Source organism: Plecotus auritus, assembly GCF_963455305.1.
Source record: "Plecotus auritus genome assembly, chromosome: 4".
In the NCBI taxonomy this organism is placed as follows: Eukaryota; Metazoa; Chordata; class Mammalia; order Chiroptera; family Vespertilionidae; genus Plecotus; species Plecotus auritus.
The window spans coordinates 11,711,136-11,824,569 of NC_137775.1; the positions used below are offsets into that span (position 1 = coordinate 11,711,136).

General features: G+C 41.8%; 2 protein-coding genes and 1 pseudogene across 5 annotated transcripts; 2 read left to right on the top strand and 1 right to left on the bottom strand.

Annotated features, from left to right (window-relative positions):
* Positions 1-9,174: 9,174 nt before the first annotated feature.
* Positions 9,175-64,631, top strand: DSE (dermatan sulfate epimerase). 3 transcript variants are annotated; one of them, XM_080663772.1, is made up of 7 exons: positions 9,340-9,407; positions 18,971-19,070; positions 35,250-35,718; positions 53,112-53,365; positions 57,390-57,629; positions 59,690-59,897; positions 61,946-64,631. In XM_080663772.1, exons 3-7 carry the CDS (start codon positions 35,303-35,305, stop codon positions 63,711-63,713), a joined length of 2,886 nt encoding a protein of 961 aa, XP_080519898.1. In that variant the 5' UTR covers positions 9,340-9,407; positions 18,971-19,070; positions 35,250-35,302; the 3' UTR covers positions 63,714-64,631. The 3 variants fall into 3 exon arrangements, with proteins under 3 accessions (XP_080519897.1, XP_080519898.1, XP_080519899.1); XM_080663771.1 differs by lacking the exon at positions 18,971-19,070 and having other exon boundaries at positions 9,175-9,407; XM_080663773.1 differs by lacking the exons at positions 9,340-9,407; positions 18,971-19,070 and having other exon boundaries at positions 35,659-35,714.
* A 7,065-nt stretch (positions 64,632-71,696) lies between these two features.
* On the bottom strand, positions 71,697-72,103 carry LOC308246195 (histone H3.3A-like; annotated as a pseudogene). Its single transcript has one exon. The product of its transcript is annotated as a histone H3.3A-like (transcript).
* Positions 72,104-83,518: 11,415 nt separating this feature from the next.
* Positions 83,519-85,489, top strand: CALHM6 (calcium homeostasis modulator family member 6). Its single transcript, XM_080664168.1, has 2 exons — positions 83,519-84,188; positions 84,914-85,489. The coding sequence occupies exons 1-2, from the start codon at positions 83,622-83,624 to the stop codon at positions 85,334-85,336; spliced, it is 990 nt and encodes a 329-aa protein (XP_080520294.1). The 5' UTR covers positions 83,519-83,621; the 3' UTR covers positions 85,337-85,489.
* The last annotated feature ends 27,945 nt before the right edge of the window (positions 85,490-113,434 follow it).

Below are 113,434 nucleotides of genomic sequence, written 5' to 3' on the forward strand. Positions count from 1 at the left end.
GGTTTTCAGATTGGATTAACCTGCAAGCTTTAAAACTTGCTTAGAGTGAGCGTCCTGTAACAAATACAAAATCTATGTCCTGGCAGGTAGCTCAGTTGGTTAGAGCATGGTCCTGATACACCAAGGTTGCTGGTTTGATCCCTGGTCAGGGCACATGCAAGAATCAACCAATGAATACATAAGTAAGCGGAATAACAAACTGATGTTTCTTTCTCTCTCCCTTTCCCTCTCTATAAAATCAATACATAAAGAAATTTTTAAAAATCTGTGGAATTGGGCTCTAGACATCAAAGGCTTGAAAATTCCTTAGGTAATTCAATGTGCAGCCTAGTGTAAAAAACAAGTGGTCTAGGCCTGTGATGCTCAAACTTGACTATGCATAAGAATCACCAGTAGAGTTTGTTAAAACATGGGTTCCTGGTCCTTACTCCCAGAGAATCTAATTCATTTGATCTGGGATTGGGTCTGAAATTTTTCAAAATCCCAAGTGCCATGGGCTAAATTATCCACCTGCACCCCCTCCCCCACCCCAATTCATAAGTTGAAGCCCTAACCCCCAATGTGACTGTATTTGGAGATAGGGCTTTTAGGAGGGAAAGTTACATGAGGTAGTAAGGGTGGGTCACAATCCAATAGGACTAGAGGCCTTATTAGAAGACAAAGAGAAAGCTCTGTCTCTTTCTACATGTGCATGCACCAAGGAAAGGCCATGTGAGGACACAGCAAGAAGACAGGAAGGGAGTTCTCACTAGACACTGAAATCAGCTGGCACCTTGATCTTGAGCTTTCCAGCCTCCAGAACTGTAAGAAATGCACTGCTGTTGTTTAAGCCACCCAGTCTATGGTATTTTGTTGTGGAAGCCTGAGCTGACTAATATACTGAGTAATGCTGATGCTGGTGGTCCATAGGCCACATTTTGAATACCACTAGCCTAAACCACATCCCCCAGAAACTCTGTGTTAGTTTGTCTGGGGGCAGTGCAAGGTATTATTATTTTTTAACATTTCCTGAGTGATTCTAATGTATAACCAGAATTCCACTGATCAAGGCCATTTTCTTCAACTTATAGCTGAGGACATTGAGACTTATAAGTGATTTGTCCAAGCTACAATGAATGCTATTGTTGAATTTTCCAAGTTTATAGGAGAGAAAAAAATTCTTCTGGGGTCACACTACTAGTATGTGAAAGACTTAGTCCTAGAACACAGCACTCTCAATGTCCAGCCTTAACCCATTTGTTTTCCCCAAACAACATTAAAATTGGCTTAATTCAGGCAGATTCACTTTAAGTGACTTACCATTATAGTACAATGCAAGACTGCTGTATTCTGTGTTCTGTGTCTGCTTCATAACAGTTGCTATTTGTTTCAACATGCATAATGACTCATCTGAAAGTGAAATTTATATGTATAAATACCTACATGTATCTACACACACACACACACACACACACACAGAAATACAGAAATACTGCTATCTAGTATTATCCTTTTTGTATAATAGCATGAAACTTAGAAAATTTTCTATAAAAAATGCATATTTGCCTGGTTGATGTGACTCAGTGGTTAAGCATCGATATATGCACTAAGAGGTCAAAGTACAGGGCATTCCTGGGTTGCGGGCTTGATCTCCAGTAGGGGACATGCAGGAGGCAGCTGATCGATGATGTTTCTTTCTCATTGATGTTTCCATCTCTCTATCCCTTTCCCTTCCTCTTTTTCTAAAAAAAAATTTTTAAAAACCAATAAAAACATATTTAAAAAAATGCAAATTTGTTAAGACTTTTGAATGCCTTAAAAACCCCAAGTATCCTATATAATAAAAGCCTAATAGGCTAAGTGTCCAGTTGTCTGGTCAACCAATCACAGCATACTATGCTAATGATATTCTAAGGCTAATGATATTCTACGTGCACTGACCACCCGGGGGCAGACAGTCGAGCGCCACTCAGCCAGAATCCGGGCTCATGGCTGGCGAGCGCAGTGACGGTGGCAGGAGCCACTCCTGCCTCCATGGCAGCGCTAAGGATGTCTGACGGCTCAGGCCCACTCCCGTCAGTTGGACATACCCCAAGGGCTCCCGGACTGCGAGAGGGACCCCCTCGACCCCCGGAGTGCATGAATTTCATGCACAGGTCCTCTAGTAATGAAGATCAATTACTCAAGATGGGTAAAGCTTATTGAAGATTTCACCATAAGGACAGGAGATTGATTAGGTAGCAACTATAAGGTGTGGTGATGAGCTAGCTTACTTTGTCCACATGCCAGTGGAAAATTATAAGTAAACCTACATCATCAAGTTTAACAGTGCTAAATGAAAGCTGTCATCCCAGTCACATTTGATTTCCTCAAAATATAAAACTTATTTCTCCTTATGCATTGACATTTTGTTAATGGAAAGAATGCATCTTTGCATTTTTCTATAAATTGCCACAATTCATGTAAAGTATGAGAATCTCAAAAGAAGAAGTCAGTTTAACTTTCTTGGCCAATGATGCAGATGGAGAAGTGGGAAAAAGGAAGTTTGGCTAGGAACTAGGAGGTGACTTCTCTTCCCACTTCTACCAGTAATTAGCTGCAGGAACTGGTAACAATCATCACCTATGTTAACCTCGGTTTCTTTGTAAAATGAAAGGGTTGGCTTATAATTATTCCAAGTTTCCTTCTACTTTTTTTGCAAAGATGATAAGTGCTTCTAAGGAATTATGTTTTTCTTTTAGACTGTAGTCCGGCTTTTAAATTCTGTTATTTTAGCATTTTAAAAAATTACCTATGTTTTCCATTTGGCCATGAAGAGTAAAAAAGACCATCTAAAAATGTCACTATTTTTAAAAATAATAAAAATTAAAATACAGAAGAAAGAAGAATCTGTATTCTTTGGCATTAGGTTAGAAAAAGATACTGAACAATGTCATTGGATTACAAATTTAGGTTTAATATCAGCAAAGTATCAATTATTCCTCATCTAAAATATGCTATAAATGCAAAACAGCTAAGATTTTCTTTTCTTGACACAGCTAATGTCGTCAGCAGAAGAAAAAGTCTGAATAGACTGGCTGTTACATGTTTTATTGAAATTCATTACTTATATGATATTTGGGGCAGCAGAACATGGAGTGAACCATTAACTACAATCTGCAAGCAACTTAACTAGTTCAGGCAATACTGAAATCAAGTATTACTTCCCCAAACTGCATATGTAACAGAAGTACCTAGAAATAAAGGTATTAGTGAACTGGTGTAAATGAAAACCAATCTTCATAGTATTTTATATAATTATTAAACCAGTACAAGCATGGCAAGTAAACATAGTGCCTGAACCTAGTGCTTCATTTGGTTCAAGAGCTTGCTTAGTAACACCCTATAGAGCCGTGGTTCCTAAAGTTTCTGTTTATTGCAATCATAGGGCTTTGTACACCACAGCCATTATTTTTTTTATTATTATTAATTTCTTTATTGATTAAGGTATCACATATTTGTCCTCATCCCCCCATTCCCATCCCAGACCCCTCCCCATGCATGCCTACCACAGCCATTATTGATTGGCATAGGCTACAGCCTGGGCATCAGAAGTGCTAAAAGCTCTTCCCAGATGGTTCTAACGGCCAGCAAAGTTTGGGAACCACGGCTGTGGAATATGGGTTCTAACTGGCTGCACACTGGAATCACCTGGTATTTGAAAGCACATGGGTTACTTGAAGCTCATTCTGGAAAGAATTAAATCAGAATTTCTGAGACATGGGTGTGGCTTAGGTACTCCCCAGGTAATGCTAACATGCAGCCAGGGATTAGAATTACTGCGACAGAATATTGCTGGAGCAACTCCTTATCTCCTCCTGAATAAATTAGCATATAATCCCATAAGGCGTGGCTTCAAATTAGTGCAAACCCGGTGTAATCTCTACTTTTAGCAGGGTTGTGATTGAGTGGGGTGCATGAAAAGAGAAGTTGTGCTATTTCTTGAACTAGCAGACCAGCACATGGACATTGGGAAATCAGATTCCTGGGCCATGAACTTATCCTTAGAACCTTCTTCATACAATTCTTCATTAATTGCATTTTTCTGGAAAAAGCCAGAGTTTGATAAAAAAAAGGGGGGGGGGATTAAATACTAGCCAAGCACCTATTATAAAGAAGCACCAGATTAAATTAAGCCTCAATAAGCATTCATTTTCTAAACTCCTCAGTCATGTCAATAGTTCTTTATAGGTTTCAAAAACCATGTTTAAGACAATATTAGATGCTTAAACGCCTTTCGGTTCATTTCATAACCCCAAGGAAAAGAACAAGCTTCTAATTTCATTCGTGTGGCAAAGATCAGTAATCATTTTTGTATTAAATATCAATAATCATTCAGAGAATCGTGCTGTAATTTGGTAGGTGTATGGGACATCTTGGGTAGTTTAAAATAAATCAGGAGGTGTTATAAAAATTATCCATTTCAAAAGTCAATCAGGAATGGAGAATAACTTTTACCTGAGGCTGGGACACTCAAGTGGGGCTTCAGACAATGAAAAGCTAGTATAGGCCGAGGGGCTTAATGGAAAGAGCCAGGATTTGATATAAAAAAACTTAACCATATGTGGTCTGAGCCATTTATACCTTGGGAAATTTGCTTCAACTCTCTTAGCCCCTGTTTTCTCATGAGTCCAATGTAATACCAGATGAGTGCCTGCGAACATAAGATGGAACACACATGGAAGTGCCCGGCACACTTAATGATCTATTAGAAGATTGTGAGGCCGCCAGGAATCATATACCCGAAGAAGAATTATAAGTAAAAGCCTCAAATTGGGACTGGGGTGAAGAAGGTGCAACTCAGTTATGATTAGGAATGTAGGTAAATGTTAACTTTTGCTTGTTTGTTTTTGTTTAATCGAGGTAACATTGGTTTATAACATGTTTCAGGTGTACAACATTATAATTCAACATCTGTATATACTACAGTGTACTTACCACCCAAGATCTAGTTTCCCTCGTCACCATACAAATGACCCCTTTATCCATTTCGCTCTTCCCGCACCCGCTTCCCTTCTGGTAACCACCAAGCTGTTGAGTTGGTTTGCTTTTGTTTTTAGATTCCACATATGGGTGAAATCATGTGGCATTTGTCTTTCTCCATCTGACTTATTTCACTTAGCATCACACCCTCAAGTTCCATCCCCGTTGTCTCTTTTGGTTTTAATGATGAAAGTGTGAGCCATCTGGAAATGAAGCAGTAGCAGAACAGCATAGAGGAAAGCAGGCCAGCACTGGAAGAGGGGGGGAGGCAGCAGGCCTGAGCAAGGGGGGCTGGAGAAGCCTCGCTGGATATCTGGCCAGAGCTGAATGCCCAGAAAGGGGAAGGGAAGCAGAAAGAGATTATCATGGAGTAAGTACAAGTAAAGGGCAATGGGGCTTGAGACAAACCAAAATGATCATTCCTCTCCAGTGACTCAAGGATGAACCTTTTAGGTGAGGGTAAGTGGTTATTTACAAATAGACTAATTTGGCTTGAGAACTGAAGCAGTTGTTGAGTCATGGACCAGCTGGCTGGTTAGTAAAACCTAAAGGGCAAATTTGAGTTTAATTTAATGAATTATAACTAAACAAGAGAACAGAAACCATGTATTTGTAACATCCATGTAAGACTGGGCTCCGTTAAGCCAGAGCCAAGAACAAACTAAGGACAACAAATATATATAATTTGTTTTGTTTTGTTCAGATAAGAAGAACACAGAAAAGATGCCACTACTTGGGAGAAGCAGACAAACCAGAATTTCTTTTCTTTTTTTTTTTTTTTTTCTCTCTATCATGAAAAGACAACCATTTCAATGGAAAGAATGAAATGAACTTTGCAAGAGTTAATTGAAAACTAAGCAAAGAACTTGTAAGAAAATATCCTAGTTCCCTAAAGCTTAACTATTTTTGCCTAGAATAACTACCTCTCAGCAAAGAGACTTTATATGTTTAGGACTTCCATCTGGAATCAGCACCGAAGGCTATGAACACTCAAAGACTGGAGATGGACAAAGGCGTTTTCAAAAAAAAGAGCAGCTTGATTCTTGAAACCAAAACAAGGGGCTTTTCACATATCCGGAGCAAAATTAATAACCCTATTATTAAAGTAATATCTGGGCACTTAGAAAAGGAAGAAGAAATTCAGAAGTTAATGAGAATTCACCAAGTAGTCATTTTCCTTTGTGACAATGTGGCAACATCAGCAAAGCGAACATACTGGATGGTCAAAGCACATCTGCTGTTTGCGATTCTATCTGGGAGGAAGAGGTCGATTTTTCCTAATCCTTCCGCCTGAGTAAGGGTGGTATACCTTCTTCTAATTTCCACACATATGCCCTGCACTCAGGCACATAGATGCTACTCTGGAACGAGTAATGAAAATAGGACTTAGTAACACATTGGGTCCTCATTGTCATCTGCTTTCAGTTTCAGTTGGCCTAGAAGGCACCTGAGAATGAGAACGTGAGTGATGACATGGCATACAGACCAAATTTACAGAAGACATGAAATTGGGAGTTAGAATTACTCATTTACATCAAGGATATCCAACGCCAACTGACTTAGCACAACAGAATTTTAATAGATTAGTATGTTAAGTGCTCAACACAAGTTGGAACAAGTGTAGGTTGAGGTGTGTTTTGTAACAGTTGTAGAAAACACTTTACTGCTTGAGAGTTTTAGTAAATTGTAATATAGCAGTCAATAGGGTAATATTACTGCCATAATAGCTACCAGGATTTACTTGGGGAAATAACAGTAATTAAAACAAAGCCATTAAATATCTTCTTACTGCGTGTTGTTTGGATAAAGCCTGAATTAAATTCTCAGGATCAGATTTTCAGAGGGATGATGGCAAAGTAAACCACCTTCAAAGGGCTTTCAGAAAGGATGAGGAAAAGCTGATGGAGTTGTAGGCACCCAGGTGAACAAGCATTTTTTCCTGTGGAATCAAGGCTGGTTGCATCTTAGAAGACTCGAGAGGGCAAAATGGACGATCTTTGAGGCCTGCTACGCAGGGGACACTTTACAAGAGGTGGATATTATGCAGATTTCCAAGACAATTGAAGGCAAAACTGGGAGTAAAGGAGCAAATGCTAGTGGGTACTACTGCCTCCTTGAAAAGTTCTCAACATAGTTGCGCATTATGATCACTTGGGAAGAGCGTTTAAAATGCTGGTGCTTAAACTCTAGCCCTAGAGATTCTGATTTATTGGTCTGGTGTGGGGCCTCTATTAAAAAGTATTTTTCAGCCTGGCCTGCGTGGCTCAGTGGTTGAGTGTCGACCTATGATCCCGGAGGTCATGGTTCAATTCCCGGCCAGGGCACATGCCTGGTTTGGGAGCTTGCTCCAGTGTGGGGCGTGCAGGAGGCAGCTGATTGATGATTCTCTTCTCATCGCTGATGTTTCTATTTCTCTCTCCCTCTACCTTCCTGTCTGAAATCAATTTTTCAAAAAAAGTATTTTATCAACGCTCTCCTGCTGATTTGATGTTCCAGGTTGAAGAATCACTGAACTAGATGACTACTTGTTGAGAGGATAAATAAATCAAAAGATGTTTTTTTTTTTTTTTTTTTTTTCTAAAATCTCTTCCTAATTTGAGAAGATAAATGGAAAGGAACACTTATGGGTTACATAGGACAGCTGGGCACTTTCACAATCAGTTGTCTCCAATACTTGAATGAATACATGTCAATTTCTTAGCCCAGTGTCTGGCATGAAGTAACTCTCAGGTATGAGCTATTTTTATTGCATCCTCTCTATAACTGTTCTATGAAGGTATTCTACCTCTACATTAAGGATAGGTGAACTGAGGCTCTGAAGTTAGTTTTCCAAGGCCCCTCGCAGAAAACTGCAAAGTAAGGACTGAAACCAGAACTAAAATCCAGTTCTAAATTCTACAGGCCCTTCTCCTTTCTTCTACAGGCCCCTCCGAAACATTTGGAAGTTTATGCAAATTAGTGGTTTACCTGTGTAAACATTTCAAAAATTTAATTAAACCACTTCCCCTTGACCTGTTTGCAAGGAATGTCTCTTCAAATGCAATTTTTTGAGTAAGAGAAGCATAAAAGTAGACATCCACATTTTTTTCTAATGTGGCCTAATTAATGGAAACTCCTCTGTAGGTCTGGGGAAACTCGGGATAGGGGGTGGCCCTTTAAGACTTCCTCAAAACACTTTGAAGTAAAGTGGGGGGTGGAAATCACTGCTCTCAGGTAAAACATCTTCAGTTCTAAGGGATGGGTAAACATCTGTCACTCCTGTGCTGTCTAGCTCTGGTAGGTTAATTACACCCTAACGCAGAGGCAAAGTCAGCCCGGAGGTGGATGGCCTGGTTCAGACCTGACACCTCTCTGGAGCCATGTTGGTGCAGTGGCTGCTTTTAAGAACCCTGTGGAAACTTCTCCAAGGGAGCTGTGATTGTTACTGAGGTTGCAGAACTCAGATGGAGGAGGGCGCTTTCTCCCCCGGTCCCCCACCCACCCGCGCAGGCCTAGGAGATAAGATAAATGGAATTTCCTCTGCTGAGCTGCATATATTCTATGCTCCGTTCCTGATCCTTTGCCTTTGGGGATTACAATCCATTCAGTTTGCAGGGTTCAGTGGTTTCAATTTCGTGTATGTTGATTAGTACAGTTAAGGCAAGAAGTGCTTCTAAAGAGGTGATTTTCTGCCTTCTCTCTGAGAAGAGAGTAAAACCAAGGAAAAGGAGGAGTCACTATTTTGGAGAAGGCGAGTGGAGTGGGCAAGGGGCCCTCCTAGAAAGGTCCTCGCGTTTCCCCCCTATTGCTTTCCCGGGTCTGGATGGAAACATCAGTTCCTCCCCTGGGCCTCCAAAAGTATCTTTCGGTTGGGGGTGATCCCAGAGTGGAACCCGAAACGTACGGGTCACTAGAAACTACTAGAGCAAGTTAGAGCCAACGAGGCCTGGCAAGGCAGGGGTGCGTGGAGTCGGGCCGGAGCGGAGGGGCAGGCCGGGCGCAGCTCGAGAAACGTGAGTCCCGGGAGGGGAGGAGGGGGAAGCCGGGCGGGCCGGCGGTCGGGGTCCGGCTGGGGGAGGGGGTCCCCGTCTCCCCCTCCGAAGCCTCGCCTCCGCGGGCTCTGGTGACGTTGCGGTTTCCTCCGCCCTCCGGCTGCGCCTGGGCGCCCCCTGCGGCCCGCCCTCCTCCGGGCTCGCCCACACCCCGCCCGCCCGCGCCCGCCCGCCCCGCTGGAAGAAGCGCCACCCGAGGCGGCGGCGGCGCATCCCGCGGCGCGGCGCCCACCAGCACCGATGGCGCGGCGGGCGCGCTGAGGGCTGGGCTCCGAGGGCGCCGGGCGCCCTGGGTGCGGCGGGCCGGGAAGGTCTGGAGCCTGCGCCGAGGCTGGGGAGGCGCCGCCCGAGAGGACGAAGCCGCGGCGGGGAGCGGTGAGCGGGGGCCGCGCGAGGGGGCGGCGGGGGCGGGCGCGGATCTGGGCCCCGCGCGGCGCAACTTTCTTCCGGAGGCGCGGGCGGGTGGCGGGCGGGAGGCGGGGAGCCACGTCCCCAGCCGTCGGCGCCGTGGGCTGCGCGCCCGGCTCGCTCGGCGGGCTGCCTGCAGGGTGCGCGGGGCGTGAAGCCGGAGCCGTGGGCTTGCCGGCGGCGGGGCAGCCTCGGGGCCAGCCGTTCGCCCCTTCCCACCCCCCGAGCGCCCGGTGCCGAGCCCGGCGCGCGGGAGGAACGCAGGGATCGCTTTCGGGGCGTCGGGTCTGGCCCAGCCGCGATTCCCCGGACCGCCCGCGGGGCTCTGGCATCCCTCTGCCCGGCTGGTGGCACAGCCTCGCGTCTCCCCGCACATCGGGCTGAGGGGTCGGGTGTGCGGGTCCTGGCGCTGCAGCCCGCCTCTGGCTGCGGGAGCCCGGGGAGCACGGCTTCCCCCGGCCGCGGGGTGCCAGCGCCGCGAGGCTCGGCTGACACTCGAGAGAAATTGCGGGTAAACCTCACGCCCTGGCAGCCCCTGGTGGTGATAGTGGTGATGGTGGCGGTGGTGATGGTGGTGATGGTGGCGGTGGTGATGGTGGTGATGGTGGCGGCGGCGGTGGGACGCTTGACTCGCCGGCGGGGACGCCCCGTAAGCAATGCCACATGGGCTCGGGACCTTTCGCGCTGGAATCCGAGCTCCGTGTGCGACCCCAGAACGTTCTCGTTTTCATTGCTGGTTTGATGGAGGCAGCAGCCCAGGTCGGCTGGCAGGGAAGCTTGAAACCGAATCGGTTGCTTAAAAGCAGGGAGTGCACCTCCTGTACCTGGAATTCCTTAGGTCAGAAAATGACACGTCTAGTTTCTAGGGATCTTCGTGTAACAAAATTACTTACATTTTTTTTTTCGTTAGTCATGGTTTAAAAGTTACATTAAATTTGAGAATGGACCTTCTCACTTAGAAATAGTTTAAAAACAGGTTTTTAAGTATTTTTTACGTTATAGAACTTAGTCTTCCAGTAATTACCTTTTCCGCAGTGTTTTTGGGTTTCTCAGCAAATGGTAACCTGAAATGAAATACGATGAGCCATATTTTGTAGAATATTTAGACAGTACTACTAAAATCAGATCATAAAAAATGTGTGTAATATGCAGGGAAGAAGTTAAAACCCGGAATTATCAATCTGAGTACTTGCCTATTGTGTGCTAACTATTTTCTTTTAAAGTCACCAAACATATGAGTCCTCTTAGGAAGTGTGTAGGTTAAAATATGTTCTGGCTCAAAGGGAGAAAGGATGGAATTTGATGCCTCCATTGTTTAGTCACCCATCTGTGTGGGTTCAGCAAAAAGTACAAGACAGTGCTGGTCACATAGGGGCCACTTAGAGGTGCGGGAGAGGCTGCCCTCGCTCTGGCGCTGCTAATGCAGAAAGGGAGGAGGCCCACCTGAACATTCCAGAGCTTGAGCTCGGGAAGCGTCCTTTTCATTGATTGGTGTCAGATCAGTTTCATTGTTGCAGTTCAGTTCAACAGTGACCTACAAAGTCCATTTTTACATTCAGGTTAAAACATGTTGATAGTACAATTACCAAGTGAAATTAAAAAAAACAAACGTGGACAAAGAGAAATTTGCAGTAGAACACACTATAGAAAGGCCTTTGCCACCGAGGGAATTATTAGGACTTCTTCCCCAGACCTGCCTGGTAGACACAGTCTTGCCAACTCCAGTAGCACCCTCTGAGGTTAGGGGCCCGGTTGTGGGAAAACGCCCTCTAAGTCAGCTAGGCTGGCCACATGAGGTCAGGACCATCACAGCGACGAACATTAATGTGGGCATCTACTTTTGTACTTTTAAAATTACTCCCCAATTTAGGGCATTCAGGTTTTTAAGGAGATCTGTGGCCTTTCCAGTTCAGTCTCTGCCAGTGCTGCTTGGAGGACCTGGTGGCTGGCCACATGGTGAAGTTCTTACTTCACACATGCTCCTCCGCGTTCCCAACGCCTCCTTATCAGGATACGTTTAGCCTCTGAAAAGTGTTCGGAATCATAGGTGCAAATTAAACAGTGAAATACTTCTTAATGTTATTTGAGGTGGATGATTTTGCTATTTATTTCTACTAATTTGGATCACACTGTGTTGCATGAAAGACATTACATGATATCCTTTCCATATCATGATTTCAGCAAATGACTGGAGAGGAATAAAGGAAGAGAAAACATTTAAACTTGGGTTTTAATATATCAGTAATCTTTGTTTCCAAAAGGAGTAAAGCAGTTAGTAATAGAAGACTAACATTTTGAGGTTGCAGCATATATTAAATGGTACTTAACCACGGGCACGTTTGTGTCCGAAACATATAAAGTAAAAGTTCTTATCATTTTTCACTACCCCAACGAAAGGAGAAATGTTATTATCCTGTGATGTGTATGTGGCAGGCTTTTGAGGTGATCTGAACCTGTGGTAGAGGTACTATCATCATCATAGTGGATGTTGTTATTCCACTTACTGGGAGCGGCCGGATCTTTACTGTTCTGCAAGGTGGGGGGGGAAGGCACCTGGTGAGATGCAGTAACCAGCAACCTTCTAAAAGTGTCCAAGCAGGGCACAGGGCAGTTCTTAAACTAATGCCTTAGGGTTTTCTCATCTTGGGGTTACATTGTCTTCCCCTAGAGCAGGGGTCCTCAAACTGCGGCCCGCCGAGGACATTGATCCAGCCCGCCGAGGACATTATCCAGCCCGCCGAGGACATTGATCCGGCCCGCCGAGGACATTGATCCGGCCCACCGAGGACATTGATCCGGCCCGCCGGGTGCCGCTGCCTGTCCTGCTTAGCAGCCGACTCGTCCCGGGCCCGCAGTGCGCATAGGAATTTGTTCATAGTTTTTTTTTTAAAACTATAGTCCGGCCCTCCAACGGTCTGAGGGACAGTGAACTGGCCCCGTTTAAAAAGTTTGAGGACCCCTGCCTAGAGTGATACATAGGATAAAATTCTTTGGGGTCACCAAATTGCCCGCAGATGTTTGGATGACACAGAATTCTCTAAACCAAGAGTCAGTCCCCAACGTGGGGTTTCAGTTAGTGTATAAACGCAGACTACCAAAAGGAGAAATTCTTTTCCCATGAAATTCATATGTGAATTAGTGGCAGGATGGGAAGTAGAGATTAAAATTGCGGATTCCACTTGGTGATAGCAATAATTAGAAATGGACGAATTTCAAACAGTCTTGCCCACTCCAGTGCCGAAGTCTGGTAGAGAATTCCCTTTTAAAAATTAAAGTCTACATTAAGTGGATACTATTTCAATGGAAATAATTGTGGTGGTTTTTTTTTCCAGGAAAATCTATATCTGTTAGTAAATAAATGCATTCTCAAGTTCTGACTTATCTTAAGTTAGTGTTTCACCACTTACGTATAGAAGAGTGGTTTGGTTAGCGGATGGTGGAGAAGTGTTGCAGAAAAGAATGAAACTAGAAAGAGAAATGCAAAGTATTGTGCATGGGTTTAAAAAGGGGCCACTAGGGTGAATAAACGCTTCCTTACAAATTTATGTGCTTTTAGACAATGACGGAAAGGAAAAGTCCCCGTAGATCATGCAGCTACATGAACACTTGCATTTTAAAATTGCCCAATACTTGTTAATATTTTCAAATTTTAGCCTAGTGAAGATGGAGAGTGCTGCAGAGCAGGTGTCTTTTTTTAGGAGTGGGAAATGGAAATAACTGTGAAAATAAGCCATTTGCTTATCATCTTACAAGTAATTAGTGGCCTATCTTAAACATGAGATTAACCTGAATTGCCCATTTAATTCTACTTTTCTCCTTTATGACTCCAAATTTATGTTATGAAAGACTCTTGCATTTTATTTTCCTACAGATCTCGTTTATTATCCCTTTTAATTCTCACCGCTGTCCATGAACTGTCAGCTCCCTGGAATGCTCATGTGTTTCTCAGGCGTCTGTAAACTGGCACTTACAGACCCTCTTCCCACAGCTCCCTCCCCTCCCATTCTGTGGCTCTTCTCAAGCCTTATTAAGGATTCTAACGTGAGGCCTCGCCTAACGTCTGCAGAGCCCTAGGCTCAGCACTCGTTCTCATTACCTGGCCTCAGGTCTTTGGGTGCTTTACGTGTTGTTTACTTCTGCCTGTCTAGGCAAGCTCCAGCCTGTTGAGGGTGTAGATTCCAAATCCTCTCAAAAGCCCAGAAGACTATAAACCTGCAGGAGGCAGAGTGTCCAGAGAGGTGGTTGGAGATTACAAAGAAGAAAAGGAATTCAGAAAAAGAAGAAAAGATTGTTGAGGCCATGTGTTTATTTCTTGAATGCAGTAGTAGTTCAGTCCTTAATTCAGAATAACACCATGAAAAAAATTTTCTTAATTGATCTTTATTGAAAGATATTTTTTTCCATTGCCTTTCAGAGAGAGTGTGGAGGGAGGGAGGGGGAGAGAGACATCGATGTGACAGAAACACATCGATTGGTCCTCTTCCCCATGCAACCCAACCCTGGGGCAGGGAGCAGACCTGCAACCCAGGTACTAGCACTTGACTGGGAATTGAACCCACGACCCTTTGGTGTGCGGGCTGATGCTCCAGCCATTTGGCAGCACCGGCCAGAGCAACTCCATAAATTTTAATGTGTGCAAAGATGCTTTGCTGGATTTCTATTTGTTTCAACTTCCTTAGGATATTCCATAAAAATGATTTTGGTTAGTGTTATTAAACAATTCCTGAAAGAACAGAATTTGCCTCTTCAGTAATACTTAGAAGCTTTAAAGAGCCTGATAATAAACATGACTTATATTAACACTGCATATTCGGGAGTAGCTATAACTATTAGGTAAGTGTAGCCCTGTTCTTAAAAGTATACAGAAGGCATATGCAGTTAAGTCTCAATTACAGATACCTGACATATTCCTTGTAGGTTATTTGTGCCCATCTGCTTTTCCTAGACAGGGTCAAAGTGAGTTGGCAACTGAGTGTATGTGTCTGCATGCCCAAACAGTTTTTGGTATTTATAGAATTAACAGTGCCTCTTTTCTCCCTAGTTAATATGAAGAATAGCAGGACAATCATAGCAAAATTCCTTGTGTGTGTTTAAATTAATGTACAGGCTCTTTTAGTCGAAATTGAAGAAGTTCACAGTCTTTAAAAAGCTGCTATTGAAATCTTTCCAATTATTCGTTGCACACACAGATGCCATAGGGCTGTAAAATGTGCGTTTGTTGATTAAATCAAGGCTTTTGTATTTTCCTCATGTGTAACAAACGGAGCTGCTAAGCAACAGGCATTTAATACATGCAGATGTTACACCACAACGGAGTTGAATCAGCATTTCATAACCCTCGAAAGGGATTCGTAAAGGAAATCAGCTCACCGAGCTTGCGGATCTGTAATATTTTTTTAAAAAAATATATTTTATTGATTTTTTACAGAGAGCAGGGGAGAAGGACAGAGAGTTAGAAACATCGATCAGCTACCTCCTGCACACTCCCTACTGGTATGTGCCTGCAACCAAGGTACATGCCCTTGACCGGAATCGAACCTGGGACCCTTGTGTCCGCAGACCGACGCTCTATCCACTGAGCCAAACCGGTTAGGGCGGATCTATAATATTTTAATTGATGAAGTAGGCAGGCAATGTAACTGACTTTACTGTTGGAATCTAATGGTGATTGCAAGAAAAACGAGGATATTTGTTAGCAATTCCTGAAGTGGGAGGTAACGACATTGGGTTGCTTGTATAAATTTTGGTGTAAAATGTGACCTGCAGATTATGGTGTGATTCTAGTAGAGATGATTCATTTAAAGAAGTAACAAGACTACAAATGGACACTTTTCATTTGGAGTAGTCCTTTAGATTGCAGTATTGAAAGAGCGCACTTCTATAAATAGCTTACACCCAGAAAGTTGCGTCAGTGACAAGAAACTCAAGAAGTGCATGATAAAAATCCCCAAGAAGTTTAAACATGTTCCATGCCAGGGGGCACTCAACACCCTGCCACGTGGAGGAGAACAGTAGTGCAGCCCAGGATGGGCTCACCTTCTGTGCAGCCCTGACTGCACCCTTCTTCTTGAAGAAGCTTGAATTTATTTTTGTTGTTCGAATATGTCTGAGGACAGACTGTAAGCAGCAGATTTCTAGAATTTCACCAATTCCGGTGAAGAACTTTCCTTGGGGCCTTTGCAGTTTAATGATGTCATTGCAGGAGGCATGCATGGGGCCAGGCTCACCAAGCCCGTGGATAATCAGGCATGGGCCAGCTGGATTTTGGAGTCACCTGCAGTGTTTACACTTGGGGGGAGGGGGAGGAGGACTGGTAGGAAAGAAAAAGTAGCTTGAAAAGGGATGTTGAACAGCTGTTTTCCATCTTCCCTGAAGAAAAATGAGAGGAAATCACTTACAGCAAGCATCAAGAGGGATTTATGCTAAATACAGGAAAGTTTTTCTGAATGTTTTAACCTGTAGACTAGATTTCTGATAGAGGCCTTGGGGTTCTTCTCTGTTTAGAAAGGTTTAAGTGAGGTTGTTCTGAGGGGATGTTAGCATCTGTTTTCTGGGGTTCTAATTTTATGACTTCTCACCTGGATTTGGAAATTTTAGAAATTAAAAATGATTTAATTACAGTTGACCCTTGAACAACACAGGTTTGAATTGTGTGGGTCCACTTATATGCACATTTTTCAGTAAGTACGTACAGTACAGTAAATGTGTTTTCCTTATGTTTTTTAAGTAAGATTTTCCCCACTAGCTTACTTTATTGTAAGACTACAGCATGTAAAACATAGAAAATATGTGTTACTCAACTGTTGGTTATCAGTAAGGCTTCCGATAACAGGAGGCTATTAGTAGTTAAGTTTTTGGAGAGTCTAAAGTTAGACACAGATTTTCGACAGCAGTGGGAGGTGGTATCTGTTGCTCAAGGGTCAACTGTATTGTGAATGTAGAAGAAATGGTCGGTTTTAGTGTCTGAAATACAAGTTGCCTTTATAGTTTCTACTTAGCATATCTATTTGTTAGTACAAAGTATTGGCTAACTGGCTAAGTATTGATCACACATAAGATTCCTTTAATACATTTTTCATGTAGGTACACATTACCAGAGCTGAAAAATCCTCTAGGCTTAATTTGGTTTTACCCCAAACAGGCCACTTTCCTTTACATTTCTTTTTTATTCTAGAAAATATTAACAAAAGGCTTTGGCACTAGGCTATTGTGTTCCATTTGGACTCTCAGTAATAGCCTTTACATTTCTCTGCTCCATTTTTTTTAAGTAAAACTAGACTGGCACCAGTGCTAACACGAACGTCCGGGGCATTCATCAATGTGGCCAGAATATACAGATTGCCCATGTCAGAGAGAGTCTGGAAACTTCTCTCATATATACCAAACTTCTCGTAGCAGTATTTATGGTTAAAAATAATAATATTTATAGAAACAATGTGAACTTTGTTTGATTTTTGTTTGGGAAGATAGACTATCCAGTAGAATTCATAATGTGGTTTCAGGCCAGTGTTTCTATTTTATTCTCAATATTAAAATTAGGCAGTACTTAATGATTTAATTATCTTGAAAGAGGGTTCATTTTGATGAGCAAAAGGGGTTTGAAAATGCACTCTCAGCCAGTATTGGGTCAGTGGGCTCGGGGGATGACAGAAAGTTAAGCCCAGCAGTCCATGTCTCAGCAGTTGGAATTAAGTGTTCCACCTTCATTTTTTTTGTTTGTTTGTTTGTTTGTTTTTTAAATATATTTTATTGATATTTTACAGAGAGGAAGGGAGAGGGACAGAGAGCCAGAAACATCGATGAGAGAGAAACATCGATCAGCTGCCTCCTGCACACCTCCCACCGGGGATGTGCCCGCAACCAAGATACATGCCCTTGACTGGAATCGAACCTGGGACCCTTCAGTCCGCAGGCCGACGCTCTATCCACCGAGCCAAACCGGTTTCGGCTCCACCTTCGTTTACAGCCTGTGGTTGCAAAGCAGTTTTGAAATGCTTTTCACCGTTACCTTTCTCAAAGGAAACTGATTTCTTGGGAGCACTGAAAAAGCAGCAGAGTTTTCTCAAGTAAGAGCGTCTTTTGCTGGCCCTGTGAGTTGTGAGGCTAATTTCTTCCTCTTTTTAATTTTTTTTTAAATTGATTTGAGAGAGAGAGAGAGAGAGAGAGAGAGAGAGAGAGAGAGAGAAAGGAGTGGTGGGGAGAGAGAGAAAATTCATTGGGTGATTCTTTTTTGTGCTTGTGCCCTGACTGTGGCTTGAACCCACAACCTTGGCCCATTGGGAGGACTCTCTAACCATCAGAGCTAGCTGGCCATGCTGTTCCTCTTGCTTTGTTGTAAATCATCTACAAGTTAGACCCTATTGGTTCTAATGAGAACCCAGGGTAACTGGAGGGTGAAATTCGAATCCATCTGTTGCTTTGTGCAGTAGTTCAATTTATCCTGTCCCAAACACTGGTGTGAAATTTTAAGATCCACCTTTTTCCCTAAAGAAACCAGTATTGTTCAGATTGGATTCATCCTGTTAACCACGTGCTATGATAGGGGTTTAAGATTTGCACCGTTAAAATTTTTAGACTTTTGTGACTTGTATAGAATTCTATATAAAATTCAGATCAATAAATGGTATTTTGAGTATCTGCTGTGGGAACTTGGGAACTTTCAAAATGCAATTTCACCTCTTCCTTGTGAAATTTCATGGTGTAAGTTTTAGGTTAAGTCGGACCACTTCCAATATCTCTTTCTTGGGGAAGAAATGTGTGGCAGTATTTATTCTACTAAATTGCCATAAAATGATAAATCCTGTGCCTAAAGTTGACGTGAGCTAGCAGTGCAAGGGTGGTTACCTAACAGATCCTTCTTTGTGTGCTTACACCTTTTTTTTCTTGTCGGTGAAGCCACTGAAGTTTGGTTCAATGATTGCAAGTTTTAGAAAAGATAAATCTGTTACTTGGCAATGACAGCTTTGATAGATAACTTTTTCCAATGTACTTTTAAACCTGGAGAGTCCCATGAAAGAATGCTATACTTTAGTGATAGGAATACTGAAAGGATTTAGTCATTCAGCAGGTATTTGCCAGGTACTTCTGTGTTTGAGGGGATATCTGGGTGGAGGTGAAGAGGGGAGCATGCAAAATAAATAAGGCATAGTTTTCACCCTTGGGCAGCAATGAAACCTGGTTGGTGAAATAGCTGAATATGAATCTTTGTGAGAACAGTTGAGGGCTAACCAGAGACAAATGCATGCTGTAGCATTGCAGGTGGGAAGAGATCTGTAAGTGTTACATGGGTAGAGGATACTCAAGTAGGAGGGGAGAATGAACTGTGTCTCAGAGGCTTTCATGCCCAAAGGGGAGGAAAAACATCGCAAGGAGGACAGGTGCACAGGAAGAGGAGTGAACAGCAAAATGGAGGCTTCCAGGTCAAGGAGAACTTCTTAGAACAATCGTGGAAATTCCCTTATCTCCTTTTATAGCGTTATCTTTCCTTTTTTCCTCCCCTTCCTCATACATTCTTTCATTGTTTTCCACAGATATTTTTGAAGGACTGTATTGCATGTAATCAGTGGTGCTAGACACTATAGGAAAGAAAAGACTAAGACCCTTGCCTCCCAGGAGCTTATACCTGCATTGGTGAGTTCTACCTCAGATCCCTTTTGGGTCCAGAAAGGATTGAAACAATAAATATGAGAAAGGAAGATAAACATGTACCTTCAAATAACGTGGTATACCTGTAACGAGTACTAAATGCATAAATTAGTAGAGACAGTTAAAACTGTAAATATTCTTATTGCTCCCCCCCTCCTTTTTTTGATCCCCTTTTAAAACACAGTTTAGATAATGCATTCTCAGTACATCCTTCCTTCTCCATCCTAGCCAGAAGTTGAAGGTGCGTAAATTTCGAAATTACTTTGTCACTCTCATGCAAACTTCCTTCCTTTTATTTCAGTGATTTTTGTAAACATATTATTTCTTCTGTCATCTTATCCGATGACATAAGCACCTTCTTGGCAGGCCTCATCCCTGAATTCCCAAAGAATACTGAGTAATGCATGTATGGCAACAGGGGAGACCACTCATGGATAAGGTTGCCAGGGAAGGCTTTATAACAAATGTTGTGTTCTCTGAAAAAGGCAAGGGGTTGGGTGTGGAGCGCTTAGAGGGAACCCCGTGAAAGAGAGTAACAGTGGGAATAAAGGACAGAAAGGTGAGTCGTGATCAAGCAAGGATGAGCAGGTGAGTGTGGAGGGAGAGTGTGTGTGGAGAGGAAATGGGAGACACTATTGAAAGGTAGGCCAGAGCTACATACACTGTGGAAGCTCTTGGTGGAGAAAGTTGTTCATTTTTGCTGCAGGAAATAGAAGCTCTTGAGTAGGTAAGTGATATGATGATGGTGACTTACTTAATTTGGGAGGAACTTGATGGTTTACAAAGATAGTTATGTCACGATTAGTATTGGCACGTTGCCCAGATTTGTATCTTGGCTCCTCCACTCTTTCTCTGACCTTGGGTAACTCACTTTATGCCTCAGTTTCCTCAGCTGTGGGAAAGGGATGCTATTAGTATCTATGGTGTGGGGCTACCGTGAAGATTAGATGAGTTAATCAATGTGACAAATTTAACATAGTTCCTGGCAGTTGGTAAACATTATATACAGGGGTGGGCAAAGGTAGGTTTACTGTTGTTTGTATATAAAGCCAGATATTTATTATCTACGTGCATGTTCAAAGAAAATAATACACTAATTAATAGATAATAATACAAGAATAAACTCTGTTTCTTGTACTCACATCTATAAACCTACTTTTCCCCACTCCTGTATGTTTATTGTTTATAGCAGCCTTTGGTGTACATATAATAAGGGCTATAATCCCTAATTTGGAAATGAGAAAATTGTAGAGCTAGGACTCTACATAGTTTGCTAGGGCTGTTGTAACAAAATCCCTCAAACCGGGTGTCTTCAACAACAGAAATTTATTGTCTCAAAATTCTTGAGGCTAGAAGTCTGAAATCAAGGGGTCAGTAGGGTTGGTTCCTGCTAAGGCCATGAAAGAAAATCTTTTCCAGCCCTGACCGGTTTGGCTCAGTGGATAGAGCGTCGGCCTGCGGACTGAAGGGTCCCAGGTTCGATTCCGGTCAAGGGCATGTACCTTGGTTGCGGGCACATCCCCAGTAGGAGGTGTGCAAGAGGCAGCTGATCGATGTTTCTCTCCCATCGGTGTTTCTAACTCTCTATCCCTCTTCCTTCCTCTCTGTAACAAATCAATAAAATATATTTAAAAAAAAGAAAAGAAAAGAAAAGAAAATCTTTTCCATGCGTCTCTCCTAGCTTCTGGTGGTTTCTGTCAGTGTTAGGCATTCCTGGGCTTGTAGATGCTTCACCCGAATCTCCACCTTTATCTTCACATGACCTTCTTCCTGTGTGTGTGTGTGTCTGTCTCCAAATTTCCCCATTTTATGAAGACATCTGTCATATTGGATTAGGGGCCCATCCTACTCCAAATGACTTTGGCTTTACTAATTATGTCTGCTATGACCTTGTTTCCACATAAGGTCACATTATGAGGTATCAGAGATCAGGACTCCAACATGTGACTTTTTGCAGGACATAATTCAACCCTTCACAGACTCAAAGTCAGATCTTTTGAGTATACCACGCTGTGACCAGGGTGTGCTGAAAGGATTGTAGAAAAGAGGAGGAATCGGTAGGTTTATATGAGAAACAAGGCTCTTCTATCTCCTGTTCTAGACCTGAACCATCCCCCCAATAGCCACAGCAAAGGACATGTCCCAGCGGGCCTTGGGATGGCGGTGTGCTCCCTGCCTCCCGAAAGGATCTTTTCCTTTCTTCTTTCCAACATGGCATTCTCTGAGACTTCGTTCCATTTGGCATTGGAGATACAGATATTATTGTAAGTTCAGGGACATCATACTTGCACTGGTAAATTTCAGTCCTCTCTGTAAATTTGGATGATAAATCACTGTCCCAAAGTATGGGTGATAAGGGAAGAATTGAATGCTTTTGGAGAGAGGCAAAAATCTGAAGTATCAATGGTAAGGATTTTGCTGAGGAGGCAAACGGAGACGAATAGGTGGTAGATATACTGCTGTAAGCTAAAATAGAAGTTGATGCCTCTCAAGTATAAATTACGGATGGAGGTAGAATGGGATGGAGGTTGCTAAGTCACTGAGGAAGTTAGAAATATCCCCAAATGATAGAAGTTACCCGTGAAGACTCAAAAGGGTACAAAGACGAATGGTGATTTTTAAGTGAGCGAAGTGCCAGGAGAGTCAATCCTAGAGTCACTTAGAGGACCAAGGTGGCCCCAGGAATTGCAGAGGCTGGCTCCATCCTGCTTGTGGGTTGGGGAGAATACAATTCGGTCTCTGTGGGAAAGCACAACAGAGGATAAGAAGTCACTGAAAGAGTCAAAATTACTTCATCAAATCTTTAAATTAAAGGATCTTTTTAAAAAATATATATATATATTGATTTTTTTACAGAGAGGAAGGGAGAGGGAGAGAGAGTTAGAAACATCGAAGAGAGAGAAATATCAATCAGCTGCCTCCTGAAACACCCCCCACTGGGGATGTGCCCGCAACCAAGGTATACATGCCCCTGACCGGAATCGAACCTGGGACCCTTGAGTCCGCAGGCCGACTCTCTACCCACTGAGCCAAACCAGTCACGGCAATTTGAAAGGATCTTAAATGGCATCTGGTTCCCTCCCGTTCCCCATTTAACTCAGGAATCACCTGGCAGAAGGCCTTCTGGTCTCTACATTCATTTAGGACAAGCCTTGAGAAGAAAGTTTAAAAATTTTAGAATTAGTATGAAAGCAGTTTCCTCCAGCAGAGATGAGGAGAATTCCATCAGATTTGACCAAAAGAAGTAGCCAGGTGGAATCTGGCTGTCAGCAGAGATGGGGCGAAATGGGTAGGATGGATATATGAGAGAGAGATGCCTCGATTAGGAGATGCAACGAATGGGGCAAACACTCCCAGCGTAGGATGTTAAAGACAGTGAAAGGCAGACAGATTCACCAAGACAAGGATGTAGACTCCGAGTTAAACATTCGTGACCTTGAACATGCACGTAGACAATAAATATCTGGGAGCATGTTTTTTGGCCTGTGGACCTGTGGCCAGCAGTTCAGAGTTTATGCTTTTGTCCTTCCCACAGTACATGGTCTCCAACATTCCAGGAAAGCATTTCTTTTCCTCAGAAATTGTTTCTTGACTAATAACTCTGTAGAGACTATGAAAACTCAATACAATAAAGTTTTTTAGCACAAAATAACAGGAATGGTATGGTATCAAAGAAATAATAACTCATTAAAGCATCCTTTTTCTTTGGATCCTCTAGATAAAAGAGATGTTAGCAGTATAGCACACAAACATGAGTAAATTACATAATAGATTTTAAGATTAAGAAGGTTATAAGTACTATGAAGAAAAATAAAAACCCAGGAAGGAGTTAGGAAATGGTGGTGTTAGTGCATGGTGTAAGGTTGTAATTTAAATAAGATGGTCTTGGCCAGCCTCACTGAGAAAGTGTCATTTGAGCAAATACTTTAAGGGGCTGAGGGAGCAAGCCAGGGGGATGTCTCGGAGGACAAGCACACTGGTGCTGAGGAGGGAGGACTCCTCACTGTACAAGAATAGCAAGGAGGCCAAGAACGGGGAAAGACGCGGAGAGTTGTAGGCCATGAAGGCAGAGAGGTAGCAGGGCCAGACCATGTAGAACCTTGACAGCTATTGTCAGCACTTTGGTTCTTACTCTGAATGAGATGGGAAGCCACCAGAGGGTTTTAAACAGCGCAGTGATGTAATCTGGATTATGATGGGGCAGGATGGCTCTGGCCCCGATGTTGAGAAGGACTAGCAAGAGGAAAGGGTGAAGGCAGAGAGGGGAGTTTGGATACTCTTGGCAGTAATTCAGGCAAGACATGGTGTGGTGTGGCTTTAGGTCGTTACTGGCTGGATTCTGAATTGTATTTTGAGGATGGAGTCAACAGGATGTGCTGATGGCTTGGAAATGGAGACAGAGTGGGGAAGGGAAAGAGGTGGAGTTTGGGTCTGAATTGCTGGCAGGATTGGTTGCCAGCAACTGAAATGGGGAAGTCTGAGAAGGCAGTGCCTGCATCTTTGCATGTGTGTCATTGTTTTACAAACCAAATCTGTGGTGTTCTGAGTTTTTTATTATGATTCATAAGAGGATGTTTGGAAAGTACCAAAGAATTACGATCTGTAAGATAAAAAAGTATATATAAAAATGTTCATGTATGTGAAAGGCAGCAAAAAAAGTAAATTTATCATTGGTGGGCATTTGAAGATTAAAATGGAAGAATGCTTGAATATAAGGAAGGCATGAAAAAGAACTTCCTGTATAGTGCTAAAAGCATCACTTCATATGTACTCTTCCAGTAAATAAGTTTCCTATTTTATATCAAATGTACCAGAAATGTAGGTTTAATGCCAGCAAATTACTTTCCCATGAAATGCTTCTAAGTCTTTTGCCTCACTTCTATGTATGTCTAAAGCTTTTAAGCAATTTGTAAGTCCAGTATATTCCGCTGTGAATTTTGCCCAAGAGTAACGTCGTTGGACAGAATCTTTTTTTCTGGGTATAAGTCAGAAAATAATAACAAACACTGGGTAAAGAGAAGGATTTGGTGAAAAGTATCACATATCCTATTCTCAAGGGATAAGTGTTAGGGCAAGACTCTCATAATTCTAACAGGAATTTAGATGATCGGACTAAAAATGAAGGTCACGGTCTCCGAGAAGGTTTGGGCTCAGTGAGTCACTAGAAGGACTCACAAAAAGCTGTTGCAATCAGGTTTAAAACCACCACAGGGTACAGATGGAAGTCGGCAGAGGGAACGGTGCCCAGGGCAGACGAAGCCCTGGAGAAACCAAGGACAGCAGCTGTGCGACAGCATGTGCAGAGCTCCAGCGTGGTGTCCAGGGCTTTGACGGAGTTCAGTGATGTGGACATGCAGGGCCTGCGTGACTGACTTCAAATCCTAGACTCCCACAGCAAAGATGGCCGTTTATCATAAATCATATTTAGTATAAACTGTCGGATCAAACTGGTACCGTATGGCTCAAGGCCTCAGTTATACAAAAAAAACAAAAACAAAAACAAATAAAAACCCACCTATCAGGCAGAATACTACAAGGGCTCTAAGCTCAGCTCCCCTGCATTAGACAGGGGCCAGTACTGAAGACAGGCCTGTCTTAGAAATGTGTAGTGTTTGAACAATAGGCCTGCTGCGCTAACCCTTCTGTGTCCAGCATGGTAGGGCCTTGAATATGGATAGTATCAGTGCTTCTTAGAGTCATTATCATTAGGGGTGAACTTACAGGACCTGATCCTGGAGGAGATGATATGAGGACATACCCAAAATACATACAGTTTTAGCTAAATTCATAAAAGCGTGAACCAGAGTAGATTGTATATAAGAGATTAAACATGTTTTGTCTAAAAAGTCTGTAATTGATGTCTTGACTCATCCCACAGAAGTTGGCAGATAGTGGGTTAGGAGAACAGAGGAATATGTGGCATTGACTGGAATCAGGAAAGAGGTAGAAAAGAGGAAAGGTCACCTTGGAAGTTGATGTTAAGGCAGAGGAATTGGCTCATGTTTTTTGGAGGCTGAGAAGTCCTGGTGTAAGTTCCAGTCTAAAGGCAGGAGAAGACTGATATCCCAGCTCAGGGGGGGAGGGGGGATGGTAAAGGTGCGGGGTGAGGATGAAGGAGGGAGGGGAGGCGGAGAGACAGAGAATTCTCTCCTTGTGGTGTATCCGTAAGTTTTATCTCTCTATAAATTTGGTTGATGAAGAAATAGTATTGGATTAGAAGACTTTCCTCCTCCGATGTGTTTAGTACCTTGGAATATGTATCTTGAAAGTTGTCAATGTGCGGTTGAGCAGGAAGAAGGAGAAACCTCTTGGCATCAGTACTTTGTATTTGTCAAAATATTTGATATTTTTAGTCTCTTGAGAGTTCAAGGTTATGAATACACAATGCACTGTATCTGTTTTTTATGAGCGCTTCCTCCTGGTGGCATGGTACACTTCCTTTGGGTGAGAACGACCTTGGGGTTCTCCTTGAGAATGTGATGATGCTTCTGCAAGCCTTTATTGAACACTTTGCAAACCCTAAGCACCCTTTTATTGCTTTAAGTGTAGCCGGTAATTGAAGATCACAGAAACCCTGTGAGGAAGGTGTTATGATTTCATCCCTTCCACAGCGGAGGAAGCAGGGACTTAGCTAAGGATGTCATGTTCCTGGGATTCAAACCCTGGAAGTCTGGCTCCAGCTGGTGCCCTCAACCACGAATCATGTTCTGAGGTGAAGGATGGTTAACTAGTATTTTGAGGGAACACTTAGCAGAAAGTGGTGTTTTGTAGGTGTTATCTCATTTACTCTCCCAACCAGGCTGTAACACAAATACCATTTTTATCTTCCCTTTAAATGAGGGACGAGGCTTAGATGGTTCGCGTGTCTGAAGCCATACAGTGGTGAAAAAAGCCATTCTGGCCTCTGTGCCCATCCTCTCAGCCCCCTCACCCATCTGCCCTCGTGACTCGATGGCAGGAAGAAAAAATTTACTTTTGTTTTCATGGGCATTTCATGGTTTAGTTTAACTGTTATTTGAAACTGTATGATGTTATATTTAGCTATTGGCTTCATTATCTCTTTTCATCTTCTTCTCTATGCTTTATTTTTTTAGTCAGGAATGCCGGAAAAGAGGGTTTTCATGCTTAACACTATTGCTGAGAAAGCTATAGGTGGTTTCTCGGGCCCTTCCAGAATATCTCTGGTTACGTACTGTGTAGAAAAAAAATTGAAAGCGAAGATTGTTAATTATCTTTTGGGGTTAGGCACAGTAAGTTAAATAAATGGCTTTGGACTAAGGGAGACATAACTTTTAACTTCAATGCCAGACAGTAATGCAAATACTGCAGTTAAAAACAACACCACCAAAACCTCAGAAACACCAGTTTCCTTGATTTTTTATCCTATAGTTACTAGTATTTAGGGCAAAGCATAGTTTTCCTTGTTTACTTTGTGACCTCTGACTAGCACATTTCCTAGATTTAATAGCTGGTAAAGACATAGCTGAATCAATTAATGTTTATAAGAAATTCTTACCCCCAACCTAGGGAATTGATATTCTAATTCTGAAAATCAGTACATTGGAAAAGTTAATACCTATGCTTAAAATACTACTTTTTAAAAGATTGAGAATACCAAAAAATACACATAGTTATACTCAACGTTAAATTATTCTGATAAAAAGATCAGAATAAAAAATTCTGGAAATACTTTAGGATATTGTACTCCTACACCATGTAGAAAAGCAATTAAATGTGTAATAAGGAAGTACGAATGAGATGTCCCAGTGTTAGACTGCTCGATAAACTAAAATTTACTTATATCTTAGAGAGTCTAACCATTTCATTTTCTCTCGGCCTTTGTAAAGTAAAATTAAGTACTCCAGTAGTAGCATCAGTGACTTTGCAGACTACCTCTGCCCTGCTTTCTCTTTGGCTCCATGAAAATGATACAGATTTAACTTCCTTTCTCCATTTCCTAAGGCAATCATTCTCTCAAAAGCTGGATCTTAATGGTTCTTAGTTTTGTAACAATGTGCATCAGGCAAAAGCTCTACTTCTTAATGCCTCCAGTTTGATAGCCACCAAATTACTCCTTCAGGTAGTCTCTGGTGAATGGGAGATGGGACGATCACACCTGACACCGGAAACTATGTATGGCCGTTTTAAACATACTTCAGATTAATTATTCTTCTCATAAGAGAAAGTTATACAGCCATCATTGTTGATGGAGGAAAGAAGTGAGTTGCAGATGTATTATGAGACAGTGTGGTACCTGCAGGAAAACTTTCTTGGGCACAATGTGGAAATGCTCTTTGCACAGAGCTGCACTTAAACTTACAAACCTACCCCACAGTTTTCTCCGTGCTGAGTGTGGAGGTGGTGAACACCATCATTATACAGTGTGGCTTTGCTGTGTGGGTTCAGGGTTATAATTACTCCCTCAGTAGTGTGTGTAAATTCCTGGGGGTTCCGTCTGGTATAATTTCATATTGTGGATTTTTGTTTGGAAATGACTTTTTAGGGAGATATAATTCATTTCACCCTTAAGTAAGGAAACAATAAGCCCTCAGTAAAAGGCACTTTCATTTTGATTAAGAGCCCTTGGTTTTAAAAAATTTTCTTTTTTTGGCTGAGTCCACAGACTTTACACATCAGGGAGTATAATTTTAGGGAATGATTGTATAGTACCCAAACCATATGTTTTCTTAGGATTTGACATATTTAAGAATAATGCTCGATTTATTTCACTACAAAAATTTACCAAGGAAACAAGGTTTATTTTGCTACTTTAAAAAAATTACTTTTCAAAAAATTATTCTAAATATACATTTAATGAAATTGAAATAGAAAAGCAAGGAGACCTTTTAAAATGTGTACCTTCTGTTAGTTGAAATATGCGGAAACAGTGAGGTTAGTATGTGTAAGACGACCACGGCTGGATGTTTCTCAAATACTTGGGAATAGGGTTTCTCCGAGAGTTAAACCCTAAAATAGATCAGAGAAGAAACGGGCATCTCTGTTAGGATATATTAGAGCGCCCAGGCCATCAGAGTTTTCCTAAAACCAGATTGGAGGCTTAAAGAGGGAGGGAACTTGGGTTCCAATGAAAGCATGAACAGGGAAGGAAGAGTTGTAGATGCTAACTTCTACAGGGTCTGCACATTTTCGAGGGGAGGGGGTATGATGTCAAGGACCTTCAGTTGTCTGGTCTGTTGGATTGTTTTAGGACTTTATGGATATGGGTGGGAGGCATTTGACTGTCCTAATCATGTAACTGATTCCTGGGCCATCCATTGGGGTGGCAAACTGGAACAGCTACTCTTGGGTGAGCTTGGTGTGGGGGTGGTGGCAGGAGCTGTAGGGATGTACATTTGCTCTTGTTTCCTAAATGTCATTACAAGTTAATTTTTAAAATTTTGTTTTTAATGGTATCCCAGATGCTGACAATATAGCTTCCGTTCAAACGCAGTTATGGCGGTGATCTTGACTGATTAAGTTGCCCCAAGCCTAAGGCCCTTCCCACTTCCTTTGTTCTGATTCCTGTTCACCAGGCAATTATCTAATAACTTTACTTCCTGTTCAGTTTTACGACAATATTTCCCAATCTGCTTGATCATTGTATTTCTCATAAATGAATGCAGACATTCTGGTTCTATTTATCTTGAGGGAGTAGAGTTTTAGTTTTATTAACATTGGAGAGCATCTCCTGGGCTGATCAGCTGAGATACTGATGACATTGACTGAAACAAGTCTAGACCCTGGATTGAGGTTAGCTCATCAATTCTGGCAAGGGCAGCAGATGTGCCCCAAGTACTCACGTCCCTTCCATAATATAAATTGGTTACTTGGAAATAGCTCCAGCCAGAGATTGTAGTATTTCCCAGCCCCTGTTATATCACTTGGCCTTTCTTTTGAAAGAATACAGTAAGAAGCAGTCACCTTTTGTACACTGGCCACGGGAAGCAGTCAAACTCAGATACAGTAATAGTTTAGTATTTTGTTGTTATTCTTTTCTTCTGGGGCAAAACCCCCAACGAATCCTTGAAAATATTCAAGGGTCATAGGCTTTCCTTCCTAGTGAGTGTTGAGCTTACTGTGAATGATGGGTTGAAGAGTCAGGAGTATTGTGTTTAAGTTGTAGCTGTCTCTAAGTGGCATGACCTTGCCCTAGTCTGTTAACATCTCTGATTCTCTTGCTTATAATATTCATTTTCTTTCAAATAAAATATTTTGTGGGTAGGTTAGTACAATTTTACATTCCTAAAACGTAATCCCTTTTATTAAAAATTACAAATGTTTATTGAGCTCTTACTTCATATCAGGGTCTGTGATAAGTGTATTTAATCTTCCCATTAGGTTGGGATCATTTTATGAATGAGAGAATAGAGACTTTGAGACCAGAAGTCAGTTAATCAAAACTAGTAGACAGCCTGCCCAGTGTTGCTCAGTGGTTGAGGGTCCACCCATGCACCAAGTGGTTGTGGGTTCGATTTCCAGGCAGGGCACATTCCCTGGTTGTAGGAGTCCCCTGTGGGGGTCATGCAGGAGGCAGCCCATTGATGTTTCTCTCATTGATGTTTCTGTCTGTCTCTCCCTCTGTCTTCCTCTTTCTCTAAAAATCAATAAAAACATATTTAAAAACAAAACAAAAGTAGTAGCACAGCTGGGATTATACTCATGTCTGCCCACCTCAACATGTATTATGTTAATCATAATGCTGTATTCCTTGGACTTTGGCACGTATTATAAAAGGGTTTAGGCGCATATTAGAAAAGGGTTTTAAGCCATCTTAACTTGGGATATGTTTTACTTTATACAAGGTGATTTCTCTCCCATTCTTATGCATTCTATATTTTTAAAATTTTTAAATTATTTTTAATACTTTCTATATTTTCCAAAGCCAGAGGAATTGAAAGAACTTTTGTACTACTGTGCATTTCATTTTTAAACAATCCCAGACCACTCGGAAACCCACTTCATTTTGGAAATTTGATGGACTAATCTAGTTTTCAGTTCTTTTCATTTTCATACTCTTTCTGTGCTTTCCTTGTGTAAGGATGGCAGAAATATTGTTCAATTGTTAAATGTTTGGTTACAGGAAAGGACCTTGGCTTAGGATTTAGGAAATTTGGGTTCTACTTCTGCCTCTGAAGTTTAAGATACTGAATAACAGCGTATAGTAACTCCTAATACTGTTTTTGCCACATTAACTTATTATATGTAAAAGATCAAATACGTGAAAAGCATTTCACACAAAAAATTTCTCTGTGTGTCAGAAATCATAATAGCTACAGTGGACAGTTGGAACCAGAACTAAAACAAAATAATTTTAGGCTTATTGTTGTTATGTGAGGGCCTGCTAAGGTAATTAGAATTTGGACATCTTGTTAAATGCTTGTTATATCCTTTGGCTTGGCCTAAGCAAAACGCCAAACTAGGATTATTGTGGATTATTGTGGATGACCAAATTGCTATCTGAATTATTTTGTAGTGACAGATTAATTCTTTTTTTTTTTTTTTTAAACACACAGCTCTGTTAGCCTGAGGTTGCAGACTTTTTTTTTTTTTTAAATATATTTTATTGATTTTTTACAGAGAGGAAGGGAGAGGGACAGAGAGCCAGAAACATCGATGAGAGAGAGACATCGACCAGCTGCCTCCTGCACACCTCCCACTGGAGATGTGCCCGCAACCAAGGTACATGCCCCCGACCGGAATCGAACCCGGGACCCCTCAGTCCGCAGGCCGACGCTCTATCCACTGAGCCAAACCGGTTTCGGCTGACAGATTAATTCTTAAAGGACTATATTGTATTCATTAATCAGGTCTGAACTAGGGAATGTTTTGCTCTCTGAGCTTTGTAGAGGGAGACAAAAGAATGGGAAAGAAAACTGGATTGGGAAAGCTAGCCTATTGTAGTGGAGGAGGAGAGGAAAGACTCTTGGGGGAAATGGGGCCTAATGGAGTCTTTCAGAAACATCCTGAGAATGAGTTATGGGTAAACTGTATTATTAGAGTCAGCTGCGGAGGGTCACCTGTGCTTTTGCCATATTGAAAATGCCATGCTCTTTCTTGAACTGGGCCAAGCGCAACTTAAATATTTAAGTGAATTGGCTCTGCTCATCTGCAACATAATGAACGAGGTGGAAAATGCCTTGAGAGATCATCCACAGACATCTGAAGGTACAGAATGGTTTGTCCAGGGGGTGGTGGGCGGGGGGGGAGAGATAGATAGATAGAGAGAGAGAGAGAGAGAGAGAGAGAGAGAGAGAGAGAGAGAGATTGTGTGTGTTATGGGTAGGCGGAGTTGGCTGTTCTGGTAAACTCATTCGCCTTTAATGGCCATTGTTTCACTCAGCATTCCCAGTACCCCCCAAAGTTCAGTCATTAGGGCATCACTTTCAACAAATTTTGCCTTATCCATTTACTTAAGAAAAACACAAACCACAAACTTTAATACTTAAATGTATCTGAAACAAGAACTTCATATATCTATTGAAATTTCAGGTTTGTTGTGCTGTAGTTTTTCCTAATGAAATAAGTAGGTCAAATTAGCATAAGACCAGTGCATCTGTAGTCCACCTAAAATTATCTTGAGGAATGTTCCTTTCATCTAATTTTAGCTCTTCTCTTTACAGAGTGTGTCCACAGGATGCCAGGGTAGAGGTCAAAGGGGAAACCTAAAGACTGGAAATAGGGGCTTTTTGATGGAATTTTCTAGATCAACTTAAGCTGGTAGATGGGAATTAGGTTTTCCTTGTAGGTTATCAGACTAAAGCAAGTTTGAGTGAGACTTTAGTTAGGTTTAACTTCCTTCCTTCCTTCCTTCCTTCCTTCCTTCCTTCCTTCCTTCCTTCCTTCCTTCCTTCCTTTCTTTCTTTCTTTCTTTCTTTCTTTTTCTTTCTCCCTTTCTCTTCCCTTCCTCCCTCCCTCCCTCCCTCCTTCCCTCCCTCCTTCCTCCTTCCTTCCTTCCTTCCTTCCTTCCTTCCTTCCTTCCTTCCTTCCTCCCTCCCTCCCTCCCTCCCTCCCTCCCTCCCTCCCTCCCTCCCTCCCTTCCTTCCTTCCTTCCTTCCTTCCTTCCTTCCACACCACAATACCTTTTAGGCTGCAGGAGTTTCTAGATCCTGTGTTGCCCTCCGTGAGTTTCCTAGCAGACTTTTCTTCTGAAAAATTCTAAACTTGGGTTGGCTTCAAATAAGAGGAACTAAGGTTTCTTCTTGTTGATTTTAGCGATGATATCTCCCCTGCCAGCTCTAAGCCCAGGAGTTAGCTCAGTTCAGCCAGAGTTTATGAGCTGCCTTTTCTGTGTCAGGCACAGTGCTAAGCCCTGTGATGCAAAGAGGAAGCTATGGTCCTGCCTTCTGTGAGGCACAGCATCTACACAGCCAAAACAACCCAACGCAGTACGGCTGCGTGCCAGATACAGCAGACATTAGCTCTACGGGTAGAGCAACAAAGGCCTTGAAAGCTGGGAGAGCACTGGGGGCTGGGCGCGTGGAGTGTGATGTAAGGGGGCCAGCACGCAATTTATGCGGCGGTGAGTGCTGTGGGCTTTTTCCTCCCCAGGCCGTCTTCATCGAAGATCATCCTGCAGAATTTCTGTGGCTCTGCATTGGCCCACATGGAATTCCGACAAGAATTAATGTTTCACATGTGCGGTAACGCACGGCCTCGCCGCCCTGACACCCTCACATGAATTTGAAGTAATAACTAGGGAACCTTCAGTTGGCATATTGAGGTGGCATCGTTCCCAAAACAACATCTTAATGAGGTTCTGTGCCTCAGAAGCAACTCTCCTTGTTTACATATACGCGGGCACAGCCTACCCGACGGGAAGCAATGTGGCAGAAGGGCTGGGCTCGGAGTATGAGTCTCAGATTGCGAGGGACTGTCGGGAGCAGCCTTGACGATGTCAGTGACCCTGGACCTGGGTAGGGGGATTAGATGCCTAAGGAAGGAGAAAAGGCATAAAACCAATCAGCCTTAAGCACCTTTAGGGAATGTTTGTACAGAATCTGAAAGGGAGAATTTCTAGTGTACACATGGCTATTACCCTACCCACCCCTATCACCCAAGCCATCCCCTACCAGAACCTGAGCTACATATTCAAACACCAGTCGCAGACAGATAGATCTTCAGTTCTATGCATGGAGGGGTCGGTTAAAGGAGAAACTCCTCACCCGTCCTCACTCTGGGTACCTAAAACCCCCACAGCGTTAATTGTATTGATGCCTGCATACAATCTCAGACTTTTGGGGATTTAATATATACAGGCTTTTAAAAAAATTGTTAGCGTGATTGTTCTCTGAAAAGAGTAAGAAATAAACCTGGGGTTGGGGGAGGGGGGTTGGGGGGGACTGAGCATTACTTCAGACCCAGCCACATCTCTGTGTTGCCAGAGAGCCACACCCCTTCTTAGACACAGCCACAGACGATTATTTCTTTTGGCCAGGTCTCTGACCTTGAAGGATCCAGACAGCCGCCTTGAAGCTTTGGGTGTTAGACATAATATGGGCAGAGTCCTGGAGTTATTTCTATTTTATATATTTTATTTAGCATGGCTATACTGATTTTTTTAAAATAAATCTTTATTCAGATTATTACAATTATTTCTCTTTTTTCCCCCCATAGCTCCCCTCCACCCATTTCCCACCCCACCTTCTGCCCTTACCTCCCCTCCACTGTCCTCATCCATAGGTGTATATACTGATTTTTTTTTTATTCACCACAAATTCTACTCTCGAAGTAAATCTAAAATGCTTTACCAAACCACTGCCATTGATGCCGTTACTGCACATAAGGTCTAAAGCACATTCAGAAATAAAAAGAATGCTAGGACTTAGGGCAGCATCCACAGGGGATGCCCTATTGCCCTTCTCTTGGAGAGTCAGCAAGTTGGGCGTCTGGATTGATCTCTGATGTGTGTTAAATCCTTGGTTTCCTGTCTTCTGAATGTGATGAGACAGTTTTTCCTTGGAAAAATAGTTTATGTTCAGCTGGGGAGGTTGATTTTTCTCCATCGGTTTTCCCCTTTAATAATTGAAAACTACTGTTCATTATTTACATAAAACTGTCTTTTACTGGTCTGCTTTCTATAACCTTTCCCCTCTGAAGAATTTTAAGAATTCCCTGACTTTGCTCTAGGGGTTTTAATGCGTGCTTTATCCCAGATGTGAGACATAGACTAGGACTAGGCTGAGGTTCCTTTTTTTTTTCTTTTTTTAAGTTCCTACATTTGAAAGACATTCTTTTAACCTGTGAGCAAAGCTGCCACTGAAAAAAAAAGGACTTTTAGGAAAATTAAGTAGTTAAGAAAATATGTGAGTTTGGTTTAAAGGTCTGACTTACTGAATGAAACCAAAATCCCATATGCAAAATGAAAAAGTAGACAGTAGTTTCAAATAATAAGGGGAACATGCTCACGTGTTATTTTAGCCTTTGGATTCTGAGATCTTATTTTCTGAATGAAGGCATGTCAGCTTCCAGTCCCAGCAAGCCCCGGCCAGGTCTTTCCCAGCATGCTGTGCTGTCAGCCCAAGGGGCGCGCGGGCCCAGCAGACGCTTTCCCTGCGTCTGTCTTCTCTGGCCCACCTTCTGCTGGTGCAAAGAGGACGTTTAGCTTTACTTATAATACTTGGTCTGCTTACATTCTCACAGATGTATTGATCCTAATCCCCAGTTGAGAATATAGAATGCTAGGAAGCAGGGGGAGGTTAGAGTGAAGGAGGTTCTGCTAAGAAAGACAGGATTTTCTGTTTTTTCCTAATGTCCATTCAGATTCCCAGATGGCATTTCACCACTAGCTTTTGGTTAGTGTGGTTTTCATACTAGTGGCTAAAAAAATAACCATAAAAACCTAAACTTTTAGCGTGATAAAAATGTGACAAGAATGCCTACTTACGCAAGCATTGTACTGTTTTCCCAAGTCCAAAGTTCTGTTTTCCACAGTGTATACATGTCTGATGTATCATGCCTAATTAATTAAATAGCTAATTAATTGATTTTAAATTCTTAGGTTTTACTATCTTCCTAGTTCAAACTTTGTTGTATTAAAAAATACCTAAATTCATACACGTTATTTTAACTATTTAGACCTTTTCCTAGTGAGTTCACTACCTACCATATGCTTCTACTCTGCAGTGTTTCCTTGGTGATATGTCCTTTTTTGTTTTCCTCCTATAGTATCTTTCGAAGATGGTTTGGCTGCCTTGGAGGCTTGGAGATCTGATGCCACGATGAGGACTCACACACGGGGGGCTCCCAGTGTGTTTTTCATATCTCTCCTCTGCTTTGTGTCGGCCTACGTCACTGACGAGAATCCAGAAGTCAGGATCCCCTTCACCAACGCCAACTACGACAGCCACCCGATGCTGTACTTCTCCAGGGCGGAGGTGGCGGAGCTCCAGCTCAGGGCCACCAGCTCCCACGGGCACATTGCCGCCCGGCTCACCGAGGCCGTGCGCACCATGCTGTCCAGCCCCTTGGAGTACCTGCCCCCCTGGGATCCCAAGGACTTCAGTGCCCGCTGGAATGAAATTTACGGCAACAACTTGGGGGCCTTGGCGATGTTCTGTGTGCTGTATCCTGAGAACATCGAAGCCCGAGACATGGCCAGAGACTACATGGAGAGGATGGCAGCTCAGCCTAGTTGGTAGATTTTTGTCTTTTTTTTCTTCCTGTATTAACTCTGCAATTTAAAGAAACGAATTTATACTCAGATGAAATCTCAAGAGGCCAGATTTTTACATACTTATTTGTGTGCGTGTGTGTGCGCGTGCGTGCGTGCGTGTGTGTGTGTGTGTGTGTGTGTGTGTGTGTGTGTGAATGAAAGACTTCTTGTTATTTGTGTTGTCAGTGGCTTATCAAAGGTCCATAGTTTCAAAAGGGCTAGTAACTTCCATGTTTAAAGTTAGAAGGAAAATATTTAGATACACCCTAACCAAAGAAAAAGTAATTTGTTGGATTGAGTAAACAGTAACATTTTGATTGCTGAGAATTTTTTTCACCTTGTTTAAAAAGGACACGTTACTGTCATCTGGCTGTAGGTTCTGCTTGACCCCACCCCCCCCTGCCCCAAAGTGGTTCAAGCTCTATGCAGCAAGAAATTTGAGGCAATTAAAATTTATTTTTATAATAATCAGGAGCTAGAAGTAAATGTGATGGGATTATTTTGTAGTTTATAAACAAGCTCTTCTCCAGTTGCCAGCAAATTGCCAAACCTGTAGGAAAACTAGTGTTGTAGAGTAATTGTGTAATGAATTCTTATTATGTAATAATTTACTTTCAGAAATTCAGGATTTGAGGGCAAACTTCCTCTTTTTGATTAGTTTAGCTTTATTTGTTTATCATTTGTTTCCAAAAGATATGGGTGAGTAGATTAAATTAGAGAATCAGTACATAATCTTACTTAAACTATGTCTTAACACATATTCAGTTACACTAAAAAAATTACAAACTAATGAAATATCCTTTTAAAATTACATAAAATGCTACTTTTAGGGCTAGAGAGAGCTCATTGTTAAGTGTTTAGAAAACTCAGTGAATGTTTTTAATGCTGTGATGAATTAGATCTTCCATGAATTACATCTTACATTTCATAGGGGTGAGGAATGGTAGTTCACAAGCTTCCTGAGTTTTGCCAATAGGGTAAAGAAACTAAATTCTTTCTAAATTTCTGTTAGTATGGTAAAGACTGTTCTTTGCTTATAGAGTTTGAAGGATTTTCTAGAATTTCTTAATGAAAAAGATTATGGAAGAGTCGTCATTAAATTCCTATCAGAGCTGATTTTTTTAGACTTCTTAGTTAGATATGTATAGTCATTTTGAGGCTTTTACAATATTTTAGATAGAAAAGACTCTTTTAAAAAAATTTGTTTCATAGCTGAGCCATGTATGCAGTAGTTTCTGACTTTGGCACTAATTAACTGATCTTATTTTATTGACACCAAGAAAGAATATAAAAGATGTATGAAAATTTATTTGATAGTTGAGTTACAAGATTATATTATCACTTGTTATAATTACTTGGTATTGTGTAATTAGTTAAAACTGGCAAGCATGTTTATTTAGAAAGAAAGCTTTGTTGTCTTATAAGGGTACTTTTTTTTTTAAAGCTCCCCTCACCCACCCTTTTTTTATATACATAGTGAAATTTGACAGATTAAGATATTGGTAAAATTGTTCCAGAGATACAGTTACTGTAAAAAGTCATCTATTTGACCTCATAAAAAGAGTAGTTGACTATGAAGTATCATTTTCTTAATGGAGATTATTTTAGCACAAATATAAAAACATTAAAAGAATTGAATGACTAGTACAGTTTTATTTACTATAATATAAACATTCAGGCATTTAAATGTCAGCTTTGAATGAATGTTGTTAATAGATAGGATTAGACTCTTATCATAAAAGGAGAATAACTGACTTCATATAAAAATGACAAGTTTTAGATAGTTTCTGCAGGTTTAGATTTACTGGTTTTTGGAGATGTGTGGAAATTTACTAGAGGGCTAGTACTTTATTCATGGCAGTATTGATAAAAATGGGTATAACTCTATGCCATTATCCAGTAACGTGTAAACCAGTCTGTGACTTAATAGAACTGAACAATTGACTTCTTTTGCTTGACCTCCTAGAAGATGAAGGTCACAGATGGAGAATTTACTTCCACATCCAGTTTCTAGCTCCAGAAGTTATCCTAGCACAAAAATCTGAGCTACTGGAACATTTTGTCTTGGCAAGTTCTATTACTAGGCTGTGTTTTTTAATGGTTTTGTGGAAATTTTAACTTTCTAAAAGCTGCCACACCTAATCCCTAGACTCTTAAATTCTCATTTAAATTTGTAGTTGAACATAATCACTTTTTGACAATTTAAAACACTGTTAGATGTTTTTCTAGTTCAACTATCTCTTTAAATCAACTAAACCATATGTCCCCATTATGCACAGAGAAGTATATTGTGGTCTTTGTCTTAGGATAGGTTCACCTATATTTGGTTTCAGAGCGGGGGGAGAAAGACTAATTCTTATTTACAAAAAATTAGTAATCAATAATTCATATTTTGGAATTTTTAAATAAAGCTTTCTACAAGGCTTCACTAGACTTACTATATTTGCCATTTTCCTTGAACATTTCTACTGTTTTGAAAACCACTAAATTGTGTTCATTGACTTAATCAACAAACATTTATTGAGCATCTCTTGTATGTCATACACAGTGCAGGGTGCTGGGGACTCAGAAGGGGTGCAAACATTGGGTGTTTGAAAGCTAAGCCAGGCCTATATCCTCCTCTCAGAAATGAGTGTACGGGCATGACGAACGTACCAGGTGTGTTTTCACGCTGCACTCCAGGGCAGTGGAAAAGTGCTAGATGTGCAGTCCCACGGCCTGGATGGAACCCCAGCTCCACTTCTTCAGCTGTTTTACTTCGCACTAGTTTACTTCATTTGCTTGAGCCTCAGCGTTCTGATGTGTAAAGTAACAGTAACAGTGGTATCTACCTCATAGGGTGGTTAGGATTAAGTGAGGTAAAGTACTTAGCACAGTTTCTGTCACACAGTAAGTAAGAAAAATGACAACCATGATGATTATTGTTACTGTTCTTTACTTAGCACTAGACCCTGTCTGGTTTATAATTTGGTTTATGTAGGCTCTAAGGAAATAGTATTTGTTTGGTATTAATGTGGAGATTTGACTCATTTTTGTTCAGATTGCTCTCAAAACTAGAACATCTGTGTAACTCATAAAATTTTCCTTGTGGTTTTATTGCATTAAAACTTTCAGCAATGCTCCCCCGGGGCCCTTCATGCATCTAAGAATCTGATGCTAATACCAGTGAGGAAGGCTCAGGGGAAAGGGACAATGATGTGTCTTTTGTCTGGTTTAGAAGGAACTGTATCTGAGATACAGGTGTATTCATGTGGTTCTTGTCATTTGAATATTTTGTAAATAAAGATCTGAAAGACCATATAGATAGATTCACTTATTTATGAATCTTGGGCCGTTGTAAAAGAAAAGCTAAATGGAAAATGTTACTTAATTCTACTGATCTTGTCATGTGTCCGATGTACTACAAAGTTGAAAGGAAATCTGATAGATCGATAATGATAATGATGATGGTGATGATTGACACCACAGGAAGATGAGCCTCTGTGTTCTGTGTCGGCCTTTGCAGAGATGCCCACATCCTGTCGCAGAAGCTCTCTGCTTTGTACTCTTCTGCTAATGCTCATATGTTCTTCATAACAATAAAAGTAACAGTACTTTCAGCTTGCTCTTAGTTCTAAAAATCAAATTTTAAAAGCTATTTTAACGAATATGTATAAAATGGCAAATTATTTTTCACACAACAAATAATGTCTTTGATTTTTGAATTAAGCCCCTTCTCCCCCATAGAAATCATCTTCCAAATGAGAGTTGGGATTTGGATTGCAGTGGGCTCTGTGTTAGGTGAAAGCGTGGCTAGAATTTAATATGCAATCACTTTAAGTACGCTTAATGAGCTGAGATCATAGATCTGGGGCTGGTAACAATAGAAAATGCATTTTATTGCACTTAAAATGAATTCACTTTTTTATATAATATCACCTAGTTACTAGAATAAGTTCTGTGTTAGGCCAATTGGCACATGGAGGTATTCTTATTTATAAATGGTTGCTTTGTGCATTCAGTTCTGGCATAGTTAAGAAAAAGAACACAATTGAACTCCAAATAACTAAAAATCTTTCATCTTTTTTCTCCACTCAAGAGCTTAAACTTTAAGGTAGGAAAATAATAAAAGAAGTTCTTAGTGGAGATTTAAAGGGATGTCCACAAATTTTTAGGATGAGTTTTTGGAGTCAGCACATAGTACTTTACTTTCCTAAAATTTTTATAATATTTATGTACATTTTTATTTACTTATTTCTACTGTGCCTTTCCCTCCGAAGATTAAGGAAACATAAAATATGAGAATCAAATTTGAAGTAGCTGGGGAAAAAAGAGGGAATAAAAAGTTTAGGGACATCAATTGGACTGGGAATGAGACAGTTGCCAAAATGCTTCTTATATGCCATGGGTGGGCTACAGGAGATTTTTAGCAGCAAAGAAAGTAGGCTCAGTTAGTTTTCAGTATACAGTGTCCATGGGATTAAAAACGGATCATTTCTCCGCAGAGATGCTATTCTGGACCCAAGGATCAGACAGAAATTTCTCTTGGGGTTTTCATGAAGACTCTTCACCGTAGTCTCAGGAGCACCCATACAGAGCAAATGTGATGAGTTGTACAGTGCTGTTCTTTTTACACAAGATTAGACTGAAGGCAGGACCATTCTGTTCTGCTCGTGTGTGTATCCTCCACATCAAATATATTTCTGTCCAGTGAATGAATGATTTCTGTAGCATCCCTGGATGGAGGGTCTCTCTCCACAGTCAGGTCCCTGAAAACCAGGGTGGAGGTGGAAGGGACGAACATAAGGTCACCATTTTCCCCCTCGTCTAGCCTGATCCTTCAGTAGAATTTTGTATATGTAGGAAAATGAAATGCCGGCCTGTCTATCAGGGAGCCTCCCCATTCATTGTGTATCTCAGCCTAGTCCTTGATTGAGCTGTGAGCTTGACATTACAGCCCTTGGCAAGTTTCTACAGTAATCTTCTACATCTGAAAGCAAACAAAACCTCACTCACATAGTTATTGGAAAGCACTACAAACCCTGAGTCACTAAAGAAAAGTGCAGTTAAGTTGACCATATTTTACTTAATAGTATGAAGAGATTGATCACCCAGCCAGCGTGGCTCAGTGGTTGAGCGTCGACCTATGAACCAGGAGGTCACGGTTCGATTCCCGGTCAGGGCACATGCCCAGGTTGCAGGCTCAATCCCCAGTGGGGGGTGTGCAGGGGGCAGCCAATCAATGATTCTCATTGTTGATGTCTCTCGCTCTCTCTCTCTCTCTCTCTCTCTCTCTCTCCGTTCCTCTCTGAAATCAATAAAAAAAAATGCATTTAAAAAATAATACGAAGAGACGAATGCATTTCAAAGAGATTTAAGCGAGGACTGTAGCAGAGGATTGTTGTTCTGGTTGATGGTGTACAGTTAAGTTGTGTGACTTCCAAGCTGCAGGCTTTTGGGGGCTTTTCTGTGAGCACCGTAAGCCGTGGGGAACAGCCAAGCCGTGGTCTGTGGCAGCAGAGGGCCATCTGCATCTTGACTCCATGATTTTATTAGCCAGGTGTCCTTTGGCAGGTTCCTGAACTTCTGCAAACCTCAGTTTCTTCATCTATAAAATGTGAATGATTCTTCCCACGTAAGATTGCCCCAAGGATTAAATAAAGTAATGCATGTAAAGCTCTGAGCGTTATGTGCCTGGAACACAGTTTTATAAAGTTTACTATCATTACACAGAAACACATACGAACATGCAGCTTTATTCTTGCTAAGTTCTTGCTCCACAGTACTCCATTTTACCTACCCGGTCACTCTGGAGTTGTGCTTTTGAGAAGTATTTGTTGTGAATCATTCTTTCCCGCTTGCTTTATGGCATTTTTGCTTACTTATCGTCAGAAAATAAATCACAGAGGAAAGAAATTACTTCACCCTTGCCTTGGAGCCGGTCAGCGACAGGAAATCAGAACTGGTGAGGGAAACAAAGGAAGTTGAACTTTCGTACAGAGAAGTAATTATATTTTTATTTGCAACAGACTGCGTATTCTACCTTTACCTGTGACTTGCAGGTTTCTGGAGAGTGACCCCTGAGGATGTGTTTGCAAAATAAAACAAAATACTAAAGGAAAGAGAGAGAGAGAGAGAGAGAGAGAGAGAGAGAGAGAGAGAGAGAGAGAGAGAGAAAAGAAGAGCCTCTGGCACAGGGAAAGGAACCCATCCGGTTTACTGCGGCGCAGTCCAAAGTGAAGATGGTGCCCGTCTCCCTCACAAGCCCTGCTCGGCTCCAAATGCAGTTTCTCCACGGCTGTCCTGCAGGCTTTTTGCTTTTCTAACTTGCACGTTAAGGCTGGGAATCCAAGTCCGGGAGGATGTAGCTGGGCCCCGACATGTGGAGCTACAGCACCGTGAGTGAAAGGTCAGGGTTTCCTCTCCAACTTGACCTTGACCGTGGTGAGGACTAGGAGGCTTCTCCCAGAATGCACCTGGACTCCATTGCATTCAGAGAAACAGATCCCGTGGACCCCTGGAAACAGTTGCTGGCTCTCAGAAAACACAGCCCCCACCTCCCCTGGCTTGTTCTCATTCATGTTTTCCCTTCCGTTTCCTCCTCCTCCTCTCTTCCTTCTGCCTCTTTTCCTCTGTTCCTTTCGTTCTGTGATCTAAAGGAACTTACCTCCTTTTACTTTGCTTCAGAACCTTAGGAGCAAAAGGCTAAAAACTGATGACTACAAGGCTTTGAATGATGACCAGATTCTTTAACATTGATAGAAACACGTTTTAGGAACCTGGCCATTGGGAATTCCCTTCTTTTTTTAAAAATATATATTTTATTGATTTTTTACAGAGAGGAAGGGAGTGGGACAGAGAGTCAGAAACATCGATGAGAGAGAAACATCGATCAGCCGCCTCCTGCATACCTCCTACTGGGGATGTGCCCGCAGCCAAGGTACATGCCCTTGACTGGAATCGAACCTGGGACCTTTCAGTCCCAGGTTCTATCTACTGAGCCAAACCAGTTAGGGTGGAAATTCCCTTCTTGAACGCCATTTAATGAGCAGGTTGTCGCCAGCATCGTTCCAAGTGAAGACATAGAGCAAGGATGGAAGTCAGGTGACCTTGGCAGGTGGAAGCCTGTGACACGTTGCTAAGGGAGAGGTACAGTCAGCTCTGCGGGTTAGCTGAGCATCTCAGGGTGATTGTTCAGCACACATCAGGCAAATTGTGCTCCAGCTCTTTCAGATCAAGGGACGGTAAAGCAGTTTTAAAAACGCTTCTTCCGAACAACTAATTGAAGGTATTGTACAGGAGCTATAATGCACAATTGAAGAGAAATCCAAGTTAATTGTCCTTATGGGATCTGTTTGCTGTTTGACTCCAAGATGCATTATTGGTCTGACCTTCAACGCATCTCAATGATGAGTGACTCGCTCTCTCCTATCTCCTGCCCTTTTAATGTCACTTGTTGCCTTTCTTAAAAAAATATATATATATTTATTTATTTCAGAGAGGAAGGGAAAAGGAGAGAGAGATAGAAACATCAATGATCAGAGAAAAATCATTGATTGGCTGTCTCCTACACACTCCCTACTGGGGATCAAGCCCCCAACTGGGCATGTGCCCCTGACTGGGAATCGAACCATGACATCCTGGTTCATAGGTCAACGCTCAACCACTGAGCCACACCGGCCGGGCACTTGTTGCCTTTAAAATACAGCAGGCTTTCAGAGTTGCCTGAGGGAGCTGTGCTTAAGGCCAGAGGAATCCTCCTCCTTCTTTTGCTTGGGTTCAAAGTCAGTGCCCTTCACCCCCTATGTACAGAGACATGAATGTTCAAGGTCAACAACATAGTCTTTACAATTAGACTCTCAAAATTTTCTTATTAAAAATTTGCCAATCATGGTGTTTATATTTAAATTTTGTGCATTCCTTGCCCAATATCTTGAGGGAAAATGCTAGTTGGCAAGAACTACATATATGTCTGCATTCTATTTCAGTAATGCTTTGTAATCATTTCTTTAAAGTTGGCTTTATCTATGAAGTAAAATAACTATTCAGTTTAACATCACTTAAGAATAGAGTCTTACTAAAAAATAAAAGTGTAAGGTCTTACTCAGAGAAAGACAAATACCATATGATTTCACTTAGGTGTGGGCTCTAAAGAACAAAATAAAAAAGCAAACAAAATAGAAACAAACTCATAGATAGAGAACAGACTGATGGTTGCCAGAAGGGTGGGGGGTTGGGAGGCTGGGTGAAAAAGGTGAAAGCGTTAAGACGTATAGATTTGTAGTTACAAAATAGTCATGGGAATGTCAAGTACAACATAGGGAACATAGCCAATAATATTATAATAACTATGTGTGGTGCCAGGTGGGTACTGGAAATATCAGGGGATCACTTTGCAAAGGATATGATTGTCTAACCACTATGTTGTACACCTGAAACTAATACAAAATATTACTGAATGTAAACTGTAATTGAAAAATAAAACAAATAAAGAACAGGGCCCTGGCAGGGTGGCTTACTTAGTTGGTTGGAGTGTCATCCTGTACCAAAGATTGTGGGTTCAATTCCCAGTCAGGGCACATACCTAGGTTGCGGGTTTGATCCCCGATTGGGGTGCCCACAGGAGGCAACTGATCGGTTTCTTTTTCACATCGACGTTGCTCCTTTCATCTTTCTAAAATCAATAAAAACATATTCTCGGGCGGGAATTGAAAAAAAGAACAGGGTCTTGCTGACATTAAGTTCTTACTAATGCTGTATAGATATCTAGAACTACTGGAGAGTGATAATGACAGGAGTATGCCCAGGGAGTCCGTAAAGCTGGGTAGTTCACTGTACCTTAGTTATCCTCAGAATGGCTTTTACTTCTTCATCTTCTCCTGCCATACACATTAGGGGAACATGGGCTAGCCATGCTGAACACAGCTGCTCATCCATCTTTCCTTTTCCTTTCCAGTGTCCACATGCTGGCATAGGAGAGCAGGCGGAGACACAGTCAGGGGCCTGATCACTGCTTATTCCACATAAGCCTGTGGTTTAGAAGCTTTGTGTGTGGAATGGCTTGGAGGTGGGGCGTCAGGAAGAAGGGAACGTGGAAGAAGCTTATAATATTAGTCTAGGAAGGAGATGAAAACCACGATTAAAACAGTAGAGTGGTGAGAACATAGGATGAATTTAGAAGACATTTAGAACAGAGAATCTGCACAGAAATTAATTGGATATGGCACAGTTTTTTTCAAAGTATGGTTCTTTTATCAGAATCATAGAGGTAGTCTTAAAAAGACAGATTCCTGCCCTAACTGGTTTGGCTCAGTGGATAGAGCATCGACCTGCAGACTGAAGGGTCCCAGGTTCGATTCCGGTCAAGGGCACATGCCCGAGTTGCGGGGCTCGATCCCCAGTAGGGGGCGTGCAGGAGGCAGCTGATCAATGATTTTCTCTCACCATTGATGTTTCTCTCTCTCTCTCCCTCTCCCTTCCTCTCTGAAATCAATAATAAATAAATATATAGATATAAAGACAGATACCTGGGCCTTACCCAGGCTCAATGAATGAATTCTTTGAGTAGGCCTGCTCTTTTAACAAGTTCCCTGTGTGATTCTGAGGCACACCCAGATTTACATGGTGAAGGAAAGGGGGGTGTAAAGAATGGTACAGTACTTGGGTTTTGTATTGGGTGAATGACCTCACAGTGATGCCCCAGACGAGGTAGGAGAGCAAGGGGTTTGTGGAAGAGAAAAGGTAATTCACTTCTTTACATACCTTTTTGAGTCACTCCCCCTCCCCTTTATTCTCCCCTTTTTCTCCTCCTTCTCCTTTGTTCTTGCTACTCTGTTAATGCATTTTGTTATTGTTGTTTGTGTTCTTACTGAATGTGGGTGAGCTCTTCAAGAAAAAGTGTCTTTAGGTGATAAAAAAAAAAAAAAAGGTTAACTTGTCACCATCACTGCAAAACATGCCTCCATCCAGAGCTTACAGATTTTTAGAGTTGTTCTTTCTAGAATTTTGTGATTTTAGTGTTTTAGGCTTTTCACTGACAGGCATTGATGTACATCTCCCCAGGGGTCCTGAGCTGGCCTTCTGCCTGCAAGGATCCAGACTTATCCATTCCCTCTCTTCCTTCTATCCCTCCAGTGCTACCCAGACTTCAGAATACAGTTAACTTCTCCCCGCTCCGTAACGTTTTCTCTAGCCTCTGCTCCTCTCCATTCCCATCGTTATTTTCCAGGTGACTCATTGGTTTGCAGTAGTAACTGGGTTACTTAACATGTTCTCTCATCAGGAGTATATGTCTTCAAGATGTAGCCCCAAAGAAACTTCTTTCTAGAAACTTCCTGAAGTCCATCTTCTACTCATACCTTGGCCAATGTGATCCAGAGATGCCAAGGAATCCATGCAAAACTCTTAGAGGATGCTCCGCCTGTACTGTAATTCTTGGTTTATTTGTTTGCCTCCTGCACTGACACATAAGCTTATTGAGGGTACACCACCCTCACATTTTGCCATTGAGTTCTGAGAGCCAAATAGGACACTAATAAGATACAGTAAATGAGTGAGTAAGTGATCTTATTTTAATTGAGTCTAAACTTACCGAGAGCAGGAGTCCTGGATCCGTATACACTTTGAATCTGATTTAGTGCCTCGCACACTCTGGGTGCTCCTGTCTGTCTAGCCTCCCTTTCACTCTGAAGACCTGCCTGTTGCCAGCCTGTAAGTTGGAGGCCGGTCTTGGTACCTGATTTACCAGGGGGTCTTGCGTTACTTGCTCTTTGAAGTGCTGCTCCTGCCCTTGGTATTTCTCCTTCCAATCCTTTGCTTTTGGCATCCAGCATCTAAACATGTATGTCATATTCATGAGTGTTCTCTATCAGATAATCTCAGTAATTTGTTTTTTTAACTTTAAAGCCACCCCTTCAATCTTTGAAATGAATAGTAGTAACAGTAGATGGTGGGAGGTGATACTTCATTGGAATCCAGGGCGAGGACTGCGGAGCCACACTGCCTGACTTCTCCTCCCCTTGGTGAGCTGTGTGACTTGGAGAGTGTTACTTGGCTTCTCCATGGTTCACTTTCCTCACCTGGAAATTGGTGATAAATATAATGCCTCCTAGTGCTGTTTAGAGGACTGAATGAATCAATGAAAGGAGGACCTGACATAATGTATCTGCTTTATTACTTTGTTTATATTTTGTGTTCTTCTAAATTGATGCCAACAAAGGCAATTTTAATTTATAGTAAGTGTGTGCACATATTCATTTTATGTAAGTTTATTGTGCACTTATTCTGTTCTAGGCACTGTGCTAGGTATTGGGGATACAAAATTTTGAGGACAAGTTATACATCTTGCCTTCAGTTGTTGACTACTGGAAGATATAAACTAATAGGCAACGTGAATGCATATGATACCTATTATGATAGGGGAAGGTACAGTGTGTAATGAGAAGACTTCATCCACATTGGAGCATTGGGGAAGGCTTTCCTCTGGGGCCTGAAGAACAAATAGGAATCAGCCAAGTGAAGGGGGAAGAGAGCATGTTGGAATGTTCCAAGCAGGAGTGACTGATGTTCAGAGGCTGTGACATAGGAAGCAGAGTGCTTTTGAGGAACTGAAATTTAATGTAGGGAGGAGACTAGCAAGCTCTGAATAGACAACCAGGCCCTGCAAGGCCTTGCCCGCCATGTGAAGGAACTTGAACTTTTCTTTACAAGCACCATGAGGCCACTGAAGAGTTTTCACAGGGCAGTGACATGATCAGATTTGTGTGTGGGAGTTTTTTTTTAACCTTTCCATCGCAAAATAAAATAGAACACCATACAGACTTGTCTACACGTGTCTGCCCTGGTAACCACAGCAAAGATAAAAAATAGAACTTGCCAACCGCCCAGCAAAGCCCCTTCATAGGGCCTCATCCCAATCACAGCCCCCCTGTCCCCACAAAGACTATCCTGATTTCTACACTCATCACATCCTTGGGTTTCCTTATGTTCATTCAAGTGTGCATTCCTAGGCACGTGTTTAGTCTTGCTCATTTTTAAAAATGTCTTTTAAAAGTCATTTTTATCAGCAGTTTTCCCTCCACCCCTTAATTTTTTTTTTTACAATTATCTATGGAAGGACCTGGGCCCTTCAGCCGGCACAGCTTCCCACGGTCTGGATGCTGCTGACTGTGCAGTCAGGGTGCAACTCGGTGGGTTTCCCCACCCTTGGTGTTTCCTGCAGACTGACCACCGGAGGCTGAGGCTTGATCCGCCTCAGTTTTGATCACTTTGACACGAGCATGGATGAACATGAAATGGCTGCTGCTTTCTCCATGGGACAGATCTGTGTTTTAGGAAGGAAGCGTCTCTGACCACATGTGGAGAATAGATGGCAGAGGTCACACCAGGAAGATCAGTTCGTTTTTTTGTGTTTATCCAGATGAGAGCCTGGAATAGGGACTCTGAGGATGGAAAGAAATGATGGTTTCCAGAAAGGTTTAAGAGTTATTAGCATGTGTAAGACTTGACAATTATATTTGAGGACAGCGAGGACAAAGAACTATGTTTGTGGGATGCAAGAGGATGGCAGGACCTCTCAGTGAAGTTGTAAAACCTGGAACTGTTGGGAAAGGCTCATAAAGCGTTGGGTTAGGATATATTGAGTTTGAAGTGCCTGTGGACCGAAGAGGATATGTCAAGTTCATATTTCAAGCATTATTTTTAGCTACTTCCTGTTTGCCAGTAGTGTGTTGTAACTTAAAAAAAAAAAGTTGTCATCAGAAAAGAAAGATTCTATTCAATAAAAATGTGCTTTCAAGAACAACATACATAGTTTCTGTCAATGACTTAAAAAATATAGAAGGAAAATTCAAAGGTCAGCTTTAATTATAAGTCAATAAATGAATAACAGCCAGAAGAATGAAAAGCAAAGGTGAGATGCTAACAGAGCATTGCAGCCACACGGGTGTCCTCAAATCACTTCTGGAGCTGAAACGAAAATGAAACATTGGGCAGGCGTGCGTCCAGAGGGAAGCATCAACTTGAGTGAATTGCGCTGTTCCTTCTGAAGTTAGAAAAAGGAAAAAGGTTCCTGATGAAGTGTGGATGGTGATTTGGGCTTGTCTCAATTTAGGGAGCACATTTCAGTTCATTTCTGTGATTCCTTGGCAGTGAATTCATTATGACAAGAAACAGTGTGGGGAAGGGAGAGAGAAGAAGAAATTCACACATGTTACGAAAGCTTTAATATCTTCTCACCCTAAACTTTTCCCCATAATTTTGAAAACCCCCATGGAGTTTACTATTTTCCTTGCTTTGGAGAGCTTGCTGACTAAGGAAACATTTTAAAGTATTACTGACGCCAGTTTGAATCTTTCGCTCTTCGCTTTCCTACCATGGCCTGTCACTTGGGCAGAGGAGATGGAGAGGGTGTGATTACATTCAGCCTTTGGGGAAGGGAGGGTCACCTTTTATTTTCAGTATGACAAACTGGAGATCTAAAATTTGGGAAACTGTTTACTGTCCATGGCTTGTTGAACATAGCCCACAAGTTTGACTCATAATTTAAATTTAATTTATTCATTCATTTTCTTTTGTGGCAACATATGAGATAGCACATCTCCAAATTTTTCATGATGCCCAAAGAAAAATCCTAAACTGACTTTTTCCCCATTTTATTGCCAAATTACATTTTAAGAAGTGCTCCTTGAAACTGTGTCCCCAGCACATGAAAGAAAATAAGCATTATTGGTGTAGGGCGCTGTTCATAGGCATTATTTCATTATCCCTCCGGAATAGAAAAGGCTTCAGAGTCCGACAAAACTGTTTTGGGGACGGAGATGTATATTGTTGTTTTCCCACACAGTGATCGGTTACTTCGTTCCTGCATTGACTGTTGGGTGTTTCTCATCTGCCTCCATCCTACAGCACCTCTGCCCTCTACTGTGAACATTTTGAACTTCTCTGGTGTCTGGGTTCCTTCCTGATGATCTCACTTGGGATTGTCCTCAGTGCTGGCTCCAGACCCTCTGCTGGGAAGTGCCCTGGGACGCCCGGGACTCCAGCCAGCTCCACCCACTGAACCTGGGCCCGGGTCCTCTCTGCCTGCAGGGTGCATCTGAGGGCTGCTTGTTTGGCGTCACCTTTACCCTCTCAGACAGTGGCCCACAATAAGAATCCAAGTGGACATCACAACACAATGCCCACAGAACTTTAACTCTACCTGTGTAAATATGTCAGTAAAGGTTGCACAAATCACCCCTTGTATTTAAGTCATGCGTTGTAGTCTACGTTTTCCTATTCTATTCCATTCCATTAAATGACACTAAAAACATGCTGATAATAACCCATGTTCATTCTACAACTTATGAATAGCTTATAATTTATCATTTGTAATTTGAAAACTGCCTAACATTCTGACAAACACATGATTCCTTTTCAGAGAATCCCTCCTTAATATATCTCTGTTCTTGAATATCTCCAGAGAGGAGGCTGCTTCGTTTTTTGAGGTGGCCACTTCATTCCTCAGTTCTAGTGTTTAGAGTACTTGGATGCCTTTTATTCTTTTTTTTCTTATTCGATCGCTGTGTCTAGGACTTCCAGTGCTATGTTGAATAAGAGTGGTGAAAGTGGACATCCCTGTCTTGTTCCTGTTCTTAGGGGAAATAGTTTTAATTTTTCCCCATTGAGTATGATGTTGGCTGTAGGTTTGTCATATATGGCCTTTATTATGTTGATGTATGACCCTCTATTTCCACTTTACTGAGAGTTTTTTTTTGTGTGTGTGTGTGTGTGGTTTTTTTATCCAAAAAAGGGGTATTGGATTTTGTTGAATGCTTTTTCTGTGTCTATTGATATGATCATGTGATTTTTGTCTTCTGGTTTATTTATGTGATATATCACATTTATTGATTTGTGAATATTGTACCAGCCTTGCATTACTGCACTTGATTGTTAAACAATTTAGATAACCTTTTAGAAATATAGCTATTTGTAGGCCAGATTTCATGATTTAGTAGTGATGAACCCAATGGTACCATGAGCTATTTTTATATGTATGTAAGTATTTTATTAAATTGAAAACTGCTTGGAATAAGTACCTGTATGTGGAAGGATATAAATTTTCACAGAAATTGCATAATAATATTTCCTAAAGAATGAGAATCCTATTAAATATCCTTTTATCTATAAAAGTAAGTTCATTGGTTAATCAGATGTGTCAGAGTTTGGTAGGTGGTCACAGTTCATTGACATCAGCTTTATCATGGCTAGATGTATATGCTGTCATTTATAGATGCCCCAGAGCTGGGAAATGAATGACTTGGATTCTCTGCCTGGCTCACCAGTCACCATGAGTCAGTGGAGACTGTGTTCCTAACTCCCTGGCAGTGAGCTTGTGGTATGAATTATTTTTTTCCTGGAAGTAGGGAATTAATTCACACTCTTCATAGTCTGTTTACAACCAGTACACACACTGGCAAGTTGACCAGCAAGGTGGCTTTGTCTGTAACCAAATGGTTAAGAAACCCATCAACCTTAGTCACTTTAGCACCAGTCTGTACCACCAGCACAGCTAACCAAACAGTGATATTATTCTGAAATACCAAGGGATTCCTCCAAATCTCTGATTTCATAAGGATTGCATATTCATTGTCAACAGTGTGGCTTAGTTTTATAAGCTTGTTCCTTCATTTTTTCTTTTAAGAAGAACACTTATTGGGAGTCTACTATGTGCCAAGCACTGTTTTAGGATTGCAGTTGCAATAGTGAATACAACAGGGCAGGGAAAATAACCCTGCTGTTGCAGAACTTAAGTTCAAGTAAGGGATACTTGCACATACAGTATCACATACATATACATGTACATATGTGTATATATACATATGTATAGTAAGAGCACCAAAAAATAAGGAAGGGAAATGAGAGGTTGTGGGTTGGGGAGTGATGTTGAACCTCCGACAGGGTGGCCAGACAAGACCTCACTAAGATCAGCTCTTTGATATAAACTCCTAAAGGAAGAACACGGTCTAGAAGTCCCTCAGACATTGTTAAGTATTCTTAACTTGGGGTCTGTATAGTTTGTATGGGGGAAATATTGCATCTTAATTTTTACTAACTCTAACCAAAATTTATTTTTTCCAAATCATGAATGTAGATAACCAACTATAGTACTATTGGGAGAACCTGTAACTTTGTCACAGATAGATCACAGATATGTTCATATCACACACAGTTACTATAGACATCTCAAAATATTATTTGCGCTCATCACTACTTATAAATTATGACAGTTAAATCTTGCTGTTAAATACTGTTATTTAATAAAGAAGCATATATCACAATTTTAAAAAAATCTGTTTTAATAATTACACTTCAAAGTAAGAGATTTCCTTGTATCCCTATGTATTGTAGCTTATGAATTTTCAGACATCCTGAGGAAGAGGCTAACACTTCACTGAATTGCCAAAGGAGGCTCCTGGCATAGAAATGCTAAGCTTTAGTTTAATCCCTGACTGAGAGCTTTCTTCCACCTCCCACAAGAACGGCACACTCTTCATTTGTCTTCCTCTCGTAGAGATTACTCAAATACATCCTGAACAGATGGGGAGGGTTTTCTGGATAATTCCATAGCATTGTGACTGTGAAAGATCCTTCTTAGCTTCCTGTTTAGCGCAGGCCACACACTATTAAAATACTTGCCGAACAATGCAGCCAGTCAAGCAGAAATTTGGCTTCTTAGAAAAACGGCAGTTTAATGCTTCACAGATCAGCTTTTAGGCTTCTCTGAAAGTTACCCAAAGGGCCTTAAAGGCAGTGCCCTTTATTTTATGAGAAGAAGGAGATGTAGAAATAGAATCAGTTCGTTTCACTCATTTACATCATCTTTTTAAGCCGGTGTCGGCATCACAGTGTTGACCCAGAGGGTCTGTCCCGATGGAGAGATCATAAGCTGTGGACCATGCCACCTTCACCCTGACCAGCCTGGAGAAATAGGAAGGGACGTACATGTTTGAGCGTTCCAGTGAGGCAGTCATAGGCACCGGACCTCTTATGCAGGTAGAAAGGGGAGGGTGAGCCCTCGTTAAACGGGTATGCCAGAGAATTTGGCCTTGCTGCTACATGTTATGTGCTTCAGATCTCTTTGGATATATTCGTCTACCTCTGAGCAAGAGGGAAAAAATCAAATCTAAAATTTCCCAGCATCTTGATATTGCTGGGAACATCAAGAGAGAAACTCTGTAATTTTCCCATTAAACTTGACGCTTGTCTAAGGTAGAGGGAAGTTGATTCTGTGTCATTAAGCCTCTTGGATTATATCTCCAGTTGTATCCTTTAGTTCTGAGTCATAAGACACATGAAAGGTGTGATGAAAGCTGTGAGTCCTGTTGCACTCATTTGCCGCTTCTTTTCCTTTCCAGGTTGGTGAAAGATGCTCCCTGGGACGAAGTGCCGCTCGCTCACTCCCTGGTGGGTTTTGCCACCGCCTATGACTTCTTGTACAACTACCTGAGCAAGACACAGCAGGAGAAGTTTCTTGAAGTGATTGCCAATGCCTCGGGCTATATGTATGAAACCTCTTACAGGAGAGGATGGGGATTTCAATACCTGCACAATCACCAGCCCACCAACTGCATGGCTCTGCTCACAGGAAGCCTAGTTCTCATGAACCAAGGTGCGTGTGGGCGCAGCTGAGGGACGCCCGGGCTGACACGAGTCGTGGTTGCCATGTTGTGAGCAAAGCATTTTGAAAAATACATTTTTATTGATTTCAGAGAAAGGAAGGGAAGAGGGGAGAGAGATAGAAACATCAATGATGAGAGAGAAATCATTGATCGGCTGTCTCCTGCATGATCCCTACTGGGGATCGAGCCTGCCACCCAGGCATGTGCCCTGACCGGGAATTGAACCGTGAGCTCCCTGGTTCATGTGTCAACGCTCGACCACTGAGCCACACCAGCCAGGCATGAGCAAAGCATTTTTAATAACTAGTCTTAGTACATGCTCATACTTGATCCTAAGTCTAGGAGATGAAGTAATACCTAAGGCATCTCTTAGAGAAGAGAGACGTCTTTCTTCATTTCTGCTAGTTATATTAGCATGCAGGTTATTTAATTATGGCTTTTTGATTGTCCCAAGCCGTGTTTTTAAAATACGTTTTTATTGATTTTGGAAAGAGAGGAAGGGAGAAGAGGGAGAGAAAGAAACACTGATGTGAGAAACATCTATCCATTGTCTCCTGCATGCCCCCTACTGGGGATTGAGTTCACAACCCTGGCATGTGCCCTGACTGGGAATCCAACCAGCGACCCTTTGGTGCAGGGGACAACGCTCAACCAACTGAGCTACACTGGCTAGGGCCCAAGCCATGTCCTTACGGCACAGGACCAGTGGTAAATACTGATTTTTCCAGAGAGTTTTGACAGTGAAGACAGCCAGCCTGGATAAATGGAGTTTTTAAAAGCTAAACAGGTGGCTTATTATTTGAAATGAATATTCCTTGCACAGATGTGTATCACTATATCAGTACTCTTATTCTCTAAAGACTTCAAACTACCAATGTGGATCACTTAGGTCAAATTTGGAAGTAACTTTTGTGGATTATAGAGTTATTTTGCCTTAATGTATAACATAATTGCTAGTATTAGATTTTCTTGGTTCTTATAATTCTGTCTTAATTACAACTCCGGTGGAAGTCTATAAATGACTAAATAAGATTATATTTAAGAAAAGCAGCTCTAAGAACACAGTGAATTATAAGGATATTAAATATATACTTGGAGCTGGCAAGTCTAAAAGGATTTAACTCTTATATTCCCTATAAGAATATGAATTCTCACATCAAGCATATAAGGTAGCTGGGATTTTTAACCCACTTCTGGTCAAACTCAAAGTTCAATCTCTTTTCACTCTATTTTATTGCCTCTCTGGGAATAGAAATTTAATTTCTAGCAATAAGGAAAGCTTAATTAAGAGGGTGAATTTTCATGCTAGCTTTCTTTGCCCCCTACTCTCTCAAAAACTAAATTTAATCCCAAGGTCTGTGGCTGGTTCAGATTGGAGCAAAATTTGTACAACTTTCCTCGTAGGAGTTTTCATATGTATTTTTTTCCTGATTAACGTCACTTATAAGAAGACTGGGTAGGAAAAGGGTGAAATCTCTGGTTTTGCACATCTCAGTTACGCTTGTAGTCCTCACTTTCTTGGCACACTCCCTCCAACGTTAGGTGCTGCTTTGGTCAGGCTGTTCCAATATTCCATGTTCTCCAGACCAGCCTGCAGGTACTGACTGACGTAGCGTAGAGCACACCTATAGTTACATTGGATTCACATAAACTCTCCAAAGAGGGAGAATTAAGCTTTTCTCTCTGTTCTGCTAACCCAGGGGTGGGCAAACTTTTTGACTCGAGGGCCGCAGTGGGTTCTTAAACTGGACCGGAGGGCCGGAACAAAAGCATGGATGGAGTGTTTGTGTGAACTAATATCAATTCAAAGTAAAGGAGCGGAGGGGAGAGCAAGAGAACCCTCTGCTCTTTCGGCTCTGCGGGCCGGATAGAACAGCCGAACGGGCCGGATCCGGCCTGCGGGCCGTCGTTTGCCCACGGCTGCTAACCCTATCTAAGTCTTGGTGCACAGAAACCACAGGACCACATGTAAGCAGTTTACAAATCAAGAGGAAAGAAGAGAAATGTGAAATGTTCAAATGATTACCCAATAGTTATAATAGCACCAGGGAATTAAATAAGAGGTATCACGAAGTTATGGTTACATACCAATCGAGTATATTACGTTTGAATTCAAAAGAACAATATTCTTTAAGTGAGCTTGAGAAAGTTCATGGAACTTTGAAGGATGGATAGGATTTGGTAAGTGAAGATGATGAAGAACATTCTAGGTAAGGTATGTGGATGGTAGAAACAGCATCAATAACAACAACGGTACATCATATAACAGATTTGAAGTTCGCAAAATACGTTGGCGGACATTGCCTCATCTCCTGAACAGGGTTTTCATGAGGCAAATCAGGTTCTGTGATGTCCTGGGAGCAGTGAGCATCAGGTGCCTTGGTGTGTCTGGTTTCAGATGGAGGCTACAGAGAGGGAAAATAGGAAGATGATTGAAAATTTAAACCCGAACGATTAGAGAACGGAAATTGAAAAGTATCCAGAAGGTTGGCATGGCAGGTGTGGAGCTGGGTGGGAGACTGATCCAGGGTACAATTAACAGTGACCTCTGACCAGCGAGCCTGAGAACGGTGTTTCCCCATGAGGTGGGAGCAAGGACTCCCTTAGCCTGGGTCCTTGGATTTAGGCTGGGAACTGTGACTGGGCCTCTGGGAGCCCCACACCCAGCACACTAGTAGCCTTGACGGAGTGCTCAGCACTGGGGGTCACACACGTCCGTGGGAGTGTGGCAGTAAGACTCCACCCACATCCGGAGGCAGTGGGGTTAACTTTATCCTCAGGGGTTGTGTGTTTTAAATACAAGAAAACAAACCTTAAATCCCAAGACCAGGGCTCAGATCAAAGTTCTGTTCCTTTTCAGTCATGTGTCCGAGGTCTTGAACAAGTCAACCTTTCTGTAACTTTGCAGTAATAATGCATCATTGAGCTGTTAAAAGGATTAAGTAGGATTATGTTCAGTGCTGTGTAAATTACAAAGGTTATAAAAATGCGAGGAGTTGTTATTGTTACTTAAATGCTAGTCTCGCAAGAATTACGGAAAGCTAGCATTTATGTTGTAAGGATTTTGAAAAATTTTTTAGACCTTTAATTTTCATTTGGGGAGATTGAGGAATGTGACAGGTGGAAGAAATGCTTGAACAAAACCCCGTAGCTCATTTTTGGCAGATTCTGGACTCCCAGCTGATGTTTTTGGTCCTTAAGTTGCCACTTCAATGGTCTCTTCATCCCATTGGGCTGCCTTTTCAGATCCTAGGGAATCTAAAAGCACAAAAGAATGTGAGCCCTAATCCGGTTTGGCTCAGTGGATAGAGTGTCGGACTGCGGAATCACGGGTCCCAGGTTCGATTCCGGTCAAGGGCATGTACCTTGGTTGCGGACACATACCCAGTGGGGAGTGTGCAGGAAGCAGCTGGTCGATGTTTCTCTCTCATTGATGTTTCTGACTCTCTATCCTTCTCCCTTCCTCTCTGTAAAAAATCAATAAAATATATATATATTAAAAAAAAGAATGTGAGAAATTATTGTCTGAGGACAGAACAAATTGAAGACTGCCCGTTTAGCCTTTGTAGTATTTGTAGTTATTACAAATCCTATAAAATAATGGTGAAAGTTTTATAAAGGGATAAACTTCAAAAAATAGATTCAAGTAGTAGTTTTTAGTAAAATTGAATTACAAGTCTTAATATACAGCATAAAGTTACGTGCAATTTGTGATCTTAAATGTGATGTGGTTTCAGTTTATTAAAGATTAGGAAATGACTGATGTTCACTTAAAGGTTTATCTTCCTTTAATTAATAAATGACCTGTATTCAAGAACTGCTTTACTTACATCCTAAACCCATCACAATCCTGGATTAGCAGCATGTTCTTTATAACGTTGATAAGTGGGAGTTTTCCAAAATGCAGTTTGTAACATAAAGGAGTCAGATAACTCAGAGGGTTTTATTTGGCCACATTCTTGTTTATGTTTGTTACAGCCTGAGTCATTGTTCCCACGTGTTTTCATCCTTCAGGGTATCTTCAAGAAGCCTATTTGTGGACCAAACAAGTTCTGACCATCATGGAGAAGTCTCTGGTCTTGCTCCGAGAGGTGACGGACGGCTCCCTCTATGAAGGGGTCGCGTACGGCAGCTACACCACTAGATCACTCTTCCAGTATATGTTCCTCGTTCAGAGGCACTTCGACATCAACCACTTTGGTCACCCGTGGCTGAAGCAACACTTTGCCTTTATGTACAGAACCATCCTGCCAGGTATAGTGAGGAATCACAAGTGGGTCAGCGTTAACTATTGTCATTTTTCCATGATGATTAAAATGGGCTAGAGAAATGTGGGGTTTGAGCCATATCGCAGTTAGAGGGATTAAAAAAAAAATCAAAATAGAATTCAACGTAAGAGTTACATAGCCAGAACATCTTGGGAGTTAACGGGAGGATTTATGATTAGGTATTGTAAAGCTTGGAGCATGACAGATCAAATAGAATGTGTAGCCGCCACAGAACTTTTATTTTTGTATGTGTAAACCATGCATACATGTACAAAATTCATTTTCATGACTCAAAACAGAATATAAACATTTATGATTACATGTTCATTTTCCTTTATATGTGACCCCTGATCGATCCTATTTTGGCTTTTAGTTCTTAATTTTTTCTTCCAAACTATATAGACATGATTCAAAATGAAATATTACACTTATGTATGTAAGTTGGGGCTTTAGTATTTTCTTTAAGTATTTTATTGACATAAATAGTATAAAATATAGGAATATAGCCAAAAAGTGAATTTGTATAAAACTAATCTCTTGTTGCTGTGTAGCTTAGTCTTCTAGGAGAACTGGCTCAAAAAAAAAGTTATATATGATTTAAGAACTGATTTATTTCTAAGAGAGCCTTGTAACTCTTATTTCTAAACAGGACTTAAAAAAAACTTAGGAGGTAGTTTTTCATCAAGATGGGTTCCCCTCCTCCTCCCTCCAGTGAAATGAAGTTTTCAGATGATGATTCTAGAATTACAGTAAAACATTCAGTATTTAAATCTTTTTGCTGTGGTTGTATACACATGGATTGGATAGAATCTCCATTATTGGGTTAGTTTTTCAAAAATAATACAGAGCAAAAGAACCATATTAAAATTTAGTTTAGACTTTACATTCAAAACTCTGTTTTATTGCTTATTCTTAGACATGCCAGAGCGACCTGTTTTATAGTTTATGTTGATAACCAAAGGCCTTTCATGGTCTCAGTGTTCTGTAATTTGAGCTGAGATCTAACAGCCATCCGCAGCAGGGCTGGGGTCTGCTGTGAGCTGGGTACGAAGCTGCTGCTTAAGCTGGAAAAGACAGCGTGAACACCTCTAAGAAGAGGATTCAAATATTTGTGTCCATTAACTCAACAAACCTTTCTTGAACACCTGTGTGGTGGGCAGGAGATTCAAAGAGGAATAAAACATATCATCTGCTTTCAAAAGATTCAGAAAATCACATTTCATAATAAGACTTATTTAGAAAAGCAATTACTAGACTGTTAGAAGCAAAAATATTAGCTGTAAATGACGGAAATACAGTCGTGGTGACATTTGGAAGGGATTCTGTGTTAAGTCAATCTGCTTCAACCTTTCTGTCTTTTCTCTCCAATGGCTATTCTAGTGGCTAGTGCTGTCTGACCCAGAGTTTTCGCCCTTCTTCTTCTTTTTTAAGAATGTCTGGAGCATATCCTGTCTTCCCTGCTTTTATTTTTCTGACCCATTTCAGTATGATATTTGCATTTCCTCTCTTTTCTTTAACGTCCAGCAATACACACTGGCAGGATCTCTGTGGGAATTAAGGTTTCTTCCTGTGGAAACTCAGTTTCTCCCCTACACCTTATAACCCCTGCTTGAGTGGAGGGCAAATTGAGGCATTTTTGTTACTGTTTTGGCGTAGGATGTGGGATGAGTTGGTAGGAGAGCTGTTGCTCATTTGAGGTCCAGGAACTCACCAGGCACAAGAGGATAGTGTGTGTATCTGTGCAAACATAACTGCTCATAGTATGGACCCTGGCAATCGAGGAAGGTGGGCATGTATGTCATTAGTGTGGCATTTTCATCACCAATGACAAGTTACCACATAACAAATACACACTTGCACACAAGATTTGTGGAAGACCTTAATTGGTCTGGGGTGGAGTGTGGGCATTGTGGTTTCATTTGTCATTTTTATCCAGGATACACACTTGATTCTAATTTGCAGGCAGGATTGAAAATCATTGTTTAGACCTTTATGGGCATATGCGGTTTTAAACTTACCTTAGTTCTGTAAAACTTCTTTCCCCAGGATTTCAGAGGACTGTGGCCATTGCAGACTCAAATTACAACTGGTTTTATGGTCCAGAAAGCCAGTTAGTGTTCCTGGATACGTTTGTCATGCGTAACGGCAGTGGTAACTGGCTGGCTGACCAAATCAGGAAGAACCGCGTGGTGGAAGGCCCAGGGACCCCCTCCAAAGGGCAGCGCTGGTGCACTCTCCACACGGAATTTCTCTGGTATGACACGTGGCGTGGGCTTGGGGAAGAGATTGTACCCAGGGGTACAGGTGTGCTGGTTTTTTGCCTTTAAAAAAAAACACACAAAAACTAATCTGAAGCACTTTATGCCACCTCAGCACTTGCAAATTCAATTCCTATTACAGTGTTTGAAACTCTGCTAGATACATTTCCTGACATTTAAATCTAATTACTGTTTGCAGTTTGATTTTCGTATGTTAGAGATGTCCTAGGCTCACACTGTTTTACAGATATGCTTGTTTTGATTTACATCATTTTTGAAACTGAATAAAGAAAAAACCTTTAACTAAATTTAGACTGGGTTATTCTGATAATCACACCCCCAAAAAGGTAGTAAAATGTTTTGTTTTGGTAAATGAAGCATTATAATCTGCTAATAGCAAAGCTGTTACTAAATTTTCAAAACTATTTAAAAGTGTTTGAGAGTTTCACTTTGATAATGAAAGAACCATGTAATATTTTTTTGCTTTAATCTTTTAAGCCAGAAAGAGAACCAGTGTCTCCTTTTTAAAGTCCTGCCAAATATATTACCAGCATCCAATAAATGAAGATAAAAATTACAGGGAACTAGTTGATAATTAATCTCTTATGTCTTTTCAAGCTTTTGACACTTGCATTCAACTCCAAAATAAGCTTCTGTGGTGTGATTGCTTCCCTTCATTATTTTTTAAATTTTAAACAATTAAGGGGAAAATAACACTAGGAAAGAGGTAACTGTCTCTAGTTTAACCAGCATTTTTAAAAACTGTATTCACGGGTGAACTAAATATATTACTATGCAACCATTCTTGACTCCTTTTAGGGGGATAAAGTAGTTATTTATTGTGTTTTCACTTCCCCATAAATAAGCACCCGAGAGAGTTCTATAACGCTGACTATAGGAGTCGGATTCATGCTAAGTCTGACTTGGTTCAAAACCTGCCTGATAGGAGTATGCCAACTGGCCAAAAACTGAAAGAAGGACAGAAAACGCAGCTTGTGTCTGGATTTGGTAAATCACAGAAGGAAGCCAACCTTATTACACCAGGCCTGAGGAGAGACACGTTTTCTGATGTTCTGAAACTGAGACTCGAGAACAACAGATGAAACAGCCACAAACACCAATGAGATGAACTCCTGCCATACACGATTGATTCACTGTAGAACAAAGTCTATGAGCTAATGACACAGGCCTGCCTTTCTGCCCTTGAGCAGGAAATTAAATGAACCTGTCAAGGCTATTCTTTCAAATCATCAAAAGCAAGCAGTCATGTTTATTATTGTTTTTGCGACCTTTCTGAATCAAAAACCTGTGTTCTTAATCACTTGGAAGTTTAATGTTAATTTTTTTATTACTTGATAATAAACACTTATCCTAAATAACAGGTCATTATTGTCCAATATGCATGACATCATCTGTAGATTAAAATAAAAGCTTTAGATCTGGGCTAAGCAGTGGTAGCCACAATTAGAAATCCTCAATATTAAATTTCCTGAATTTCATCTATTTATATTTTTAGGTGTAGTATTCACAGTAAATTGTATCTAATATGTGAAGTTCAACTCTATTTAAATTAAATTTTAGAGGGTAAAAAGTACTCTGCCAAACTTTAATAATACTATTTATTGTAGAAAAATATTTCATTGCAACTCAAGGCGTGTTAGGTTCTAGATCCAAACACAGGGTTCCCTAGAATAGGAGCCCCTCAAGCTAGAGGTTTGGGTGACGTGCTTAATTTTATGATCCATGAGCCCCAGTCATTTGGATGGCAGCTCTGACATGGTTAAGTGAAGAAGGTTCATATAGTCATTAGCAGCAGTAATCATTTCAGGCTCAAATCCAAGGATGGCATGTTGTAAAGATATTCTTCTCTCCTTTCATCAAGGGGGTTAGTTCCCCTGCACAGCGTGACCATCCACGGGTGTTCTCAGAAACATCCCTACTACGGTCTGCACTGCCAGCGCTCCGGGTAGCATCGGTGTGTTCCGATGTGTTATTTTCACTTCCACCAGAAAACCAATTGATTTTTTTAAATGAATTCTTTCAGGTATGATGCCAGCTTGAAATCTGTCCCTCCTCCAGATTTCGGCACCCCTACATTGCATTATTTTGAAGACTGGGGCGTTGTGACTTACGGAAGTGCACTGCCTGCGGAACTCAATAGGTCTTTTCTTTCCTTCAAGTCAGGAAAACTTGGGGGACGTGCAATATACGACATTGTCCACAGAAACAAATACAAAGATTGGATCAAAGGTTGGAGAAATTTTAATGCAGGGCATGAGCATCCTGATCAGAACTCATTTACTTTTGCTCCCAATGGCGTGCCTTTCGTGACCGAGGCGCTCTACGGGCCGAAGTACACCTTTTTCAACAACGTCTTGATGTTTTCCCCAGCTGTGTCCAAGAGCTGCTTTTCTCCCTGGGAAGGTCAGGTCACAGAAGACTGTTCATCAAAATGGTCTAAATATAAGCATGACCTGGCAGCTAGCTGCCAAGGGAGAGTGGTCGCAGCAGTGGAAAAAGATGGAGTGGTTTTCATTCGAGGAGAAGGTGTGGGAGCTTACAACCCCCAGCTCAGTCTGAAGAACTTTCAGAGGAATTTGATCCTCCTACATCCACAGCTTCTCCTCCTCGTGGATGAAGTCCATCTGGGAGAGGAGAGCCTCTTGGAGACGGCAACAAGCTTCTTCCACAATGTGGACCTCCCTTTCGAGGAGACAGTGGTGGATGGGGTCCATGGGGCTTTCATCAGGCAGCGAGATGGGCTCTATAAAATGTACTGGATGGATGATACTGGCTACAGCGAGAAAGCAACTTTTGCTTCAGTGACATACCCTCGGGGCTATCCCTACAATGGGACAAACTATGTGAATGTCACCATGCACCTCCGGAGCCCCATCACCAGGGCAGCTTACCTCTTCATCGGGCCATCCGTGGACGTTCAGAGCTTCAGCATCCACGGAGACCCTCAGCAGCTGGACGTGTTCGTAGCCACCAGGGAACACGCCTATGCGGTTTGCCTTTGGACAGGTGAGACCCCAGGACAGTCTGCCTTTGCACAGGTCATTGCCGATCGTCAGGAAATTCTGTTTGACCGGAGTTCAGCCATCAAGAGCACCGCTGTCCCTGAGGTGAAGGACTATGCTGCTATTGTGGAGCGAAACCTGCAGCATTTTAAGCCAGTGTTCCAGCTGCTGGAGAAGCAGATCCTGTCCCGCGTCCGCAACACGGCCAGCTTCAGGAAGACCGCCGAGCGCCTGCTGAGGTTTTCAGACAAGAGACAGACTGAGGAGGCCATCGACAGGATTTTTGCCATATCGCAGCAGCAGCAGCAGCAGCAACAGCAACGCAAGTCCAAGAAAAACCGAAGGGTAGGCAAACGCTATAAATTTGTGGATGCCGTCCCCGATATTTTTGCACAGATTGAAGTCAATGAAAAAAAGATTCGCCAGAAAGCCCAGATTCTGGCACAGAAAGAACAGCCCATAGATGAAGATGAAGAAATGAAAGACCTTTTAGATTTTGCAGATGTGACGTATGAGAAACACAAAAACGATGGCCTGATGAAAGGCCTGTTTGGACAGGCGCGGATGGTGACGACTATGCACAGCAAAGCCCCGTCCCTGTCCGCTTCTTACACCAGACTGTTCCTGATTCTGAACATTGTTATTTTCTTTGTCATGTTGGCAATGCAACTGACTTATTTCCAGAGGGCCCAGAGCCTACATGGCCAAAGGTGTCTGTATGCAGTCCTTCTGATAGATAGCTGTATTTTATTATGGTTGTACTCTTCTTGTTCCCAGTCACAGTGTTAGCACTGAAGCTGTCCATCACTCAGTCATTTGTGGTCACAAATCTATGCCAAAAAAAAAAAAAAATCGCCCCAGTTATTGGTTTTTTTTCTCAGATTCATTTTAACAAATTAAGGGGAAGATATCTTCACACAAAAGAGCAAGGACATGGAGAAATCAGAATTGAAGTAGGTAAAGAATTTGCCAAAGGACTAAAAGTAGTTTGGATGTCACATGATGTTTCTGGAAGTGTTTGGCTTGACTGATTTAGTGGTCCATATAATACTACTCTTAAACACAAAGTCTGGTTTTAAGTAATATTTAAGAAACAAAAAAGACTTAGAATTGAATTTTATTAATATTAACTTAATGCTATTAGCAGTCTTCAGATACTATTTTATGGAAAGACTGAAGCACACAATTCTGAGAAATACAGACTTTTTAAAAATGGTGTAGCCATGTTAAAAAATAAACGTTGCTAAGTCCTGGTATGGCGGTGCCATCTTCCTGGGAGCGTACGTAGTTCCTTAGTTAAGTGAATAACAGCACTTGTGTATTGAATTACTATTCAGATAACATGGTAAAATAATGGCAGAAAAATCATTAAAAAGTTAAGATATATTTCCAGTAGAATACATGTATGTATGAATGACTGTTTGCTTAATGATGTCCATTTGTGCACACATAACTGATTGCTTTTGTGCATCCATTGGTTATTCAGATAAGACAATTTCAGATAACTTGATTTCCTATTTTCTTTATATGGAAACTTGCTGTGGACCTAGTGACTAAACTTCAAAATAAAATATTTTATATCCTGAACTTTGATTTTAATACCAAAGAAGATGGGGAAGCTAAAATTTGGATATGATTCTTACGTTTTTTAATAGAAATTTTTCTTGAAATTTATTTTGTTTAATAAACATCATAATTGTGATTTTTCAATAGTATCCGTCTTCTTTGTTCCATTACCTTTAGCAGCAGTTTTGGAAACATTGAAGAGAAATGTTTATCTGGGCATGCATTAATTAAACTTATAAAGTAGTATTTGTATTGAAAGAAGCAATTTCTCTGCTTATTTGCCTTTCTGTTGTTTAAACATTTCAAACAAAAGCCAACTTCTGATACTTGAGTAATGCCGTACTTTTAAAAGCATAACGTTTTCTTACTTATTTGCAATCAAGTCCTCAGGAGGTTAACAACAGCACAGAGTACAGTACTGGAAACATATACCACAGTTTATACCTGGCATAAGAAAATTATATACTTAAAAGGAACTGAAGAGTAAATTAATTACCTTACATTCAGCATAGTTGACTCTTCTCCATTTCTCCCCTGAAAATACGTTTGGCTCACATTTTACATTAAGGTCACATTCACTGATTTGTACATCTGAAGTCATAATGGTGATCTTTTCCTTTTACGTCTCTTTTTTGTTCGTGGAAATACGAGTGTGTAACAGAAAACAAGGACACAGAGAAACTTTTATGAGCACCTTTTTTGCGGTTCTAATTTTGAACCACCTTACATAAATGAAACACACATTTGACTTTTAACTGTGCTTCACTCATTATACTTGGAATCTAGAACATGACTGATGGGGAAGTATTTTTTTTTCTTTCATGGAAAAGGCCTCCAGGGAGGATGTCATTACACACTGTTTAAAAGAATAATGTTTTCAAAAGAAGAATGCTTCCGTTTGTCCTGCATGGATGCTGTTACTGGGATTTAAACTTGCTTTATGTGACACATTCTCCGTTTACTTAACCCCATTCGACATTCCTCTCTCCTACTCTTTCTCATTCAAAACCATGAATTGTCTGAAATGATCAAAAGCAAATTTTGAAAAAAAAGGGGGGTGGGAATTGCCCTTGGAGGCTACCAAGCAAACCTGATCTGAGATCCAAACACTCAGGCCTACTTTCTAATCGAGATGAAAAGTGTAAGCAAGTGCCAAATCCAGCTTTCCTTTTGTTTTCATTAGTTTAAGGGCAGATGGTAAATTAGTTTGAAAGTAATTTTTTTAAATGTGCATCTTTAAAAACAAAATTAATGAGGGGGCCTTTTACCCTTCTACTAGACCTCATATCTACTTCACTTAACAAGCAATTTCCACAGGCAGTGACTTACGTGGGTGAGTGAAAAATAATGCTGAAACTAATCACTGCTCTTCAGAAAGGCATGTTTTATATCAGGGCTCGTGCATATTTGATTAAGACTAAGGAGCTCTTTGTATCTTCCAGAAAACCCAGCAATGTTAAATCTCCCTTGTAACTGAGTGATCAATTATGGAATCTGTTTCTGTGCTGCTCACTCTGAAAGGAGTGTTTGAAGTTCATGGGATAATCTGTGAGCTCTTGTTCAGGGCATTGGCAGGACTTTCAGTCCCAGCCTTAGAGAAAATTTGGGAATCATTAGCATACAGAGCTTGTCTGTGCAGCGGAAGGGACATATTCCCCTTTTGGTAACTGATTAAGTAATAAACAGCCGTGATGATCGATGAGATCTGTTATCTGCTGAAAGAACATTCTCTTAAGATCGTTGTCATAATGGACAATGAAGTCAGAAGGAAGACTTTATTCTGTGACTTTTTAATAATTAAAATTTATTGTATTGTCTAGAATATTGAATTAATCCACGATATTTGTCCTAACTTAGTAAAAGGACCCAATATCCTAAGGTTATTAGAAAATGGTTTTAACAGATTATGCTCACTGAATAATATGTTTTTAAAAGAAGAGTTTATCACTATTTTTAAAAATTATTTTATAGTTCACAAGCCACCCACAAAGGAATCTTAAATTTCTCCAAACTTTTAAGAGGGTTCAAGTTATGAAATATGCAGGAGTGGGTAAAAACAGATTAATAATATGCTAATCTTACCTAATAATATGCAAACATGTAAATTGACCATACCTCTGCTACACCCACAGCCAATCAGGAGTGAGCATGCAAATTAACCTGACAAAGCTGGTGGATTAATTTGCATATGCAGGAGCAGTCGGGAGGGGCGGGGCACCTGCTATGAGGGGGAGGGGGGACGGTGGAGGGAGCTACAGGAGCAGTGCTCCGGCCGGGAGGACTTGCAGGCTCCTGGGTGGCCGGGAGCAAAGCCAGGGGAAGGAAGGCCTATTCTTGCACGAATATCGTGCAACGGGCCTCTTGTTAAGTCTTAACAACAGATATAAACTAAGACAGGAAACTAGAGTATATGGTCATCTGTGTCAGAGATTAATTCAGGAAATAAAAGGGGCTAGGGAGGTGTGTGAAGGTCCAGCTTTAAGTTTAGTGCTAAAAAAGGAACCTGTGCTCTGATTGAGCCTCCAAAAACTGCAGATAAAGAAGCTGGGCTCAAGCAAGGGGCTAACCCAGGGGTGGGCAAACTTTTTGACTCGAGGGCCACAATGGGTTCTTAAACTGGACCGGAGGGCCAGAACAAAAGCATGGATGGAGTGTTTGTGTGAACTAATATAAATTCAAAGTAAAGGAGCGGAGGGGAGAGCAAGAGAACACTCAGCTCTTTCGGCTCCGCAGGCCGGATAGAACAGCCGAACGGGCCGGATCTGGCCCGCGGGCCGTAGTTTGCCCACGGCTGAACCTCTCTCCTGTTCCCTGCCCTGTGTTTATCCCTGTGCTTAGTTCATTTTCTGGGCAAAGCCCATTGACTTGATTCTCTCTTAAGTTCATGTTGCGAAGAGGTCAGTTTCTGCAGCTTATTTAGCTTATTGGCAAAGATGGCCTCTTTACCAGCCACATTTCAGCTAGATGTTTGCTTTATGCTACATAACTTCCACAAAATACTGACGAGTTTTCAGGAAATGACAGAGAAAGCATGCATTCCACTACATGGCCTAAGTATTTAATTTGGGGTCATTTAATGGACAGGTTTGAACACTGCTGAACAAGATGTCATCACAATGTGAAGAGTAGAAGCTGAAGTTGCATTATAACGTTCCTGTTATTTTTCTTGGCGTTGTAGTTTCCCTCCATGTTTTGAGGGTGTGTGTGTGTGTGTGTGTGTGTGTGTGTGTGTGTGTGTGTGTGTGGTTTTGTTTTGAAAAATCCTTGAGGTGGTGCTGATATGCTCCCATTTTCCATACACTCACTCTAAAGGATGGTTTCCTCCTAGTTGGAAATCAGTGCAAGCAGTGGGGAGCCATTGATGGGTTTTCTTTCTTTTTTTAGCTTTCATATTGAATTTATTGCCATGAAATTGGTTAATAAAATTATATAGCTTTCAGGTGTGCAATTCTATAATATGTCATCTGTATATTGTATTGTGTGTTCACCACCCCACGTCAAATCTCCTTGCATCACCATTTATCCCCCTATATCGTCTTCTACCTCCCCCACCCCCCCTTTCCATCTGGTAATCACCATACTGTTGTCTGTGTCTGTGAGTTTTTTGGCGTGTTTTTTTTTTCCTTTTCTTAATCCCTTAACCATTTTCACCCAGCCCCTCAATCTCCCTCCAACAGGATTTTCTTTTTGCTTTTTTCTTTTGTGTGTGTGTGTGTATGAAAGTTTATTTATTTATTTATTTATTTTTTAAATTGTTTGAAGTATTACAGATAGTAGTACATATGTATCCTTTTTTTTCCCCATTGACCTCCCCCCAGCCTCCCCTACCCACCAGTATATGCCTTTACCTGCCCCCCCCCCCAGTGTCTTGTATCCATTGGTTATGCTTATATGCATGCGTACAAGTCCTTCGGTTGATCTCTTACAGCACCCCCCCTCCCCACAACCTCCCCTGCCTTCCTGCTGTAGTTTGACAGTCTGTTCAATGCTTCTTTGCCTCTGTATCTATTTTCCCCCATTTCTTTCCTTTAAAAAATCTTGCCTCTGCAGACTAGAAATAAACATATAATAACAAAAAATGTTTGAGTCCCAATTTCAATGTCCAACAGTTCTGAGTCCCCGTTTCAATGTCAAACAGTTCCTTATGTGTACATGTCAGCAATGATATCTGGATGGTGGGCACATGGTGGCAATGCAGGTCCGACCCTCTCTGGTTTGGTCCTAGGCAACCTACTGCGACGCACAGCTGCTGACTGCTAGCGTGGCAAGGAGTTGTCAGCGTCTCCCATCTCTGGACTGTTTCTCCTCTTGTCTTCGTGGTTGGAGCAGACCTGTCAATTCCTCTCTGTTGCAGGAATCCACATGGTCTTGGAGTTGTTTTCTGAAAATATACAAACATATTCTCGACCAAAAGTTAATAAAGGAATCTTTTCTATATAATTGATTTGGGATCCTTTTTATTTTTGCCCAAATGATTTTCCTTTGTCTTATTTAGACACCATGTGTGTTTTTCATGGGTGTCTTGCTGTTAGCATTACAAATGAAAATTAATTTTGTAAAGTAAAAATTTTCTAGATGTAATTTACTTAAAAGGTATTTTTCCTTACATGATATTACCCTACTATCCCCCCTTTTTTGATTAATGGAGGCTTTTGTAAATTTTATAATGCAGTCTTGATAACTTTAAATTTTAATTTTTTGCACAAAAATATGACTGCTTTAGTTTCATTGCATGTTCAGGAATTTTACCATGAGATGAACTACCAATAGAAATTTTAGTTAACACTTTAGGAACAGCTTTTTGTCCAGTACAATTAAATGTTCTTGAATATTCACTTATTTCAATTAGCCTATTTAAATTAATCTGAAAACTTGATTATTATTTTACTGTCAAATTTAATATTCTATCAACAATCTTAGTTTACCCTGTAAATATTAATGGAAAGGATTATTTGCATTCTTGAGTAGGCCCTGAGCATTCCTGGTGCTAGGCTGGATTTAGATATAGGGCAGCTGCTGTCGGCCAAGTCTCTGTTACCTGGGTCCCAATCTGAGCTGGGCCAAGTCACTGTCTGTCACCTGTGTCCCGATCTGAGCTGGGCGTGGGAAGCAAAGCAGCCATGGGGGCAGGAGACCTCCCTCAGACGGGGTGAGGGTTCAGGCCCTTGCAAGGTTGGGGGGGGGGATGAGGGTCTGTGCCCCACCTCTGTTGATCCCCAAGGATTTTCTTTTTTAAATAATCAGATTTGAAATTTGCTTTAGCTTCGATATAGAGGGTAGATCCATTGGGGGAGAGATTAGGAGGCTATTTTGATCATCTAAGTAAGAGATAACCAGCTTCTTGACTAAGTCCAGAGGGGGAATATTGAAGGCCTAGCTCACAGGTGAAACACGTGACCAAAGGCATGTATATTTAGTGGGAGGATTGGTCAAAAGATGAGAAATCTAGGGACACCTAGGCCATATGTGTCTCTGAGTCCCATTTACCATAGAAGAACATGGTTGCCTGCCATGGCTCTGCCCCAATTCCCCGACTTTCTCTTAATAAACCTAGGACACTGTCCACATCTTCCTGCCATTTTTATTTTAAGCCCGTTTTTTTCAGCAGGAACTCCTCCTGGACTGGTGTGGCGGGAGTGCGGGGTGAATCCTGGAGGGTGGGGGGAAACAAGCCTGGAAAGGTAGAGAAGGGGCTGGAGGGGAGCCCTCCTTTATCCCCTCCACTTTGTTTTTCAGAACTAGTGCCAATGGTCTGAGCATTGGGGTTAACCAGGCAATTGGAGTAACTCCAAATGGGTAAAGATGCAACTCTGCCTCCAAATCTCTAGAAATGAGCTGTTGGGAAGCCTTTGTCATGGGAGGATCATAAGATTTCAGTGGTGAATCCCAAAGGAAACCCTCGTGATTGGGATGGGCCTTCGAGGCTTTGGTTTAAAGGAGAATTTCTTCAAACGAACAGCTTCTAAAAACATTTCAGTCAGACAGAACTTTCCAAATTAAACAATGAAAAGTGATTTTAGTATATATTTAGGAATTATTTTCTGGACACATCTTCAGTGGTTTAGGCACCTTCATTTTTTTACAAAGAAATAGTGAAAAAGGACACCTTTGTGTGTGAGGGAAACATCTAGTCAGTTTTCCAGCCTTTGTTGGTTACCACTGTTTTATTTTGTCCAGGATAAGACACAGCCGGTACAATAAAAGTAAGTCCCATTTACTGACTTCCGGTACAGATCATCTTGATTTCTTAGCTCCTTCACCCTGCTCGCTAAGGAATTTGTTTTACTGACAGAGGGCTGGATCTGTTATTTATTAGAGTTCTGAGGAGAAATTCTTGGAGCACTCCATGTATTGTATCTGTTCTTGACACAAAAAGGACTGAAGAAAGGAAAATGTGATTATTTTGAAAGGTGAATTCACAGGACTTTTAAAATCAAAGCTGAAATATAAACTGCAATTACATATTAAAACATCACTCTTGAGAAGGTGCTGTTAACGCATGAGCTTACTTTCTTCATTTCTTGATCAAAGAATAAAGTTCCTGCCCAGCCAGTGGAGCTCAGTGGTTGAGCATTGACCTAGGAACTGGGAGGTCATAGTTTAATTCCTGGTCAGGGCGTATCCCCAGTAGGGGGCGTGCAGGAGGCAGCTGATGGATTCTCTCTCAATCATTGATGTTTCTTTTTTTTTTTTTTTTAGTTTAATGTATTTTAATAGCAAACTTACAGGAACAGCACAGAAGACAGACAACATTAAAAACATGTACTTGCATGTAGGACAACTAAGTTAGAAAAGTATAGTGAATGGATGGAATCTGCTGTATGATAAAAATGCTACAAACACCATTTAGTTGCCATCAATAAGAAATTTACTTGTTTTAAAAAAATCCAAATGCTGGCATTGTCCAGAAAAATTTAACAGGTTTATTTATATTGTTATAAAGTTGAACTGCTGAAACTTGTTCACTGAAACATCTGACTTGCATTAATGCTTTATGTCCCCGCATTTATATTAAAAAAAATTCACACACAAATGAAAATGGAAAAACTGCCAATACCTGATTTCTGACCCCTATTTTCAACTTGCAATCATATACTTAGGTACCTTTTGACCCCATGGAAAAAAAACTTAACGTTCCGAACTACCAATAACAGGAAGAAGAGAAATTTTTTAAAAGAATGAAATGTTTTGCATCATAGTGGATTCTTAAGCACGTTCTCCACGTATGCGGCGTGCTAGCTGGATGTCTTTGGGCATAATTGTTACACGTTTGGCATGGAGAGCACGCAGGTTGGTGTCTTCAGAAAGGCCAACCAGGTAGGCCTCCTGCCTCCTGCAAAGCACCAATCGCTGCACGTTGGAAGTGCAGGTCTGTTTTGAAGTCCTGAGCAATTTCGCGCACCAGACGCTGGAAGGGAAGTTTGCGAATCAGAAGTTCAGTGGACTTCTGATAACTTCTAATTTCACGAAGTGCCACAGTACCGGCCTGTAACGATGAGGTTTCTTCACCCCTCCAGTGGAGGGCGCACTCTTTCCAGAGGCTTTGGTAGCCAGCTGCTTCCTCGGGGCTTTGCCCCCGTTGATTCGCGGGCAGTCTGCTCGGTAGGAGCCATGGTACAGAGACCTCTTTACTTACCCCCTTCTCCTTCCGCTGGAGCTCGGCGAGCTGGAGGCGGCGCAGGCGTTGGAGAGCGACGGCGGCTGCGAACACAATTCTCATTGATATTTCTATCTCTTTCTCTCCCTCTCTGATATCAATAAAATATATATATATAATTTTAAAAAGAATAAAGTTTCTGCTCCACTTTAAAAATAAATAAACAAACAAATAAATAAAACATCACTATTACTGAATACTGCCCTAGGGTAGCTCACACTTAGGCAACATGAGTATCGCTGCTCCATCTGCCTTCCCCAATAGGGCAGAGAGGAGAGATTGTGTCTCTTGCTTATTACATGTACTTGGTTCTCACACAGCGCCTGGCACACGCATGGTATACAAAAATTACTTGACCATTGGCAGCAAGTAAATAGAACACAGAAGTCTGTGGTCCCAGAAGACCTTACGTATAAAGATCCAGCTCTCACAATGCGCTAACATCACCAACCTCCCACATAGCTGTGAACTTTGGCCCTGAGAGATGCTCCAGCTGGGTCCTGGCGCTGTTTCCACTTTGTCACCTTCGGGTGGTGGAGAACTTAAAATCCAGTCTCCGAGACAGGATACATCAGAAAGGCAGATGTGAACCAGGTACACCTGCAGTTGCTGGATGCTGTTACACACGTGGTGGTGGTCCCAAGTGGGATGGGAAGGCCAGATGCCAAAGCACAACTTAAAATAACACACCATTTGTGTGGGATGTTGTAAACCACAGTCACCAACAGATTGCGGCTAAGCTTCAGCAATTGCCTGTGAGAATGCCTTTTGAATTCACAACATTGTGCAATCCAAGCAAGGCCTCGTCGGCACAGCTGTCTTCCTGGAGAACGTAGGACAGTGTGGTGTGGGTGCAGGGGATGTGGGTGGGCAGTGTGGCTGGGAGGATTGGTTATTCAGCTGGCTTTGCAACCACACCTCCACGTGTGGAGAATCACACCCTGGCACCTCGGGTACACTGGACTTCATGAAGAAGACTCTGGCAAGGTGAGTAGCTCATATAATTTTACTGCATGTTTACCCTACTTCTAAACTGAGTTTCTGTGTTGCTTAGTGGATGTGTTAAGAGCCTTGTAGACGATGAGAGCACCTTCGTGAATTCGTTGCTAAGGAGAGGTCATTTTTATTTAATAAAGTAATTAGGATGCCAGAGGAAGAAGTGAGGAATGAGAGTATTTGACAATTCTGTAAAATAAGTTTTGTTTTAAAAATAAGATATAAAGAGCCCTCCTGCTAGGCTTATTTTATAAAATGTGCTGAAGTTCATGAAAATACTGCTCAGTCCATATTTACAGCATTAGTACATTAAAGCATACTGCATAGCAATGGATAATAGTAGCTGGTAGATCGTCCCTTTCCCCAACTGATGGGCGGAGTATGATGTAACTGGCGTCTGCCGCTGGGACATGCCCAAGACATTGAACCACCAATCAGCACGTGCTGAGTGCCCTGGGGCCCCACCCCTTCCTGTTCCTCCCCTCAAAAGGTATGTTCACTGCTGCTCGTGTTGCTGTCTCCCCAGTCTGTGAGGCAGTCTGGCTAGGTCCTTCTGCTCCTCCTCCTCCTCCTCCAATACTGGTTTTTCTACCCTCCTCTGTAATGAATCTCGCTCGTTAGTGTGGAATAAACTTCCACTTTAACATGCCTTGGTCTCCGACTCCCATTTCCTGTGCCTCAAACCTTACAGTAGCCATTTTACGGGGGCTTATAGATTTTAAGAACTTTGCACACATCTGCACACCGATTCTGTCAGGAAGATGCTATCTACATCCTCATCTTATCAATTAGGAAGCTAGGGTCAGAGTGGGTAAGAAATGTGACCAGAAACAGCCAGCAATTATTATGGGCTATTGCATGAAGCTAAAAAAAACCCCAATGTTTTAATATTTGTTTATAATTATTTAGAATTTTCAATACACCACATTATAATCATTTAAACTATTGATGAAGTTATGAGCATAATTATTAAGAAACTATTAATTTCACTACAATGTCCTATCTTTAATCTTACGAAACTGAAAAGAGCAAGAAATTTTTTTTTTGCTGAAGTAGACTTTTTAAAAAAGCTAAAAGGACATCTCCTTATATAGAAACTGCACCTTTTTGTCACAGTTTAGAACCTGCAGCATGGCTTACAGGGAGCATAAGGTCTGCACCATCCGTGCAAAGTCAGAAGCCTGCTTTCTGTTTCTAGTCTCATCTTCCACCCAACTTTGATTATTTCATTATAGAAGAGCTTCATACACATAAAAGCAAATTACTTACCAATTTCTTCATATCCATCTCTTAATTTAGTGTTGTTCTCTGGACTTTGCCTTTAGTCATAAATGCTTGTGGTTTCTCAGGTAGTTGAGATGAATGAAGTCATTGTAAAACTATCATGCTTTCAATTGTCCGGCTAATACTTCATATAAAATAAGCCTACTTTATCACCTTCTCTTAAAGACAAACATTTGGCTGCAATAATTATTAGCAGCTGTGGAGATACAAAAGTGGCTAGAAAGTATTTCAAAATTAATGCGTCTTTCAATCATTTGTCAATCACATTGCTTTTTTAAACCCAGCATTGTATGGAAGGGATAAAATGGACCCGTGGTTTTGTTTTGTTTTCTGTTTGGGCAGATTTTTAAAATTCTTTGTTTTTCACTTTTGACTGAATTACATCATTTTTTGCTTGAGTGTTTGTATTTTTTGAGATCATGTCTATTCTTTCCAGAACTAGAACTGTACCTAGCATATTACAGAATGGCAGAGTTGAAAGAGCCCCTGAAGATGATCTAGCCCACCCCTCCCACTTACAGTTGAGGACACACCTTGCTTGGCATTTCTTCACTTAGGGCAGGTGAGGGTATTGCCTAAATCGATTGTGCTTGCTCTGCTTGACTTTTGCACTTCCAGATGGACCCACCCTAGGTTGGGGAATAAACAAATAGGGGTGAAAATAAGTATGATGCCATCAATCTGGCTGTTAGATTGTTCTTTACCAAACTATTGTCAAGTAAGTTATAGATTTAAATGTTAACTTATTTCCTTGGACAACAGTAGATGCTATTTTGTTTACTAAACATCTGATTCTTTCTTTGGTTCCCAATTAGGTGAACAAGAAAGTCAAGTGTCAACAGCCCAAAGAGCCTATTGTGGTGGTGAATTAGCGCCCCCTAGCACATTTCACCGCTGTTTTAAAAAATCTTTTATAAAATATAAATGTGAAACAAAAACGTTCTAAATATTGTGCTTGGTTCTTCATACTATCTCATTTTAATTCTCCAAAACAATTGTAAGACACCTGTTGAAACAGTTTTGAAAGGAGATAAAGCTAATATGCGATGTGGTAAGGGCTATTTCAGGTGTGAGAAGAGAGTTGTGACAGGGAGTGACTGACTTTGTAGAGGAATGCAATGATGAACAAGTCCCACACTCTAGGAGCTCTCAGATAGCTGGGTAAACACAGCTCTGGAAAGGAATGTTGCACGTTAATAACAATTGCTGCGTTTTTATTTGTTGAATGATGTGGGAGCAATGAAACAGAACCACTAACTCTGCCTGTAGGCTTTGAAGGTGGCTTCAGTGAAGAGATGACTAAGAATTAAAGGAGGAGAGTCGTTTTCCGAGGGAAGAACAGAGAAATGTCATTTAAGGCAGTGATAAGAGCAAGTGAGAAGGCATAGAATTGAGGAAGACCATAATATGTAAGTTCAGGTACCAGTAAGGGGGTCAGTGTTGTTGGAAACTGGGGTGCACAGGATGGAGTGGCACTGAGATGGATAGAAGACTAGGAAGAGCTTCTGTGCTAACTTAGGGAGTATGGAACTTGTCCTCTTGACAGCTGGGAGCATTGGGGGTTTTCAACTGGAAAATAATGCAATTAAATTTCTTTCTTTTCCTACCTTGTAAGTTAAGAAATATAACCTATAGTCAGAAAACTACTAAAACAAATATACTGTACAAAGCATAATTATAAAACAAACACTTCCATAACCCTCACCCTGGTATAAAAAAAATAGCATTGTGAATATCCTGCTTGTCCTCCCTACCCCTACCATAATCCCATTCAAGCCCACTGTCCTTGTGATTCTTCCTCACTATTTTGCTTTCCTTTATAATTTTACTAGAGGCCTGATGCATGAAAATTCATGCAAGAGTAGGCCTTCCTTCCCCCGGCTGCTGGCACCGGCTTCCCTCCAGCTGCCAGCAGGTACCCAGGACCTGGGCTTCACTCCTGCCCCAGCTTTGTCCGGAAGGATGTCTGGAATGATGTCTGGTCTAATTAGCATATTACCCTTTTATTATTATAGATTACTTATGTATACATCCTCAGAAAATAAAGTTTAGTTTTGACTATTTCTGAACTTTTTACAAATAGAATCATACTGAATATATTCTTTGTGTTTGATTTCTATTACTCAACATTGTTTTTAAGACTTATCCTTGTTATTGCTTGTTGCTGTAGCAGCATTTATTTATTTTCATTGCTGTATATTATTTTCTTGTTTGAATATCTCACAGTTTGTCTTGGCTGCTGCTGTTGGATATTTGTTCTTTGATTAAAAAAATAGCTCTTGCCTAATGCAAACAATATTGCTCTGAGCTTTTATACCCTGTATCCTCTTCACACACACCTAACAGTTTGTAGAGCACATTCAGATTCCTTTTTCAGGAAGTTAACTGTGATACTAAGGGACTGGTCCACTTTCAATGAGGATGGAGAGAGAGGTCCCATCTGAGAGACAGTCCTGAGACAGAATGGAGTTCACAAGAGTGGCACCCACAGGTGACCCTGACTTTTCTAATTTGAAAGACTGATATCCTCAACTGACTTTAAAAATCTTGAGGAGAAATAAGTTTTAGGGAGAAATGAGTTCTATTTTGGGTTTGAGGTGACTGCTGAACACACAAGTGGAAATATGGGCTATCAGGGGTCCTCAAACATTTTAAACAGGGGGCCAGTTCACTGTCCCTCAGACCGTTAGAGGGCCGGACTATAGTTTAAAAAAACAACTATGAACAAATTCCTATGCGCACTGCAGGCCCGGGACGAGTCGGCTGCTAAGCAGGACAGGCAGCGGCACCCGGCGGGCTGGATAAATGTCCTCGGCGGGCCGCATGTGGCCCGTGGGCCGTAGTTTGAGGACGCCTGGATAGTCAGAAATGCCTATCTAGAACTTAGGAAATGGAGGAGCTGGAGATGAAGATTTGGAACTAGTAGCGTACAGTTGATTGTCAAAACCATGGGAAAGGAGATAACAATAATCGACAATACTTTTTGAGCATTTATTATGAGCCAGGCACTATTCTAAAAATGGTACATGTATCACCTCATTTCATCTTCAACAACCTAATGAGGCAGGTACTATTGTCCTTTAAACGTGAGAGAATTGAGGCCCAGAAAGGTCACTTAGCTCGCTCGAGGTCACACACGTAGTCAGGGGTGATGCCAAAATGAGATTATTTAGGAAGTGTATGTGGAAAGGATTGAACTTTAGTGAGCATCAGTATTCATGGTTGGGAGGAGGAGGAGCCTGAGAAGGAGACTTAGATGAATAGTTATTGAGTTAGGAGGAGAGCCAGAGAGTGTCATTAATAGCCAAATTCAAATTAACTTAATAAGGTAAGTACTGCAGGTGTCTGGCACTGCTGTCGGAGGTCAAATGCCAAAGCAGAGTCACAGAGAGTCAAGCTCTGAGACAAGGTGTCCACAAACCCTATTCAGGCTCGGTTCATTGCTTCCTAGATTCCTCTTTAAGAAATCTAATAAAATATAGAAAAAGAATGATTTCCCTTTGGTTACTGTTTACAGCTAAAGTAAGAAGAAAAATCCCTTCCTGAGGCACTTCAGTTGTGTGGGTCTGGGAAGCTGGTGGAGAAATGGGGAAGGTGGTGGGGAAGGTGAGCGCCCCATATCAGACTCCGCTGAGTAAGCAAGCTGAGCCGGGCAGGGAGGAGGGCAGGAGGAATTGTGGGGGAGTCCCTGGTCTGCCAAGGCCTGCAGCTCTACCACCCCCTGCTGTGACTCTGATGACAGTGGGTAGCAGTGGGTGTCCAGGTGGCCCTCCAGCTGTACCCGAAATCGCCCCATGGCCCTATCTTCTCCCTGGTGTTGCCTTGTTTCTCTCTAGATAGACTTAACTACTGTTTGTCACAAGGTTGGCATTTGAAATGTCATGGGATAGCCGAAACCGGTTTGGCTCAGTGGATAGAGCGTCGGCCTGCGGACTGAAAGGTCCCGGGTTCGATTCCGGTCAAGGGCATGTACCTTGGTTGCGGCACATCCTCAGTGGGAGGTGTGCAGGAGGCAGCTGATCGATGTTTCTCTCTCATCGATGTTTCTAGCTCTCTATCCCTCTCCCTTCCTCTCTGTGAAATATCAATAAAATATATTAAAAAAAAAAAAAAGGTCTATCCTTATAAAAAAAAAAAAAAAAGAAATGTCATGGGATTGCCATTTAACAAATGACACTCCTGTGCCAAAGAAAAGATCTGATCCTTCCTTCTTTCTGTTTACATTTCCATAGGAAGAACTTTTATAAATGTTCAAAAGTCTTAACATAATAATAGGTTCCAGATTTTACAATACATCACATAACTAAACGATATATCTACAAATTATAACATGCAGAACCGTATTCTTTTTTTTATCCTCACTCAAGGATATTTTTTTATTAATTTTTAGAGAGAGGAAGGAAGAGAAAGAAGAGAGAGAAATATCTGTGTGAGAACAAAACATTGATTAGTTGCCTCCCCTATGAATCCTGACCTGGGATTGAACCCACAAACCTTTTGGTGTATGGGATGATCCTCCAACCAACTAAGCCGCTGGCCCAGAAGAGTGTTCTTTAAGCTTAAGAGCGTCACACTTTCTAAATTTACTTGTTAAGTTTGGCATTTAAAGTTGTATCTTGGCCTGGTCACCTGCACACCCGCTGGGTAATTCAGTTGGTTAGAGCATTGTCCCAATACAACCAAGGTTGTGGGTTCGATCCCTGGTCAAAGCATATAAAAGAATCAACCAATGAGATTCCAAGATGGCTACAGAGTAACTGGAAGCTGCTCAACATCACTAGTTAAAACCATAATGAGATACCATCTCACACCTGCCAGAATGGCTATCATTATTAAATCAACAAACAAGTACTGGCGAGGATGTGGAGAAAAGGGAATCCTTGTGCACTGCTGGTGGGAATGCAGACTGGTGTAGCCACTGTGGAGAACAGTATGGAGTTTCCTCAAAAACTTAAAAATGGAACTGCCTTTTGACCCAACAATCCCACTTCTGGGAATATATCCTAAGAATCCAGAAACACCAATCAGAAAGAATATATGCACCCCTGTGTTCGTGGCAGCATTATTTACAACAGCCCAAGTGCCCATCAGTAGATGAATGGATAAAAAACAACTGTGGTACATTTGCACAATAAAACAACTACATGGCTGTAAAAGAGAAGGAATGCAGACCTTTGTGACAGCAGGGATGGGTCTCGAGAGTATTATGCTAAGTGAAATAAGCCAGCCAGAGAAAGACAAGTACCATATGATCTCACTCATATGTGGAATCTAATGAACAAAATAAAGTGATGAACAGAGGTATGGATACAAGGAGCAGACTGACAGCTGTCAGAGGGGAGGGGGTTGGGGGAATGGGGGAAAGAGATTAACCAAAGAACATATGTGCATAACCCATAGACACAAACAGGAGTGTAGTGATGGCCAGAGGGAAGTACAGGAGGAGGCTGGGTGGAGATGGGTAAAGGGGTGGAGGGAGAGAAGGGGGAGATGGGGACATCTGTAATAGTGTCAACAATAAAAATAAAGTTAAAAAAAGAAACTACCAATGAATGCATAAATAAGTGGAACAACAAATTGATTTTTTTTCTCTCTTTCTTTCTCTCCCTCTCTTTAAAATAAAAATTTTAAAAAAGAATGTTTCTTTTATTATTTTTTTAAAATACATTTTTATTGATTCCAGAGAGGAAGGTAGAGGGAGAGAAAGATAGAAACATCAATGATGAGAGAGAATCATAGATCGGGTGCCTCCTGCACTCTCCCCACTGGGGATCGAGCCCGCAACTCAGGCATGTGCCCTGACCTGGAATTGAACCTTGACCTCCTGGTTCATAGGTCTATGCTCAACCACTGAGGCACGCTGGCCGGAAGAATGTTTCTTTTAAAGTTGTGACTTGCACATGGAAAATACTTACAAGATGTGAACCTTAATTTGATTTTACTCTTGTAGGTGAGTCTTGGGGACAGGATTGACACTTTGCTAGAATCTAGCAGTTGTATTCCAACCAGGTCATACCATTAGTCTGGGTTCTCTTGAAAGCTACAGAGAATAATGTTTGAAAAGTAGCTCCTTTGAAGATGACTGCTATGAACAATGCGAATGTGTACTTCCCATGCGTGGGGAGGGGTTTGAGATGGGAACGGGGGGATGAGGACAAATATGTGATACCTTAATCAATAAAGAAATTTTTTAAAAAAGAGTTGATCTTGCTTTCTTTTCTGAGAAATGTTTTGTGGTTTCTAAAACCAGTGATAATGAGCGTTGAGAAACGAAGTAACGTAGTTAAAACAAAACCCATAACCACTGGTGTTCTAATGTGCTTAACACTGGTGTTGAATTATGGATTTTCAAAAGTCTAAATGTCTTTCAAATATTATTTACTCTACTCTCAGAGAAAATTCTTGAATCTTCTCTATATCATTAGTATTTTATTCTATTTCCACTAAGGTTTAAACATCTGAACCTTAGTTTTCTCAGAACAGAGCTGGGTATAAAGGGCTTGGGGATTTTCAATGGACCCGAACTAGAACCACCCATTGCTCCAGAGGTGGTGGGGTGGATGCCAGTATGTAAGAGTCAACTGCAAGTGCTGGGAGAAAATGCGGGCTGGCAGGCAGGACCCAGACTCTCATGGCTATGGAGACGTGTCACAGGGACACAATGATCATCGGTATCTGTGGGATCCATGATGAGGGAGCACAGTGGTGGCAACCCCAGGGCATGGTGTTTGCAGACACAAGCTGACAGGATAATAGGTCAGGATGCAGTTCAGGCTGTAATGAGTTTCAGGGCAGGACTACGGACTACATATTCTGGTCTATGAAGACCCTCACCCTGACCTCAACCTGCAGCTCTGCCTTTCTGATGGGCCACGTTGCTTCTCACCTCAAAACCCCAATCACTTTCCAACCACAGCATGCCACACTCCTTGGCACTCCAGAGCCTTGGTCATTCAGATTTCTTTTTTCTCTTTAGATTTCTGCTTAAGTGATCTCTACTTATGGAGGCTTTCTCAGGACATTCTCTACCACACAGTTCTGTCCTAATTGTCTGCATAACCTTGAGAACTTCCCCCTTATTATCTATATCCTCTCCACTACAATATACATGGGTACCTTATTCCTGTTGTATTCAATAATCCCAGTCACATGAGGAGCGTGGAAAGGAGGGGTTTTTGTTTGTTTCTTTGTTTTTTGGAAATGTAAGATTACAGAGATGACAGTCAGAAGTGATTTGCTTCAAACATGCAACTTTGCTGCGAGTGTAGACCTGGTCTAATCTCAGAGAAGATGGCACCCACTGCTTGACAATGAGGTCCCTGATCTGGGGACAACTTCTGAAGACTCAGCAGATAGCATAACTGTTCATCAAAATGCTGTAGAATGGTAGTCTTGTACCAGGCACTGGTGGTGGGAGGTAACAAAGCGGCATCAAGTTGGACTAAGAAGAGAGTGATACATTTCTTGCTCCTTCTCTAACAATTCACTCGGTTCTGTAGGTGACTAATTCTTCCCAGAGAGATAAAGCAAGCCTAGTCGATGGGCGCCAACAGTGACCAGTTCATTGTGACCTGCCCACCTAGACTCCATATCCAAAACCCTCCTGGGAGTGAAGTGGGCAGTGAAGGGCACACTAATTCTCTTAAGGCCGTGGAGGATTGTTGCGTCACTGAACAGAATCCTTGGTCTAAAACTCAGCATTCATCCGAGTTCTTAAATTATGTTCCACGGTTATTTGTTGTCTAATCCCAAAGGTGCAATGTAAGAGGTATTCATTTAATAGGCATGCCCTATATGTAAAGGTGCTTGGCAGATGCTACTCAAGTTACTTGGCTCAACAGTCTTGAAAAGTGAGCACTATTACCATTACCCTGCTTTTACAAACGAGGATGCTGAGTTTTAGAGGCGCTAACTTATTACACACACACACACACACACACTGCACCTCACTTCAAAGTACACCTTACCCGGCTCTGGAGCCACACAGAGTTAGGGTTAGTTTCACAGAAGTTAGTTTCAGTTTGTGTCAGAGCCACGCTGCTTTGAAAAAACTAAAGGTAGCAGAAACAACACGTTGGTTAGATGTAGCTGCGGTTTGAAATGTTTTTGGTGTGAGTGATATTTTTTAAAAATATTTTTATTGATTTCAGAGAGAGGAAAGGAAGAGGGAGAGAGAGAGATAGAAACATCAATGATGAGAGGCATCATTGATCGGCTGCCTCCTGTATGCCCTACACTGGGGATGGAGCCTGCAACCAGGGCATGTGCCCTGACTGGGAATCGAACCCAGAACTCCTCGTTCATAGGTTGACGCTCAATCACTGAACCACCACGGCCAGGCAAAAGTGGTATTTTTGAACTCCTCCCCAGTCCCCACTGACCAACTTGGTAGTCACTGAGTAAGAATTTCACACTCCTCCAGGTACCCACAGTGTAAAGATATACCTGAAAGAAAAAAAAAAAAAAAGGCAAACGTCAATATTTAGTCTAATGTCCTTTATGTCCGGTGGGAGATCGGGCAGAGGAGAGAACAAGGTGAGTGATGTGGGAGTTCTGTCCAGAAGAGGGACAGGAAGGACACAGACATCAGGGAGGTACTAGAACGTAAGCTGGGCTTCGTTGTGAATTAGCTTATGAAAGAAACCAGAAATCTGTGTTCCTGTTCATGACCAGAGGGTTTTTTGGTAACTGTTCGGTCTTTCTGGGAATTGGCTTAGGAGCTAGGGTGGCTGCAATAGAGGAAACTCTGTCTCCCCCCCCCCCCACCCCCCCACCCCCCCACCCCTCGCCCAAGTTAGAAGTATTGTTAGCTTTGGGAAGCTGCATTGGGGCAGGAAAGGTAAGGAAAGCCCCTGGTTCGTTGTCAGCTGGGTGGAAACAAATGTTTTCATGGAACAGAGTCTACCTTCAGAGTTCATGCACGGGTCAGGAAGGTCACCAGTGCAGCAGCCTCAGAAACGGGGGAGGGGGCATTGGGGAGGCCAACTGTGTGTGTGGCTGGGTCTGTTTTTCAGTCAGGGCTGGTTTGGTTGAAATAAGAAAGCGAAAGCTCACAGGGCCAGAGAAGCCCTCTTCCTTTTTTGCAGTTGCTTCCGAGCAGAGTGGAAAGCCCCAGACCCCAGTGCCCCAAAGCATCCCAGGCGCAGGGCAGCCAGGAGGCAGAAGCGTCCAGACGGGTCCGCGGTGCCTGGGGCATGGAGCCAATGAAGAAGCTTCAGACGGTGCTGGACCTGTACCTCAGGCACCGCGACGCGCTGGGCTACGGCCTGGTGACGCTTCTGACCGCGGGCGGGGAGCGCATCTTCTCCACCGCGGTGTTCCAGTGCCCCTGCAGCGCCACCTGGAACCTGGCCTACGGGCTGGTGTTCCTGCTGGTCCCCGCGCTGGCGCTCTTCCTCCTGGGCTACGTGCTGAGCGCCCGCACCTGGCGCCTCCTGACCGGCTGCTGCAAGCCGGGCGCCGGCACCAGCTGCACCAGCTGCACCAGCTGCACCGGCTGCTGCAACGCGGGGCAGCGCGGGGTCCAGGTGTGCGCGCAGCTGACCGGGGCGGCCGCCATCGCGCCCCTCACCTGGGTGGCCGTGGCGCTGCTCGGGGGCTCCTTCTACGAGTGCGCGGCCAGCGGGAGCCGCTTCCTGGCGCGGCGCCTGTGCTTGGACCGTGACCCCCAATGCGCCCAACAACTACCGCTGGTTCCCTGCAACAAGGCGCAGGCGCCCGGCGTGCAGGACCTCCTGATGGACCTCAAGGCCCAGTCGCAGGTCAGCGGGGAGGGCGGGCTTCTGCGGGCGGACCCGGGAAAGGAGACCTCCGTGCCCCTTTCCCAGACATATGACACCTAAGACAAACGAGAAGGGCTTCTTGCTTCTCGTGAGCTAAGAGGCAGAGGTGATGACAAACGGGATGGAAACGACGAAGGGCACCTCATTTAGCGTTAGGCACCTGCTCCGGGCCAGATACCGCGCTAGGTCCTTTTCCACCTACGTTAGTCACCCACAGATAGAGTCTAGGTCAGGTTGTTGGCTCAGCCAGGAGGCAGAATTGTCACAACACAATGAGTCTGCCTGCCTGACTCTAAAGCACCATCCCACACTTCTTCTTGGAATGCAAAGCTCAGAGGTGTTTGAAAATGAATGCTTGCTTCACTGCATTTGCCAATATTCCACGTTTTGAGTTCTAAGGGAGTGACAGATAGGCATTTCCCTGGACTCTTGACAGGACTTGGAAAATGACTGACTTGCAGAGCAAGCAGTTGTACCGATGGGTTCCGGAGGGGAGCACTTGTACCGAGGGGTTCCGGAGGGGTTCCGGAGGGGTTCTGGAGGGGTTCCGGAGGTCACTGCCACTCTTTTCCCTTACGTTGAGATTAAGACCTCACACTGTTGCTTGTTCATCGTGACTGCTGAGTAGTTCAAACTTTTTCTGAGGATTTAATAATGACTTGTAAAAAATGTGACTAAATTAGTATTTTGATGTGTTTTCCTAGGTACTGGGCTGGATCCTGATAGCGGCTGTTATCGTCTGCGTCCTGATTATTGTATCTATCACCCGATGTGTATCTCCAATTAGTTTTCTACAGCTGAGCTTTTGGAAAATCTACGTGGAACAGGAGCAGAAGATCCTCAAAAGTCAAGCCACAGAACATGCATCCGAATTGGCAAAAGAGAATGTTAAATGTTTCTTTGAAGGTTCACATCCAAAGGAAGTCAACACTCCGAGCATAGAGGCCTGGCAGCAGATCTCATCAGTATACACTTTCAATCCGAGGAACCAGTACTACAGCATGCTGCACAAACACGTTAACAGAAAAGAGAAGAATCAGAGTAGCAGGAGCTGGGAAGGAGATGCCGTGGTTCCTGTCCTGGGCTTTGTAGATGCACATGATATAAACGCCACTGATGTGTTATGACCCTGTGAATGAGTAAAAAGAAAAGGATTCTTTTGAATTATTACTTCATTTTTTAAAAGTAAACATTGTTATTGTTTGTGGTGGCTTTTTACTTTGGTCTTCCAAATTATGGAAGTATAGAATTTTAGATCTGAAATAAAAATGTATAATTTTACCTCTTTATTATATTAATTATTTAAAAAAGGAGGTGAGGTTAAATGTGTCACTGAAAGTGACAATCTGGAACTAGAACAACAGCTTTACATCCTTAGTCTAGGGTCCTTTATGGTGAATAATATTGCTGCTTTCAAATATAGGACTTTATTTAGTAGCAAAAACAAACAAACAATTGAACAGTGAAAGAAACAATTGAACTTCAGATCTTTCTTTTAGGCTACATGATATTGATTTCAAGTTCACTTTCTTTTTTTTTTTTTTTAATATATTTTATTGATTTTTTACAGAGAGGAAGGGAGAGGGATAGAGAGCCAGAAACATCGATGAGAGAGAAACATCGATCAGCCTCCTCCTGCACACCTCCCACTGGGGATGTGCCTGCAACCAAGGTACATGCCCTTGACCGGAATCGAACCTGGGACCCTTCAGTCCACAGGCTGACGCTCTATCCACTGAGCCAAACCGGTTTCGGCTCAAGTTCACTTTCTTGCAGGCAGCACCTTGTTAGGAACTTTAAAATACTGGCATTTTATGTCTCTGAACAAAAATACAAAAATGTATCTTGCAAAGGAAAGTAAAATTGTTTAAATACGAAATTTGAAAAACTAATTTAGGGTAATGGCAGACAATAGTTGTTTTTAGTGTGTAGGATTAGAGGAAAACTTTAAAGCTGTTTATTATGGTAAATTTCAAATAGGCACAGAAGTAGAGAGGATAGTATTAAGAACCTCCATATAGTCATTACACAGCTTCAACAAAACAGGGAAGTCAGATAAAAATCCATACCATACAAATAAATATAGAAATACAAATTGTGGCCTAATGTAGATGAGGAGAGGCGGGGGGAGGGGGAAATCTGTGAGAAACTGAAATCTGTAGAGTAGAAAAGCCTTTCAGTTTGCAGGAACAGTATGTGCAAAGGCTGAGGGGACAAAGATCTTGGCAGAGGTGGAAGCCTTAAAGGTAACTGGAAAAATGAGCAAGGGACAGATCATGCAGAAGATTTTAGGTTCATTCTATGAGCGTTTTCGAAATATTGATCTGCTTTTCCTGTGGAAAATAGGAATGGCCAGGGGGAGAGGGAGAGACAAGGAGGACGTGGTGACTGGTCAGGAGGCCAGCACAGTGGAAACAGGCAGGAGTGAACTTGAACTGGGTTGACAGAGATGAAGAGAGAAAAATTAGATAGACTCAAGGTAGATTTTGAATACAGACATGACAGGATGTGTGGATGGAAAGGATACAAGGATTTATTGAGAAGAAGATTATGTATAGATAAATTATGTTGCTGGATGATGTCAGGATTTTTCAGGGGACATTCGACTGTCATTTTTGTCCATTCCACAAATTCATGGCTGTTTGTGCATTTTTTAAAAAATGATATATGAAAACTTTAAACTGTAAAACGATTGAGCACTGACCATTTTTAGCCATTTTTCCTCTCTCGGCAGACCCTTGTACCAGCTTCTACCTGCCCTTGGTCACAGCACCCATTAAAAAAACTAGTCAGCAGGGCTGAATATCCTGTGGTTGAGAGTCATGTACAACAAGACAATTGGCAGCAGAAACTGCATGGTCAGTTTTTTTCTATTCCCTAATGAATACTTTTGAAAATCATATCACATCGATTTTCATTTTTGCTTCCTTTATTTCACTTCCTAAATTCTTTTGTATATTCTTTCCCCCCCCCCTTTTTTTTTTCTGGTCTACCATTTATACGTACATCTTCAATAGTCTTACATTGTCTCCATTTTGTTGATCTATGCTCCACATTCTCTTTAATAATTACTGGTAAAGTATACCTGCTTAAGATAAACAATGATAATGGTAGGGAAGCATGTGAAGTAAAGAGTAAAATTGCCTCATTCCTTTGCAATATATTCTTCCCAGAGGAAGCCTTATCTCTGTCTCTAGACAAATATTATCACACTATCAATGTGGTTCTCAAACTTTGTCACCTAAAACATTGTTGTTCCATATACATATGTAACAATTTGCCTCATAAAAATTACTGCATAGAATTCTGATTAGTATACTATGATCCCTTTTTGTTAAAAAACTAAAGTACATAGGCACACACATACCTATAAAGATAAGCATTGAATTGCCAAATTTGGTCAATTCTGGAGACTAACAAAGAGGAAGGGGATTTGTTTTCAAACCTCATGCACTTCTGACCTTTTGATGTTTTGATAATGTATAACAAATATTAACTGTGTTTTTACAAAAGACTAGAGATCTGATATACAAATTCGTGCAGGTGTGAGTGGGGGGGTCCCTCAGCCCAGCCTGCGCCCTCTCACAATCTGGGACCCCCTCAGGGGATGTCCGACTGCTGGTTTAGACCTGATCAGGCCTAAACCAACAGTTGGACATCCCTCTCACAACCCGGGACCCCTTGCTCCTAACCGCCCACCTGCTCGCTCCTTACCGCTTGCCTGCTCGCTCTTAACCACCCGCCTGCTCACTCCTTCCCACCTGCCTGCTGCTCGCTCTTTACTGCTTGGCTCGCTGCTCCTTAGTGCTGCCATGGAGGCGGGAGAGGCTCCCGCCACCACCGCTGCGCTCACCAGATGTGAGCCCGGCTTCTGGCTGAGTGGTGCTGCATTGAGCATCTTCCCCCTGGTGGTCAGTGCTCATCATAGCGACCGGTCATTCTGGTCGTTCCGGTAGTTCCGCCGTAACGGCCGCTGGGCTTTTACATATATAGATATATAGAGATTAAGAAGAACCCTTACACTGTCAACAAAGCAGTTTTGCATCTTCCACCTCATTTCATTTTCATGTGTTTGTGGGGTACTCATGCAACACATCACTCACACTTACAAATGAGGGATTGAAGACGAGAGGTTACCTTACTAGACCAAGGTCGCACGGTCAGCAAAAGCAGAACTGAAGGTAGGGGCTGATCCTCTCTGGATCATGTGGTACAAAGGGGCTATGTGGCTGTTTTTATTACAGATTTGTCTTTTTTAGCCTAGGTGTCCTTATAAGCAGAGAAGATAAAGATGCCCTTAGCGACCCCAATATTTCTCATCTCATTCAGAAACTTGGCGACTGTTGATGGCTAAAACAATTTTGAATAAACATAGTGAGATCAAGACAGTTATGTCATGATGGGAACATGGTCACCACTGTTTGGTAGGACACACCACTCCTCTGAGTCTGGCCTCAAACAGGCCACGTCATGGGCTCAAGAAGCATCTCTACACTTGGTGTATATTTATTTGCTGGCTCACCAACTGATTTTTCATAAACACCCTGGATTTACGCTACCCTAAAGCCTTAACTTTGGAAAAGGTCCAGACACAGCACCTGCTATTAATATTTGTTGAAAAACAACCATATTGTTGCAAGGGATGATTCTACAATGCATTGAGTACTGGCAAGATGACATAATTTACAGAGCATAAGCTTAGTCATGGTCTCTTTGCTCCATTCAAAGGCACGGAGAGAAAGATCAGTGGTGTAGGAACTGATTAAAGAAGCAAGTCCTGAGGGAAGAATAAAAATATGTAATTAAGCCATGTACAGAAATGTCTGGTTGAAAAATATCTTGGAACCCCTAAGTTTCACATCTTGCATCTCATCTACCAGGTGGCCTATTGTAAATAATTCTTCCAAAGACAACAGATGGAGAGATGCCCTCTGAGTCAACCCCAGCAGCAGCAACCACTGTCTATTTTGTCAGCAACGAACTCCCATTGAGGTCCACCATGTGTCAAACGTCCAGCCGACCCTGAGTGCTGAGCCTTTAGTTCATTACTTTGACTCTTACTCTTTATTACCTACTTATGAGAGATCAGTTGTGAATAGCAATATAATAACAGTGGAATTAATTACATTACATTCTTATCCAAGGAAAGAGACCTGTATCAAAAAAGGGATATGGTCTGTTAAGAACCTTTGCTACAAGGAAAAGAACATAAGAAACTTCCACATGAAAGAAAAATTGTACAAGATTAGGCAATTTATTGTCATTTTTTAAAATGTGAGCTATCAAACATAGAGAAGAGTAACTGAAACATTTATGTATACTTTAAAGAATAATGAGCCCAGCCAGTGTGGCTCAGTGGTTGAGCAATTGACCTATGAACCAGGAGGTCATGGTTCGATTCCCAGTCAGGGCATGTGCCTAGGTTGCAAGCTTGATCCCCAATGTAGGGTGTGCAGGAGGCTGCTAATCAGTGATTCTCTTTCATCATTGCTGTTTCCATCTCACTCTCTCTCTCCCTTCCTCTCTGAAATCAATTATATATATATGGAAAGAATAATGACAAACAAGCATCTATGTAACGACCACAGAGGAGAAAGAACTGGTACATTTCCAGCATCCTCTAAACTCCCTTCACAATCCCAGCTCTCTCCTCCTAGAAGTGGGGGGTGATCATTTTCTTACTTTTGTTTATGGTCTTACCACCTATGCGTGTACTCCTAAACTATTAATCTCTAGTTTTGTCTATTTTTGAGATTTTTATCAATGAAATCATCCTCTAAGACTTATTTTATCTTCTTTTTTCTGTTTTCTGTTTGAAAGATTCATCTATATTATGCCTAGAACAATGGTCGGCAAACTGCGGCTCGCGAGCCACATGCGGCTCTTTGGCCCCTTGAGTGTGGCTCTTCCACAAAAGACCACGGCCTGGGCGAGTCTATTTTGAAGAAGTGGCGTTAGAAAAAGTTTAAGTTTAAAAAATTTGGCTCTCAAAAGAAATTTCTATCGTTGTACTGTTGATATTTGGCTCTGTTGACTAATGAGTTTGCCGACCACTGGCCTAGAACAACTTATTTGTTTTAATTGCTGTATAATATTCTACCACGTGAATATACTATCTATAACAATCTAGCTATCCATTTAGCTGCCGATGGACATCTGGGCTGTTCTCAGTTTCTGGCTCATATGTGCAGTGCTGGAGTGAACACTAATGTATTTGCATTCTGGTATACATGGGCCAGGGTCTCTTTAGGGTGTGTTCCTAGGAATAGAGGGTACCACAAGAGCATGCACGTATTCTGATTTACCCTAAGAGCTGTTCCAGCATACACTACTTTGAGAGCAGTGCTTCATCTCTATGACGGTTGGTATTTCCATTTATTTATTTATTTTTGTCACTCTGGTGCAAATGTAATGGCATTTCTCATTGTGGTTTTAATTGGCTTTTCCCTAACCTTTAAAGGTTTTTGGCAGCTTCTATATATTTGGTAGCTATTGGATATCCTCCTTTATGAAAGGTCTATTTGAGCCTTTGCCCATTTTTTATATTTAGGTTGTCTGTCTTTTTCCTGTTGATTTGTGAGAGTTCATTATTATTTTATTCACTTAAAGCAACAAATATTTATTGAATGGCTGCTAAGTTTTAGGCACATTTTGGGTATTTGGGATACATCAGTGAACCAACAGCGAAGACCCTGACCTTACGGAGATTATAGTCTAAAACAATGACTCCCAACCTTTTGTGGCCATGCCCCACCTAAGCATCTCTAAAATACTGTTGCTGCCCCGCCCCTGTGACATATAGTTCTTATTATTCAAAAAGTGAACTCCTATTCACATAGAGGAAGCCTAAAAGGCCATTAACTTGGTCTAAACAAGCTTCCAAAGAACATGGCATCCATGAAAGAGAAAAATAAAAGAACAAAAGGACAGTTGAAGTACTGAGGAAGAAATCACTAAGAAATTGTTTAAAAAATAATAATAGGAAGTGATATGAAAAAATAGCAAATAAAGTTTCAAAAGATATAATAGAGAACTGAAATGCATAAATATGTCACAATATATGTTTTTATATACTGTATATGAGGCTAATAGCACCATAAGAAATGCAAAAACTTCACTGTTAATAACTCATTCTTGAATTGCCCCCCTTAAAAATCAAATTGCCCCTCCTGTGGGGCGTGTACCCCACGTTGGGAACCACTGGTCTAAAGGGAGAGAGATAATAGACAGTAAGCACTATAAAGAAGTAAATAATTGGGCATTTTAAGAGGAAATGAATACTATAAAAATAAAAGAGAGAGAGCACTCTAAGAGGCATAGAAATGCCAGAGGTTGGAGAACTGTTTATCCTCATTGAGATGTGACCTTTGAGCAGAGACTTGAAAGGGTGGCTTGAGTAGTGAGGTATGGCACAAAAGTAGGCCATAAAGTCAGAGAGGTTAGGGGATGGCAACAGATCATGTAAGGCCTTTGGGCCATTGTAAGAACTTTGGTTTTTACTCTGAGTGAACTGAATAACCACCTCACACATTCTCTCTGATGCCCAAATCATCTAATGACTGAGTCAGACCATTGGACACTCTGGGATAATCAACAGAATACAAGAACATGCTGATTTAAAAAAAGAGGAAGCGATGCTCCCTCTTAGACTATAGATGTCTATAGGTCTGGAGTTGGGGAAATGAGGCCTAAGACTTAACGGAATATGCTATTGTGAAATTAAAGTCACATAGGAATGTGTATGTATGTGTGCATATATGTACATGAGTTCTCTTATAGTACCTTGTGTACATTTTTAATAGTTTGTTTTTCTAGGAGAATATTACTTAAGAAAACTTAATTTAATAAGATTATTGATAATGGTCAGATGGGAATTTATATAATCAATAGTCACAGATTGCTTTTCAAACCCTGCAGCTCACTTTTCAGTGATTCTTCTTCTCAAGTTTTGGGCTCCATTTAACCAATGACCTCATGTTCACCATCAAATTCTTAATACATTAATTTTCAGTCATTCAAAAAACACCCAAACATATTACCTACTAAATGTGGGAGTCTTTATAATGTCACGATTAAGAATTCAGTCCCTGCCCTGACCGGTTTGGCTCAGTGGATAGAGCGTCGGCCTGCAGACTCAAGGGTCCCAGGTTCAATTCTCGTCAGGGGCATGTACCTTGATTGCGGGCACATCCCCAGTAGGGGGTGTGCAGGAGGCAGCTGATTGATGTTTCTCTCTCATCGATGTTTCTAACTCTCTCTCCCTCTCCCTTCCTCTCTGTAAAACAATCAATAAAATATATTTTTAAAAAATAATTCAGTCCCCGCAACACCCTTTCTTGATAAAAACTCTTAGCAAAGTGGGAATAGAGGGATCATACCTCAACATAATAAAAGCCTTATATAACAAACCTACAGTCAATGGGCAAAAACGAAATCCATTTCCCCTAAGAACAGGAACAAGACAGGGATGCCCACCTTCACCACTCCTGTTCCATATGGTACTGGAAGTGCTAGCCATTGCAATCAGACAAGAAGAAGAAATAAAAGGCATCCAAATTGGAAAAGAAGAAGTAAAACTGTCCTTATTAGCAGATGACATGATACTGTACACAGAAAACCCCAAAGACTCCATCAAAAAACCACTAGACTTAATAAATGAATTCGGCAATGTAGCAGAATACAAAATTAACACCGAGAAATCTATGGCCTTTTTATATACCAATAATGAACTCACAGAAAGAGAAACTAAAAAAAAATTCTCATTTACCATTGCACCAAAAAAATTAAGATACCTAGGAATAAACTTAGCTAAGGAGATAAAAGACCTGTACTAGGAAAACTACAGGACATTGAAAAAAGAGACAGAGGAAGACCTAAACAAATGGAAGAACATACCATGTTCATGGATTGGTAAAATCAACATCATTAAAATGTCCATACTATCCAAAGCAATCTACAGATTCAATGCAATCCCCATTAAAATACCAACGGCATATTTCAAAGACCTAAAACAAAGTCTCCAAAAATTCATCTGGAATAAAAAAAGACCCCCAATAGCCACAGCAATCGTGAGAAAGAAGAACAAAGTTGGAGGGATCACAATACCAGATATCAAGCTTTTACCAAGCCACGATTCTCAAAACTGCCTGGTACTGGCACAAAAACAGACATATAGAACAATGGAACAGAACAGAGAACCCAGAAATCGACCCAAGACACTATGCTCAATTAATATTTGACAAAAGAGGTAAGAGAAAACAATGGAGTCAAGACAGTCTCTTCAATAAATGGTGCTGGGAAATTTGGTCAGATACATGCAAAAAAAAAAAAAAAATGAAACTAGATCACCAACTTACACCCTACCCAAAAATAAACTCAAAATAGCTAAAGGACTTAAATGTAAGATGGAAAACCATAAAAATCTTAGAAGACTCCATAAGCAGCAAAATATCAGACATATGTCATAGCAATATCTTTACTGATATAGCTCGTAGGGCAATGAAGACTAGGAAGAAAATAAACAAATGGGACTACATCAAAATAAAAAGCTTCTGCACAGCAAAAGAAACCATCAACAAAACAAGAAAGCCCACTGCATGGGAGAACATATTTGACAATGCTATTTCAGATAAGGGTTTAATTTCCAAAATTTACACAGAACTCATACAACTTAACAAAAGGAAGATAAACAATCCAATCAAAAAATGGGCAAAGGACCTAAATAGATACTTTTCGAAAGAGGACACACAGAAGGCCGAGAGACATATGCAAACATGCTCAAAGTCACTAATCATCTGAGAGATATAAATCAAAACAACAATGAGATACCATCTCACACCTGCTGGAATGGCTATCATCAACAAATCAACAAACGACAAATGCTGGTGAGGAAGTAGAGAAAAAGGAACCCTCGTGCACTGCTGGTGGGAATGCAGACTGGTACAGCCACTGTGGAGAAAAGTATGGAGTTTTCTCAGAAAATTACAAATGAAACTCTCATTTGACCCAGTAATCCCACTTCTAGGAATATATCCCAAGAAACCAGAAACACCAATCAGAAAGGATATATGCACCCCTATGTTCATAGCAGCCCAACTTACAATAGCTAAGATTTGGAAATAGCCTAAGTGCCCATCAGCAGATGAGTGTATTAAAAAAATGTGGTACATCTACACAAAGGAATACTGTGCCACTATAAAAAAGAAGGAACTTTTACCATTTGCAACAGCATGGATGGAACTGGAGAGCATTATGCTAAGCGAAATAAGCCAGTCGGAGAAAGATCAATGTCACGTGATCTCACTCATATGTGGGATATAATGATCAACATAAACTGATGAACAACAGTAGATCCAGAGACAAATGGCAGTGGGGAGGGGGCGGTTAGAGATCAACCAAAGGACTTGTATGCATGCATATGAGCATAACCAATGGACACAGACACTGGGGTGGTGGGGGCTTGCCCTCAGGGGTGGAAGTGACGGGGTTGGGGGATCAATCGGGGAAAAGGGAGATCTATGTAAAACTTTAAACAATTAAATAAATAAATAAATAAATAAATAAAAAGAATTCAGTCCCTGGAGACAAAGTATACTTACTACTTTGGTGGCTCATGAACAACAGAAACTTATTTCTCACAATTCTGGAGGCTGGAAGTCCAAGATCCAAGCACCAGCAGATTCTGTGTCTGGTGAGGTCCATTTCCTGGTTCATAAATGGCTGGTTTCTTGTTGTGTCCTTACATGATGGGAGGGGAAGGGCACTCTCTGGGGTCTCTTTAGAAGGACATTTTTCATCGTTTAAGCTTATCTCAGTCATATGTCCTATTCAATGCATTCCCCAACTATAGCAGTCCACATAAACATCTTCCTTCTCTGAACCCTTATGACTTGGCCTCCCAAACTCACTGTAGCAATTGAACATACACCTCTTTGTATCATATTAAAACTATATTTTGTCTTCCCCATATGATTTTATGCCTTATGAAGAGTTTTAAAAAGTATTATCTTGCAAATGTCACAAAACAGCAACAATAAGATAAAACATGTTGATAAAAACAGAAAGATTAAATATTTTATTGCAGTACTAAGAAAAAATTTAAAGTATTACAAATATTTCTTGAAATTTGAATACACAAAGTACTTAACCATAACTAATAAATCAACAAGAGGCTGCATTTTGTTATTTACATTATCATTCCCAGACTTGAAAACCATGTGTTCATAAATCAGGTGATTTCTTGTTATATGTTGGTCTTTTGTGCATGACACTCCATTTCTTAAAGGCATATTATAGTACTAGTGGCCCGGTGCACGAAATTTGTGCACAGGGGTGGGGAGGTGTTCCTCAGCCCAGCCTGCACCCTCTCCAATCTGGAACCCCTCGAAGGATGTCCTACTGCCAGTTTACAGGGATCAGGCCTAAACTGGCAGTTGGACATCCCTCTCATAATCTGGGACTGCTGGCTCCAGCCGCTCACCTGCCTGCCTGCCTGCCTGATTGCCCCTAACCACTCTGCCTGCTGGCCTGCTCACCCCCAAATACCCCCCTGCCAGCCTGATCACCCCCAACTGCCCCCCATGCCAGCCTGCTCACACCCAACTGCCCCCCCTGCTGGCCTGCTTGCCCCCATGTTCCCTCCTCACTGGCCTGCTCACCCCCAACTGCCCCCCTGTTGGCCTGCTCACTCCAAACTGCCCCCGACTGCTGTCCTGATCACCTCCAACTGACCCCCACTGATGGCCTGCTCACCCCCAACTGGCCCCCCCTGCTGGTCTGCTTACCCCCAACGGCCCCTGCCGTCCCATCCTGGCCTGATCACCTCCCCCCCTCCCCCAGCCCCTCCTTTTTTTCTTTTTTTTTTTTTTTCAGCGCCTCCTTGAGTAGAGGCCAGGGCTGACTGGAAGCAAGTATCTAGGATTTATTTATCTTCTATAACTGAAACTTTGTAGCCTTGAGCAGAGGCCAGGGCTGGCCAGGGCAGGCAGGAACCTTGGCTTCCTCCATTGCCAGGGCAACCCAAGCCTGCTTGCTCCAGCTCTGTGGCTGGATGCCATTTTGGTTGGGTTAATTTGCATACCCACTCCTGATTGGCTGGTGGGTGTGGCTTGTGGGTGTAGTGGAGTGATGGTTAATTTGCATGGTTCTTTTTTATTAGTGTAGATAAGAACAACAATCATATAAATATATTTAACATTTTTCTTACATATATAGTAAAGAAACAAAATTTAAAAGACAAAGGTTGTTTGTGTTTTTCATAGAGTACTCACCAACAGAACACGGTTTGAGAAACAGTACTTCAGATAATCAGAGACAGATGGAAATCAACTGTTGTTTGACTTACTTCATATTATTCTTAAGTTGCATAGTCTACCCCAAAACAGCAACTTGAATAAACTCAGGTCTGAGACATGGTCAAACTATGGGGCAACTTATTTCAATGGCTAAGCACGTTGATAGGTACATAGGGGATTTGTTAAACCATAATTTATTTCATGGAGACCAGACAATCATGTGTGTAGGCATCTTTAAAGATAAGTAAAAGCAAGTGGAGACAGGGCAGTGCATAAAATAAAAAACATATGTGTTTCCTCTTACAAATCAAAACATTCCTAACCCCTTTCCTAGCTCCCAGCTCTTCTCAAGTTTTCTTGATGAGACAACTGTTCCTATTCAATTCATATGCAATCAAAAAGACTAACTTTAACGAGTTCACATTCTTTAACTTTAAAACTTCTTGCCACTGTTCATACCAACAGAATTTCACAATCTTTCCAGCTTCATAAGCACATTTAACCCAGCTCGCAGCTGCCTGACTCCCCCTGCAGATGTTCAGTGAATCCCTCTCTGCAGCTGTAACAAGCAGCTATTTTATTTTATTTTTTTAGATCTAAACCTTTATTCCAGTTCCTCTATATTCCCACTCCAATTTGAGATTCAACAATTTAAACTTATTAAAAATAATTCAACCTCTTTTTTTGATAGTGTGTGAAGGTTTTAAAACATGTCTACGATTCTTTGAAATGCATTCCTTCAAAAGACAGACATTAATTCCCTCCCCTGATTGTGTGCCGGCCTCAGTTACTCATTTCTAATGAATAGATTAAAAAATAGAAGGGATAATATGTGTGTTCAGAGGCTAGGTCATAAGAGGTGTTGCAGCCTTCTCTCTCTCTCTCTCTCTCTCTCTCTCTCTCTCTCTCTCTCTCTCTCTCTCTCTCTCTCTCTCTCCTCTCTCTCTCTCTCATTCAACTGCCAGGTTGTGAGGCTGAGTAAGCAGCCACTGGAGAGGCCCCTGTGGTGAGAAACTGACGCGTCCTGCCAACAACTGTGCTGGGGGCTGGGCTTGGAATGACATCTTCCAGCTCTCCTCAAGTCTTCAGATGGCTGCAGGCTCTACTGACATCCTGACGGCAGCCTTGAGAGAAACCCTGAACCAGAAACACCCAGCTTAGCTGTTCCTAAGTTTCCGACCCACAGAAAGTGTGAGAGAATAAACTGTTGTGATAAGCCACTATATTAAGGGGTGGTTTGTTACACAGCAAAAGGTAACTAACACATAGCCTTTGAAATGTGCTAATTCATAACTATAAGGTCCATCCTCCCCTCTGATGCTGAGTGACATTACATCTTATTTTCTCTACCTGAACGTCACAGGATCCTCTTCCCCTACCAGCCATGAGACCATTTTTGGAGAGAGCTTTACATTGTACTCATGGGCAAAAATGACTATAATTTTGATGGATGAAAGGAACCAAGATTTGTATATACCCAACCACTTGCTGGTGAGTATCCTTCTCTTCCTTCCTGCATTACAGTTCATGGCAATATCAAAATCCCATTTTACATTTTGAGTCAGCTTTTCTTTTTCTCACCGTAATAGTTAAGCAACAAGACAGCATCAGAAGGCTTGGGAGAGACTTTTTTAAGGAGATAAATTGAGCCAAACCGGCTCCGTGGTTGAGTGACAACCCATGATCCAGAAGGTCATGGTTCAATTTCTGGTCAGGGCACATGCCCGAGTTACAGGCTCAATCCACAGTGTGGGGCATGCACATCATTGATGTTTTTATCTCTCTCTCCTTCCCTTCCTCTCTGAAATCAATAAAAATATATTTAAAAAAGAAAATAAATTGATAGAAAACATAAAATGTTTGAAGATATTGAGAGGAGATTTATTTATACAAGTGGAAGAAAAGTGTGGGAATTCGTGATAAGAATAGAGAAAGCTATGAACATGTAAAAAACTAATCTATTTTTAACTCTATAGAGAAAATCAAAAGTTGTGAAGGAAAGGAAATCTACTCTTCGGATGGGACATGTAGTCAGCAGTGTTTATACAGTCATTGTAGTGTAACCACTGACTATTGATCTAACCTCAATTACTCTCTACTAGGAAAAATGAGGATCAGAAAGTTTGCTTATGTATGTGGTTAAAACAGAGGTTGTGTGTGAGAAAGTTTCACATTTCTTATGGGAATATTTAAAAAAAATCATGCCTCAAGTGAAAAATCAAGAAAGAGCTACATAAGCATATTATATATGGTAATGCCAGATATGCCCCCCAAAAATAAATAAATAAAAATGGTTAGGAGACTAGAAAGGAGATGCTGGTGTGAAGTAGAAAAGGGTAAAAGGCAGAAGTGAAGAAGTCAAGGAAGAGAGCTAGGCAGGTGATTTACACTCTTATTTGACTCTAAACTATTTGCATGAATACATTTTTAAAAGTAAAGTAAAAAAGAAAAGAGAAACAAGATAATTACTAAAATAATCACTAAAGTCTATGGAGAGAATCTGTAAATGTTACCAATGTTACTAATTGGTGCTTTACTTCTTTTGAAATACCGAATTCTCTTCCAGGAGTCCCCCAAATGTGCAATATCTATATGACATTAACTTCCACTTAAGATCTTCCAGTGTTTCTGAATTTATTCAAAACAATGCTCTGACTGGAGATATAATAATCTGCTCTTTGAGAAGCCTCTTGTTGTGTTCTGAGATGGAGCAAAATCTCTAGTGACAACTTCAGTCAGTTTTGGTGACTTTTGTTTTTGCTATTGATTTAAAATATGAAAAACAATATTCTAGCTATTGAATAGACTTTCCTCATTTTAGCTTTTCCTTCTTTTTATAATATCACTCAAAAAAATTTAAAAGAGGAGCCTGCTTGACTTAATAAATACTTATCAAGCATTCATTACATGGTCATAGTCTGTGGTGGTGGGTTGCAGACCTGTGATCAAATGATTCTAATGCAATGGAATTTGTATAAAGATTAATGGGTATACCTGTCAGAGAAATAGTCTAGTGGTAATTTGCCTAGGAGCTGCCTCAGATATCTATGGAATGAGGCAAGATATAAACTGGCTAAGAAGTGGGAGAGAGGTGGGAAGAGAAGGTTTTAGAGCCCAGAAGAGGTTTTTGGAAAATGAACTGTTTACCAGGTATACAAGCAGGGGAAGAGCATTACAGGAAGAAGGAACAGCACGTGAGAAGGAACAGGGCACAAGCAGCATCGTGTACTGAGGAATCAAACTATATCAACATTGCCCTGCATCCTGGTGAAGGAAATGTTTCACATGATATTATGAAAATTATATAAACATAGAGAAAAATAAAATAGTATGATGAAGCACTATAGACATGGATTTAACAATTCTTAACATTTAAAAAAAAAGTGTTTATTGTGGGAAGTTTCAAGAATAAACAAAAGTAGCCTGGCTGGCATGGCCCAGTGGTTGAATATCAAACTATGAACCAAGAGGTCATGGTTCAATTCCTGGTCAGGGCATATACCCAGGTTGCGGGCTCGATCCCGAGTGGGAGGCGTGCAGGAGGCAGCCGATTGATGATTCTCTCTCATCATTGGTGTTTCTATCTCTCTCTCCCTCTCCCTTCCTCTCTGAAATCAATAAAAATATGTATTTTTAAAAGAATAAACAAAAGTAGAGAAAATAATATAATCAAGTCTCATGTATTCATAAGTCAGTTTCAACAATTATCAACTCATTATCAATCTTATCTATGCTCCAATATACTTCCATCATTCCCAGATTATTTTGAGGCACATCTAAGTATAATTCCACCTGTAAGTATATAAGTATATACCTCAAAAGAAAAGCATACTTTAGAAAAACAGAATGTACAACACCAAGAGTGAACCATAATGTAAACTATGGACTCTGGGTGATTATGCTATGTCAATGCAGGTTTCTCAATGGTAACAAATGTACCACTCTGGTGGGGATGTTAGTAATGGGTGAGGCTATGGATGGATGGATGGATGCAGGGGTATATAGAAAGTTCTGTACCTTCCAATAAATTCATAATTAAAGTAACAAAACAAACTAACAAAAAACCACAGTGAATCATCACACCTAAGAAATAACAATTTTTAACATAAAATATACAGTTATCACTTAAGTCCCCACATACCTCATAAAGGTATGATTTATTTGAATTGGTAATCAGATAAGGTCCACATACTATAAAATCAATGTCTCTTAAATGTCTTTGAAAACTAATTCTTTTTTTTTTAGTCATTGGATTCATAATTTTTCAAAAATTTAAAGTGTGGTGAAGTACACAATACATACAATGTACCACTTAACCACTTATGAGCACAAATCAGAAGTATTAAGAACTTCACATTTTTGTACAACCATCACCACCACCCATCTCCAGAACTCTCTTTATCTTGCAAAATTGCAAGTCTGTACCCATTAAACAATGACTCCCATTCCCCTCTCTTCTAAGTCCCTGCCAACCACCATTCTACTTTCTGTCTGTATGCCCTTGACTACTCTAGGTACTTCATATAAATGGAAGTATACAATATTTGTCTTTTTGTGACTGGCTTATAAGTTTAGCATAGTCTTCAAGATTTATCTGTGTTATAGTATATGATAGAATTTCCGTCCTTTTTAAGACTGAATAATATTCCATTATAAGTATACACACAACATTTTGTTTATTCACCCATCCTCTGATGAACACTTGGGTTATTTCTATTGTGAATAATGCTCCTATAAACATGAGACCCTCCTCTTGATTCTTTTGGTTATATACACAGAAGTGGAATTGCTGAATCATATGGTAGTTCTATTTTTAATATTTGAGGAACCTTTATACGCTTTACACTATTGTGGAAATGACACTGTGCCATTTTACATTCCCACCAACAATGCACAAGGGCTCCAATTTCTCACATCCTTGCCAATACTTATTCTTTTCTTTATTTTTTTTTTTAAAGTAATGGGTGTGAGGTGGTATCTCATTGTGGTTTTTATTTGCAGTTCCCTAATCATTAGTGATGTCAAGCATCTTTTCATGTATTTATTGGCCATTTGTATATTCTTTATTTATATTCTGAATAGTAACCCGTTATCTGATATATGATTTGAAGATATTTTCTCCTAGTCCATGAATTTCTTTTCACAAAATTTTGTCCTTTGGTGCACTTAAGTTTTTAATTTTGATGTAGTACTATTTATCTATTCTTTTCTTTTGTTGCCTATGCTTTTGGTGTGGTATATTTTATATGTATATAAAATAAATAAATTCATACTGATAGTTTCCAATTCAAATCTAGACTACAATGTTTTTAAAAATTAAATTTAACATTATTGGATAGACCTATTATTGTCCTTTTTTTCATTCCAAAAATCCCAGATCTTAACAATATCAGCTTGATTACTACTTTTCTTTATACCAACCACACTACACATGCAAAATAATGATACTAATACTACCATAAACAATTTGATTACTGAGTGGAGTTTCAGATTTTTAAATTTTGTGTTCTTGGGTGTTCCTCTTTATCCTTAAGGTATATTCCTCTAAAGCTGTAGAATCAAATTACTGTGTTTAAAATCAGTTAAATTAGTTCTTCTCTATATTTTATGCCACTAACTAAATACACAGTTAGATTTATTTACTTAATTTTGCTTTCATCTGTGAATAATTGTTTTTAACTTAAAATGCTTAATTGTGTAAAGTGATTGCATGGCTACTAAGTTAAATCGCCCAATCAAGATGCATTTTGAAAAGTCTAGCTTTTAGCCTTGTTGCTTCCACATTGTTGCTCCCTCAAATTGGTAACCTTTAAAAAAATATTTTTACTTAAGCCTTCCATTTTAAAAAATACATATGTAGCCCTAGCTGGTTTGGCTCAGTGGGTAGAACATCAGCCTGCACACGGAAGGGTCCTGGGTTCCATTCCGGTCAAGGGTATATACCGGGGTTGCAGGCTTGATCCCCAGTAGGGGGCGTGCAGGAGGCAGCCTATCAATGATTCTCTCTCATCATCTATGTTTCTATCTCTCTCTCCCTCTCTCTTCCTCTCTGTAATCAATAAAAATATATAACAAAAGAAATACATATGTATATTGACTTGTAACCTATCTTTCTTAGATAAATGTTACTTTACTATCCACACTTTACCTTCCTTTTTAATATATTCTAGAGGCCATCATAATGTACAATAAATAAGATCTTACTTATTTCTTTTTATAGCAGTATATACTCCATTGTGTGGATATGCTATAGTTTATTCAGTCAGTCCTCTACTGTGCATTATTGGACAGCAGCCAGACCCTGTATCTTTTTTTTTTTTAAATATATTTTATTGATTTTTTACAGAGAGGAAAGGAGAGGAAGAGAGAGTTAGAAACATCGATGAGAGAGAAACATCAACCAGCTGCCTCCTGCACACCCCCCACTGGGGATGTGCCCGCAACCAAGGTACATGCCCTTGGCCAGAATCGAACCCGGGACCCTTGAGTCCCCAGGCCGACACTCTATCCACTGAGCCAAACCGGTTTTGGCCAGACCCTGTATCTTATAGAAGGTTGATGAATTGGACTTCACTTGATGGACAAGGAGTATGGTATGTTCCAGAAGCTATTTTCTGTAGACAGAAAAACTGAGAGTTTTGTTGTGTAGCTGTACCACTATTAGATTTGCATTTCCTAGAGACCACTTGATTCTGGTGTGGAGAGTGAAATGGAAGTTGAAGCTAGAGGTAAACCGGTTAGAAAGCAGCTGAGCCCCTGACTGAGGGGAAAAAAAGGATCAAGAGGAATTTAGGATGTAGAATTAAAAGAACTTAGAGACAAATTAGATGCAAGTAGTAAGAAGGAGGAAGAAGTAAAAAATGAATATGAGGCTTTTAGTTTTTACAACAGGGTCATTAACTAGGAAATGAGATGTTGAAGGAAACGAGATTTAGGGGTGAGAGAAAAGAATGAGTTGGCTTTTGGACACACCAGCTGTGTGCTTCTGGGACATCAAGGTGGAGTGACTAGCAGGGAATAGGAGCAGGTAAGTGAAGAGGTGGAGAGGAGAGGTTTCCTGTGTCAGGGTCACACTATCCAGGTGCAGTGTCTGCTTTGAGAGAAATGCCAACCATGGAGGAGAGTGAGGAGATTTAGAATTAAGAGCCAACTGAAATATAGGAGAGGAATCAGGATGGAGAACTATCGAATAAGCATTTCAACGTAGGATTGATTGTCCAGTTCCAAAGCGGGCACTCTGTCTTAGCCAATTTGAAATTCCATAGACATGGTGGCTTAAACAAGGTATTTCTCACGCTTGAGGCTGGAAAGTCCAAAATCCAGCTGCTAACAGATTTTTTGTCTGGTTTGCAGATTACTGCCCTTTTGTATCCTCATATGGCAGAGAGAGAGAGAGATCTGTCTCTCTCTTCTAGAACATTAATCCCATTAGAGGGTCTCATCCTCATGACCTAATCTAACCCTAATTATCCCCCAATGGTTTCACCTCCAAATAATATCACATTGGGGGGTCAGGGTTTTAACATATGAAATTTGGAATGGGGGGCATTCAGTTCATAGAACATTTTCTTTGCTCTATCATGTTTTCTTAAAGTTTGCCAGTGAAAGGATGAGGGATGCATTGGTGCCCTGTTAGGGAAGTAGTGTCAAGAGAATGTATTTTTTTCTAGGATGGTAGAGACTTGCTCATACTTTTAGGCTCACGAGAAGGAGGTAAGTGAAAGGAGAGAGGGGTAAGTGATGAAGTAAGGTCCCTGAGGAGGTGGTGGATACTAGAGCATGCCTATGTCTCTATAAGAATAAGTAATTCCATAGACTAATAATGATTTATTCAATTTACTCTTTCCCGAGTCTTCCTCATGACACCATTATCAACCTTTCCATTCTCAGTTACTTCATTAATTTAAAAAATAGGATACTTTAGATAATCTCCAAGGCCAATCTTGGTCCTAAACTTTTATCTTTATAGCTTTTCTATAAAGTCTGTCATCCCAGAACTGGAAAGAACTTTCTGAGTTATTGCATGGTCTGTCTCCCTAACTCCAAGGCAAATTCACCATAAATATTTCTACCTCTATAAGAGGTATATCATCGAGAATCAGTTCAGCTACATTTAACTTTATAGAGTACAAATCTTTGCCAAGAGACAGCTGGCTGGTTCATGCACAGAAACATCATGTTAATCAGCCATTGGGCCTGGAGGAGAAGTTGAATTCTTGGCAAAGAGTTGCCCTTTGAACTGTCTAAACTCGAGCACTGGTTTTGGGGCTCCTTTCCCCCCATTCATTCATTCTGATTTGACATCTTTATGAGGGACTCCGCCCAGCAGGTGTTCAGAAAAGTGTAAAAGGGCAATTTTTTCACCTCTCGAGAGGGTTGCAGGGTACATCGTTTAGTCCTGGATCTCCTCCAGTCTGTGTGAGATGTCCCAGGCAGCCAACAGATACTCCCAGGTTACAGGTTTTAGGAACTGCTAACGGTGGGGCAGGAATTTTCTTCTTTCTGTCATTTTTTTTAAGTGTCTCTGCAGAAATGAAAATGATGTCTGTGGATACTTTTTTACATATTGGCTCCAGCTTCGGCGCTGCTTTTCCTGGGGTGTGTTTTCAATAGTGGCCTTCATCCGCTCTTTACAGGATTCTCTGGAAACCCTTGCCGAAGCCTTCCCAAAGGGGAGCAATGCCATTTCTCTCACATTTCGGAGAAAATCTCCTTACAGTCTCGGCAGTCCAGTTGTGCGGCTCTCTGTGGTTTTCCTCGGTGTACAGGGGCTGACGCTTTAACCAACCGAGCTACCTGCCCAGGGCTTGTGATTTAGTGGTCATTTCTATCCGTGTCCCAGGAGCAGTTTCAGGATGCAGGAGTCCCTGGGGCAACTTCGTCGTCACTAATCAACTCCCTACACGGAAGAGCTCTCTGAGACAGCCGCCACCAAATCTCCCAGTCTCCTTGGAAGACACAGGAAGTCCTGCTTATGATCCAGGTGGTCTCAGGTAAGCACACCCAGTCAGGATGTCATTACATGCCCCCGTCCCCACACCTTGTGCTGGTTTGTTTGAGCGCAGGGGAAGTAAAGGTGATCTGTATTTTCTCCCTAGGCCTATGTAAGATTGTCCCACCTCAAGGCTGGGGTGTTTTTACTTCCGTGGTGCTGGCTATGAGCAGTGGCCTACTGCAGAAGGATAGCATCCAGCCTTTGCCCACCTCCTCTTTTTTTTAAAATATTTTATTGATTTTTTTTTACAGAGAGGAAGGGAGAGGGATAGAGAGTTAGAAACATCGATGAGAGAGAAACATCAATCAGCTGCCTCCTGCACACCCCCCACTGGGGATGTGCCCGCAACCAAGGTACATGCCCTTGACCGGAATCGAACCCGGGACCTTTCAGTCCGCAGGCTAACGCTCTATCCACGGAGCCAAACCAGTCAGGCTGCCCACCTCCTCTTGACATACACCTTGAATCCTGCTTTACAGAGAAGATTGAGCCATCAGTCATGAGCTTGACAATGTCTTCCCTAACACCTCAATCCCATCCCCATCGATGACCATGCTCACCTTCATCCGTCTTTTCTTAGGGGAAGGGGAAGTCTTGATGCAGTTCAAGGCCAAGTCATTCTCTTATGATCTGGATCCCGTCCTCTTCCACCTCCTCACAACCTTGCTTCATCAGTCATTCCCTCTCTCCTATATTTTCAAATGCCTGCATTCTTAAAAAGTAAAGAGAGTAGACAGTCTAACTTTGGGCTGAGGATCCTATGTCTGTTTCCATTTTTAGTCAAGTTCCAAGAATCTTCTGTCACGGTATCTCACCTCCTGTTGGCTTCAATCCACCACAGATAGGCTGTTATTGGACGTGGACCTGCCCGAGCAGGTCTGCCTTAGGCCGGCCTGTAGTGTGTGGGTTTTGACTTCTTGAAGGAAAGATTTTGCAATACGAGTCCAGATGGCTTTGAGAGTATGTTTATTAATGTTGGGGACAGCTACACAAAGGAAGAAATTAGGGTAGAAGCAACAACAGGGGGGAGCCGAGGCGGTGCTCTCTTGGGCTCCCTAGAAATGTGACAGGAGAGAATGAGCCTGGGCGGGGCTGCTGTTAGCTCACTGGGAAGACAGAGGAAAGGGGGGCCTTGGAGATAGGATCAGGGGGTGAGCCCAGGTCAAGCTGCTGCTGCCCCTGCTCCTCTAACTGCAAAATCTTGTGGGAACCTTAGAATTTAGGAAAAAGGAAAAAGTTCACCCCTGGGAAGGAAGGGATATGGGCATGCTCTGAGCCCGCCTGAGTCTGTCCTGAGGACTTTTTATCCTTTTTTTAATTTCTTTTTTTTTCTGCAGGCGAGAATCTTAGGGGAGGGTTTCAGTAGACTATTCATCAGCTTCCCAGGTACACTTTTAATACACTGATGCATCAAAATAAATGTATAGGAAAGTTTTGGATTATTCTTTGTTCTGTTTTACTATTTCACTTTAATCTTAGGTCTGTCTGGCTTAAATTGGGGTTTCTGTTATCCCCCCCCCCCCCCACCCCGCAACTTCATCTGTCCTTGGGATTAGCTGGCACAAGTGACAGTAATTGGGTCTTTGCTCTGTTTTCCCGGGCCAGGGTGATTTAAGCCACGTATTCTCTGGTTGGGGAGGAGGGTAAAACCATTTGCTCTCAGTGTCCTTGGTTGGGGAAGACAAGGCGTTGCAGTTCACAAGCTGGCTGCAAACTGCGTGGCCTTGTTTCATTTTCTCGTCTGCTTCCCCATTCCCCTTGCCCAGGGGTTTTCCTAGCTTCTTACTACCCTGCTCCACGGCAACTGCCTCCATCTTGCCCTGAAATTGCTCTGGGGCAAAGACCTTCTCATCAAATGAAACATCCCTCTCGTGGCTTTTCCGCGTCATCTAATAACCTAGCCACTGCATTCTCCTTGAAACTCTCCAGGCTTCAGTGTTACCAGTTTCTCTATCTCCATCTCTGACGGAACGTTTGGCCTAGTTTGTGCTCTTCTTTCTTTGCTGCCTTTTGTGTGTTTTTTTAAAAATATATTTTATTGATTTTTTACAGAGAGGAAGGGAGAGGGACAGAGAGCTAGAAACATCGATCAGCTGCCTCTTGCACACCCCTCACTGGGGATGTGCCTGCAACCAAGGTACATGCCCTTGACTGGAATCGAACCTGGGACCCTTCAGTCCGCAGGCCGACGCCCTATCCACTGAGCCAAACCAGCCTCTTTGCTGCCTTTTGAATGGTGGTTCCTCCAACCCCAGATTCTTTTTTCTCTCCTTATATCTTCTCAAGTCCATGCTCTCCCCAGATGTTGCCATCTACACCCGTTGCCTTTACTACTACCCATCCACTGATGAGCTCTCTTCTTGGTCCTGGTACTGTTTAGGTGTTTCAAAGGCACCTCAAACTCAAAATATTCCAAACTTATTTGCTTCTTTCTTACACTGGCTCTGCCCCCTGTGGGCCCTCACCCAGCCTCCCAAGCTGGACACCCAGCTCCCTTTACTCAGCAGCCCCTCATCATCATGCACTTAACTCACTGGCAAATTTAGCCTTTTGTAGTTTGTGAATCCGCTTCCTTTGTTACCTAATGCTTCACATGTTGCTGTGAAAAATTAAGTGACCATACCACATAATTAACATGCCTAGCACCTGATAAAAATCTTAATTGAATTCAAAACTGAGAAAGCACCATTTCCAGGTGCTTATATTGTTTGACCTGTATGGACCATTGGGAATTAGAATTTCCTCTTTTAAGTCATTAAGTCTAGTGATTCACACACTACACTGAATAGCAAGTCACCGGATGCAGTCTGCTGGCGGGAAAGATTTAGGCCACTGGGAGGCTCCAGGAATCAGAGGATTGTTCTGACTTTAGAATCCTCAAGTGACTCTGAATGTAATTTAGGTTTCCTTGCATACAACTGAAGCCAGGACCTGAAATCTATGAGGTTCTTCTTGTGTGTTTTTGAAGAGCTCCCACCGCATTGATATAAAATGCCTTCTCCCTGCGGAATCTCCCTTTCCTGGGACTTGTGTGCTGGGTAGATGCAAACTATAACGGCAACTTTTTATTTCCTCCCTTCTGTAACCCTTTCCTCCCTGTGAGGAGGGGAGCGATTGTAAACCCAAATTCTATTTTGCTGAGCATTCAACTACGTAAACATGTAATAATGAACAGTTCTCTGTGATAGTCTCAACTGTGTTGCAAATTAACCATCATGTATTTATAATGCAATGAACTTGGCCGCATTACTATAACAGAAACCCAGCTCTGCTCTCTTAGACTGCAGTACATTTATCGGCTCTGTAACAGGCAGGCCTTTCTCTCAGTCCAGTCATCCATGTCCTCCTCCCTATGTCAGAGCGATGATTGTGGTCTGTCTGGGGAATGCCCTGTCCTGACTGGCTGTCAAGAGGGTGATTTTAAACTGGGAACGAGCCACTGTGCCCAGGTGATGACTTCCCCTGGAGTGGGTGGGCTACTTAATAAGACGGTGGGCACCTGAGCAGAAAACTGTCATTCTACCAGAAGGCAGCAAGATATAGGCAGCCAGCAAATATCCATTGCATGAAGCATAATTAAATTTCTAACCAATGGAAGAGGGAATAAAGAAGGAAGTAAAGAGGAGGATCCAAGATGGCGGCATAGGTAAACACCTAAACTGCTGCCTCGCACAACAATTTCAAAACTACAACTAAAAGTCAAAACGTCTATCACCCAGAACCACGGGAAAGCTGGCTGAGTGGAAGTTCTACAACTAGAAGGAAAGAGAAAAGAGCATTGAGACGTGCACAAGCGCTGAAAAGCTGAGGTACGGAGACGCGAATCGGGCTGGCGACGGGTGACTGGGAGCGCTGCTTTTTTCAACCCAAAGGGAGACAAGTTCCCGATTACTCTGAACTCCAGTTTCTGGGGAGACGCGGGGGACCCAAACTCCTATGGGGAGAAGCTGGATTGTCTGCCATCGGGTCGGAAAGTGAGGGTGGCTTGCTTGCAGGGCTGTGTGCAGGAATAATTGTTTACTGTGCTGGGGCACAGGACGCGGGGACGCAGTCGGAGACGCAGAGCCGGCTTACTGGCAGCCATCGCTGTTTGCCACGCCCTAGCCTAGTGACGCCCTGAGACCCCGCCCCACACAACCTACAAACCCACCCAAGCTCCAAGCAGCAGCTTTAGCATATGAATGGCCTGCCCTATCGCAGCTTAACCTAGCAAACTTGCAGCCCAGGTCAGACAGCTCTAAAACCTCCAAACCCCAAGCAAAGAGGAGAAAACTGTAGTTCTCACTGTAACTCCTGCTGGGTGGCCTCAGACAGTAGCTGACCTGCACCCCACTGGAGATCCAGAAGCCAGTGTACCTAGTGGTCAGTGTGAGACACCAGATTTCAACTCCTCACATCCATAAGTGACACATTCAAGAGGCAGACTCAGTGAGCACCAAAGCCCCACTGAAACAAGTCCTGCACCACAAGCGTATCTCCAGTGCAGCAGTTCTTCCATTATAGACACAGCGGGTCCTCACAGCCAATTGGCCTGGAGGTCAATTCCTCCCAGTGTACCAATAGCAATCAAGGCTTAACTACACCAAGACTTTGCACTCAGCCCACAAAGGGGTGTACCAAGAGCGTCCACCTCAGGTGATTGGGGAGGCTGAGCTACTGGCCCCTATAGGTCACCTACCACACAAAGCCACTCCATCAACACAGGGAAGCAGCAAAATGTGGAGACAAAGAAACATGTCACAAATGAAAGAAATGGAGGAAAGCAAACTACTGGACGACATAGAGTTCAGAACCACATTTATAAGGTTACTCAAGAATCTTCTAAAAACTGCTGAGGAACTTAGTGAGACCTTTAAGGATCTTAATGAGAATGCCAAAAAAATGGAAAAGGACCAGTCAGAAATTAAGCATACACTGTCTGAAATAAAGAATATACAGAAACTCAACTGTAGATTAACATACCCCAAGAATCAAACCAAAGATCTGAAATTTGAGGAAACAAAAAACACCCAACCAGAAAAACAAAAAGAAAAAAGAATCCAAAAATATGAAGATAGTGTAAGGAGCCTCTGGGACAACTTTAAGCGTACCAACATCCGAATTTTTGGGGTGCCAGAAGAAGAGAGAGAACAAAATATTGAAAACCTATTAGAAGAAATAATGACAGAAAACTTTCCCTACCTGGTGAAAGAAATAGACTTACAAGTTCAGGAAGTGCTCAGAACCCCATACAAGAGGAATCCAAAGAGGGCCACACCAAGACACATCATAATTAAAATGCCAAGGGCAAAAGACAAAGAGAGAATCTTGAAAGCAGCAAGAGAAAAACGGTTAGTTACCTACAAGGGAGCACCCATACAACTGTCAGCTGATTTCTCGGCAGAAACTATGCAGGCCAGAAGGAAGTGGCAAGAAATATTCAAAGTGATGAACAGCAAGAACCTACAACCAAGATTACTCTACCCAGCAAAGCTATCATTCAGAGTTGAAGGTCAAATAAAGAGCTTCACAGACAAGAAAAAGCTAAAGGAGTTCATCACCACCAAACCAGGATTACATGAAATACTGAAGGGTATTCTTTAAGAAGAGGAAGAAGAAGAAAAAGGTAAAGATAAAAATTATGAACAAAATGACATCGAATACATACCTACCAACAAGTGAATCTAAAAACCAAGTGAATAAAAAATCTGAAGAACAGAATGGACTGGTGAATATAATAGAATCAGGGACATAGAAAGGGAGTGGACTGACAATTCTCAGGGGGAAGGGGGTGGGAGGGGTGCAGGGAGAGACTGGACAAAAATCTTACACCTATGGATGAAGACAGTGGCGGGGGGGGGGGTAAGGGCATGGGGTGGGGTGGGGAATCAGGTGGAGGGGAGCTATGGGGGAAAAATAAAGAGGAACACCTGTAATAATCTGAACAATAAAGATTTATTTAAAAAAAAGAAGGAAGTAAAGGGGTTGCAGGAATATTCTTGGTGTGTCATAAACAGGGAGAAGAGGGAACTCTCCAATTATTCATAATAGTCCATTCCAATTGCTAAAGAGATTCAGGCTCCTAATAACTAATAGATGAGCTGGAGGGATTTGAGAAGACAATAAGTAAGCGTAGAAACTGCTGAGGGAAGAATTACTGATTCCTGGCAACTTTGATAGGCAGGCCTCCTCGGTGAACAGCTTGGCAACTATCTGGTGATGTCACTTGAAATAATTAAACTGTCTCTCTGCCCCAAACTGTCCTTTCCCTTTGCCTTTTCCAAGATAACAAAAATCTCTGCATTGATCAAGTGTCCAGATTCTACTCCTGGTCTTCTGTGGAACTGGTTTGAAGGTCCTTCCATTGATAGGACAGCTGCCCCAGTGACTCTATTTGATCCTTAATACCTACCTCATTGTCCAGAAGAGACAGCTGGGTAGGTGAGGAACAATTTCCCCATAGCCTTCTTTTTTTAAAAAATATGTATTTATTAAATTGATTGGAGTGACGTTGGTCAACATGAACCCCATAGTCTTCTAAAATCCAAAAAAGTGGAATTTCAGCGGTTATTGATGTCGTTTATTCATGAATATATTTTAGATATTTATCATATCCTAGCCTCTCATTTTAGAGAGAGAGAGAAGGGTGGAGAGGGAGAGAGCGAGAGAGCAAGAGTGAGAGAGATTATACACCTTACCGAAGATCAACCACTAGTCAGCATCAGCTGAAGCCACTAGAAAGAGAACTAGCCCTTCTCTCCAGCCCCCTGAGTCCCAGGTGAGGTCTACCAGAACCATATCACTTATAGCAGTTTTAAGTGATGGTGCCACACTACTTGTAACTTTTAATTTGACTTCTCTGCAGAATCCAGGAGATTCCGGACTGCCATATAGGTTGCCCTACTATGCTGGGTCTGGTGAAGATGATTGTTTATTTAATCCAGTCCATTTTGAATTTTAAATATGTTCTGGTCACAGATAAAATATACTTTGTAAAGTTTTTAGAGGATAAAAATGATAGTAAACATCCTAACTGAATGAGCTTTGAAAGTATTCTCAAAGAACATTATTTACCTCTCATTTTAGTGATTTCCTGGCCTCACCATCAGTAATATTTCACAAGAAAAGGAAAGAATTTGGTTAATGCCAACTATCTAAAAATTAAATATATTAATTGAATTATAATTAGACTAGAGGCCCGGTGCATGAAATTCGTGCACGGGGTTGGGGGAGGGAGCTCCTCAGCCCAGCCTGCACCCTCTCAAATTCGGGACCCCTCGGGGGATGTCTGACTGCTGGTTTAGGCCTGGTCCCAGGGATGGGGCCTAAACCAGCAGTCGGACATTCCTCTAACAATCTGGGACCGCTGGCTCCTAACTGCTCACTTGCCTGGCTGTCTGATCGCCCCTAACTGCCCCTCCTGCCAGCCTGATCACTCCTAAACTGCATCTGCCTGACAGCCTGATCGCCCCCAACTGCCCCCCCGCCAGCCTGGTTGCCCTCAACTGCCCCCCTCTGCCGGTGTGGTCGCCCCAACTGCCCCCCTCTGCCAGCATGGTCACCCCCAACTGCCCCCCCCCCATCAGCCTGGTCGCCCCTCATGGCCCTGCACTCCTGCCAGCCTGGTCGCTCCCAACTGCCCCCCGTGCTGGCCTGGTCACCCCTTACTGCCCCCCCTGCTGGCCTGGTCGCCCCCACCTGCCCCCTTCTGCCAGCCTGGTCAGCCCTTACTGCCCCCCCTGCCAGCCTGGTCACCCCCACATGCCCCCTTCTGACAGCCTGGTCACCCCTAACTGCCCCCGCAACCGGCCTTGTTGCCCCCAACTGACCCCCCTGCCGGCCTGGTTGCCCCTCACTGCCCCCCCTGCCAGCCTGGTCATTCCCAACTGCTCCCTTGCTGGCCTGGTCACCTCCAACTGCCTCCATTGCTGGCCTGGTCGCCCCTAACTGACCCCCCT

Excerpts from the sequence above, each read along its gene's own strand:
- DSE (XM_080663771.1), top strand. The coding sequence starts at position 35,303 with ATGAGGACTCACACACGGGGGGCTCCCAGTGTGTTTTTCATATCTCTC. Across the intron at positions 53,366-57,389 it reads CCTAGTTCTCATGAACCAAG|GGTATCTTCAAGAAGCCTAT; the intron begins GTGCGTGTGGGC and ends TTCATCCTTCAG. Across the intron at positions 59,898-61,945 it reads CTCCACACGGAATTTCTCTG|GTATGATGCCAGCTTGAAAT; the intron begins GTATGACACGTG and ends GAATTCTTTCAG.
- CALHM6 (XM_080664168.1), top strand. The coding sequence starts at position 83,622 with ATGGAGCCAATGAAGAAGCTTCAGACGGTGCTGGACCTGTACCTCAGG. Across the intron at positions 84,189-84,913 it reads ACCTCAAGGCCCAGTCGCAG|GTACTGGGCTGGATCCTGAT; the intron begins GTCAGCGGGGAG and ends GTGTTTTCCTAG.